The following is a 131,000-nucleotide window of genomic DNA, read 5'->3' as shown; positions in this document are numbered from 1 at the left end:
CTCACGAGAGCCACGTCAGCTCACATCTCTTCATAGACTGCAAGTGCCTCCCCCTGCATTCACATCTGCTCTGTGTGTGCGTGTGTGTGTGTGTGTGTGTAGGTTGACAAAAGCAGTCAGCATTCCCCCCACAGACACAAACTGTAACGTGGGCATTATTTTAAGGGAAAGTCTTCTCTCAGTGATTAATTACATCAACCACTGTGTGCAGGTGCTTTTGAGACATACAGGGAGTGTGAAAAATAATATAAAACACCTGGAAAATTCAGTTGAGTCAAATAGTCCTCCAGTAAATACTACCTCATTTCAGTATGTAGAACGATGTTAGGGAGGTGTTGTTTAACTCTGTGGTTACTTGGAGGCCAGAGCTTCTGGTGTTTTGTATGGGGTTTTTGTTCATCATATTCGAGCTGCAATTAACAATTAGTTTCTTGAGCGATTGACCTGCAGATTGTTCTCCCCTTTAATCAGGGTTCAGGGCTGCTTCTTCAAAAGGTTGTTTTGTTCCGAAAACACAAAGGTAAACAATTTGCCTTCATAGATAAGGAAAACTGTAGAAAATACTGACATTTGAGACACTTGAACCAGTGAATTTTTAACTAAATAATTCATAAAAAACATTAATTGTTTATGAAGATTGCTGCAGATTAACTTCTCTGTCAATTGACAAATCCAGTGATTATCAAACTTTTTTCAGTATTGGGGAAGCTGAGATGTATTGAAATGAGAAGTCTCAGCAAAATTGCTTTGCCTGCATTCACAGTCAAAGGGTGCATCAGAGCATACGCCCATCACCCACCAGCTTCAGAACCAATGGACTGATCGATAAAGTGACTAATAGTTTCAGCTCTACGTCGTATAATGTGTTTATAAGTCTACCCAGCTAAACACAGGGGCAGGGATAAAACAACATGGACGCATGACAGTATAATTCACTCCAAACGCCCTTGAGGCTGAAAGCTGCGTCTGCTAATTCAGACGTACCTCATTTATTCTGTCTGTGCCCCTAAAGCCCATTTTAAAATCACCCAGTAATGAGTCTATGTAATTCAGCATCAGGCAGCATAAATCTTCACAAAATGATCATGGTAAGATATTCAAAGCATCGCAGCAACAGGGTTTCCTTTGACGCAATAACTAATTTAGTCGTTTGAAAGAGGCTCCTTCACACTGAGCAGTGATTTTGAAGCTCTCAGTTTGCCTCTGCTGCTGTAATAATTCATTTGTGCGTACGTAGGAAAGTGCTCCATCTCTCCTACAGCTCACCAGCGGCAGCTAAATGGCATTCAACCTACTATGATCTGACTTTGCAGCAGGGTTTGTGATTGTGATTGTGATTGTGTTAGGAGGAGCATTGTTTACGCTGTTTAGCATCTGTTCGTTTTAATTACCAGCTCTATGTACGTTGCTTTGTCTCTTTCATTGATCCATTACAACAGCATTACGTTCAATACGCAAACTCCGTAGCCATGATTCACACTCCATAAACCCTTCTCATAGCAGGCATTATGACTGCCCGGGCAGGTAAAGCACACTGAGATGTCAAAACGTCTGCTGTGAAAAAGGTCCATTCTGTACCATAATAACTGTAAAACTATTCTTTCAGTCAGATTTTTCTGACTTCTTAAAGGTGCAATAAGTCAAATGAAAGTCACTCCAAGCAAACAGCGTACGCATATCGCCAGAGAAACCACTAACGAGAGAGACAGGGATGTCACTCATCACCAGCGTGGAAAACCAGAATGGAGAGCTGGAATATTTCCACATCTGACTTGGTGAATTAACGGTTTATATTCTTGGCAGTGCTCTTGACCAAGGCGCTGTCTAAGAGCTGGAACTGGCCCCCAGGCTTCACTCAGTGGCTGCCCTCTGTTCCTAATACTTAAGATGGGTTAAATGCAGAGAATAAATTTCCCTGCGGGGGAAAGTAAAGGATAACTTAACATTCTTGACATTTTGTGAGTATTTTGTTTGTTGATTTTAGATACAAAGTGGTGTTATGATACATAATGGGCCGGGCTAACTTCAGTAGAAGACACAGACGTCTTTGACACAACGTCAAAACTGTTATTTCTTCACATTCTGTTGATAATTTAAAAATTTTCGAATGTTTTAAACTAAAATTCTTACCCTTACATCTCCTCCTTTTGTCATCCTCATGTATACATTAACTCTGTTCTTTCTCAAATGTGCCGTTTTAAAAGCCTGACTCCTTGCTCCTTCTCCCTGCTGCCAGCTTCTCCTCATTTCTCGCCCTGTCTGTGCAGAAGTGGGTCACAGACTACAGCTGTGCTAAAAGCCTCGTCTGGGAAGAGGAGCTTCTCTAAATAAAACACTATATGATCAGCGGTCTCTGGGGTGCCTCATTATACATACATAAACCTAACTAAGATGGAGAGGAGAGGTGAAGGAGTTCAGGACAGAGGAGGTAATGTATATACAGCTTGATTGGTTAAGTGGCTTTCTGGCCTTGTTGTCTCAGTGAAGACAGAAAGGAATTTCCGCTCGCATGTATTATATACATACTTTATATATTATACATCAAAGCTTTTCATCACAAACAAGTGATGCGATGGAAATACTTTGTCATGTTAGCTGAAGTTGAGTTAGTGAAGCTTTCCATGTGAACTCAGTGTACTTTTGATCTGCATGAAACTTCAGTGGACTGTGAGTACTGTGACGTACTGTGTACTGTGGAGTACTGTGTCCTGTGCCATACTGTGTACTGTGGAGTACTGTGTCCTGTGGAGTACTATGTACTGTGATGCACCATTTACTGTGGAGTACTGTGTCCTGTGGAGTACTGTGTACTGTTGAGTACTGTGTCCTGTGATGTACTGTGTACTGTGGAGTACTGTGTCCTGTGACGTACTGTGTCCTGTGGAGTACTTTGTCCTGTGACGTACTGTGTACTGTGGAGTACTGTGTCCTGTCGAGTACTGTGTCCTGTGACGTACTGTGTACTGTGGAGTACTGTGTCCTGTGACGTACTGTGTACTGAGGAGTACTGTGTCCTGTGACGTACTGTGTACTGAGGAGTACTGTGTCCTGTGACGTACTGTGTATTGAGGAGTACTGTGTCCTGTGACATATTGTGTCCTGTGGAGTACTGTGTCCTGTGACGTACTGTGTACTGAGGAGTACTGTGTCCTGTGACGTACTGTGTACTGAGGAGTACTGTGTCCTGTGGAGTACTGTGTCCTGTGACGTACTGTGTACTGAGGAGTACTGTGTCCTGTGACGTACTGTGTACTGAGGAGTACTGTGTCCTGTGACGTACTGTGTACTGTGGAGTACTGTGTACTGTGACGTACTGTGTACTGTGGAGTACTGTGTCCTGTGACGTACTGTGTACTGAGGAGTACTGTGTCCTGTGACGTACTGTGTACTGTGGAGTACTGTGTCCTGTGGAGTACTGTGTCCTGTGACGTACTGTGTACTGAGGAGTACTGTGTCCTGTGACGTACTGTGTACTGTGAATTCTGTTGTGTCACCAGCAGTTGGTTTCAGTGGAACATGCTGTTGCTATAGCAACACCTACTGGCACAGTTCCATGGCTGGCAGTTTAACTGACAGTTAACATCCACCATTTTGTCAGATCTATGACCAAGCAAATATTTACTGGTATCTTTTATCTCGTCCTCAAAAGCCCTTGGTGGAGGATTATCTGAAGCTACTCTTTTATTATTGTTATGGCTGTTCTGTAACTGTGGATTTGTGATTGTTTACTGCTAAACAGGTTAGGCATTATGTTAACTGTCTGAGGCTAATGTGTTGCTAATAAAGCATTGTAGATAACTGTTAAACGACAGCTGAACTAACTGCTCTTTGTATGCTAGTCTTTTTTCTTTTAGGGACGTTTGTACTGTATGTTTACTGGCTAATTATTGTGTTGCACTTTCTTCGAGGGGTCTTTCACTGCATGTTTCTTTCTGGCATGAGAATTAATCTTTGAATTTGTGATCTAGCTTCTGTTTAGCTGCACGGCTAAAAATTAGTTAGCATAGTACCCAGAGGATGAAGTCCACTGACTTTGTTGATCTGCTAACGTCTCCTCTAGTGCCACCATGATGATGATAGCATTTAACACTAACAAAAATAAGGCAGCAATTTTTGATTTTTATGTACACAAAAGGCTCATTTCTTTTAAAATTTGTGCATAAATTCTTGTTAGTGAGTGCTTCTCCTTTGCCAAGATAAATATGACTGGTGTGGCAAATCAAGATCCTGATTAAACAGCATGAATGTTGCACAGGTGTGTTCATCAAAATTAAAAGTCACTCTATCTGACTGGTAATGGCTAGACTGCCATAAAATTTTCTACAGATTTGCAGGTCAGATCAGTTGTAAAGACTTTGAAGATCCTCCACCAACATGTCAAAAGTGCATTTCTTCAGTGATATAGCTTGAAATCTGCTGGATGCATTGGCACAAACATTTCCAGACACTCATGCCTCCCTGACGAGATGTCCTCATGACGTCCCTCTAGCACCACCAGCAGGTAGACATTTGTGCTTCTGAGTGAAAAGTCTGTTTGGTGGACTAACATGCAGTTCAGTCCACACATTCAGGGTGTTTTTGAACTTTGGTAAATTGATTAATTATCAATTCATCCAGAGCTCTCGTCAGGTCAAAAATTCAACTTGTCCAATACTCAGACTGGTTTAACAGTTCTGTTTCCTTTCCAGTGAGCATCACAGCCTGACAGAGCCGCTGGCATGGCTGCACACTCCTACTCTTGTAACAATACCTTGACCTGTTTACGGTACCTTCGCATTTGTAATCACCATCATACATTTGGAGTCCAGTACTGTTTTCACACTTTCACAGTTGCTTCCATTAAAAACTACGAAGACGATCTCTGTCTAAAACCTTTATTGGAGGTGTGTTTAGCTTGCAGCAGCTATGCGCCCACACAAATACTGAGGGCACGAGGCTGCATGTGCAAAAGATCTGGTATTTGTTTCCCTCACGCTTGGGTACAGTAAGTTTTACAAAACACAGTTTTAAAGTGTTTCTCATTTGCATTAGTTAATCTAGATGCTGAGAACCCTGTGACGACATTAATTAAGTGAAACAGTGAAAAGTGAAAGTGATGGTGACTTCTTATCTTCAGAAAAGATCAGAACCACCTTCTGTTTATAAATTCAGTCTATACAGAATATTGTAGCAAGCGACTGTTATTATGTTTATGTATATACATTAGATAATAATATATTTTCTTATGTTTGAGATAAGATCTATCTATCTGATCTCTCATCTGGTTAAACATTTCTCCTGACTCAGCCACTTTACTGTCTGTGTTTTAGTTAAATTGCTGCATATCATGGGCTGTTGAATGTACAAAATTTAACAATAGGCGCATCGTATTAACTTTCATGGAAGTGCATTTTGTTGGCACTGTCCTGGACCTCATGAACAGCCACATGTGAACCTTTAATAAGAAATAAATGTTTATAAAGAGAGCAAAGGAGGAATATCAACACATGCAGGATGTATTGTACTAAGTCAAATACATAAAAAATAGAAGCACCGACCGGCAACAAAGAAAAGATGTAATACTGAGATATTGTGGTCACTGAGTCACAGAAGCGGGTTCTTCATCACTTTTCATGCAGCATAGCGGCACCTGTTATATGCTCTTTATTTGATGCGTTTTTTTGATTTTGATGTTCTCTTGAAAACTGCTGTGCTGACATGACTGTAAAAGCGAGAAAACACAAACTGCATTTAAAATCAAACACCTCTTAAAAAAAGTGAGTCGCATCTCGTTCCAGCGCAACCTAAAGTCTTTCTCTCGCGTACTGAATTTTTTGATATGGCTAAAAACTAGAGCAGCTTTCATTTTGAGGCAACAGGGACACCATGTGGAACACGTCTGCTATTCCAAATAAAATGAGACACCATATGTTGAAAATGTTAGCACACCTGAGGGAGCTCAACAAGGACAGTTTAATGTGAAGGCCGGGTAGATAAGAAGCAGCTTTAGATCAGACTGCTCCATTTGGACCAGGAGCTGTGGGATGTATATGCACGTGACACCCAGTGTAACAATTACGTGATGACTTATGAGGAAATGAATGATCTTTAAATCTGTGGCCAGGAAAATGTGATGTTAAAGAATCACTGACAGAGCCAGCGTGAAATGCCAAGCGGAAACTTCTGCAGTTTAATGAAGAAATCCTCAAAGGTCACTAACACAGATGGTGACATTTACAAAATACATTTTGCCATCTGATGCTTTTAATAAGACGGTGCAGATTGTCTTTGATTTTCTCCTGAACACAACATAATCAGCGACATTATCTTGACTTTTTAAGTACAGGTTCACCAGATACACTGTTCTATACTGCACAATGGGTTATTCCCCTGCAGCCTATTTACAAAACCTGAGTGTCGAGTGTTCGCTCTGATTTCCTCTCCTAATGAGTCGAATACAGGACGGTGTTCATTTGTACACACAAGTTAGGGAATACATATATGTCTCAAAAGAAAAAAATGAATGTATTCCTTTCCTCTTTTTCTGTTATCTAAACCTTTTTTTTTTTTGTAGTTGAAGCATCTCCTACGACCACGGCTGTGTCGCCACCACCACACATTCATTCATGAAAGCTTTCTGTGTCAGTAGTGGAAAAAAACCGGCACAATCCAATTAGCTTAATTAAAGAGACGCCATGGAAAGAAACTGGGACTGTGTGTAACGACCTCAGGGATTAGACCTGCTGACCCCATGTGACCGGGGTCATGGCGAGGAGGAGCTGTCCTTGGCGCTGAAGTACAAGTTGCTGTTATGCATCTGCGCTGGGGACAGACGCGTTATCTCTGAATCGTCCTGAGGAAACTTTATTCAAATTTGGAACAAACGTTCACCTGAACTCAGGGATGAACTGATTCAATTTTGGTAGTCAAAGGTCAAAGGTCACCTCATAAAACATGTTTTTAACCACAACTCAAGAAGTCATATGCTAATTTCAACAAAATCTTAAACTAATGTCTCATAAGATAAAATGATGAAGTGATGACATTTTATAATGAAAAGGTCAAAGGTCAGCTTCACTGTGTCGTCATCATAATGCCCCGTAGAAACACTTTTCAAGCCTTTATTCAACACATTAACTCAGGAACAGAAGGGGAGATTGTGACCATACTTCACATTTGGTCAGACACTGAATTGGTGGCTCTAATCTTTTTTTTCTAATCTTTGTTTAGATCTTCTGCGGTTGAAGATGTGTGTGAAACCTCCATGTTTTGTAGTTTCTTTGCAGCAATATCCACATTTGGTCTAAGGTGGTCTTGAATGTTCGCTCCCAAACAAAAGTATAATGTATGTACAGTGATATGAAATGGAGATAAGGAGAACCAGAGAATGTTTTGCATTTTAGTATAATAATTGGCTTAAATGATGAATTTGTTATCAAAGTTGCTGCTGATTAATTTCCAGACAGTGAACTCGTTTCAGCAGAGTTATGATGAGGAGCACTATCCAACATTATCTTCCTGTTTACCTCCGTTAATGTAGTGGGGAGATATTTTAGATAGAAAAATGTTATGCTGTTGGTTAAAAGAGGACAGAGTACTTACGATTTCAATATACCATATATTAACAGCTACATCAATACAATATAGATACATAATCTAGACTTTGACAAAATGAGAATAAAAGCTTTTAATGGCAAACCATGTCCTTGGCTGGAGACACTTAGTAAGAAAAATGTTAAATGAATTTACATGTGACTTTGAACTCTGGGGTTTTGTTTTACTGTCTAATTGTCTCGTGGTGTTTCTTTGTCAGATGTATTCTCGACTCTCTTGTTTCATCTCCAGGATCGAACAGTACGTGAAAAACACAGTAAATACGATCCGGTCTTGGATAAATCTGCAGTGACTCATTGTGGCAGCCATCAATTACTGTAAACGGAAAAACAAACTAGCTGCCAAATATTAGCAGCCTCTAAGTTGCTTCTACTCGTGTGCGCCTTGGTTCTTATCATCTGAGATGTTTCTTCTGCTTAACAAAAACACTTGCGTAAGCATCTGCCTTTGAGTTACTTTTGTGAAAATGTAAAGAGAGCACTGTGGAGGAGTACCGCGCTTCTTCTCAGCTGTGACCAAGACCAGCAGCACTGATACAAACACGACCGACCCTCACCTGTGACAGGTGTCATCATTGTTTATGCCCTTTCCTAATTATGTTTACACAGCAGACTTGACCATTTGCCAACTTCTATCCATCCCATATACCATCCCATTCATTCACACTATGGAACGATGGCGGGTGATCTAATAGAATTAAAGCAAACAGTCTTAGGCTGAAATAGATCACCACCTTAGTCCTCTGCTGGCATGGGTTAGCTATTTTAATCCCACTGACGCAGTAGGAGACCAGGTTACTTAGGGGGATTAGATAAGGAGCCTGGGAAGTTTATAAATGGATGCAAAAGAGGGGATCAGGAAAGGAATCAGACAGAACACAACAGATCAGGACCTGTAGCGTGCTGGTCAGGACAGAGATCCAGACACCTCCAGCTGAGGCTGCAGAAGAACCAACGTCTACCTGGGACCAGGTCGTGGTCTTTGCCTTCAGTTTCCATACGTCTGAGAAACATAAGCATGGAGTCCATCGCCCAGACGGTGACCACCACTGCAGCCTTTGACAGAGAGACTTTCCCCAGGAAAGTCCAGAGAATGACTCCCAGAGGAGCGTCGTCTCATTTTGTGGGGAGCTCAATTGTGATCCTGTCCTCATTTGCTGTCTCCACTTTGGCTATGAACTGTGGGAAGAGGATCCAGGAGTCTCGAAGCAAAGCCGACATGAACTAGCGACGGTGGACAGACGGATATGCCTTCATTTCTTATTTCACCTTCCTTAAAGTCGGCAAGTCAATGACGTGTTTATTTTTCCGATGAAATCGTGGACACCCCTTCTTAGCCAGCTGCCTTTTGTGTTCCTGTGGTGAAATGTGACGTGTGTTATGTCACGCAGAGAGTTTTCTTTTGTTCAAGCGTTACCTTGAAGAAAAAGCCTGGAGATTCAGAAGAGGCTAAAGCTCTCAGGGAACATGAGACAGATCAACAACAGGAGAACACTGCTGTGATTTCTGAGAAGACAAGCGTTTGGCAACCATCTCCGGATCAGCCTATGGGATGCCAAACATGCTTTGTGGGTTAACAGAGTAATACCTTCATGCAGTAATACCTTCAAACCTCATCCTCCGTTTGGCCTCATTCATGTAGCGAGCAGTTTCAAAACGTAAGATTTTAACAGTTAATCAAACCTAATGAAAGCTAAAATTAGAATAAAACAAACATTTATGTAATAGAAAAGCAAGACTTCCCACTTTTCTAACAAAGGCTGGGTACTGAACCTCTGTAACTTTTTGGTGCTGACTGAAATGTGTCAAACTGAATCACTGAAAGCCCATCATTTCTCCTTGAAACTTATTGCACATCTTAAATTCTTTGATTGACAGTTGTGATTTCAATGACAATTTGGACTGCACGTCATTCAGGCAGTGTTCTTGTATGTTCTGTGTATGCACCAAAACTGGTCTTTGCACAGTACTGTAGCTCAAATAACATGATGAAGATGAGGCACTATGATTTCAGTATATGTGAAAGAATCTGTCCTGAGTGGTTTTCATTCATTCACGTCATGTTGCAGTGGATATTTCACATTTTTCCATTTTAATCATCACAATGTGGCTGTGTTGGGACTCATAGTTGCTCATGTGAAACACTGACAGTGCTTTTCAAATTTCTGGTGTATTTCGTCCTGTTGCCACCAGAGGGCAGTACTGGCATTAAAGATGACAAAATGTAAACACTGGTCTTGCTTTATCCTTCTGTTTTTGCACGCTGTGGGACTGTGAGAAACAATATTTCGATCCCTCTGCGTCTCCTGTACATACGTGAAACTGACAATGACTTTTGACATTTTATTTTTATAAAATTTTATATTTTATTTTAAAAACAAAGGAAGCAAATGAGTTTTAAACAGAACTTTTATGTATAAAAAAACAGATAGAGATAGATCTGCAGTGGTGATACAAACATCACGTGTCTGCAGTGTTTCATTAAAGTCCATCCAATCTGTCCTGAAGAACCAACTGTTTGGGCTGTATATGAAAATCTTCTTAAGAGCTTCTGGTTTCCTGTATGTGTGTGCACGTCCTCTACTGTGTTGTCTTCAGAGTGTGTCAAGGCTCTTCAGCCTCCGATCAGTGAAGAATCGATGTGTTTGGTGGGTCGGGTTTTGGTCTTTACCTCCAGCTGATGAACTGAAGTAGGACAACATGGACTTGTTGTTCTTCCTCTGCGCTGCCCTCTCTCCATCCTCCTCCTCATCATCCCTGAGCACAGATTCAACAAAACAATACTGATTTTTACACAGTGGTTAGCACTCATCTCTTTAAGACAAATCACTTGCACAGGCATTAAGCACGACCTGGAAATCAAAGAGGTTGGCTTCTACAGACTTAGGGAGAAGCTGTGAACTATTGTAATGCTTTCAAAAATGTTTTATCTGCTAATAATAGCTAATGACAGAGGAAGTAATTACCTCTGAGCTGAATCATCAAGATACTGTAAATCATGTGTTAATGCTGGATTTCAACAGTAGTCTTCTCTAACTCCTTAAATCAACCTCTGCTTTTATAACTTTTGCTCAAAATCAATTGTGAAAGCTCTTTACCAGTGGACAGTCACACCCTTGCTGTCCATCAGGGTTTGGGCAGTGCTCCAGCTAAATCGAACAAACTGAGGGTAACCGAACACTGGGTCCAGGTACTTCAGGAGCCATGCTTTAGTCTTGGGGTCTGAAAACGCAGGAAAAATATTGGTCTTGGTATCAGTTAAAAAATTTTTCTTTCTGTTAGTGACAGATTTTTATAAAATGAATACCCGATAAGTGTAAATGCAAACAAATGCTGATTTCCTCAAATAAGGGTGTCATTATGGGAGGATTATAAATAACTGTTGATTGTTCCTGTTACCACTGGGGTATCCTGAGCCGTAGTCTGAATCCACCTCTCCCAGGTCCTCAGCAAAGTTCCAGCCCTTTACAACCCGATCTCTAGCCACCTGAAAAATCAGCAAATAGCATCAGAAAAACTACTGACCAACTCTGAACAAAGCTTAAACTGTGGACACTGAGGCTTTTAGCACTGGAACATGTTAGCTTTGTAAGGCTGAAGGTACAGACTTTATATTCACACGAGGCAAAAAGGGAAGAAAAGAGCATTCGTCTCCACTGCCTACAACACCTGCAGTCTGTACTCATCAGGCTAAAGAACACTTGCTTCACTATTCTCACCACAAGATCAACTTCTGTCAATACATACTCAAGGTAACGTCACTGCCTTCTGGAGGTACAGTAATGTGGAGCTAACAAATGGTAACAATCAGAAATATGAACGGCATGAGAAAGAGACTGAGATCCAGCTGGCTGGTGGTCACTAACCTTCGCACAGATACTGGCTGCACTGACGATGGGGAAGAGGGAGTCGGCCTTCGGCTTCACAGTCACCTCAATACCCGGGAACAGCTTCGAGAGTTTGTCCTCATACTTGTCTGCTGGGCCAACGGTGTCCACAAATACCTGCAGAAACCCAGAGAGGTCAAGTGAAATAGAAAGGAGCAAAGATGAATGAGAGAAAATGAAGAGCTCACATTTCACTGGGGCTGCAAAACTATGGGAAGCATAAAGGTTTAATAACGAGAATGGCTACCTTATGGTCAAAATGCTATGCTTTTAAAGCAACAGGTTCAATCTAAAACACAATGAAGCTGTATTCAATTTGGTAATTTATTACATTTTGATTCTCTGATGTTTAACATGTTGTATGTTTCATTAAGTTATCAGTCGGACCTGACCCAGAACTGACACAAAGACCCTGTACTGACTGAATGAAAACAGTATGTGTAAAGCCAGCACAGGAGAAAATATGACCCTGACAATACAACAAAAACATTAGTGTGCACCTTCATCTGACTGCATACCTCTTTGATCTGTACTCCACAGTCCAAAGCGTACTGTAACAGGCCGATGGCTGTATCGTGTGAAAGGGCGTTCAGGTTATATTTTGTCCTACCAAAAGCAGACATTATATCAGGGTGTGAATACAGAACACACTTTATGAAAAGGAGAACATGTGCATGATGCGGTGTGTGCCACATGCCTCTGTAACATGCTGGTAGAGATCGTGTTTGGCGAGAGAATCTGCAGAGCCCAGCCAACATAACTTTTGGCTTCGTCCAGTTTCTCGAAAAGACTTTCTCTTTCTGCCTCTGTTAGAGTCTTTGAATCTGATAAGGGAGAGACAAAACACATCTGTTTGTTTGTAAAATATAAGAAAGTAATATTACTGAGGATGTCATTTACCACTGTGGAAGGGAAAAATAATTTATTGCTTATTCTGTTTATGTATTTTTTAAGGACTTAGTGAGTAGGATTACCTGCCACTTTCAAGTTCTTCATCTCCTCCTTTTTAGAAACTGGACAGAAACATATTCCATACACCATCGGCCCTGGATCACGAAAAAACATGTACGTACAGTAAATATATAAGCCACATATGCTGAAACACAGAGTGTTAAAACAATTGGACGATGCGTTCAAGAAGTGGTTGACAGTAAATCAAATCATCTCCATGATAAATTATGGACGACTGCAACAGATGATGTGAGGAAGCAGTCTCCCTAAAACACTGTAAATTACGAAGATATTCTCTTTAACAAGTAAGTGACAGCATACCCAGCACAGGCCCCCTGCCTGCCTCGTCAATGCCCAAACAGCAGTCTTCAGTCCGGCAGACATCAGGGATCTGAGAGGCCAGTCTGCAGCTGACGGAGTTGTCTGATTCAAAGGGGCCGAGGTCCATGACAGCTGACGGAGAGGAAAACAGACACGTATCAAACATTTATCTTATCACGTTCAAGACCTGTTCAATGCACAACTCTATCTTTAACCCTGACGTAAGGTGACTTATCGCGTTTACTACAACTCCTCACAACCAGCCGTGTTAGCCGCACAGCTGCCACAGACGTTAGCTAGCTCGTTCGTGCTGCTGGTACGGTTCAAACTACTCAAACTGACATTTTTTGTTGCCATGTCATGTTTAAGTGAGTACTTTTGGCCGTTCAACGGAAACACTAAAATAACAAATAATGTCATTAATGTCAATAAAGGTCATTCTTACCTATTCAGAAAGTGACTAAACTCGTCACAACTTCGTATTATGTTTCTGTCTGCTACAGATTTGGCGCCTCGGGAATGACGTCACACGCTTCTTCTTCTTCTTCTTCTTCTTCTTCTTCTTCTTCTTCTTCTTCTTCTTCTTCTTCTTCTTCTTCATTTTGGCACATTACCGCCACCGGTTGGTCTGGAGTCTGACCACACGCAAACACAAAATCTATGGATATAAAAGGACGGATAAACAGGTAATAACTCTTTTTTATTCCATATGTCTTGCTTTTAATCTGGTGCATGGCCTGTAATGTGTTTTCTTCAGAAGTAACCTTTCCATAAGTAAAAACATCAAAAGCAGAATAGCCACAAGCAAAAGACATAAAGGGTAAGTACATAAGGAAAATATACTAGTACTGATTAGACAAAATTGCTCCTTTCTGAGTGTTATATTCCATTCTGTGAAGTAAGAAGTGAAGTAAAAATGGAGCAGAAATACTCAAATAAAATGTTTCCTAAGTACAGTAAGTGAGTAAATGTACCTCTTACTTTCCACCAATCTGAACAGCTGGATTGATTTCACAAAAACAGCAGTCCTTATTTTTTACACAGTCATTTCACCTTCCCTCACTTTTTTGCATTTAGGACAGATCAAATTAATCAACATGCCTTCCCTTGCCAGATTTGTCTAATGGACTTACTTGCAAAGACAAAAGTGTTTCATACGAGTTAAAACCGGACATGTTTGATAGAAATATTACAAAAGGGACATCCGGCTCGAAGGAGGACCTCTTTCTGGAATTTCCCCTCGCGGGACAAATAAAGGAATATTGAACTGAATTGAAAGAGACATGAGTGGATAAACACTCAGTGAATAAGGCCCCCCCTGAACCCGTCATGATCTGATGCCCACTTTGCACAGTTGGTAATTCTACCATGAAAGCAGATCAAAACTAAAAAAAAACATTTTGCTGCAGCAGATGTATTTTCCATGCTTTTTAAAAATTTTACATCCTTGCTGATTTCCCCGGATTCCAAATTTTTTGTTCTTTCCTAAAAAAAAAATATTATCTGACTGTTTTGCACAGTTCAAGGTTTATTTCTGCTTCATTATGTTTTTTTTTTGTTTTGTTTTTTGTTTTTGTTTTTTTAACAAAGTTAGGCTTAAAGCTGGAGCCACAGAAGCTGAGCTATTGTCTTCTTCTTTTCTCTCTTCCCACCTCATTATCTTATTTCTTTCCTTGCTCACAGCGTGATTCTATCAGCTCCCTGAGTGCCACCATTTTTCAAATTCATAAACCAAATGCACCTTATGAAATAAGAGCTTTATTTTGTTTTGTTTTTGTTTTTTTCAAAAATCTCCATGCCTATCATCATCTTCTTTTCTTTGTTTTCTTCTCCGTCAAACACAAAACCAGTACAATGAACCTGACATTTTGATTCTGGATGGGTTTTAGCAGCAGCTGAATGTGGAGGCATGGCGAGGCAGCCTCAGGTGGAGAGGAGAGGGCAGAATGAAAGGAAAGCCATGTACAAAAGTCCAAGTGTATGCTGGTTACTGAGCTGAAATTGGCCTTGCCTCTGGCTCTTTACACCCACCCCTTCTCTCTCTTTCTGTCCCTCTCCCTCGGTGAATAGCTCTCTTTGTTTTTCTCAGTAACACGCAGTCCCCAGCCGATTAAATGTGGGGAATTAGTAGTCAATTTTAGCCTACCACACACACAAACACTCTAAACAGCTTAGGTTGGTGGGGCACTGATTGTGTTGTTATTACAGTTCACACGTCAGCAGCGTGTTTTTAATTCATTATTTTGTTCACCCTTAAGTTGCTCACTGCCCCATGTGTTATCTCTGAACCATCGCTGCTGCATAAAGTAACGCTCTTACACAGGATGTTTTTTTTTTTTTTTATAAATAAATTGATTTAATAGATGACAACAATAATATTTCAACATTGCTTTTCTTGTATGGAAGCAAAATACTCAAGTGAATGTATAGCAAACACTTTACAAAACTATCCAGAATTATACAAAATGGAAGAAGCAAAGGTGTGACACACAATGCATTATTACTTACATAACAATAATAACTACATGGTAAGAGGGTCAGTATAAAATGATAAAGTATGCATCACGTAATAAAGGTGAAGCCTGTGGTAATGACCATTAATCACATTGCTGAAGAGGAAGAGGGCTACTTGGGCACAATATAGGAAACAAACTGTAAAGACAAGAAACACGCTTTTGGCCTACATGCAGTGCAGAACGGTCGTACATGTGATTCTAATCCTTAAGTAGGACCCAAAGCTGGCCAATTATCTCAAGAGCTTTGGTTGAGACTTTGTACTTATAGATTTTAACTCAATTATTGGATAAATCAGATGTGAATCAGAAAAATGTTAGGCACTTAAAAAGCAAAAAACTAAACAAAACAGAAAAACAAAAACAAAAAAAACTTAAGTGGAAGTTTACTGCTCTGAAATTTTGAATACCTTCAGCAGTATTTTAGCAGGTATCCAGAGATGAATTTGTCCTTTGCTATTGGCACAAAATGAGCAGAGCTGAGGTAAGCGTCCAAGACCGAGCGATAAGCTGAAATACATCTTAAAGAGCTCTCTTTCCCTCTCTTTTTCCTATTTTTCCCCTTAAATGTTTAATTCTTCAGTTCAGTAAAGTCAATGTAATGAAAGGACAGAAATCCAGAGTGCGACCTACAAGGAAAAAAGGTTGCAATTATCCTTTTCTGGCCACAAAAAAACAACCCCGGGGTACATCTCGTAGAAACAAAACATGTTTTTTCCCAAAGCAGTGGTGCAGATGTATTAGTGTAATATCAAATCAGTCACAATAAAGTTACACCCTAGGATATCAACAACAACAATAAACTTACTACTCATATAAAATAACACAAAAACATCAAAAACATCTGCTTTAGTTTGGTTAATAAAATCTGATTATGTCAGTCTAACCCCGTCGTCTGTGGGTCAAATCAGAGTCACTTGTCACTGCAACATGTGTCCACGCTCAGTGTCTCACTCGTCTACCTCTCGTATACACACTTCCTGTACGTCTCAACTTATAAGTTTATGATGGCACACATTTGTTAAGGTTTTATTTAATTTTGATTGGCTATTGACCCATGATTCACACTTTATATCCTGTGAGTCTGTGGCTGTTTTTTTTTTAACTGTGTAAGGCCCCATGGATGCATCTTGCATTATATTGGCTAAAAAAGTAAAAACCTCTAATATAACATCAATATGGCACGGACACACACACACACACACACACACACACACACACACACACACACACACACACACACACAAGCAACCATTCACATATTTTCACTCCCACAGACACACAGATCCACTCGCACACTTCCCATATTTCCCTCTGCTCAGCTGGTCTCCCTCAAGGTCTTGTGAGTGTGGTGTAAACAGGCTGCTCCCAGTGTGTGGGGCTGTGAGAGGGGGCCACGCTGGAGGGGTCTCCTATGGTAGTGTACAGAGGCCTCTGTGTAGGGCCCATGTAGGAGAAGGCTGAGTACAGCCCTGGTGCCTGGCTGGAGTGGGCATAGTACGCCCCAGGGGCCTGGTGCTCTCCATACTCAAACTGAGCCCTGGAGGCCAGCGAGGGGAAAGCAGAGCCATAATGAGGGAGGCTGAGCGGGGTGTAGGTGACGTGGGTGCCTGAGGAGGGAGAGGACGAGGCCTCGGCGTAGTGGCTCCCGGACCCAGACTCGCTCTTGATCTGGGCCTTGGAGGGGTCAGAGGAAGATGGAGAGGCCTGAGGCTGCTGCTGTTTGGAGAGCCAGGCGGAATGCCCGCTAGCAGCAGCCAGGGCGTAGGCGTAAGATGAGGCCGAGGATCCAGCTGCAGGGGCCCCGGTTGCACTCTGTGGGTGGCCATTTGGAGGAAGGTACTGATCAAACTCGTTCACGTCAAATGGCTCGATGTTGGCCATCACCTCATGGCTGATCTCACCGATGTCCATGGTGCCAAAGTCGATGTGGGGTTTAGCACTAGATGATGATGGACCACCGGAAGACCCTTCGGCTCCCACCCCGAGGGCTCCCCTGGACCCCCCTGATCCTCCGGCCGCTCCTGCTGCCCCCTCCCTCTTGGCATCTGACAATTTCCCAGACTGGAGCTCTGTCTTTGGGGTGGTGGGGGGTGTGGGTGGGCTGTGACCCTGGCCTAGAGGAGAGAGGACAACATGACCAGATGAACTTTGACATCAGGTACAACTCAGTTTTTTTTTTGTGTGTCTCACATCAATGTTACTTTGATGTAGGAATTATGGGACAAATTATTTGGTTTTTTTTATGTTCCCCTTTGCCTCCCCATGATGTCTCTTGAACTATCAAAATAAAAATAATGATTGATTTTTGTGTCCAGACGCAGAACCTGTGAGCTACCTACCAGCAGGATGGTGGTGGTGGTGGTGGTGGTGGTGCAGGTCACCCAGGGGAGATCCAGCCCCGCCGTTGTGCTCCAGATGCAGGGTTTTGTAGTGTGACTGGGAGTGGCTGGCCTCCCCTTCCCCCTGGCTATCAGACTCACTAGCAGGCGTTAGTTTGCCGTTTTTGCGCCTCCGGGGCTGGTACTTGTACTCTGGGTAGTCCTTCTTGTGCTGTTTCCTCAGCCTCTCCGCCTCCTCGATGAATGGCCTCTTGTCGTTCTCGTTCAGCAGCCTGGGGGGAGAAAAACAAGCAGTGATTTTAGTCTCATAAGCCGCCTGCCTTAATGTGGAAGTATTTTCTTAGCATGCGTGTAAAAATTAGAAATATTTTCCCATTCAACCCCGTGCGTAACGGGTAAGTAGATGAGATGAGAGCAAAACGCGCCATTTAGGCCTCTAAAAATCTAAGTTTAGTACATATTATACATCATATAAAAGCAACATAACAATAGAGAACAAGTTGGTTTCTGTTTCTATGTGTTTCCTTGTTTTTAATCACAAATTTGAGCTCATTTTTAACATGTTCAGTACATCCACGTACCCTATCCTTTACGCACAGACTACACAGGAAATGTGCCACTGTATGGCCACTCTGTTCTTCTACTGGGACAGTCGCCCCATACAAACCTCCACAGTTTGCCCAGGGTTTTGCTGAGCTCCGCGTTGTGCAGGTGAGGGTACTGGTCAGCCAGTTTCCTCCTCGCCGCTTGCGCCCACACCATAAACGCGTTCATGGGCCTCTTTACGTGGGGTTTCGCTTTGTTTCCGTTGTTTACGCGTACAGGCATTGGCACTAGTGTCCAGTCATATCCGTCCAGCACCTGACTGACCGCCTCCCTGATGCCGATCGGGAAGCGATCGTCCTCTTCCTCTGATTTGACTCCGGATCTGCCTCCATCGTCTCCGCTGCCATCCGCAACACACAGCGCGGCCAGCTGCGGCGGCGGGCCGGTCAGAGGGGAGTCCTGGCCGGGTGGCGCTCCGGGTTGAGTCGGTGAGAGTGAGTGACCGTCGTCTGACCCTCCCGGACTCAGTTCCGCCTCAGACAGGCTGTGCTCCTCGCCAGACATTTTGTTTCAATTTTAGCTAATGACAAGACAACCCTCGAATACAAAATTTGTTTCAGAGAGAGTCCAAACTATTCAGTGCAATGCAATCGTTTTAATCGAATAAGATGCCTGGAGTCTACGACGGTCCCAGTTATTGCAGACTGTTCTCAGGCAAAGCCATACTGCTGCGTAAAAGTGTCCAAAACCTTTCCACCGCTGGCTGGAAATCCGTTTCAGCAAAAGCAGTTACACCTAAAATCATACCAAGTACAATAGAAGCATTTCAGTACCAATAAAGTTCACAGATGCAGAAAATTGTCATTTTTGTTTTCCTGCGAGTTGAACATGGCTTGTCAAGAGTTAATGTGACAATATACCTACCAAAACTGCACATCTAGCTAATAATAATAATGATGATAATAATAATATTATTATTATTTGGACGAAAGGAGCGCTTCCAGAAGAATAATATTCCGCCCATAGAATAATTTAATTAAAGCCAAATTAACGCCAAAACTCTCTCAATTTAAAAAGTAGGAATACACCTGGCACATAAATACCGATATTAAACATTCCGTTGTATCTTATAAATTTCGTTTTTTTAAAAAAAAAGAAAAAAAAAGAAAAAAAAAAAGCATAACTTACCAGTTTAGATGTCCAGTGGTTCAACATGGGAGTGTGTGTGGCTGACTGTAGAGCCGATGAATGGCTGCTCTGTGTGGCAACACCGGAGCTTAAAGAGCGCCTTGTGAGAAGGACTGGGAGAAAAAAAAGTGATTGAAAGTGGAAAACATTCCCAGAGAGGCAGCATTCCAGCACACAGTCAGCCCCGCCCCCCGGCACCACGCCGCGCCCCGATTGGTCCTCTAATTATCCCCCTGCGCTCTGATTGGCCGGCAGCAGCACACAGTTAATGCTCGTCTGTCCGTCGCTGCAACATTTCCAACAGAGAAAAGGTGAGATTTTACATCGGAGTGGCTTAAATGACTCTACAGTGCGGCCATTTAGAGGCAGGAGAAGGCCAGCTTTGTTGGACGTGTTGACATGTTTTATCAAACAAATAAACAATCATGAGCAGAGTTATTGCCTCCTGTGGTCACGATCCTCGAAAAAAAGAAAAAAAGAAAAAAAAAACCTCTGATTTGTAAAGTTCAGCTCTGATTGAACCGGATTCAGGAAATCAGGCTTACAAGTTTGAAATGTAAAGAAATTTGGCAAAACTTTATCAGGGAGACGTACGTTCAGTAAACAAATAGCCAACTAGATCATATTTTTTAAAGGAAAGACAAGAAAAATAATTTAAAATAACTCACCAGGTATATGGAAAAGGCCGAATTTGAGCAATAATGTCATAGAATCAATGTTAATTAATCCAGCATCAACATGTTTTCTATCTGACCAAATCTTTGAATACATTATAACCTTTAAAAAAACAAGAAAAGTGTCCATTCTCATTAACTATGGCCTGCAAGCACGATGAATTAAATCATCAGTTAATGCAATTAAAAAAAAAGAAAAAAAAAACGAAATTAGAAACGACAGAGTGACTTCAGCAGAAATACACAAATGTGCTGACAAATATTCACTCACACCAATAATGTTTTTGTGTAATGATACAACCCTTCTCAACACGCTCCTGGAAGAGTACTGTTGTATTGATTGTCGTTTAAAAGCTACAGACTGTGAAACCAGTAAGACCGCTGTGTTCAGGTTTAGTGGTGCAGCTGGTCTGTTAAAGAGGGACGCTGATCTACAGCACGATGCCTTTTAAAGCAAAGACAACACATTAATCAGTGACTGATATCACTCTGCAAAATGTTTCAATAGTACAACTGTGTTTACTCTGTGTGTGTGTGTGTGTGTGTGTGTGTGTGTGTGTGTGTGTGTGTGTGTGTGTGTGTGTATCTGTGTATTAGCACATCGTATATCTTCTCATCACTTAGGAAAGTGTCCTACTTAGCCTGACAAACCTGCACTGTCCACTGTATCGGACATCCAAGAAAACTGATGATGATTGGTGAATGTTTTTTTTTTTTTTTTTTTTTTTTTTTTTATGTGATCAGAAACAAGACTTTTAGTGTTATACTCATTTCCCCTGACCAGATTCCAGCCAGTCTCTGTTTGACTTCAAGCTGCGCGCACAATGATGATGTCATACAGATAAAAAATGACTCCTGAGTAACAGGTAATGTTGTTGCAAGATTTTAGGATAAAGAAGCCATTCGTTCCATTAAATAAAACGGAAAAAAAGCCTTAAAGGTCCCACTACCGCTGTCAGTCATGTAGACATTATTTCAGAAATCACCAGTCCGACATTAAAGACCACATCAACTTAAACCTTGTTTTTAATATCACATCTTAAATGTGATTCAGTGTGTAATTATTTCATTACATTAATGGTTAGGGTTAGGTCAGTACAATAACTTCCTTACTTCCTATCAATTAGCAGCAATTAGGAGGTTGAGAGAAAACTCTTAGTTAATGGTCTAGCAGCTGTGGAATAAGGCATCAATAAGTGCTTTATAATGACTAATAAAGAACCAATATGCAACTAACGCGCATCCTAATAACTAACTGACTACCTTAATATAAAGTGTTGCCAATCAAGCTGCTGTAAATACTAAGGTGGCTCATTGGCACTGGCACACCCTTGAATTCACTTTTTCTTGATCAGTCAATCTAAGACTGTATTTTCTCGTATTTCTTGCCCTTAAAACAAGACTGCAGCAGTGGGAAAGGTTGCTTTAGTCAGTACATGCTTGTAGGCCGTGATTTGTGCCGTTACAGCAGGGCCTGATGGGGAAAGAGACAACTGACTGAGCAGCATCTGATGCGCGCGCGCGCACACACACACACACACACACACACACACACACACACACACACACACACACACACACACAATGAATGCAACAATAACCCCAGTGTGTCCGTTGCCTCTCATGTGGAGCCTGACTCTCAGTTTTCTCCCTCTCTCTCTCTCTCCTCTCTTTGCTCTCTTTGTCTCCATCTCAGGTGAATTGTAGCCATGTGATCAAACGCCCAAGCCTCTATCCATTAACCCTCGTAAATGAAAAAAATGGGGAACAAAAAGCAGTTTTGTGCTGCAAACATGGAAAAAAATGATAACAGAGAGCGATGTGTGCGTCTTTCTCCCCTTATGTCCGAGCATAGACACTAGTGGCGCACACAGAAAATACTCTGCAGCAGACGGGACACATGGATCTCCCTGTTCCTCCCGCTCCGACACTTTTCTGTCTCTAAATGCTCCACAGCACCTGGATTTGGGCCTCGGAAGTGCTGATGGTTGGGGGGCGATGTTTGGGGATGAAGGGGGTGACGGGTTGTTGGTGGGAGGGTGGGGGACACCTTCATGCTGCACCCCACCGACCAAGCAGCAGCACTGGGATCCTGCATGAGGCCTCCGGGGCTTGCGAAGTGAGTGTTCGTCTGTGAGCTGCCGGCTGACATGAGGGTGATTGTTGCTTGTTGTTTTGCAGGAAAGTGTTTTTAGAAAAAAGTGCGCGTCGTTTCTGTGCTTTGGAGGAAACTGCGGTTTTACGGAGGGTCTTTAGTAAGTGCGGCGAGATGTGCATGGGCCCCCAGGGAGCCAGACAGACTGTCAGACAGAGCGACATATGTTAGTTTTATCTTCAGAGTGTGTCCTTGCTGAAAAAAAAATCCATTGTAGAATTTAATCATTTAAATGGCCCCTGAATGCGTTGGCAATATTGCATTTAATGTGCAGGATAGTGCGTTAAAAAGCCATATTCTATAATATTCTCATATTCTGCGTCTTATTAATAACTTCAGCACACATGGTGTTAAGTATCTTTGCACGAGCAATGTGTTACAGTGACTGCCGATTCAGTGCAGAATTGTGGAAGACTTAACTATTGTTATTTCCCGTGGTGCTCATTCAGAGACTGTAAACTTTCTACGTTTCTGTCTGTCAAAGTTGTATTTTATCAGCAAGCGTGGAGCGCTTTAGTTTCATATTCAGTCAGTTTTTCTTTTGTTGATATTGAAAATTAAAGAAAGCTTATCGAAAAAGAGATTTAGGAAATGATGTGTTTTAACCAGCATTTTTTTTTTTTCTGTTGAAAGTCTTTCAAGGTGAAAACAATGATATGATGCAGCTTCTGTTCATAATTTGTATCCAGACCAAATCTTTTTTTTTTTTTTTTGTCATTATCATTTGTCCTGAAATATTTTAGACTGAGACAAAATAATCAAACGAACTTTTAAAAACTTTTGCCATTCAGAAATCAAATCTGTAGCTATAAGCTTTTCGTTATATGCGTTTCTTTATATTATTCATGTGCTTATTAAAGCCTTTAATAATGGAACGAGGAGCAACCTGAACGAGGCAGAGCCTTTAGAATATTATCGAAACGCGATGTCCGATGTTTAATAAGTCCGGTCCATTATTTTTAAAAATCAGCTATTTTAGGCCTTAATATTAAAATGTATTTCTTCCAACGAATGGAAAACAAAGACAGCAGGGGGCTTTTTTTTTCCTTTCCCTAATTAATTCTAAATTTGCGTGACTCTTTAGGCATCAGAAAGTTGTTCCCGTTATGTTTTTGTTGCTCCGAGACAAAAAAAAAAAAAAAAAGAAAAAAAGAAAAAAAAAAAGTTTGATAGATATTTAAAGATGTGAATTTAGATAAATGCTGTGTGTGGTTTCTTGATTGTTTTATCACTTCATCATTGTTTGCCCGCAGGTCTTCAGCTCTTCAGCCTAAAATAGTCCTAATTTCTCCCTGTATTACACTCTGCTTTGTTTCCTCATTTTTAGATATTTGCCTTTATATACATTTCAAATGAATCATATTTTATATTATTTGTATTTCTAATCAAACATCCCACAGTTTTTCTGTCTATTTGGATATAGTTCAGTGAAAAAAAATGTGACTAATTGAACAAAATGAACTTCAAACTTGCCAGCCTGAGTTCAGTTTCAGGAAATGAGAGAGTGGATATCAAACTCCTTCGGTTTAATCTACAGAGGCTTTAGTAATGATATGAGCACCAGCACTGATTTAATATAAAGGGACAATCAACTCATGTATTACCTTTACATCACTGATAACATTTACTTTTCTTCTCCTTCATTCTGAGAGCTCAAACTGACAGGCCTCAGCATGGGGCTGGTACTTTGCACACATTCATGATCTCTGGGTGTGCGTTTGAAGCTTTAAAAAAGTCATTCTTTTAACCAATGAGGACTTTTTAAAAAGTGTATATATTTGCTTTGACAGGTTAGATGTCACATGAAATGAAACAACTCATAGATATTCCACCTGTGACCCAAATCTAAAGACAGAAATATCACCTGTTCATGTCTGTAAGTTGATTCAACTCATTTGTGCACAGAAAGACAAGCAATCTGCCGTTTTGCTTGGAATCCGCAACGCCATGCATTTCCCGACATATTAGACATCTATGTCCTGTGTGAAACTATCATGGGCCTCGGGGAAGCTGAAACTTGTTAGAAAATAGAGCTCACATGGTTGCATCAGGCCCTGTGCTAACCTGCCATGTGACTGCAGTAATGGGCCTCTCCATGGCTGCACAGACCACTGGGTCACAAGAGCCCGTTTCCTGCAGCTCCTGAGGGAGAAGATGGGCGGAAAAGGTCTCATGATCAGCAGGGAGGTCAGAGATCATGATCAGCAAGGGACGGGGTCAAAGAGTCAGCCTTCAGGTGCACATAGTCAGCCATCTTTCGTGTGCGATCGGGATGAAATTGAGTCAATGAGTTTGAGGCAGATAAATTTATTTCTGAAGAATATTTTGCTGCAGATGTTTTCAGGTAGAAATGATCAGGTGGTGGAAGGACAAAGAAAGTAGGCGAGGAAAGAAAGAGAGGACGCCCTTTTGCTTTGGCCTAAATACTTGAACAGCTCCCAGGGGAAATTCCTGAAATCTGACGATGGATGGAGAGAAAAAGGTTAAGAAAGAGAGAGAAACGGAAAGATGCAGATAGTGTGAGAGAGAGTGTGAGAGGGATGCAGATAAGGGAGGCATGCACAGCGGTCAAATATTCACATGCTGGGTCACATTCTGCATTAAGCTGATGCATAATTGGTGGAAAACATTCATTCTCATGTCAATGGGCACATTGGGGCTGAAAAGAATGGCGTCACTTGTTCCAAAAGATGACGAACTCGACAAAAGGATCGTAAATTCTGTGTCAGAAGTGGGGCAGACGCATGTTTTCTTCTTTCCAAGCTTCAGATTTCATTCCAAAATGCTTATTTGAAATTGGCCATTTAAAATGAATTAATCTGCAGATACAAGTGCTTTTCTCATGCTTTTAGTTTCCTTTGCATTTTCTTGGTTTGTGGAAAACACTGCACTTAATTCATAAAGGCCATTTCCTCTCAGGGTTTGTGCGAAAAACAGTTGAGCTCAGTGCTTTTGCGTGGGGAATTCCAGCTCTGAAGCCAGACTATCAATAAAACTGAACTTCATGTGACTCAAATATTGTGACTCAAGATTTTCACACTGTACTGTACATCTCGTTAATTCTCCTCAAGCCAGCCTCTGACAGCCGCCGTGTTGGAACGTCTAACAGGCCATAAACACAGTTCAGTAGCTGAGAATGCAAGCAGTGGCTCTGCTTTCATTATCAAATCATGCTGGGAACAAACTCGTGAACTAATCACACCAAGGCCTGCAGGTGTTTTCTGGATTCATCACTGGATTTAACCATCTTGCAGACTTTGTAAGTGTTGATGATGCAGTGATACGCCTTCCATGGGGATGAATAAAAAATGATTCTGCTATCTGACCTCTGCCACTCCGTTTTTTGCCCATTTTCACCCAGTAAATTAGTGCAGCTGCACCACACTTAAATGGGTCCCCCTCTTTTTTCTCTGGGAGTGTATGTGACCGAGCATGAATCCTCTCTTTGTGCTCTGTCTGCAGTTTCCCCCCTCTATAGTTTCTTGCCTTCTTCGTCTCTTTTATTTGGGAGAGAGGGGCTTCGGTTGCGATGGCGGCAGCACTGGTGAGGTGGTGGTAGCGATGGTGGTGGCGGCGGCAGGGAAGAGGGGGGAGCGGGTAACTTGTTGGACCACATTCCTGTGCAGCTGTGGAGGCTGGTGCAGGGTGGGGGGTGGAGGGCAGAGCAGGATCATCATTGCATTGCAGGGCATCATGAATGGCTTATTGTTCGGTGGTTTGCTGTGTCCGCATCTCTTTGCTACAACTGCAGCCTGAGAGAGAAATGGAGGAAGAGAAAATGACCAGCAGAGAGATAAAGACAGACATTTAGATTTGTATTTGCAGCACTGATGGGAAAGAGAGATGAAAAACTAAAGAAAGAGTGTGAGAGAGAAGCCTGAGAAAAAGCCAGATTTTGACCTCATATTTGTGCGCCTGACTCAGATGCAGGAGGATGTTGAAAAGCGGTGATGGTGATGATGATGAAGAAGATGGGGATGAGGGTGACATGGACAATGGTGGCATTCATATTATGACTCCATGACGTTTTTGCCCCTCGGTCATACGTGCCAGCACGCCGTTTAGTCATGCAAATGTGTCGGCTGTTATGACACTTAGAATTCTTGCCCTCTGCAGACGTGCAGAGACGAAATCGGCAGTTGGAAATGTTTCTTCTCTTCATTGTAAGAACATGAGATTGAATTTACGAATGTGATATTATCTGATATTGTGCTTTTGTACTTGTGGAATCATGATTATTGTACACTGTTTTTGTCATGTCTTGCTTGTGTTGTTTGTAATTACTGTCTCCATGTGATTGTTTTTCAAAACATTAAAATGGACAAAAGCAGATTGTGAATATATGAATCCAGGTGAGCCCCAGGCCTTCAATCAGCATCCAGCTGAGCAGCTGAGCCAGTACTTATTCTCCATATGAGAGGCTGCAGACAGCTTCAGTTGAGACCTGAACACTTTTTATATCTTTGATTTATTTTTTTTTGGATTCATCAGTTCATTGTTTAGTGTTTGGATTGTCAAAAAATTAAAACATGCGTAGCAAAACTTTGAGAGTTGACATTTTCATGTGTTTAGTTTGACTGACAGTCGAACACCCAAACATATTTAGTTTGAAATGACATGTGACAAAGAAAATCAGCAAATCCTCTCATTTCAGAGGCTGGAGCCACAGAATATTAAACATTATCGTCACAATTCCCGCTTAAGAAATGACTGAGACGGTTCATTGATTATCAAAATAGTTGTTTTTCTGTCAGTAGATTCATTGATAAATTGTCTGCTGGCTCACTGACCTATGCCTGCTTGTTCTGGTACTTATTGTGAAGTCTTTGCCAGAAAACAATACAGTATGTGCTGAACTGGTTCGACATGAAAGGTTGTTTATGGGTATTTTCTGCTTTACTTTGTTGGACTTTGGATCTTTACAAAGCATCAAACTAATTTGTTTACTCTGATTGTCCTTGATTTTATATGTTACCCTCTCCACCTTTTTGAAACTATCTTTCCCCTTTTCTTCCTCCTGCAAAGCGCTTTTTAAACTTGAGGCACAGGAAATCAGCCAAATGCACCCATTATGAAAAGAGTTGTACTGTATGCTCCCCTCCAAATTTACGACAATTGTAAAATGGAAATAATTTTGATGTACCGTATCTTATTTGCCATTATTGTATTTCTCTGGCATTAACTGATATAAAACCACAAATAAAGTAATATTTTTTTACGAAAACAAAAACATCTGTGTGTCAATTTTAAAAACAACATTTAAAATATAACAGGGACAATAACTCAATCTGGATTTAATGAGGTATTTTTTTAGAGAAGGAGAGACGAGAGAGGGCAGAAAGTAGTGCAGAATTTCCAATCATGAGTTTTCCTCAGAACATTTAATTAGTCTGTGTGAACACAAGAGAAAGAGGGAGAGAGCCTGAGGGGTCTGAGGAAAAGATGTCTACATGAAAGAGCCCGTTGTTGTCAGAGCAGAGGGTGAGATAAAAGGCAACAAGACAGAAAGATGGATGGGATATTTGAGAGCAGAGAGTGAGAAATATGGTCATTTATGAAATTCCTCACGTTTGATTTCTTTCTAGTCAACTGTTTCTTTGAAGACGTGAACGAATATGAGCAACCTAATTGTTCCATACTGTGACGACAGCAGATAAACGTATGTCACGGAGCCTGGAAAGGACAGAGAGATGTTCCATTTGTCCGACTCACAGAGAAATTTGTGAATACAGAGAAGCTGCCGGGGCCGACAGGTAGAGAGGAGCACCGACAGGTGTTCAAGCTCACAAACACCCAAAGCAGACAGATGGGTGTGTGAGCAGACAGACAGACAGACAGACGGGCAAGCGGAGGGCATGCAATAATCTGATTTCAAGTCAGCATAATGCATTTGGCTCAGTGGGCTGCTCATGATGGTCACATAGCCAATAAAAAAATCAGAAAATTCTGTAAGATGTGGTGTAAAAGTTGTAACAAAAGATGTAATAAGTAAAAAAAAAAAAAAAAAAGTTGCCATGTAAAAAATGTTTGTAAGCTGAATTTGAATTGTCACTATTAATTTTTACTACAAGCAAACTTTCGCCATGGTTGCAACTCAAATTTAAAAAAAAAAACAAAAAAAAAAACAGACTTTTGAGACTGCCTATAAAAATAGAAGCAAACCAGGCCTGGGAGCACAGTTTAAACAAATACAAATTGCAGCAGTTAATTTCACTCAAACAGAACTGGATGAATCTACTATGTTGTCAAAAGATTTGATGTATTGAACTCCATGTTTTCCCACTCTTCTGTTTTTCTGTGCTGAAATGCTAAATTGATTGAACACATTATTGTAATTTAGGAAAGTGAAAGTACAAAACTGAAATGATGAAGGGCTTGACACTGGGCCCCTCTTCAAGATAGAGTCTCGGCTTTAAGACGTAGTGTGACATTTTGGAGAACCTGCTCGTTCGTTCTCATGCAAAGACTTAGATGAGAAGATTGAAACGACTCTTACCATCACGTCAAATGACATTGTTGGTGTTGCATGTTTCGGAGTCCAAATGGTGATTAAGCCATACACTACATAAGAATATGCATCATTAATTAAGTATTTTGGGGAGCATTTTTGCCTTTATTTGATAACAAACAATTAGAGAAATGACTGGAAATGATGGGAGACAGAGGAATGTTGACTTTCAACAAAGGTCTCACCCAAGACTCAAAGCAGGGACACTGGAATTACAAGCTCAGCATCTCAGTCACCTAGACCAGCAGGACATTAATTTTTTAGCCGAATAAAAACCACAAGCCACAGATTAGCTATCAAAATGTGACTGATTGTGAGGATTATAGCCTGTAATAGAAATCCGAGATAAAAGAGGTCAGACAGTCAGAAGAAGCAGCAGACAGACAGAAGTATCCAGAAGATGTTTGCCCTGTGGTGCTCCCCGGCCTGCTTCAGTCAGGCCTCCTGTGCTGAGCTGAGCTGTGGTGAGCAGCACACAATGCTCCTCTGTCCCCCAGCGAGCTGCTTCACAGCTCCACAACACACAACAGCTCATTATGGAACCAAAGATCCCGGAGCCACAGCTCCCAGTGCCTAAATACTGTCCCCTGCTGAGCACACACACTGTCACCGGCTCTGGTCACACAGCCCGGGGCCACAAACAGCCAGTGAGGCCAGAGAGGGCACGGAGATATATAGGGTGTCACACACATGAAAGCACACGCACACACTCACACACTTAACCTACATGAAGATGAACACACACCACCTTATTAGGCCAGATCCTAGTCAGCCATTAGCAGCCTTAATAGAGGTCACAGAGGTCACCCAGCTGCTCTCTCTCACGGACGCTGATGACAGGAGGGTGTGATGGTCCGGTTAATTAACCAGCATCAGACAGCTACCGGGGAGAAAAGGATGGGATGACAGCAGGGCCAGAGGTAGATTGCACAGAAGGGAAATGGCTTGTTATGGTGGACAGGAGATGGCATTTAACTAAATCAAAGATCAGCTGATTAGATTGCAGGAAAAGATGATGATGGAGATAGTGTCCCTCTGACGATCATTCACAGTGATTCGACACAAGATGTTGTCACCTCGTTTGGTCTTGTGAGGATTGTAAACATGTAAGAGAGCAAAAAAAGAGCAGCAGGAGGGGGCTAATTAGAGCATGACATCACTCTAATTATCAATTATGTTAATGAGGAACAGCAGCTCAGACATTAGTGGTGAATTTCAGTCTCAGCACTGGCACTTACTTTGTGGAGGTGTAGCTTTCCTCCAGTTAACTTCTTCTACATCCACAAGTATACACAACAGAAGTCCTACAAAGACACCGTCCTCAGATCTGGATTTGGTCGATGGACTTATCCAGAGGAGGATTAAACCATAGCTTTAATATGCAGGAATGTGCGTAATGTATTAAGACAGACTTGAAGAAATGTGAACTTATACTTTACAAAGTATAAAATCTGAAGAAAAACCTGTTGTTAGACCAAAATTGTGGTTTAACTTGATGAAATTAAACAATTGTTTGGGTTTATATTCTACAGCGTCCCAACTGCCTTTTCACAGGTTCATATGTCTATGTTTTTTTTAAACCTTTCAAATTCTTTATGGAAAAATAAAGGTAAAAATGGGAGAGAGAGAGAGAGTTTTAAAAAAATATTTATAGTTTGTCTATGAAGAAATGAGGTGAAACACACACCTACCACATACTGAGTGGTAGAAGAAAGAAAGTTGCACGAGGTACAAGGTAGAATGACCATTACCAACAAACCCACATAGAAAACAGTTTAGTGATCAACTGTTGCTCACTGTTCAACCACATGGGGGAGCTTTACAACAGCAAGAAGCACTCTGTCCTCTACGCTGTTCACCTTTCAGCCCTGTCTGACCTTGCTCAGTTTGTGCGTGTGATCTGCCATTAACTTCATCTATTTCTATCTCTCCTTCTCTCTCAGGGAGTTTTGAATTGAGACGCAACCAGAAAGAAATGATAGTATTTGGATCAGCGTTGCATTGTTACACTTAGTCCTCAGGTTTATCCCTGTGTCAGTCTTCTAAAAGCTCTTTCATTGAAATGGCAAAAGAAAAGCCACTTAAAACAATAAAAGATGTATGCCAACTACATCGGGGGTGGCTGTGGCTCAGGAGGTAGGGCAGTCATCCACTTTTTAGGAGGTCGGTGGTTCGATCCCTGGCCTTGGCAGTCCACATGCTGAAGTATCCTTGGGCAAGATACTGAACTCAAAACTGCACCCAATGCTGTGCCATCAGTGTGTGGATTCATATGTACGTGGCTTTGGACAAAAACGTCGGCCAAATGACTAATTGCAATTGTAATTGTAGCTATGTGTTCATTTATTCATTCATCTTCTATCCCTTTCGGGGTTGCGGGGGGCTGGAGCCTATCCCAGCTGGCAATGGGCGAGAGGCGGGGTACACCCTGAACCGGTCGCCAGCCGATTGCAGGGCAACATAGACAGACATACAGACATACAACCATTCACACTCACACTCACACCTATGGACAATTTAGAGTCACCAAGTAACCTAATGAGCATGTTTTTGGTCTGTGGGAGGAAGCCGGAGTGCCCGGAGAGAACCCACGCATGCACGGGTTACCTGGTGTAATGTAATAAGTAGCGTTGAAGCAGATGGGAATGTCATTAGGTTTGCGGGTATTGGACAACTTTTGACCCAATGACAGTGCTAGCTGAAAATAATGGACTGTTGAAAGTTACCACAATTCATCCTGAGGGGAACTTGTATGTTTCTATCCAATTTCATGGCAGTCCATCCAAAAGCTGTATTCCAACAACAACATTTCATTCAAAGCCACAAAAGCCAACATTGTGCTGGCTGTAGATGAAAAGATTCACCAAAATCATGGTGATCTGCAAATCATGATTGTCTGTAGAAATTTTCATGACAATCCATTCAATATTTGTTAAGATATTTCAGTCCAGACCCAAAGTACTGAACCAACCAGCCAACCAAGCAACAGACTGATTGCGTTGCTAAAAATGAGTGAAACACAGTGTACTCAGGGCTTTTGGAACCACTGGAGGCCTGGGGCCTCGGAGCAGTTGCCTGCTTTCCTTTCTAGAGATAAAGAGCAACCACTCATGCTTTGATCCGAAGACAAATGAGATGTTTGTGATCTCATCTCAGTAGACCCAGATGGTAATTAGCATGGATGGACTGTGACACCAGTGAAAAAATGTGCAATAGAAATTCAACAGAGACAATTCAAACATTAACAGTATATACTGTTTTTTATTTGGCGCTTTATTCATACAAAACAACACACTGTTGCAAAGTGTTTGAATCTATTGATAAAAGTAAGAATAAAGTGCTTTTTCACGATCTGTAGCCTACATGTTTGACTAACCGTTTGAATTCTCTTTCATAGTTCAGGATTTAGTTTATCTGAACTTGTTGTCTATCATGGAAAAAAAAAACTGATAAATTTAAAACAAAATAGCTTATTAATTAAATGTGAAAAGTAATAGAACTCAGGCAGGAAGACAGAAGTTCAAAATACAGAAATAATTTATTTTTACACAGAGAAAATGAGTGTGTTGACATTGAGCATTTGCATCATGCTTCCTTTAACATGAATAGATTTTTCTCTCATAACATTTATCTGTATATGATGCATAAGATAAAAGCATATCATATATACAAAAACTGAACGGAAATCAAGAACAAAATGCTTGACTTAACTGTAGATCATATATTGTCATATTAAATAAAACAAGAAAGCAAAAAGGTACCTCGTTATAAGATACCTCATGATTTGAGAGAAATACCAGGTCACCATGTTTAAAAGTAGATGAGCTGTGTATTGTCTAGACACTGATGTTACAACTGAAAGTGTACAATACCTGAAACCAGAGCAAGTTATGACCTAAAGCTGAGTGAATTTTTTGACAGCTGCAAAAATATCCTTCTCTTCCACCAGCATTTACAGTTTAAATTGTGTCCTCCGCATTTTATTTTTTTACACTAGTTCAATACTTTAGTTGGATGCACACAGACAAAGAGAGGAAACAAATGGAAGGGCAGCCATTACCATTGATTAAACTCCTGACTCTCTGCTGATGTATAAAGGTAGAGTGGGCTGTAGTCTGTCAAGGCTGATCTGATTCTCTGAGTCCAGAACACACAGCATCTCCACTGTCTGCTCCTCCACAAATGTCTCTTTGAAGCCCAAGTGAATGTCATCTCTCATATTTACCTCTCTGTCACTTCTTACATTCAGGCTCCCCGCCTCCTCTTTCACATCTCCCTCATCCTCGTCATCCCCGCAGCACAGAGCTACCTCATTCTCGTAACAGAAAGCACTGGGGGAGTGAGGGCCCAGGAGATGGCGGGCTGCCCTCGGAGCAAATGGTGATGGAGACTGGGAGTAACTCGAACTGGAGGATGAGGACTGCCTGCCATGACGCATCATCTGGCTCAGTTCCCTGGCACTGCACTGAGGTGTAGATGGCACTTCGTAGGTCTTATGGAACCGGGAATAGTCCACATGGTAGCGGTCACTCTTCTCAAAGACCACAGGCTCAAAGCGGTGACCCCACATGATCTCCTTGGCCAAGTAGGAGCTACGGGCCTGTGTCGTCATAGCTGTGGCCTCCACCATCCCCTCCAGGATGACCACAATCTCAAAGTCCTCCTTTTGCAGGTCGGCACGGCTCAGGTTATACAGAGGACTGGTCTTGTTAATCTCATGGACCACTACAAGCGGTGACACCAGAAACAGCCGATCCAGCCCGTCGTCGTAGCCGACATCAATGTCTGTTTGCTCCAAAGGGAGGTACTCACCCTCCGCCGTCACATGCGGCTTAATGAGCTGAGCACGCACATGTGCTTCAACAATGTGGCTCTTGCGCATGTTCCCCAGGCGCCACATGAGGCACAGCTTACCATCTCGTAGAGCGATGACGGCATTGTGCGAGAACAGCAAGGTCTGTGCCCGCTTCTTCGGCCGCACCATCTTTGCCATGATGGTGCCAATCATGAAGGAGTCAATAATGCAGCCCACGATGGACTGGACCACCACAGTCACCACAGCAACTGGGCACTCTTCAGTGACACACCGGAAACCATATCCAATGGTGGTCTGGGTCTCAATGGAGAAGAGGAACGCCCCAATGAAACCCTGGATGTGGAGAATACATGGCCGCCATTTGTCTTTTCCCTCCTCTACGTTACTTTGAGGATCTCCTTCCTTCACAGGAGCGCGAAAGTCAAAGTCTCCATGAGCGAGCGCCACTCCCCAGAAAATCAGGCCAAAGAGCAGCCAAGACAGAAGGAAAGTGGTGGTGAAAATGAGCAGCAGGTAGCGCCAGCGTATGTCCACACAGGTGGTGAAAATGTCAGCCAAGTATCGTCGTGGCTTATCCTCCATGTTGTTGAAAACCACATTGCACTGACCATTTTTCTTCACAAAGCGACTGCGCAGGCGGCCTGTGCCCATGTCCAGGCCCAGACGACATGAAGGTGATGCCCGGCAGCTGTTGTGGACGATAGGCTCATTTGTCACTCTCAAAGACAAAGCCCCTCTTCCCTCATCACTTCCTGGACAATCTCCTCCTCCTTCTTCACCCTGCATACGGGCCCCTGACAGTGTCTGCTGAGTCAGGGGACTGTGGCCATTGTGGAGCCCCAGGCTGGAGATCTTCAGGGCATCTTCATCTGTGGAAACGATGCTGTATCTGGGAGAACAGAGGGGAGAACATTAGTTCAGGGGATTTGACAGTTTCTATAGCCAATGTATGATGATATAACACTAACTACATAGCTTAAGTGCTTGTTCATATTTTTAAACACCTTTCACATTTAACGTTACCACAAAAAAAGGATCTTATGATGAGAACTAACCAATCTGTTTGCTTGTCTGAAATGTAAAAATCCTCACATCAAATGACGAGCAGGACAGAACCACTGACATTAGCCTAAACTCTGGTCACATCCAGGATTGGCTTCCACACAGTGGGGAAATATGACAGTGGATGTGAATAGGGCTATTTTAATGGTAACCTGTTAACCCACAAACTAATGTAGTTGGTTAATGATGTGGCTTTAGAAGTAGCGCTTAATACAGTAGGTAGGTGAGCCACTTAGCTGGATGTGCTAATGTTTGCAGCTTATGTTAACAACAAACGAACACACTGTTTAATTCATTCTTTACACATTTTCTCTTAGGGAAAGAAACAGCCTTAGTATCAGTCAGTCTCACCACAGCCCCATGCGCACTGCTGTGACATGGAGAAATCCAAAGCTTCACACGTCTGCATTACTTAATTAAGGTTGCTAAGCTATTAATAGACAGTCGTTGTTCAGGGGATGTCATCTTTCTTACACGTCTCCTTTTGTAAGCGGTTTATAAATTCTGACTAATGTCTTCATTAATGGTCTATAAATCATTTACCTTAAGCTTTATTGATCAGTTAGACACTGTTTTTGAGAACAACTGTTTGGATTGCTAGGCTAGAAAAATTCCTGCTGCATTAAAAGTCAAGCCATTAACAAATTCTCATGAGCTTAAGATATCAAGTCTGTAGATATCAGTTATTTGTAAAGGGTAATAAGCTATCAATTCTTAAGTTATAGAAACTGGAAAAACTTGAGGATCATGAGTTTCTCAGCAAACATTAGTAAGTCATCGGTGTGATAATACTGATAAAGGTATTTTAAGGTACTCCATCATGTCTGCAGTCGGATATGTTAATAAACATTTAATAAATGGGGTTGTTGTTTCGAGAACATCAAAGGTTAAATGTTCTTTTTCAGGGTCTACCCGATGGGCTATAGTGTCCATTTTCACAGCCTGGTAACCCACATGTTCTTCCAAAAAATGGCTTATAATCGATCTATTAAGCATTGGGTAATGATTTATTGACCATTATAATCTCTTCATAAAGGTTAACTTATCAGAAAGAAGTTCATAACGTTTCTAATATCTGCTGTAGACTTGTGCTTGCAGTAGTTATTTATGAAAGGACATTTTTTGTGAGAAGGAACTGAAGTAACATAAAAACTATTTTCTTTAGTAAAGCTGCTGTGCCATTGACATCCTCTCTTACCTGTTGACTCGCACCGCTCCCATGGCACCGGTGATCATCAGGCTGTGTCTGCGAGGGCAGTAATGTAGGTTGGGGCGGGCAGTTCCAACCATTAAAGTACTGTTGCTGGACAGGGAGACAGTATGAGCTCAGATCTGTCTTGCGTTCGTTATCATCGCTGCCATCTCATGATTCATTTTCTGGGAACAAAGGGGACAAAGAGGATATTGTTTCAATGATTAGAAAGGCACAGGACTTTTTCAAAAGCAAAATAAGTAAATGAATAAATAAAAATAAATAAATACAGTTTTAGATAATTCCTGGGCCCCCCCCAAAAAAGAAAAAAAAAAGAATAAAGAAAATAAAATGTAACCTTGGGGGCCGCTGTGCTCACACAGTTAGCTAAATGCTAATGTAAACATACCAACATGTTCACAATGACAATGGGAACATGCTAATGTTTACTGTGGCAGGTAGTTGTCATCTTCACTAAGCATGTTAGCATTTGGCATTTACCATAAAACACAAAGTGTAGATGAAGCTAATGGGAAGGGCATTCATTTTGAAAGTATTTGGTCACAAACCAAAGTATTGTACAAACTGAAATTTGACCTGATGGATTGACAAGGCTCCCATTCCCCTCTCCTCTTCTCACTACGTTGTCTTCTCTCCAAAGTTAAACAACCAAATACACGCTAGATGAAAAATTAAGGAATCAGCAAAATCATTGGAAGGTATCTTTATGAGGCACATGCATGTCTGTACCAAATTTCATGGCAATTTATCAAATAGTTGTTGAGATGTTTCAGTGCGAGCCAAAGCAGTGGACCAGCAGACAGACCAACATTGTCATCCACAGAGTCAGTGTGGCTAAAAATCAGAAAAATCAAAAATCTCTCCCTGCAAATTTTGGCCTTGCCCAAATGCACGGAGCAGACCAGACAGTTTTGTGTAATGAAAGCTTATTGATTAGGTCCTTGCTAGTGGTTAGCCTTAGGGACCTTCAGGCCAACCAGGAGTGGAAAACCAGACAGGCAGTGGAAGGGACAAAGGTCTAAAAAAGAGATGAATCAGTGGTAATCTACTGTTAGAGGAACAATTGATCTGCTGTTTGGCCTGATGACAAGGTTGGAGGGTGATTTCGCTCTGCTTATTATGTCAGCAAGCTGGGGACCAGGAGGACCAAAAAGCACCGGGTTGCATAACCAATAGAAGGCCAATTGCACGCGATACAAAAGGGCATTAGTGGTTTATGTTTTATTGTGCATGAATCACTTTGGCTGACATTAATTAGTTGACAGGACAGGCCTGCATTAATGAAAGGTAGTAATGGATTGTCTTGGGAAAATTTCAGACAACTGCAGTTTAAAAGCCTTTGTTCGATATCGCTGTCACGTCAATAACAAGCACAAGCAAATAGAAACGCACTTAAACACACACATACATACAGATTTTTATGGGATTTGGTGTCATGTAACATGGGCTGTGTGCAACCCTTGTTTGTGAAGCTTCCAGACTCTTTCTTTCCTGTTACACCAAGGACAGATGTTACGTACTGGCTGCTGATTGGCTGGATGAAGGGTGATTTTCAACTGGATAATCCCAAAAGGCCAGATGATTACATCAGCTCGATAACTCCCACAGCTGGAGTAAAATGTCCTCCATGTGAAACAACGACCTTTTCTTACAGAGGTCTTAAAGACGTCAGCCAGTATGCCTGGTCACGCAGGTTAGCCTCATGTCAGTGCCCGCAGCATCATGTTTGGGATGAGGACATCACATCATAGTCCACATGTCAGTCTGTTTGTCCCCTCTCATATCACTTGTTTGTTGTTTAAAATGCTGGTATTATATCCAATGTTCTATGTCTTTGTGTCACACCAAGCACTTGCCCCCCCCCCCACATGGAATTACATTCTTTCTCAAACAGCAAACATATATAAGATGCCTCTTCTACTATACAAAATCAACAGTAAAAACAGAACTTACACAATTAATGTGAAAATGCTCAATTACATTCTGCACACAGTGGCAGAGGAGAGAAAAGAAATGCTACAAGCCCTAAATTTTATTCTGATTTTTTTTTCTTATCTTCCAGTAACTCCAACTCTGTCTTTGGCATCATCCATATTCACAAATCAATTTCTGCTTTTATCTTTTTATCAAAGCCTTGTATAGCTGCCAGTGAAGAGGACAATAGAAGCCAAAATGGAACATGTTTTATAGTTTGCTTGTATTTTTGCAAAGGTGCAGATGACTTTTGTAGTGTGGTAGACAATAAAGTTGTATTGTACTGTATTGTATTACATTTAGTTGAGAAGAAGCCATTGGCTAAAAAAATGTTGCACCGTGTTACTTCTGAAGAATGATGTTTAAATTTGTCATCACCAGCGTCACGCAAACAAAACTCCAAAGTCCATTAAAAGCATTGATAACAAATTGTGACATACAGCTGGTGGACGCAATAGTTTGACACAAGCCTGTAACTGTGCCTGTGTGAATTGTGAATTTGAATTGCTGTTCAAATGTTGGAGATTGTGTGTTCTTTTGGCTACATATTGCTCAAAATAGAGGAAAACCTGACAATCAACAAGTTGACAAAAAAACACGACTAAACTTTATAGAAACGACAAAAACTACCACTCGTCAAAGTTCATTCTTAATCTTGGAAACAAGGAGTCTGATAAAACCATCGACTCTCAATGTGCACTGAGTATTTTGGCTTTCAGGCCCCCGTGGACAAGAAGTCTTGAAAGTGCTGCTGGGTGAAGTCATGTCATGATCCACCTTCATGACAACCGAGCGGCAAACTATCAAATGACCTGTCTGTAGGATTTCTTGGCCTCTAGTGGTCGGGTTGCAGATTGCAACCAACTGAATATCAAGAATTTAAAAAACTATGCTATATAAAAAAAACTCCATTAAGAATCTATTTACATTTTTTCCATGTTCCATTTTATTTTCTCCCAAACTCTGTGTTTTCATTTAGCTTTTTCTGAATTCTGTGTCACATGATTTAAGCACATCAGAAAGACTGTCTAACTATGAGGAGGATGAGAAAAAGTTCAATTCAACAAGAGTGAGTCCATGTCTGCCGACGTGGTAGCACCTCTGAGAGTTTGTTGAAGTGATGAGCTCTGGCTACACGCTGCCTGTCTCCATTTTAGATGTGAAAAGTAAGCAGACATCACACGTATTCTTGTAGGTCTTCAACTAAACACCCACACAGAGTGTGTTTCTCTTAATTCAGCCTCAGCACTGTGAAAAAACCTTTCTAATGTTAGGGAAAACCCTGATTTTTATAAATTGCATCCACATTTGGCAAATTCCTCAACATTCCTGGTTTTATAGTTCATCAAATTCTGCAGTTTGTTTCCTGCTTCACGGAGGTCATAAGGCCCAAAAATCACATCGACTCTCTGACATTAAACTGACGAGCCAGATGGTTTTTATCATCTGGGAAGGACACTTTCAAAAAGTACTTGGTAGGTAAGTGGATGAACCGTGTGTATGTCACTGTTTGCCACAGGCTAACTTCAACCAATCAGATCAACAAACCATATGATGCAGTAAACTCTCGGGGGAGATGAGCAAAAATATGTTTTCCCTGGAGGAAAAGCCTTCAGTGTAGTTTCTATCAGTCATCAAAGATCTATCTTTGTTTCCATTTTATGAAACTGAATGTATGTTTTAAGCTGTAAAAACTTTGTTGTATAAATGCTGATAAATATTTTTGCAGCCAACTGTTGTCGGTATATGCCTGGCTGTTGTCTTTTTTTTCTCAGATGAAAGGAGCCCTGGGGGAGAGTGGCAGTAATTAATGTTTGATCATAGTTACTGTTTTAGCCGTCTCCATAGGAACATCTCTCCTCTCTCTCTACGGGCCTGATTCGCTGCGTGTGGTGATGGTTTACCATGTGAGACAACTTGTGAGGAGGAGGAGATAAGCCGACTGATGAGGGGAGAGGAGAGGAGAGGAGAGGAGAGAGGTAAATAGGGCTCTCCCCTGAGTTAAAGAGGCTCCAAAGCCTGCACCTCTTGCAGAGCTCTACGAATACAGATTCTCATTATTCCGTGTTGAAGACTCTGAGAGGAACGCTCAGTGTCTGACGTAGCTTTTATTCAAGTACGTCAGAGCAAAAAAAACTGACGTATATTGCAACATAATCCTGTGGAAAAGAAAGGATGGAGGAAGCCCTTGTCAAATACCAGATTACTATGTCCCTTAATCTCCAAATCCAAACAACGATACGAAAGGTGGATGGCAGTTGCTGCATGACCTGGCTTAAACCCTTTTGTGTAATTTGAGATGTGATTAAAGGGGGGGGGGGGGGGTAAGGAAAGACAGAGAGAAAGGAAATACATTCCTAGAATGTATGGGCTAAAATAATGGGCTTTACAGGTGCGAGGTCCTCCATGTTGGACACGGTGTGAGGCAAGATACAGATTAAGATGAAGAGATTATGACGTCAGGAGATGCTGCTACACCGTGTAATGCCATTTGCAGAAAACCGGAAGATTTACGCACACAGCAAAAGTGTGAAAAACACAATCTACACTCTTTTGTTGTCGTTTTTTTTTTCCTCTCCTGAGTGTAAAGGCAAAGAAATGTGTGAAAATGTTGCATGTGGTCATGCTTTGCGTGTCAGAGGTGGTCCTCGTTTGTTTTCGTCTCTTTTTCTGTATCTCTGGACAACATGCTGCCTTAAAACCAACAGTTCAGAAGGGCCTGCGTGTCCCTCCAGACGGCGGTGTCCTTGTCTTACACTGAGGCAAAAATAGGGACTTGTATGCGTAACAGGAGGGATTTATTTAGAGTAGAAGAACTATGGTCATCCTACATGGACACACACACACAAACACACACACAAACACTAGAAATCACAGAAAATTTACAGGAGTAAATGAACTATTTTCTCTTCACTGGGCAAAAACAATCTAATGCAGTGGTGAAACGTAACTAAATACTTTGTGCTTGAATACAATTCTCTTCTCTCCTCGAGTATTTCTGACACCTTATACTTCTACCACATTTCAGAGGCACATATCATACTTTTTACATTATTTACTTGTTACTGTTCAAATGAAAACCTTACATGTAAAACTGTTCAGTTCATAAAATATGTTGCATTATTATTGATTAAACAAAACAATATAGACAGTTATTCAAATCTGCTCCTCATTGAAAACAGTAAAACATGCTTGCATGTTAATGCGTATGTTATCATACTCCTGTAACGCACTTATGAAGCTCTGAATTGTGACATTTTGCATAAGGAGTACTTCTAATTTTTAGATTTAAAGTATGTTAATGTTAATACCTGTATTCTCTGTGTGCATAATCTATATTTACTAAATCTCTTTAAGTGTTTATTAAGTATTGTGTAGTTCCTGGTAAAGATGAAAATAGAGAACACAGTGAAACTTGTTTGTTTTTTTGTTTTTTTTTTGTTTTTTTTTTAACTGAGATGGCACTTTGACCAAATCAGCTTGTATCTTACAAGGTGTGGTCATAGACAAAAAATGTGTAAAGGTGGCGTTAGTGCTTAATACTTAAACACTTTTACTTTATTAACATATTGGAAAGCAGGGCTTACTTGTAATGGAGTATATTTATAGTGTGGTACGGCTACTTTTACTGGAGTAAAACATCCTAATACTTCTCACATTAGTGCAAAAATTAGATATATTTTCAAAGAAGCGTCACATCTAATACCAGTTCAGCCTGATAAAGAACATATTCTAATCTTTGGGCCATGTACAAACTGTGTTATACCAATTCAAAACAACACAGATTAAAGTGAAGTTTCCGTTTTTGCACATGCATCAGCGCAGGAGGAAGTCTTAAATGCCGATCAATAGGTTCACACAGTGCAACCAGAAGTTATGACGGGGCAGTTTGCAAACTAAGCAGCAGCTGTGACGTGTGTTCATTTCATTGAGGCCACAGGAGCTGTCCAGTGCTGAAAATCAATCCAAAGCCTGCAGGAATAATCGACAGCTGGGAGCGCAGCGGTGGGGGTGGGTGGGGACGGGGGGCTGAATACTACCCTAACCTTGAAAATGATTTTGGCCTTTAAAATCTTTTCCTCTATCTGTTTACACTCCCGACATTTTTTACAGTCGACTTACTCAGCCACATGAACGTTTTGTTTAAGTATTGATTGTGTTTTCTGAGTAGTCGGTTAGTTAGCCCGAACAGGGACACACAACTATTGCGGGACTTGGCGCGGTGGCTCTCTGTCACCGTGCAGTTTGGAAATTTGAAGATTTAAAGTGGTCAGGAAAGTAAACAAGTTGGACTCAAGAGTTTGTAATTCTTCATCATAACAAAATGAAAAATGGCTTTTTTGGGTTATAAGAACGTATATATCTTTTTAATCTTCCCACTTGAGCCAACAGACGTCACCACCAATCAAAACAAGAATACGACGATATAAACACTGACCTTGGTGTTACTGCAGGCTGAGTCACTTGAAGACTAACATTGGTTTCATCCTCATAATAAGGTAGTTGGGTTGGTTTACTGCTGACGCCGTCCGTCCTCTCTTCTTCCTCGTTTTCCTTCACTGGACCAACACCTGTTTCATAAACCTGCTCCCAGACTTCTCTTGCACAAACTTGTACATGTCTCCAGTCTGAGCTTTGTCTTGTTGCTCCATAGTCACTGAACGGAGTCGCTGCTGCCTGCTGGTTGTGCATCTGCCCCGATCCCTGCCAGTGTGTGTGCGCGTGTGTGTGTGGGAGAGAGAGAGAGAGAGAGAGAGAGAGAGAGAGAGAGAGAGAGAGATGTGATTATGTTCCTATTTATATATGCTATTGTTTTCCCCAGAGTGTGGAGATGTGGATTGTATAATTTAGACTTCAGCCCACTCAGACAGATACTTGCACTGACATCCAAAAAACACAACACCAGTGAAGACTATTGTAATCCTATAAAATTCCTGTGGAGACTCAGAAGTGTCTCTCAGGCAGTTTACTGTGTATCTGTATCAACTCTACGGTACAAAAGGTTTTTTTTTTTTCTTTAGGTCTCATATTAAATTACGATCACAATAGACTTAGTGCAAACACAAAAAATGCTAAAAATGAAATCAGTATTTATGTCCTGTTGTTCATTAGCTTCATCATACGGTCGTACAAAATCTGCATTTCTTTATCAGAATTGTGCAGAATGTGTTCGTGGAAAAGTACAGAATTGGTTGGGTTATTTACTAAGTAAGCAAATAATATGGGATGAAGGTTAATGTGGCCGTTAGTAGCATCCGTCAGCTTTTCCATCGCCAAGCGACTTGAGAGGCCTTTCAGCCACTGATCACAGGCAGTATAACTAGTGGACGGAGCTTCTGGGTCTGAAAGGTGAACGTGGACGAGCCTTAAACCTGCATTCTTTCTCATGGCCAGTGGGGGGCGACTCCACTGGTTGCAGATAAAAGTCCAATTGTAAATTTATGTGAGAGTGACCCTACTTCTCACTTGATTTAATACCTCAGTCAACAGTTTGCTGACGAGTTCATGTTCTCAATCACTACTTTCAAGCCTTTTTCAGCACAGCGTGATGTTCCTGTAGCAAATTATGGTCCCATTTAGAGTCAAAGAGAAGATAAAGTCGAAGATGCTTTAGGGCTTGAGTTTTTCTATTTTACTTTCATTGAAGATCCACATAAAATGTTGTCTGTAGGTTACAAGAGTGAAACAATTTCACCTTAGATTTAACTAGTTTCAGATACAGCTGTGACCGTTTGATTCCCACACACACCCTCTGACATTTGTTTTGCAGTCCAGAAAAGCACAAGTGACAATAAGTGATGATGAACAAACTAGAACGGTACAACTGGGCTCTAAATATTTAGGCAACCCATTTTCCTTGGGTGCTCTGTCCCTCTACTCATGGCTGGATTAAGGAGGTTTAAACTGAGATTAGTCAGTCCATTGTATGATCGTCTGATATTCTGTGATCCAGTTCCAGTCGTGCTGACCTAGACAAAGTTTTAAGAAGAGCTTTAATAAAACAACACGCTTGTTACTTCCAGCTTGTGAAAGGCATCATTGTACACTTGACTCTGACACAGGAACCTGCTCCTGTTGAATTCTGCACCCATTCTGATGCTCAGCGACTGTTGATGCTCGCAGGTATCTTCTTCTCTTTCTTTTCTCTCAGTAGTTGCACAACATTTTCATGTTCTCAATGTACACAACACTCCAGCTTGACTCTGACTTTTTTTTCTGTTGGACCATAGAAACCAGTTCCACAGCTACCGAGGATGAGTGCTACCCCCATGGTGAGTAAACTCAACCGTGAAGTGACCCTTTATCCTCCCCGTGCTCTAATGTTAAAAATTCTGTTAACAGACAGAATTTGCTCAAACAAAAAGTAGTTTTCCTCACAATGCATGTCCGTCAGCAGCAGCCAATCACATTCAGAGGGTTGGTGTGAGAGACTAGCAGGCAGACAGTGTTGTTTGTTGTGAAAATGTGTAGTTACCACCCAAAAGTGGCTAAACAGTCTTTCCTATAGAGTCAAGTGGAGGGTTTTCCGATTTTTTGGAGAACACAAATTACATGCAGTGTCATCTACGATGAGGGAATAGCCAGTCTCCTGCAGATAATCAGAGAGGCGGAAGAAAGTAATTGGTACAATTCCTGCAACTTGCTTCCTCCTCCTTCTCTGTCCTGCTCCGCCCTGAGCAGTAGCACCAACCAACAGCCACACAGTAACAAGTCATGATGCAGAATTCACTTCTCATCTCTGCAACTACAGTAGTTGTAATAAAAAGGAAAAATCTAAGACATGATATTAGTGATGCTGTCACTGAGAGGTTGAATGGTGGTGGACTTTTGTTGCCGCTCTGACTGCTTTCAGTTCACTGCCGTCCTGCTCAGACATCATTTACATGCAATCTCATGGCCAGGGAGGTGATTAAGTCAGAGTTATTCAGGAACATTGATGTCTTATGTCTGGTTAAACACAGGTTATATAACAGTGATTTGTGTTTACGTCCTTTTGCAATTACTGCGACCTTAATTTGTCAAGTAATTCCGATTAAGCACTTGTTGTTGACCTGCAAGTCACAGAGAATCTGGAGCAGCAGATTGATTAGTCTATTTTGATACTTGATTTTATCTTTGAGTCTTTTTTTTTTTTTTCAAGCACAAATACTAAATATTTTCTGGCTTCAGCTTCTCAAATGTGAGGATTTCCTGCTCATCCTGTAAAGAACTGACCTATATTTTGGTTTACAGCAATTTAAAGGTCACTTGGGGTTCTGGGAAACTGAGATGAGCATTTTTCAGAGTGTTTTTAGAGACTAATGAATTATTTGAATTGATGTCTGAGATGGCATGTTGGAATGTGACTATCTGCAGCACTTAAGTCCAACCTGAGATTTTCTGTGGGAAGCCTGTGTGTGTGTGTGTGTGTGTGTGTGCGTGATGCTGAATCAATCTGGAGTGTTACCTGTGTGCCAAAAAAAAAAAAAAAAAAAAAAAAAATCTCCCCTATTTGCAGTTTCTGATAAACATTCATTCCAAAGATAGACCAAACAGAGAAATGGCTGCTGCTGCTGCTGCTGCTGCCAAAACCACTTTGTACTTGTTGCACTGGACAGATTGAATGCCATCAGTCTCTGTAAATAAACAGAAAGGCATTAATAAATAACAAAGCAGTGTTGACTGAGCATGGCAGCGCCGTGTCAGCCATATCCATATGACTGCACGGGGCCAGCTTTATGGATCCTTTCAAATCTCTTTGAGGTGTTATTGCCAATTAGACATAACTCTTTTGTTTCCATGGAAACCCTTTTTTCCCTTCTTTCTGGTCTGTCTCTCTCGCACATAAATACACATGTACATGCTCTCTCTCCACATGGTTTATTTTTAAAACCCCTTTCTTTTTAGTTTGGTGAGACAACGGGTGGGTGCTGCATTGCGTAGGGGGGATGTTGGGGTACAGTAATATAGGACCGAGCAAGTGTGGGCACGGGTCAGAGGTTAGGGGATTAACAAAGTGGGCACGCAGAAGGAGTGAGTGGGCTGAGAATAACTCACAGTCGGAGGAACATAATGTGCTCCGTGTAACAAGTGTGAATGAAAGAGAAGTTGCTTCTGTTGTGTTTGCCAGTAAAGGCACCAGTTTGATGATTCATGCACACAAAGTTTTACAATCAAATACGAGGTGGCACTTACACTTGAGAGATGAATCTGTGTTGCATAAAGATAGTACAAGAACATAGAAATAATAAATGAAAACTGCAGAAAGATGAAAAAGGCCTTTGTTGCAGCCACGCTATAAAAGTCAAAGATGGGTATCTAACAGAAAACCTCCTAATTAGCGAGTGTTAAGTCATGCAGCGGCACACGAAGCTGAGCGATGGGATGGAAAGACCGTCCTCGCTTCCAGCACGGACCTCTGAAGATAGCACTGATCTAGGTACCGGTGAGATAATAATGCCTTTTAGTGGCATACTTTGCTGGAGGCAGTTCTGTATTTCTGTCTCCATCAGGACCATCCATCACTTCTCCACAGCGCACATAGAAAAGCATGAAAAAGCACACACAAACACAGGCACACACTGTTCTTCCCAGAGCCAACCTCATTGAGGAGGTCAATGACAGAAATCACCACTGAAAGCCCTCATCACCATCATAATAACTCTTCCCTTCAGTCCATTTTAAATTTGATAAGCAGATGATGGGAGCTATTTTCTGTAGGGCCCGGACGTCTCTGTGGGCCTGCTTCATGACTCCCCCTCAAATGCCGTGAGAGCCAGTTTACTCATAAGCAGGCGGACGCCTCATTTCTCACTCCGAGAGCTGATCCAGGTCAACATGTTTTTAGAAAAGTAGGCCGAGGGGGCAATCACTCCCAGCAGCTGAATAAATTTAGCCCAAATAAAAACTGTATATAATGTTGCTCTATAGACCAGAAACAGCAACACGGCGTGTGCGCTTGGCTGTTTTGTGTGTTCTGTTCTGACTCCCAGTGTAAGACTTCTCCTAAACACAGACTCCTCGAACATTTATGAGGATTAGACAAACACAACTCCTTTGTCTGAATAAGTGTTGCAAGCATTTCTTTAATTTCTGTCCAGACAGGCTTACATAACAGAAATATTCATCACAACATAAAGTACCAGAGTGAAGAGTTTGTGGCTGAAAGAGAAAGAAACGTGTGCTGACTTTACCAACCTTGCTCACTGTGTTTCTGTGTGCCTCTAAAAGTTTTTTTGTGCTAAGATTTATTTGTGAAGAGAAAAACTTTATTTTACATTAACAACATTTATAAGCGCTAAATAAACAATTCATGAGTGGTTTGTAAAACGCTGTAGCACAGTATCATGTCGATTGAAGCCGATAAGCTCCAGGATTCATCTGGCAGAATAATTTGTGGCTTTACATCTGACATTTTTAAGCTTGCCTGTCAATAGATTGTTAATAAATAAAAAACTGATAAGTGTTTAACAACACACAACAGACTTCATGTGTGTAATAATATAGTGTATTTGATTGATTACTTGTTTATATGCTGCTTAGAAATGTTAAAGTGTTATCTATGAAATGTGACAGATAAAAGTCTTGCAGCAGCTTCCTGTGGTGGACTGGTGGATGTTTACTTGTGGAAGACGGCTTGATAGAATCTCAGGAACTGCGAGTAAAAGCATCCAATAAACAGGATAACAATGACACAGATTTAGGCTACAGGGAATTTATTTTTCCCATGTAAGGCTTTAATGTACGAGCTGCGTCTATGAAGCAGGAGAGAACGTGACAGTGGCTACAGCGCTTTAACGAAAACATGAAATATAGATTTGTAAAATGTGTGGGCTTGTTGATCTGACAGTGAGAAAGATGGTTCAAGTAGTTGAGTTCAGAAGGTTGTTCGAAGCAGGAATAATGGTCACGATCAATACCTGCCCTGGGTTAGGGGTAGGATAAAGGTTAGGAGTGCTGGATCAATGTTTGGCCTCTGTGCTGAGGTGACTGCTGATTGGGATTTAATTAATCATCTGTGATTGGTCTTATTAAGAGAAACTCTGCTACAGAGGGGTTTTTTTTTATTTTTTTTTTTTACATCAAATATTTTCGTGTTATTTCAAGTCCAGTAGCCAGAGTGATGCAGAGAGAGAGAATCGATTACACGTGATAATGTTTGTAACGCGGACATAAAACCCACAATGCTAAAAGCAGAACACATGGATGGCACATGTCCTCACACGTCCATGAGTCTCTGCGGGGTGGACAGAATAAGAGGAATTTTAAGTGAAGGAAAACACAAGCTTTTCAGAAAACTCAGTCAAAACTCTACTGGAAATCACTGTGGTGCTGGATGTTTAATGGTGTGCGCAGTCATCTCCAGGGAGGTTTGATGACTGAATGGATGTGAAGATTATGAAGTCGTTTTAAAGGACCAGACGTGAGTGATTTCAGAAAGACCAGGATGAATTCGATAAAAGTTTGGCTTCTTTAACAAGAAGTCTAATGTCCCACTTAGTACAGTCCAGGAGTTCTTTGACTCTTTCATGGTTCAGTGTTGACCAGGGACTCGTGGACTGTCAGGCCCGAAAGACATCACCACCAATTTTACTTAAATCTGCATTCATAGATTCTTTTTGACACTCGAGGGCACTGAAAAAGCAACATTGACAAGTACTGCTTAATGAAGTTGTTATGGAAAATCTGTTAGCAAGCAGTCCATTTAGACACAGTGCAACATTAGCATGCATTTGCGGCTGTGTTTTTAGCCACCTGATGAATGTCAGTACAGTATTCACTCTCCTTTTAGCTCTGGTTTTTGTCACCACCAGCTCCCAAAGTCTGAAACCTGACTCTTTGGCTGCTAAGTGCTCAGTTATGTTCACCATTAGGTTGCTGAGGCTGGGCAGGAAGTGTACATGCACGGTGGGTTTATCAGTGCTTATCACTGGAAACAAGAATGATGGAAAACAATAAAACTTTGAAAGCCAAACCAATGAGCTGTAAGACGTTAAACTCTCCACAGAGCTGAGAGGAAGTGCAGGTTTAGGTGATAATTCTTTGTGGGTTTATCTTTACGAGCAACACGCTTCAGACTGCACCCAGTCACTGATCCATTGTTAGTACATATATGTTGATTAGAGCAGCTTTAAACTGACATTTCTGTCGAGATTGTAAGAGTTTAATCGTGTTGGTTTGATAGGGAAAACACATAAACACAGACTTACAATAGACCCTAAAAGCTTTCACAATGGGATGAAAAACTTTCTGCTAACAATCCCACAATGCAATGAGTTGAATTTTAAAGATGAAGAGATTATAGTGATGCGAGACTACACTGATATAATATATCTATATATCTATAGGCAGCAGTGAACGAGTCGCTTCAGATGAGAGAGAGTGATTTCAGACACAAGCTGCAGTTTTGAAGGTGCTCCTGGTGACGCCAGTGTGTGGTGACCTCATTTCTCTGTCTCTATGAGTTATTGAAAAGCAGTTTTATTTTCAAAATCAGCAAAAACAGAAAAAAATGGAGCTCTGACAATCTCAGAAAATATAACTCTGAGGAGCATGAAGTCACTTTAATACGGCCGTTAAAACGTTTACCTTCCTGTTTGTGGTGAGCCATGTCAGCTGAACCTACATTTCCATGGATACTGGCTCTACTCTCCCATTATAGCAACTGCTGCCAGAGAAGCTGAACGCACAAGCTGAACGAAGCTACAATATGCATGTGACACACAGGAGAAGACGAAAATATCTCCCCTTAATTGTCATGTTACTTGCCAAAAATGTTTAATTATACTCCTGCGCCTTCAAGGTTCACTTGATAGTGTTTCATGACAAAATGTAGGCTTACAAAACTGTAATTAATCATCAGGAACTTTGGACATGTTCCACAAGTTTATACGCCCAGGCGCGCACACACGCACACGCACACAAACACACGCACACACACACATGCACACACACACACACACACACACACACACACACACACACACGCACACACACAGTAAACTGCGCCTCAGCACTCAATCTTTCTGGATGTTTGCCGATGTTGTTTGTCTGTGTGTGTGTGTGTGTGTGTGTGTGTGTGTGTGTGTGTGTGTGTGTGTGTGTGCAGAGGACGAGCAGACAGACAGAGAGAGAGCGAAAAAATGAGAATGTGAGCATTCAAATGTGCATGTTTGTCCTCTGTCTTGTACTGCACATTCACACACACACACACACACACACACACACACACACACACTCTGTGGAGACAACAGGCCCCCTCTTGTGGCTTGTTCAAACACTGAAATCCCCACTGAAAAACTGTCTCAGCACTTCGTCACCCGATGGGAATTAGCTCAGCTAATGATGCCAACACTTTTCAGAGTCACACACGCTCGCAGGAGTTTGGTACAGAAAGTAGAGCTATTGAACAACCTCGCTATTGTTAGCATGTTGCCCTGATTTTACACTCCATTTCGCTGTTTTTCGTCAATATAATACACAAACGTAACCCCTTTACATGTAGTTTACCCCCCTGTTGTGAACGCTTCAGTACTTTTGAGGTCTGACCGTTTCATATCGGTCTGACTGAAATATTCAAACCAAAACTCCATGTCCATCAAATAAAAATAATCCAGATTCTTGATGTCTTATGCATAATTTTATACTCTATGTTTGATATCCTCTGAAGCTTCTCTACTAAAATTCAGTATGATGGTCTTTTGGAAGTGTTTGTCTGCACTGCATGAGGTTTTAACATCTGGCTCACCAATAGGCTGCTACCAGTCCAGGGGTTTAACATTGTCCCCACTACCACTTTCAAACTGTCCCGTCTGTTCACTCACCTTATTGTTAATCCATTAGTACTGAAATGTTCTGTCTTGAGGTGCTTTTGCCCATTAACCCCTGAAGGTAACGTAGAAATTAAACCAACCACCAACAGTGCCATTAATACCGACATGTTACCAGTAACTGTTTCTGTGCTGTGATTAGCCTGGTATGAATCTAGTATTAATAACAGAGAGGGTATACAGGATTGCAAGCCCCCCAAAGTTTAATGTTTCATCTCGACCTTTAAGGTGTTGGATTTTGCTTGATGAAGACCTTGAAGGTCAGAATGTTGTCTGTCAGTGCTCCAGTATGATCCAGGTGTTACCTTCATATCACCCTTTATGTATTTGTTTTTACTGAGGTATGATTTTAGTCTGATGTTGGAAATTTGTCTGCAACAGTGAAACCTCTTAAAATTTTGTTTGGTGTAAGGAAGAAAGACACAAAAGGGACAAACACCTGTCAATTCAGCACCATTGGCAGTCAGTGAATTAACTACTGCAGGGAGAGTGTGTATTTTTGGAACAATGGGCGTTTCGGACAAATGGACTTTCAGTCCAGTGGGATATTTTTCATCCTGTTGAGGTTTAAGAATAATGGGCTGTTGGAACAAAGGCACAGTACCTGCCCATATCTGCTGCGCTCCTTCATCTCTCCTCTTTGTGGGCTGGACTGTCAGAGTAACCATCTGTGCAGCAAGCCCACCGCCGTCCATAAGACACCTGTCAGGAGCAGCCAGTGCTGTGTTTCACTTTCTAAAGATGATGATATTTGATCAGTCACCACACTGGGCCAATGTGAGAACCAATGAATGTTTGTTTCCTGATAAATGACAGCCTCTGTAGCCTCCATGACCATTGCACTGTTTCCATCGTGGTGAGAAGAAACCGAGCTTTCGCTGAAGGATCTCCTCTTGGAAATCAAACATGCAGCACTGTTTCAACTTCTTCTGTGTGAAAATGAAGACTTTGGAACACACTCATAAGGTAGACTGTCGTGTCATATAGTTTTAGATGTTTCAATGTGAACCTCGTCATAGACACCTAATGCTGGAGGCTTCCCTCTATGTAACAGTTAAATTATTCACTGTCACAGTTTTCTGCTCACAGGTGTGAAGATATCCCATCAAAAGTGGTGTGTGTTTCAGTCAACAGGATTTTTGAGTAACTGTTCCCACAAAATCTCCTTGAAAGATATTAAATTGTTAGCGACACGGAGGTGTGACTCATTGAGTTGTATCTGTAGTACAAACAGCACAAATGTGCTTTTAAAGCTATATATTAGCTGTAGCTGTTTGCTATTGTTCTGCTTATGGGCAAAAGACATCTAAAGAATTAACCGTTAATCTCCAAGAGCCTGCCTAATCATAGCTAATAAGATTTCACTCGTTTTAATGATAGTTGTTATTCATATTATGGTAATGAACTGAATCTAGAGCCCACCGAGACCCTCCTGGGAAATAAGGCTGCACCAGTTCAATTCAAAGTGAATCAATCAAAGGCTATTTTCGTGCTTAAATGCCTGAGAATACCCAGCCACACACCACTGATGACAGATTCAGCATTGCTGACATGCCGCCCCCTGGTGAGGACTACTACTGCCAGCTGTTCCAGCCCAACACCTTCGACCCCTCCCGCTGCAGCTCCTGCCTGCGGCCGGATCACATGCACCTCAGCAGCACCGCCACTGCTGCTGCTGCTGCTGCTGCTTCACAACAGGAAGGTGCACTACAGTGGGTACGTACATGAATCATTCAATAGTTTTGTCAAATAATCTGGACTTTATGTATCAAACTCCTCTGGAGTCATCTCACCATTGACAAGTTACTTTTGCTATACATGTTTCACAGACCCTCAGTTGTAATGGTAGCTTAGAGAGCAGCAGACCAGCACACACCTGTTTTGGGGGGATAGAAAACTAATGATTCTGTAGTTGTCATTGAAATTTGATGCCTTTGTTTTATTTAATGACCTCACCTGAACTGTCTCCATCCAAGTGGATCAATGGCCGAATACATTCCTGCTGTCTGACTGCTGCACAATTTAAGAGTACAGACGCACTTATTGTGATCGTCAAATTTGTAATATTAGCATATGAAAATCCTGCCATTCCCTCAGACGTTGGATATGTAGTCATGTCAGAGATGACTACACAAGCAAAGTCTCATTTCAACTATGTCAATACAGGATTTAATATTATTAATGTGCCACAGAGAATCATGAGACTCCTCAAACTGACCACCGCAGTATGAATGTGTGAGTGTAATGAGTGTGACAAGCGTTGGTATTCTTCATGAAACTTAAATCCTAATATTCCTGCTGTTTTAGTGTAAAACCACCCACCATGTTATTAAACTGCAGGACTCTGAGCAGATCGCTAGATGCTAATAGCTAATTGTGCATTAATTCTGAGTTAATGAAGGTTGTCTTCTTCTTCAAAAAATGTCCACTCATTACTTTGTGATTCATGCAGTTTGAGGCACCAAAACAACTTTTCATGATGATCTTAATGTTGATAATGGCGGCTGATTTACAATCCAACTTCATATCTTTCTGAAACAATGATTCCTTGATTTCAGACTGAAGTACTTCTGATTTCTAGCACTGTGGGACTGTGGATTTGTCGGCTGAAATGACCCCTATATCTAACTAGCTAGCATAAACTGATGTTCATGCTCAAACTTTTGAGTTAATTGTTAATCTTAATTTTGCTAAAAGGAGTAAAAGTCAAAATTTAACTGAGCAACAGCCAAGTTTAGGTGACCATTGCTCATAGTTGAACATTTATGAATCCAGGCGCATCAAGATTGCACATAACATATTCAGATTAAAATCTATTATGAGAATAAGAATAAACAGGGTCAAGTGCTTTTTAAAAACTTAAAAGCTATCATTCAATACGACAGGTATGATAGTGAAACTGTTCCAGGGTGATGTGATGATGTCAGCAAGTGAAACTCCTGTGGAGGTGGGAGAAGGATAATAAAACAAGGTGGCATCTGATTCTGTATCATTAATTAATGAAAGCGCATTATAATCCTTGGGGAATGGGCTGTAATCTGATAGGCCCAGATGACACATATAAACCTCACAGAACACCGTCCCACTTCAGAGGAATAAAGTCAAGAAAGTTATTTTTTCAAAGTTATTACTGCAATGCAGACTTTATTTTGATCCTGAAACAAAAGACGACCCTTCACATTCTTTAAACCTGCACCCAGTCAAGAGATCAAAACGACTAAAATGAGCAAAACTTCTGCTCTCTGCCTCTTAATGTGAGGTAGAAGGGGACGAGGGATCAAGATAAGGGTGAGAAAGAAGATGAGTGGGCGGTTCTGGTAATGTAAAAGCAGCAGAGCAATGAAATAATGATGAGCATGACCAGAGACTAGCTTAAGTTACGTCCTGTGCAGTCAAAGTAGTGGCTTAGCTCGAACGAATGGAGAGAAGGAAGGAGGGAAGGAGGAGAGCTGCTGAAAGCCTTGACAGCAGACTGAAGGACAGCGAGAAGTCACAGTAAGTGAAACATGTCTTACCATTTTGACTTGGACTGTTAGCTTGTTATATATTAGTGTCGGCAGGGTGAGTTTATGTTGTTTTGTGTTGTTTGCAGTTGTGGGATAGAAGACATCAGCTCTCGGGTAGTTGCTGTGTTAAGTCTGTTTTCAGGGTCATAATGTAATGTAAGATTGCTCCATAGTATAAAACAGGATTAAAAGCAATAGCATCAAAACGTGCTCTTCATCAAAACAAGGCCCAATTTATAGGCCAAATTCGATTCCTTTTGTTTGAAATCCTCTGATGTCAGACCAGTTTGACTCTGAGTTTTCCAAATGCTTAAAAATGTGTTTCTGCGTCCCACAAACCAGGAGGCAGATGATGATAATCGCGCTCTGTCTGAAGTGACCACAAGTGCCAGTAGTGATGACGTCAGCGGTCGATGGACCTACGAGTGGAGTCTGGTCCACAGTCTGAGTCCTGAGTGGGAACTTAATATCTGTGACACTGACATACAATCCAGGTGACTGTATCCTGTATCCTGATTTTAGAAACCATTTTTTTTTTTTTTTACCCAGAACAGTCTGTCTGAGCAGTGAGCACAATACTGAAATACCATGAAATAACACACTCACACAGAAAGACACTTAAAGAAGGGTTTGTCTCTGACTGAGCTGCTTAACAGGATCTAACTTAGTCTGAGTGTATGTAAACAATTAAGCTTAGAGCTGCAGTAATCAATATTTTTATGTTAACAGTGGACATGTGTAGCTTCGCTCTGATAAACCCACTGTGTGTTACCTGCCCAGCACCAAACATTTTAGCAGTCCTAAATCCAGTAGAAACAGATGCGTGAATGTTTCGCTCTTCAGTATCCAAATTTCATGTCATGTTTTGTGTGAAAGCTGCACACATTACGCTCACATCTACCAATAAAGCTGCTTTGTGGTGCCTTGTATTATGGGATTTCAGGGTCTAATGTTCATGAGTATTGTTCTTTGGATGGACTGCTCACTCAGTGGTATTCACACAAGTTTGTGTTTTCAGTTTTAAATTTAATTTGGGCAAACAGGGCAAATCTAATGGATCTTAATTGTGCTCTTTTCAGTTGCAGCTGTATGCTTTTGATGAAGGTTAATCAGATTGGGTGCATTTGTACAGAAAATGTTGCTTTGTGCGGCTTTAAGATCTTTTCATCATTGCATCCTCACATAAAACCAGATGACTGTGACATTATTTTTGTGAAGATATAGAATGTAGATTAACTTCACTTAAATGCATTTATTGTGATGACAGACATATTTGAGATAAAGATAACTACATTATATAAGCATCGATTAAAATACCCCTCTTTTTGTGTTAACATGGAACACTTTGTGCACTCCCTGTCATTAAAGCAGACTAAGCTGCACAAAAGAAGCCATGCCTGTGATTTCACCTACGACTGGAAATGTGTCGTAATGCACACACTAGGTACCAGTTAAAGAGTAACCAGCGCTCCACTATCATCTTTCAAACTCCATATAACCTTTGTTGGCCTTCTCCCTAATCACCAAACCAACTGGCAGTTCAGCATACATAGTTTAGAATTGACAGCTCCATGATTGCAGCATCCTCATCCATGTATCAGTGCTGATCTTGTACTGCTCTCCTCCAGCTCTCCAAATCAGTGGGACCGTCCAGAGAGGAGCAGATCCCTCAGCCCAGAGAGGGTCTGTGTGGCCCAAAGAGATATGACCCGGCTGGACCCTTCTCCCCACCGCAGCACTGAAAGCTCCTGGATGGATGAGAGGAGGGCTAGAGACCGGTCCCGCCGGCCATCAGGTACAGTCACAGATGTAAACTGCACCATGAAACTTAATGTGGTCTTGATCTTGAGCTGGACTTAGTCTCATGCTGTCTTACAGGCTACAGTTTAGTGTAATGACCTCAGGCTTGTATGATTTTCAGAGTGCAGAGGAGACAGGGAACAAGAGAGTGGCTATTTCTCTCCAGACAGAAGAGGTGATGGTGAGCAGCAGATGGAGGAAGTCAGCAAACGGCGGTATCGTTACTTCGAAAGGGGGCATCCTCTTCCTAGCAACTATGTTCTTGAGCCCAAAGCGTGCGTTCCCTACAGGAATGTGAACCTCGGTGTGCCCTCGCAGAGGAGGAACCTGGAGACATATTTGCAGGAATCTTGGAGAAGTGAATCCCCAGAGAGATACACGTACCACTCCAACTTTAGACGAGGAACAAATTCAGAGAGGAATTCACCAACGCGTCACAGCTCTGTGAGCCCAGACCGCTACAAGTTAACTGAGTCTCCTGTGGGACCACAGCGAAGGAGCTCCCTCTCCAGGAGTCAGGTTCGGTCTCACGCCTCATCTCATGGCTCCCCTCAGCTTCCATCAAATGGTCCTTCTCAGCATACATCTGGCAGGTCCAGTCCATCTCGCAGGAGGAGGTCCATTGCCTCACCCTCCAGGGTCGCCCCGTCTCACAGGCACACGGATTCTTTCCCGTTACAGAACGGTGGATATGATGCTCAAAAGGGATGCAGCCAAGAGACGAGGAGTTCATCGCAAGCTTCAAACAAACACAGCTTGGACTCTGAAAAACTCTACAGGAATCTGGAATCTATCTCCCGCCGTGGATCCTTGGCCGTCCAGCAAGACCTATATGGGAGATCTCAAGCATTTCCTCAAACCACAACAGCTGCCAACAGCTCAGCCAACACTTGCAACAGCCATGAAGTATCACCGCACAGGAATGGCTACAGTACACACAGCCACACCCCACAAAGAGAGGCCTACTCCAGAGATAGCAGACTCAGTCCTTCTCAAGGCTCCTGGCAGGGGTCGTGTCACTCTTTACTCAGCCTCCCACCCTCTCGTGGTTCATCAACATCAAGACGAGGTGTGGACTCTCAGGTACTGGGTAGTTTACTGTCACATGCTGCAGTCACAGAAACCGACAAGGGCAACGAGGGGAATAATACAGTCAGAAGCAGGAGCAACATGAGGCGAGGCATGGAGGCCTTACTGACCTCTGAATCCAAGAAGGCTGCAGTGGAAGTGGAGGAGGTACGTATATCAGGTATTACTTATTTTTAACCAAGGTAGCATTATAGCTCCATGGACAACACTCTGGTCAACTACTTTGGTCGAGACGGAAATATCTAAACAACTATTGGATGGATGGTACAGACATTCATGGTTGCCAGAGGATGACACCAACTGACTTTGGTGAGCACCTGGCTTTTCCCCTGTCGCCACTACGAGGTACACATCCCTGGTCCAGAGTGAAATGTTTCCACAACAAGGATAAAGTGTAATAGCTTTGATGATCCTCTTCTTTTCCTCTGACTTCTCATCTAGCACCATCATCAGGTCAAAAATTTTATTTGTCCAGTGCAATTGTTTTAATTGAAATGAATGACTTTCCCATCAGCCTGAAGTTAATGTTGTGCCAGCATTAGCATTCAGCTCAGGGTACCATTGTGCGTATAAGTGCAGCCTCACAGAGCCACGAGCTGCACACTTTCAGTCTTATTATGTTCTCTCTCTCCATACCACGTATCACATAATAAATCTTCATGAATTTGAGGTGGGGATGACCATAGACGACTACATTGTTCTGGCTGATATTCCAAAGATTCTGCTGGAGTCAGAAGAGGAGTCACCAGGTCTTAGGAGGAGGAACCAGAGTCCCAGCCCATGCAGGGACCAGAAGCTTAGGACTTACAGGTTGGTGCTAGCATATATGTTTTCATGGTTGATTCATGGATAGCCATCACAGAATCCTACAACCATCTATTCTGTATTCCGAATGTATGCATTTCTTTAAAGTGTTCCATTGGCAGCTGGAAGATTAGGGGCAAAACTAGTGTAGCGAGTAGAAAAGACTTTGAAGATGTCTTTTGATCTGATCATAAATAATCACCTCAGTTATGACCAAAGAAAAGATTAGATGTCTGTGAGTTGCGCAGGTATGTTAAAGTTCAGCGAGAAGAAAAGGATGTAAATTGTGCATATTTTATGTCAATAATTATGTTTATGTATTAGTAAAAGACTTAAATATGTGTTTTTTCAACTCAGTTTCTCTACTTTGATCTGTTTCTGAAGGTATCAAGATGAAATAGACGTGTACAGTTCAAGGCTAGAGTCAGATGAGAGGGGGAGAGGCAGAGAGAGAGGCAGAGACAGACGAGAGAAATGTCGGGACTCTGAGAATGGACGATCATCTCGAAGGCAGTCGAACGCATCCCTTCATACACAGGTACGATGCAATACCTGCAGACGTGTTCGCAATAAAATCCATCTTGAAAAGACAGAGCTTATAATCCTGCGTCTTTATTCTATCAAAGAGTTCAGATAATCAAAGTGGAAAACACAGATCTTCAAAGGTGAAGGAGCGAGCTCCCCCTGAACGGCCACAGACGCAGGTGAGCACTGTCCCGGTGCTTTCTGCATTTGTATAAATCACGAGTGTTTGGAGGAAAATGGGTCATTCATACATTCATTCTAAAGTAGCTCCCTGATATTTATTTCAGCTCTTTTACCTCAGGGGCCCCTCTCACAGAAGCGCCTTGCTGGAAAAAAAGCCATTAGTTAGCACTCTTATGTTTTAGGGCAGCATGTTCATATGATTTATCATCTTTATTAATAGATTCCAGGATGGTTAAAGCCACTGTATCCTGCAGGGTCAGCACTGCACTGTCATGCCTAAAGTCGCTGAGTCAACAAACAAAGAGGAGGGATGGTTACAAAACGAAGCATTCCGCATTTTGTTATTTCAATGCTGTGAATCACATGCAACCGTGCAAAAGTTGCAGTAGTGCAGAACATAATACTTCCACTGATGAGAGCGTGGTCGACTGAGACCAACATGTATGTTCATTACTTGCAATGTCTATTTCTTTCTGTCCTCCTCATGATATATACTGGACAATATGGTGCTTGCATGGTAAGTATTTGTTGTTATTTTGTGCTAACATGCTTTAACAGCACACCTGCTTGCCTTATAAGTCAGTCTGATAATGTTTTATCTGTTCCTCTTTGCACGGTTTGCAAACTACACCTCTTCCTTTTTTACGCTGCTATTCTGCAGCATACTTCCCATTTTTCTGCCTTTAAAGTTTCATCTGCTGCTCTATGCAGTGATGTTGGTATCTCACTAAGTCAGTCTGCCTCTGATGGTTTCCGTTTCCTGTAGTTTCACAATGAAGTGTGAGACAGAAACGACTACAGAATGCTCTCAAAGAGCTTTCTCTTAATGCTTTCATTTCAGGTGCTGTTACTTGAAGGGGTGGATGTCCAGACTGGATGAACATGGCAAGGTAAGTGGAAGTTTGTGAAGTTGTTCCTATGATGTATTTTTTTAAAAAGTCATTGTCATTTTCTGTTTTAATTCCTGTTGTAACGACAATCTCACACCTAGAAAGACAGTACAAAACACAGAGAATGAGACACTGCCTCTACACTATCTATAAAGAAGTCAACATACTGTAGTAGTGGCAGTCAGTAGATGTGTTTAACACATGTACAACAAATGAATTTTATGTCAATGTTTACTGTGTTTTGGTCAGTGGACGAAACACTGGTTTGTTCTGGGTGATACTTCACTGAGGTACTACAGAGACTCAGAGGCTGAGGAGGTGAGACCCGATATGTGACGTAAAAGTAGTTTCAGAACTGTAAGAACATTTCCTTGATGTTGGCCTACAGTGATTCCTTTTGATATACAGACAGTGATGTGAAATGGTCTTACAAAGGTTTCGCTGTTGTAAAATGGCCAATATCATCTTAAAATGATTCAGTTCATTTTTCTTTGGTGCTTCAGTTCCAAAACTCATTTGACTAAATTTAAACTCTTCTTGTTGTGGTGCAGTCAGATGATCTGGACGGAGAGATCAGCCTGACATCCTGTGTGAATGTGTCAGACTGTGATGTAGAGAAGAATTATGGACTCCAAATACAAGTATGTGTTTACTGTGTTTTGCTCCCTGTGTTGTACAGTAGACCATCAGACAGATGGACAGTCAGACGCCCCCTCACATCTTCCCCATTTCCACAGCAATTACATGTTTGGCTGCTTCCTGTTTAACAGTGTGTGTGTGTGTGTGTGTGTGTGTGTGTGTGTGTGTGTGTGTGTGTCTTTGCTCTGTCTTTTGATCTCCTCCAGACAAAGAGAGCAGTGTTCACTCTCTCTGCTATGACCTCCAGAATACGACGGAACTGGGTGAAGTTACTAAAGCAGGCGATCCAGAACAACACGCAGTGAGTCTGAGGTCTACTAGGAGACACTGGTGGAGGAGGAATTCAGATCTCTTACTTGAGTAAAAATAGCAGTACCACAGTGTAAAATTACTCCAACATGTAAAAGTACAAGTATTATAGTATAAGAATTTGAAGTACTTAATGCAAATAAATATCCATTGTGTTTGTTATGCCTTACCGTTAGGCAGCCCTATGGAGCAAACAACACACCACCACTGACCCAACTCAAGCACAAAAAAACAAAAAAACACAACGCTAACAAAAGACATAAAGTCAAAATGCAACACAAAATCTCAGGTTGAGAGGCAGCTAGACCAGCAGTCCACATGGCAGAAGCCTCTCTTCTGATGCAGTCACAGGGGGTTTTAAGCACTTCAGTCCCAGGTTAGGTGCACCTCATTCATCAATCAGATGTAGCACACCTGGGCAAAGCGAGAGGACAGGAGAGGAAAAGGGACAAACAGCACAAGGGACACAGACAGCTGTAACAGCGTTATTATACATTAAATGTTTAGATTATTATTGCTGTTGCTGCACGATACATGAGAATATGTACTTATACAAACTCCTCCTATTGGGAGACTACTTTATGCTCTGGACAGGAAATACACATTGCAAACAACATCTCAGTGATGCTAAGCCTATAAAGTGACCTAACTTGCTTGGCATGGCCCACATTTCAATACTGTAAACTTGTGATTGATCTGTTCTGTCTTATACCCTCTAAAATAAAACAAATCTAAGATAAAATAAATCATAAATTAAAATTGTTGAGGTTCATTCTTGACCTTGGAAACAGCAGCTGACTAAATAATCTCATTTGAAGGTCCCTTTTTGGAGCTTCAGTAAAATAACTAATAAAACTGCTACTTCAGCTGCCAGTGCCTACAGAATCTGCCATCATTTGTCAGGTCACAACATATTACTACTTATAGTAATAATAAGTAATTATTGATGTGCTAATTACAAAATAGGACATCCTTCATGGTGAATAGCTGACGTTCATCATGTTATTCCAGCAACATGTGCGAAAATCCTCAGTCTCATTTAAAAGGCAGGCTTGCATTGACCTGAAAATTCCTGAACGCTGTGAAGAAATGCAGACGACGTGATTGAGTGAGTCTGTCTGTTGTGAACCCCTCTATCATCTTTCTTCTGATGTGTAACACTACCCTCCTGTCTTCCCCTCACTCTGACCTCAGCCAATCAGACACCGGCAGCGAGAAAGAGAACCCCCTCTCCCGGAGACCGTCGTCATGCCAACCCCCTGCTCGGTTCACCTGCGAGGGCTCCGGCTATGAACCGACCGCTTCCACCTGCACCGCCGCAGCTGCAAACTCCCACCGGGCCGACCACCAGCACCAAACTGCAGACGGGAATCTGGACGCAGACTTATCTCCAGCCAGTCAGAGGGAGGAAGGGGAGGGCTGGGACCGTGAGCAAGCGAAGCGATTGGAGCAGAGGAACAAGTGGTTTGAGGAGGGGGTCCTTTTAGGTGAGATGGGCAGCAGGTGGGACTCCATGGAGCTGAAAAGGGGGAGCGTGCCTGTCCCTGTTATTGAGACCATGGACTCAGAGGTCAACATGAAGTGGACAGAGTTCGAGAAGCTGTCATTCAGGGACATGAGCGCACCGTCTCTCATTGGAGCGCAGGCTTATCAGTCAGGCACCTCACAGGCATCACAGTCTCTCTTTAGCTCCCAGACTTATAAATCGAGCCCTGAAGAGGCCGAACAGTCTGTCACTGTATCAGAAACTAATATATCGAGCTCAAAGAGGGCTCTTCCATCGATGAATGGAGCCCAAGCTATACAAACAAATACAGCTGAAGCACTTCAAAAGGAGGTAAGAAAGAACTTAAAGTCACTCCACTACAAAAAGCAGAGAAGTAACATTCCTTTAAAGTGTTTTTAAGGCAAGAAATTACGTCAATATCCAGAAGTGATCCTTTCCCTCCTCTCTTTCCTGCCCTCATCCATCCATCTCCCAGGCCCTCTCTCTTCGAAAGCAAATGGAGACCATTAAGAAGGAGCGTGCCGCCATGGGGATAGAGGTGGACAGCCCATGCGGTCCCGGGGCCCCGTGTAGGGCCAGACTAGAAGCCATGGAAGTAGCCCATCAGAAAGCACTGCAAGAGCTGCAGGAGAAACATGCGAGGGAGATCAGGGAGCTGGAGGAACAGAGAGACAGGATGCTGCAGGAGGAGAGCCAGACAGCTGCGAAAGGTACAGCAGAGAGAACAGTTACATCAGGGACACTTTAGTACAAAGTAGGAATGCACTGCCTGCTTGCAGCCAGCCGCTCGCTGTATGTACTTATGTCTTTTAAAATCATATTGTTTGTTTATGCTATGTTCACAATTCTAGTAACTGTACGTGTTGTTCTTAATGCTGTGTGGTGAAGGCAGAGACAGCTCAAGTAACTAATTAACTAACTGTTAATCAAAGCAATGGAGGCACTGAGAACAGCTCACAGACAGGAGCTGGAGAGAGAGGTTGAGAAGGCCCGGAGGTCGGCCGGAGGGGCTGCACACGTGGATGCTGCATACAAAGACCACATGTAAGTTTATTACAGTCACTCTGTTATCATACTGAGAGAGTTCTCCATCTCACAGGCTCTCGCTGCAGGCTTAAGATGTTCTATACTTGACCATGACCCCGTGTATGGTAGCCCATTATAATTTACTCCATAACTCGTGTGTTTGTGCGGTTCAGGCCCGAGGCGGACGGCTTGCATGGTGAGTTAGATGTGCTGTCAGAACGCTACTCTCAGAAGTGCCTGCAGCTGAGCCGCACTGAGCAGAGCAGCAAGAGCCGAGAGACTGAGCTCGGTCGCAAGGAGAGAGAGCTGGAGCAGCTCAGAAGAGAGAACCAGGTTCATATACATGCCTGATACACCAGCTCATAGATTGTAAAAATAATTGCTATAAGTTCTGTTCTTTTTCATTCTTATAAGGTTAAATTAATAGGGAAACATAATGAGCCACAACAGTAAGAATCATGCCAGTTCACAATATATTTGCACACCATAATTTGCGCTAAAAATCTCTTTTCAGGAGCTTAAGGCCAAGGTGGTGGAGGAGATGAGCCGCATGCGTTATTTCATCACAGGCCAGAGGGCGGACATGGTATCTCTTGGCAACACTGAGCGCTCTGCGTCAGAAGTAGAGGTATTGATAGCAATAAGTTCAGTGGTTGTGACAAAATTAGAAACTACGTAATCTCAACTCAGGTGAAAGTAGGTGATACCAAAACACCTGAACCTCTTGCCGCATTTCAACCCAGTTTCGTTTATTGCAGCTGAAATATTAACTTGGGCTTGAAGGACAAATGTTGACATTACTGTCATGATGAGGAAGCAGAGAGCAGAGTTTGACATATGTGCTGTGGGAGTGTGAACCCACTTTAGTGAAACAAATTGATTAAAGCCTTTTTACTGTTTTGTCTCATATCCCCAGTAATGACTCCCTGTTGTAACACTGATACCCATTAACGTTTTGTCTGGTGGCCTCATTTGTGCCGAGCAGCTGTGGTTGGTCACATTGTACTGCAGCACATGCTGCCATCTACTGCCTGATTCACATATTTCAGAATACCAGTCTTACACATCACTGTATTGTACAGAAAGGTTTTATGGCTGGACTTCCTGAAATTCCACAACAATGGTGGAACTATTTACATCTTTTACTTCAGGAAAAATAACAATACACCAGTGTCAAAATACTCCATCATAAGTAAAAGTCCTGCATCCAAAGTATCATCAACAGAGTGTTACTGAAAGTATTTGTTATGCACACAAATGGTCCATGTAGTTGTACTTTTTTAATATATTATTGGATCATTGTTACTGATGCATTTATGTGTAAGAAACATTTAGTCTTGTAGTGGGTTGTGCTGGAGCTAATATTAATTATATTGTATACTGTAGTAAAGCAGTATAATCTATAACAATGCATTATATTTTCTAAACTGGCCATATATAAAATGACTTGAAAATACCTTAAACAATGCTTAACAACTTTCTATCTTCCTCTTCCAGACATTACTAAGGGCAAAAGACAGTGAGGTGCAGTACCTCAAAAAAGAAATCAGCTGTCTGCAAAATGAAGTGCAGTCTCTCACCAAGGTATGTTTTATGATCTGACCTCTTGTATTATACAAATGATCAAAAATAATACACTCCTCTATGTTGCACGTTTACATGTTTTATTGACACAGTCCTCCTTCCTTGACTTTGATGTGTCATCCATATTTGTCCCAACTTTTACTGCAGGAGAAAGACGCAGCTTATGAGCGTTATAAGGAGGCCTATGTAGAGCTGAGTAACACAAAGGGTCGCGGCCAGCTGGAGAAGGACTCCCTCAACGAGCACTTGAGACTGGCCAGCGCTGCACTTCAGGAGGGAGCGAGGAAGACCTGACCAATGAGGACAACCGCTAAAAACTTACCTTTCAGAACAGAGACAGCAAGCCAATGTCAAATATTTACAAAATATAACATCGCAATAATAATATGTCCTCTTATGACTCACATGATTTAGGAAAGTCACAATAAAAATCAATGCAACGATTGTGTACTTAAAAAACAAAAAGCAAAGCCTGTTCACATTAAATAACATTTTAATGCATTTGTAATTGACTCTGTTTATTGAGTCACGTACACAAACATGCAAACAAGAGTGAAGGCGTCACAGGTAGATCTGAGAGCCTCACATGATATGAGATTTCCAAAAAAATGAATTCAGTGAAAACAACATAAACAGCAGCAGAGAGAGGAAGGAGATGGGTGGAGGTAAAAGGATGCCCCATCTTTCTTCATCTCCCTTGTGCCAGCTGGTATGCACCCTGTGGATGGAAATAAAGAAAAGGTCACCTCCTTCATACTATTACCATTTGTCATCACTGCAAACACAAGCTCCACCCTTTGACATGAAGCTGACACACCCTTTAGACATGGATAAGAGCAAAAGGCCCAAGAAACTGCTTAAAGGTTAAATAAGGCGCGGCTACTTTACCATCTATTTTCTGAAGTTAGCTCAGTCATCGTCGTCGTCGTCCTCGGGGACAAAGATGTCATGCTCCTCCAAGAGAGCGGCAAAGTTCTTGCTGATCAGAGTTCCCACATACAGGAAAGGCACCACAACAACTGCCATGCGGAAAAGACCGAAAGGTGTCTGGAAAACATGAGGAGGAACAGTTGAGTGACATGAAAATTACGTTTAGACACACGGACAGTTCAGGTTACTGACAAGATTAATCGCCCACTCAGTTTGCTCCAGGATAGTTTGGTTCAGATTTGTGATTATGGGCAAGCTACATAAAAAAATCTAATCTTCAAAGAGACTATAGCAGAGCAGACAATCTCCGGCAGCCACTAAACAGCTGGATTCAGTAGACGTTGGGTGCAACAAAGCCTAAATTTGTTTGCAGCAGGCCAAAATGTGTACTTAATTTCCATAAACGTTCTGGTTAAAAAGGTGATTATCTACTACTACATCAAAGTATTTTTATTGGGAAAAGCTCTGAATTAAAGCACAATATCAACTGTCATAATTGGGGCTTTATAGCGGGTCCGAGTTCACTTCCTAATTTATAACTTGAAGCCCTGTTTTGAAGATGGCCTGTGTCAAAATCTAGTTCAAAGGCCTTCATGATCTCAGTCGGTACCTCTTCCTACATTAATGTGCTTAATCAAACTACCTGCAGCCAGTCCTGGAGCAGGCAGTAATCCAGCACACACAGGCAGAAAGACAGTGGAGGGAATGTGGGGTTAATATGTGCCTGTCAGCCCATTTTTGCACCACAGCAGGTTGATCCAGCCATGAGTGGAGCAATTCTTTAAATACTGCTTTACTGTTCAGTCCTTGTCTACAGCCTTCAGAGGGATTTTTCTGTTTTCTTTACGGTTATATTAAATTGTCTGAGAAAAGATAAAGAGGCTAATTGGGATTATCCGTTTGGTCTCTGTATAATATAGTCGACTTGATACAAAAGAAACCCTCCCAATAGGCCTACATATTCAGATGTTACGGTGCATTGCTGTGTTATTGTGTCTGTGCTGTTCAGCTGTGAGTTTATTGAAGTTAATCGAATTAATACATAATGTATTTGTAACATAAACATATACCCTGCATTTCCCTCGACCTTTCCTGCCTCGACAACGTTGCACTCCAAGATGTGTAATATTTAGGTCAAATTGTTACGCATTACACAAAACAATTCACCAAAAGCACATCTTCTAATTACATGTTTTTTCAATTGTTCATTAAATACACGCTTTAATCCAGCCTTGAACTGACTACCTTACTTCCTCAAAGTCCCTCTATGTTCGTGTAAACATGCGTTAATTGGCTGCCTTGACGAACCCGAGCACGCATTCTGCATTTCTATTCGCCATAGTACGTGTCAATTCAGGGGTAAATCCCGCCTACGATGTCAGTCATATTTGCCGTCGGTTTTCAGTCGGTAACCAAGGCAGAATAAAACTCACTTTATCCGGTTTGGGTAAGATTGCTCCCGACGCCGTTGATACTGCGGTCCTGCTTTGAGTCACCCTCGATATGTTAGATGTTTTCAAGCCGGTGTTACGGCTCATTATGCCCATATTTTTGGACAGTCGTAGTGGAAGCCGCAGTATACTCGTCGCCATTTTTTCCTGTGTGTGTGCTGGGCAGGGTGGGACGTGTCTTTGGGTGGGACTGAGATGACTTTTATGGGCGTGTTTGGACGTTTGACAGAAAAACACCAACAATCGCGTACTGGAGAATTTTGATGCACACTTTGCAATAATCAGTTGTATATACTGCAAATTAAACTGCGTCGTGTAACTTAGACATTTGTGGCAGCTTCCATTTCCTCCATCAAATTTACGTGGCGACACACCGTGGACGTCACCGACTGCTATGTAAATTATGAAAAATGAAAAAAAAATTAAAACGTTATTTATTTACAACAAAGGCAAACAACAAAAGCCATCACAGTATAAAACAAAGTAAAAATAATAATAATAATAATAAAAAAATCTGTACAAGACAGGGACTCAATGTGGTCCATTAAATTAAGTTCATCTTAAAGTTCTAATTACATCAAAATAATTTAAAAATGTTAAAAGCCTTTTTTTTGTTCTTCATAAGATAAAGTGCTGTATTGTATTTATTTGATTAATTAAGTTAATTGATAAAGGATTTGTCGAAATTTTACACACACACACACACACACACACACACACGCACATATATTATATATATTATTATTATATATATTTCCCCGAAGTAAAATAAAATGAGGGTGGATATGATCAGCGAGAAATGACGATTGCTCCATAATTGTTTTGCGTGCGGGCCAAATTATTTGTTTCCGGACATTTTGGCAGGGAGGTGTAACGTCACCAAACCGACCAGCGCGCGAACTGCAGCACTTCCTCGAGGCGGAGGCATGTGAGCGCGCTCCGCGGCGACGCGCGTGGTGGGGAAGTGGGGAAGACGGAAGAACGGGCGTTGAATAAACTTGCCAACTTCTCGCTAACCGGCCAGAAATACAGTTAGATATTATGTTTCATTAGAGTTGGTTACTTATTCGGTACGATTTTAGTAAACCAACAAAACGCCCTGTCTACATTCAGTCACCGCCCTCTCAACTCGGCACACGACACGACCAGGAGACTCTAGCAGTTTTTAAACAGACGTTGCACTTGCTGAACCGACCCGAAGTCATCCAGCGTTACAAAGTCACATTTAGCTGTTGTTAAAGTGCTGTGATAACCAGCAAATTGTGCTAGCGTCACACACAACCAGCTCGCTGGCTCAGCGGGACTCGAGCCTTTTCTCCTTGTGGGAAAAGTTGTCGGTTGTGGTGGTGGAGGAGCCAACGAGGCCTGCAGTTGAAGCTGCATGTGTGAGGACTGACTGGCGAAGAGTGACTCTCACAGCGTTAGCTAAACACTCAGAAACATGTCGGCCCAGGCACAGATGCGAGCGATGCTGGACCAGCTGATGGGGACTGGGAGAGACGGTGAGCACGGCGGGCCGATCGGTGTCTGATCAAATTGAGACATGAGTTTGTGTTGTTGCTAGCATTAGCCGGAAAGCTAACCAGTCTGCCGGATAGAGACAGTGAGGCATGCTTTGCAAACCAAGCTAGCTAACATGAGGATAGCCAGCCGGCTAGCTACCTGTTGTTTTTGAGTTTGTGTTTACATAGCAAGTTAAGTTGTTGCGAACATTGTTGCGTATATTTACAAATACTCATAACATTTTAGCATCCTGTTTAGTCGTGGCCGGTATGCTCTTCTCCTCGTGGCTCCGTTTCTTGCCACCAGATGTTGTCATGTTATCAGACTCATCCGCGCAGCTAACTTTACAGATGTATGACTCATCGACTCAATTTCATGATTCATCGAAATTCCGTACCACAACGATTTCATCTGTATCGTACATGTTTCAGTCGGGGGGGCTGTCTGACGAACGTGTTAAACCACAAGCTAATGTGTCTGTCTGTTGTTTTGGTTTTCTTGTTTTAAGGAGATACCATGAGGCAGAGAATCAAATTCACAGATGAACGAGTCTGCAAAAGTCACCTTTTGGATTCATGTCCACACGACATTCTGTCTGGCACTGTGAGTATACACACACCCACACATAGAGACGATTATCATGTACCATGTAGACTACGGCCAGAAAGTGTCAGAATAGTTGTCAGTGGTTTGGGGTCTGCAAAGTGAGCTTACAATGATACACTGACTATAAGCTGAAAGTGCTGACTTTGAGCTTTTAAGGTGAGCACATTTACGTTGTGTGAATAGCATAGGACTCATCTTTTGTTAAACATTGTCTTCTATGAAAGGACCAATGCTTCAGGTCAGTGGTTGAAAACATGTATACAAGATGTTTCACAGCCTTAGGACAAAAAAAAAAAAAAACCTAGAAAGCTAGAGGGGAAAAACAGCTGCAGTACAATGCCTGACAGAGCAAGGAACAGTACTGTCAGCTAAGATGATAATAATGATAATGTGGCCAAAGACTTCTATCATGCTCTATGTCATTTCATGTCATGGTTTAAAACAAAAGACTTGAAACAATAAAACTAACTTTCTTCCAAAATGCAAGCTTTAAGGTTCAGCATAAGAACAACAGAGATGCGACAGAGTTGCATTATGGCCGCCATCTGTCACTCTCTGGTTGAGAAGGTGGTAAGCAGTCCTGCTGCCCAAATAACACGACCTTGCCGGGAAGCTGCTGGATTGCTATATCGCCCTGCCCATCCTGAATATATAGCAGAGACGCTAAAGCTGTTTCCTTGTATTAACTCTGGACATTGTCCAGAGTTGCTCTTTCAGATGCATTCACACTTATGGGAAATACTCCGTTTAGTTTAGGTGGGGGGTGGCATCTGGGTAGACTGTGCAGGAAGAGGACTCGTCTGTAATAATGGTGGTTTTTGCCTGGATACCAATACTCCATGTATTTGTATGTATCCACAATGTCAATGAATGAGTGGAAAGCGATATACAGGCCAGCAGAAAAGAGTATAAAGCAGCGACACCACGTGCAATGTCATCAACACACACACACATTTTGTAGCAGGGTAGCAGTGCATACACAGTGAATGACAGTGTGTAAATACGGCTCTGGCAGTGAAAACAGTCTTGCCAAATTGGTGGACACATTTCTACCGTTGCACAGTATATACCATCGTACTGCCCAATATTACTGTGAGCTGATGTTTGGGTCATGGACCGAAGCCAGATTTTGGCTGTAAACGATTGAATGTAGCTTTTAATGTGTCCAATTACTTTCTGGTAATGTTGGGAGACTGTATATTAAAAGGGCTGCAGCTCCAGCACGATGCATCTGATGTGGAGTTAAAACTGAGAGTCAGCACTTTAACCTCAAAATCACTGCTTGCTTTCTCAATACTTTGACTGCACTGAACATAACCAGATAATATGGATGCAATGAAGCAATAGTCAATGCTCTAAAACATGATGACATATTAACATTAGGGAATTATTGGTTTGAGAAATCTCAAGGTGAGTGGAATGATGAAGCATATCAACGCAGTTCATTGATGTCTTTCTGATTTCTGTAGAGAATGGACCTGGGAGAGTGTATGAAAGTTCATGACTTGGCCCTCAGAGCAGACTACGAGATTGCCTCTAAGGAGCAGGAGTACTTCTTCGAACTTGATGTGAGTCTCTCTCACACACACACACACACACACACACACACACACACACACACACACAAACAAACCATTTTCTGACATTTTCAGCAGTGAAACACTTGCAAGTGCAGATTCCTGTTCAGCTTCTTTGTAACATAAAGAATGTAATTCTGCTTTTCACCTCACAGTCATCACAGTGCAGGGTTGTAACGTCTTTCCTCGTTGTGTTACATACCACTGTGCAGTGTTTTAGAAATCACATATCACTCGAGCTGGATTTCATGGATCATATTTCAGTTTCTCAGCCATAATTGTAACAACACCAACACAGCACCTTGTTTTTCTTCCTCACAGTTCTATTTTTGGTATCAGTGCCTGCAAAGCCTAATAGTACATATCCTGACTACCTTCCTAACCTCATCTTGGAGATGTTCAAACAATGCCAGTTAGTAATCAATCATGCACACTTTAGTTATACCACGCAACAAGGCTGCTTTACTGTCACACCAGGGATAGCAGGTTGGATGACAGTAAATTAATTCAGACTGTGTAAAGTGTAAATGAGATGACAACCATCCTGCTTTCTTCTGGATGGTTGTCATCTCCTATATGGTTCACCTGATGATGTGATGCTTGCAGAAGATGAGCTGAAAATTGAAACTGATGGCCTAGACTTGACTAGGGTAGGGGTCCAGCTTATAAGCGAGACACACTCTGGCTTTCCACTTGTGCTGCTCTCATATCCAAAAATATCAGAATTTGGTCAAAGTGGTGCTGTTGAATTGTGACTGACTGCATAAGAGTGATTGAGAGCAGGGTGAAAGAATGAGCAGTCAGGTTTCTAAGGATGATTGGTGTGAGTATCGCAGGTAAACCTTGTTGGTATATGCTAAATAGCAAGCACATAGTAAACATATATACTTAGTACAAGTAATAAATTACACATTAAGAATTCTCCAAAGTACCTATGGAATTTCTAAAGAGGTTGTTTTCTGACAAAGTTTTAAAAAGGAAATGAGTCTCTTTTAGTATATCTTAGCAAGTGTTTGAAATGATTACCATTATTTTCTATAAGTCTATACTTCACACACTCAAAAGGTCATTTATCTCATGTGTTTTCTCACAGGCTGCTGAACACCTTCAGTCTTTCATTGCTGACTGCGACCGCAGGACTGAGCTGGCCAAGAAGAGACTAGCTGAGACGCAGGATGAGATCAGCGCTGAAGTGGCTGCAAAGGTGACAAACTCACTGCTAGATTCTTGACAGGTTTTAGGGAATGCTTTATTCTTCAAGGGAATAACTCACCATCTGTTTGTCAAGAATCTGTGAAAAGTAAGCTTGGGGCTGATTTTTTACATCTCCTTTTCCTCTGCCATGAAAAGGCAGAACGTGTCCACGAGCTGAACGAAGAGATCGGGAAGATGCTGGCACGGGCCGAGCAGCTCGGGAGCGAGGGGAATGTAGATGAAGCCCAGCAGTTGCTGGAAATGGTGGAGAAGACCCGCGCTCTGAAGAAAGAAGCAGAGGTCAGAACTTAAATAACTGCTTTGTTGTGACTCATGTATAGTTTACTGATAACATCAACAGCGATGCCATCAGTGACTCATCATTCTGTGACTTAATTGTAACCAAAGGCAGTTGAACTCAGTCTCCTCCGCCTCATAACATTTCTTTCAGGATGTGTACAGAAACTCGATGCCAGCCTCCAGCTTTCAACAACAAAAGCTACGGGTGTGCGAGGTGTGCTCTGCCTACTTGGGTCTTCATGACAACGATCGCCGTCTAGCTGACCACTTTGGGGGCAAACTGCACCTCGGCTTCATTGAAATCCGCGAGAAGCTTGAAAAGCTCAGAGTAAGGGGACCGGCATGTACAGAACCATGATTCTCATGGAGTTTCAGCTATGTTTCTATTATTTGGTATTGCTCAGAACGTAGAATATAATCAGCTGCTAGTATTTCTCACTTTCCTGCTGTTATTGTTTCATGCAGAAAGCAGTCATAGAGAAACAAGAACGAATGCGAATGAGAAGACGAGAGGAACGTGAAAAAGAAGATGAAAGGGAGCGACAGTGGGAGATTGAGCGGGAGCGAGAACGAGAGCGGGAGCGAGAACGAGAACGCGAAAGAGAGCGAGAATGGGAGAGAGAACGAGACAGGGAGAGGGAGCGAAGGAGGTAAGAAACAGCCTCACTTCCACTGTCACAGGTGTACAGATAACAGCTCATTGTCATCTGGAAACAGAAACCGATGTGTGTTTCTGCCTTAGGTCAAGATCTAGAAGCGCAGACCGATACAGGTATGTTTACTTTGATTTTTGAGTTTTGTCTTTTTCAGAGGCGTGACTGACCGATGATTTCAAGCCTAAATATCTTTTTCTCAATAAAATTATCTTCGCAGGGATGGAGGCAGCTCGTCTTCCCATCGTTCAAGACGCCACCGCTCCTCCCGTTCCAGAGAAGAAGGTGGAGATCGGGATCGTGAGAGAGAGCGGAAACATCGACACAAGGACAGGCATCGCTCACGCTCCCACTCTCACAGGCGCAAAAGGAAGAGGTGTGGCTTTTATCCACCACTGAGACTCACATGAAGCATCACAAGGACAGGAGTGGTGGTCTGAGAGCGTAACTAACTTAACCCAGACACTAAACTGCATATACAATACACGTGATGTAACTGGTGTTCACATATCAGCTGTCACATTGAGAACACATGAACCAGATGAATGCAGGCAAAGTCAATAGAAAGTGACAAAGTTAGTTAATCAGTTAATATTTGATATGTGAATAGAAATTTGTTGACTTAGTGAGAAGTTCTCCTGACATGCAGTACAAAATAGAATCGGCTTCAGGCAAGACTTCATGCAGGTTCTTAGACTTTAATTTAGCGTTGAAACAATGAATCAATCAGTCGATCAACAGAACAGCAGTCAACAGCTGTAGATAACCGCTGAGTCCTCAAGGTCATCAACTGTCTGATTTCTTCTGCATTAAAAAAAATACTCTTCTGGGGCGCTCCTGTAGCTCAGTTGGTAGGGTGTGCACCCCATGTACTGAGGCTGTCAGTCCTCTGCAGGGGCCACAGGTTTGACTCTTGAAGTTTACTTTTCATGATGTTTTAAAGGTCCAGTGTGCAAGTGTGTAGGATTTAGGAGGATCATTGGCAGAATATAATGTTCATAGCTGTGTTTTCATTAGTGCTGACTCACCTGAAGATAAGAATTGTGTTTTTGTTACCTTAGAATAAGTCAGTTTTATCTATAAAGAGAGTGAGTCCTCTTCCACTGAGTCCACCATGTTCCTGAGGCAGGGCTGTTCATTTGGTTGCAATCTGCTTTCATGATGGTTCTTAAAATAAAATCTGTTGCTTTTGGTTTTTCCTCAGGTCCCCGAGAGACAGATCATCCCACACCCGTGAAAGAGAGCGCTCACCCTCCCAGGATAAATGTGGAGAGGGATGGCGTGACGACAGGGCAGAGTACAGAGACTGGGAGGACAGGGAGAACAGGGAGAATTCCCCCTCGGCGGACACAGCCAGAGGCAGGGAACGAGAGAGATCCCTGTCATACGAGCGCGACCGACGCTCCAGCTCCGAGGAGCGAGAGTCTGGCGAGATATGAACAGGAGGGGACACCTCCGAAGTCTTTGATTTGGATATATTGTTTAGTAAAAGGAGCATGGAGAGATGAGTGTGTTGGTGAGAGAGCGTGTGTGTGTCGGCTTTGTATGTGCGTTCATGTTAAAAGTGGGACATGTACATTCGCATGTACATTAGCAGGGGTGCATGGTGGAAATTTAACCTGGGGATGAGGGAACAACTTCAGTGGTGGCGGTCAAGGAAACTTGCAAAATCAACTTTTTTAAGACTCTGAATTGTTGGACTAGTGTGACCTGGAAGCAGTTTAGTCATTTTTATGCCATCTTGTTGATCTTATGTACAGTTATTTTGACAGCGATGGAGGGATTCGTGAGTGGAGAGACAGCAGCCTTGCTTTAAGTCTGTTTATTTCACTCACACGAAGTGCTGTTTTTTTTTTATCATTAGTTGGACCTTAAGTGTTCATCCGTTTTGTCGATGTGGATTCATTTACACGGGTTGGACTCATTCATGTTGCATAACTGTTGCAGTAATGTTTGAAATGACTGAAGGCACTTCTGATGTTTGTGTTTTATCCACTGCCTTCAAGCCATAACAATCTCATTTGGAAAATCTGATACACATCCCCAAGCCTACCCTAAAATCAGGATGCAGTGATGAGCTTCTACTTTGAAAATAAACTCACTCACCTCCCTGAAAGAAGTCATCCAAATGACATGACACGCTCAGTTGTCTGACGTGAGTACGTATAGATGACGTGTCTCTTTACATACTGACACTCTGAAGGCACAGGGACTTGTGTCCTATTTGCTGTGATACAACCTGGATGTACGGGGGGAACCTACTTTGCTGTGCCATCATTAAGTGAATAAAATTTTCTGCTTCCATTCAAAGATGATGTGTTTACACAGATTTCTCTTTAACTTCAGCATGTTGATGCATACAGTTTGCAGGCAGTAAAGTAAAATTAGGCATCTTATATTTGTCACACAACAAGAGCTTTTCTGTAGCCAGAGGATCTGCGTTTTCCCTCTCCTTTTAGCTTTATTGACACTACACACACACACACACACACACACACACACACACACACACACACACACACACACACTTTTGAACCCCAGCATTTACTGGCCATTTAGCTTATGTAAATTGTCTCAGTTTCCTACAGTGAAATCACAGGTGTGTCATGGCTCAGATGTGTGCCTACCTGCCCTGCCGATGAGTCACTGACCCACAGTCAGACCTGCTTACATGCTGCTGTGATTCATTTTTAGCTCATAATTATTTGTGGAGCGCTGAAATGCCGGTACGACATTTTGCTCTGAAGATTCAAACGGCGCCTGTCACGTCATGAGGAGTGCGCAAAACACCTAGCGGCCAGTAGGGGGCAGAAAGTAACTGCGTATGTACGGACAACGTCATGACGTCCCCTGCCTGTGAAGGGAAGACATCATGACGTCAGACGCATGTTCGGAAAAGAAGCGCGAATAAACATGAAAGATTCCGCACTGGATAGAATCACTGAATTGTCCAAACTGACGCTGTCTTAACGTCTCTGTCAGGATGTCGTCATTGAAACCGTTCAGTAAGCTGCCTGGTTTGAACACAGCGAACATCTTGGTGAGTTTGTGTTTTCTTAGCTTTCGCCATTGACAGCTGCAGTGTGTTTGGGGTTTGTGGATGATGAGGTGTTGTAGCTGCTCTCGGGATGAGCTGAGAGTGAAGTAAATACTTCACTTTCTACCGGAAACAAAGGCCTATTTCCTTTTAAACAAACCGCTTTTACAATATTTGAAGGTCATTGTAAGATCAATGTCCTTCCTGACATAACGATATATTCAGGTTTAAAGCACTTCACGTAAGTCTCACATGAAGCTCGCCCTGATGCAGCAGCTCAAAGTTTCAAAACAAAAGCATAACGCTTACAAGCATTAATGTAAGTACAGGTACAACATTTTAATATTGTACCTGATCCAAGTGACATGATATCTTTTCTGTTAACACCAGTGCATTATATTTAAAGAAGGTGTATGTTGTCGTCACATAGTCAAAAATAATTTCTCTCTGAAATGCAGTAGAGTAGAAACAAGTTACACACAATGTAAACACTGAAGTAAAGGACCAGCACCAGCTCAGTACTCGAGTACATGTAGGACACTTGTATCAGTGCAGTCCATCTGAGTTTAGAGTATTCTTTTGTACTTCTCTTTCATGGCGCTGTGTTACCTTACAATGATTTTGTGCTGACTTGGAGTGTTTTTCCTCCAGCTGGTGGAGAGCGAGGAGCAGTTTCAGCAGAGTTTAGCAGCTGCTCTGGTGGAGGAGACCGCCGTCACGGTGAACGTGTGAGTACTGCTGTCCGAACTGCTGAAGGCAGCTGCCGGTTTTAGGAAATGGTCATTAAGTACACAACTGGAAACATCTGCTATTCTGTTATTGAAACTAAGACTTGTTTCGTATTATTTATCTTGTGTGTCTCTCTAAGCAATAAAAGAAAAATACAGTATTAAAAACTCTGTATAATCAACAAGAGGAGGTGCTGCATACTTTGGGAAAATTTGAGGCTTCAGCTCAGCTGTTGCTGCATTTGTACTTCATTGTATAATCAGAGTTAGTGTAATTACCAGTTTCCAACTGGTAAATTATGTCCACATTGAGTCATAATTGCAACTGGAAAGCTTTTTCTCAAGGCTCCAATATCCAACTTGGTACTTAATAATACATAACGTAGTGTTATATGCACAGTATTTTTAAATCTCATACAACCATCTTGAGCTGTCGGATGACATGAACACACACGAGTCATAAACAAGTGTTTCATCTGTTCCATTCATCCATCCCACGTGACGTGTCGTCAACACAGAATTACCCCCTCTGTTTACTAACTGGTGATCATACTCAGCCTGACAGCGGTCTTGTTTCTTGCACCAATCAGGAGGCTCGCTAAGAGTCTGCCTCTGCCTATGGAGAATGAAGAGAGTCGGCCGCGGATAGACCTGGTGGTGTTTATCATCAACCTGACCTCAGAGCTCAGGTAACCTTCAAATCTCACCTGTTTGTCTTTCCAAACCTCTTGAACTCAGGTAAAATATCTTCTGTGCGTTCTAGTTTTGTTCGTCTGAATGAAACTCAATGAATCCTGCTTAGATGTCAAGAGTTCACAGCTGTATTTTGTGCATCAAGAAGTATTTATTTCTCTGCCTTAAATCACATATATTAGTGTAAAATCTCACCTGTTGTTTGATAATTATAGACATTCGAACTCAGTAGCATTGCATCCACTGTACTTCTTAGTTACAAAATGTGCTTCCTTCTTTTCATCTTGCTGCCAAACCCTTTAAAACCCAGACACAGACTCAGTACTAGTACTACCATACACTACTATTAAAGTACAAGGGCTGATTGTCATCATGTAGAAAAGAATGACTGATTTCTCTCACTTGATTTGGTCTTTATATTGCGTGTTTTATCAGTAAAAATTACTGTGATCTCCAAGTATTCATGAACTGTCAAAACATATTATGTTATACTAATTCATTCTGTGACATGTATTATTTTGTTTTGTCATAGTTTCCAGTCAGCAGAAGCTTCCCTGAAATATCTGGACCCTGGATATTTCCTTGGAAAAGTCTGCTTCATGGTCACTAATGGTAACGGCAATGGGTTAAATTATTTAAGTATTTTTTTGCTGCCCTCAGCTCTTTAAATCACATAAAGGAAGACAAAATGGGAGCAAAGAGGATGAAATTAGTCTGCGTTGTGTTGAAAAATGACCTGCTTTTAGCTGCCCTCTTGTGCATCTGTCTCTTGTAGCTCGTAACGCTTCGGTCCCCACAGTGCGTCTGGACGCTGTCAGGAAGCTGGCTGCATCCCTCCACTGCCCTTTGCTGTTTGCAGAGGATCAGGTTTGTGCCAATTTCCCACAAACTTTAAGGATGGTGTAAGACGTAATTTCAGAGACAAACTCGTGTGGCACTGTAAGGAAGTGTGAGGGCAGCAGGAGATCTACAGGCCTTAAAAATCTTTAAAGTCACTGAATCAGTCTCCAAAAACAGGCTTCAGGATGTATTAAGACGTCTGAATTAATTACTATTTTTTTAATCATTTTTATTTTTATCATTGAGTAATCTGCAGATTATTTTCTCAAATAATCATTTTGTCTGTCAAAATTATTTAAAAAAAAAATACTGTTATAATTTCCCAAAGCCAAAGCCCAAAGATATTCAATTTACTATCACGTATAAGATGGAAAAGCATGAAGTCTTTGCATTAGAGAAGCTGGAATCAGCACATTTTGCCTTTTCTCATGTCTCATCCAGCTCTTCATCCACCCTGTAGTGACGTAGCTGAGCTGTGGCTCAGTGTTTCTTGGGGTCCCTGTGCGGTTTCTGTAAAAACACCTGCATGTAATGTTTTTCCCTGCAGACACCGGATGGTTTGACCAACGCTACAGAACGGCTGCTGACAATCCTGAAGGTGGCCGCCGGCCTTGTTCCCATGGCGACTGCTCTCTACCTGTCCAACCTGACTCGCTGTACTGTGCCCACAGACATTGACCTGCAGAACTTCGATTAACTCCTCTGGCTGTTTTCTCGAAGGAGATGTCTCTCTCTGACTTTCATGTATATATTTATTTGTAGGAGACCAATGCAGCTGGACTCCAGCTACATGAGCATGTGACTTATCATTTTACATTTAATGTTTTCGCTTTGGCTTTTTCCTTTCTGTCTGTCTCCCTGCAATCAAAGGATACCCGCCGAGTCCTTAAAGTATTAAAGACGTACCGCACGCTTCATGATGTTTTTGAGGTGTAAACTAAATTATATGAGTGTACTGTGATGAAACACATCGATGCTGATTTCTCATCAAACTTATAAACACCGACTTTTCATGGGTCGAAAATGGCTCAACATGCCTGTGTGCTGTTATAAATCATCCTGAACCTTGCAAGGCCAATGCTGACATAAGGAGAACAGTTTGGGACTTACATCATTACATTTATAAGTTATATATTATTATTAAAAATAATAATAAAATTGGGATCATTCACAGGAGTTAACATGTCCTCTGCTTAGTATTTTTCAGTTTTGGCACAATGACTGACCACAGAGTGCATTCTTTCCCTTGATGATGATCTCATATAAACAACAGGGCACAGCACAGCAAAACATGTATTCAAAAGGAGACTGTGATAGGTTGAACAGTCTGTTGTGTTTTGCACGTGTGTTGCCTTTTAATGTGGTAGGATGGATATACACTTTGCTGCTGATTGGGTAACACCTCTGACACGCCCACCAAACGAGAGATTGATCAAAGCCTTCTGTGAGGAAACATGTCCTCTTCTTCATGGTTCTTAGAAACCACAGCAAAATGGTGCGCTCTGATTGAATGGGTCCCAGGACTGTGGCTTCTTGTTGACGCTCCCCCACAGACACACACACACACACACACACACACACACACACACACCAGAGAGCCTCTCTGAGCACCTAGCTTTGAATTTAATATTCTCAAAATAGGGGCCTTAAAAGCACTGAATTTTGTTTACAAAAGCGTTAAATCTTTTCTTTTGTTGGATTAAATTAAAACCATGACTTCATAAATAATTGTCAAATGTGTAGATGGACACTACACGTACAGTTTACATAAGTGCATTTTACGCTGTTGACTCGAGTGTGTGTGAGCTCTGGCACAAATCAGTCAATCTTAAGGGGAAAAAAAACCTGCATCTTTCTACAAACATGGTAACGTTGGCTCCTCGCTTCAGAAACAGTCTCGTTTTGACTCTGAGTGGCATCCTTGAGCGCAGACGATGACTGCGAGGCCCAGTGCTCTCTGTGCTGAAAATCTTTTCAAGCTGGGGACGCTGGGACTTAATGGCTTTGGACTCACATTTGAAGAGTGTAAAACACGTTGTGTGTGCAGCAGCCTGCCAGCAGCAGGCAGCTGATGCACAGTTCTGTGCACAGCAAAGCTCTTCACACAGCAGCAGCAGGTAAAACTGGCGCAGCAGAAACCGCTAATAAACGTAGAGAAATGGCTTCACCTGTAGGGCAGCCTGTGAATCAGCCAGCAAGCTGTGGCTCTACACCAACTCTTCAGGCAGAGATGCTTTGGATCTGGAAGTCACTCACACACTTCAAATGACAAAATTAGTGCAATATTTAAAATACATTTTCAAGATTGAGACCACGGCTACTTTCACTTGTGACAGCGTGTATCAGCAGATCTGGCCCCATTCATCCTTAACTGACTGACCGAGTCAGTGAGGTTTGATGAAAGCCTCAACAAGACAACAAAGACCAAACAGCCAGACCGTCAGCTGCGCGACTGGGCTGATGACCGCGTCCAGTCGAGATGCGTTCGGTCGCAGTGGTCACACAGCAGGTGAACTGGCTCAAACTTTCAAAGTGTCATTCAGAAGAACTTCGATCTGCTAAATTGCAGTCTGTCATCGCAGTGTGGGCTGAAACGAGAAAGAAGTATACTTCAATTTCATTTTATTAAGTATACTTAAGTAAAGCTTAAGTATATTTTTTACAAGTATATTTTATGCAGCAAGTATACTAATATCAATGTACTAGTAGTATACTTCTAAGTGTACTTTTTCAATACTTCTTGGGACTAAATTGGAACAAGTTTAGTTTATTAAAAGTATACTTTAAGTTTAAGAGAAGTAAACCTTGAGTACACAATTAGTTTACATTTAAGTTTTATTTGGTACTGCAAGTATACTACAAGTAAACTTACAGGTATATTCTTAGTTTACTAGTTATATACTTCTAGCACACCTTTTTAGTTTATAAAAGTATGCTATAGGTATACTGCTAGATTATTACTTATCTACTTCCAGCCCACTTTTTTTCTTTTTTTTTGGGGGGGGGGGGGGGTTTGCCTTTATTGTGACAGTGACGGCTGAAGACATGACAGGAAAGAGGGCAGTGAGAGGGGACGACACGCAGCAAATGAGCTGCAGGTGGGAGTCGAACCTGCATCCACCACAAAAATATTTTAATAGGCTACTATCAAAAGAATAGGCACAACTGCAGTCCAAATATACTTGAACATTATTATACTTTTCCTAAGTATATCTGGATCAACTACAAGTAGAAACCACTTAGACTTTTCTGTATACTTTTTAGTATAAGCCAAGTATGCAGTATACTCTCTTATTTTTAGTTTAAAAGAAGTATACTAATAGTATACTTAAATAAACTTCTTTTTTGTAAGGGCAGGGATGTGGTTTGAACTGTTGTCAGAGCTTCGTGCAGCCTTGTTAGCTATTAACAAACACGAAAAGTTGGCTGAGCTCAAGAACCTGGATGAGCAGTTTGCGGCCAGGGGAGCAGAGCAATGAGGACTGTCGGCTCATGTGTCTAATGACACTTCCTGACACGCTGCACTTCCTGACCCTGCCTGCTATGCCTGTTTTTGTTTTTAACCAATAAGTAAGTTGTGAGTCCATGGAGAGGGATGGGGACTAATAAATAAGCATCTTTTTGATTTTATGTTAACAGAGCACATGCACACACCTCACAAAGCTAGTCAGTATTAAATATGAATTATTTAAGTATTCTAAAATGTTTAATTAAATTTTAATCTATACTGATTTTCTTACATCCCCTTCGTACTTTGGCCAGTGTGGTGTCGGAGTTGACATGAAATCTTATTCCAAGTGGTAAAAAGGTCTTTAAAAAAGTCTTAAATATAACTTGGGGATCCCTGAGTAATGCTGTGTTTTCCCCTAAAGTGCAGATCTCTTTATACTATAATACATCTTGCTATGCTTGCTCATTGAAGACCACACAGACACCAGTTTCATGCACATTTCTGCAGACCTTTTATCACAGATGACAGTTTGATACAGTGGGGAAACAGGTGGAAATATTACTGTTAAAATTGCTGCCTCAGTTTCAGGGTGCTGGTATGGTGCACGCTGGCTGACCGTCATGCCTTACTGGAACACTGAAATAGAACAGAGCCATCGTTAATATCATTAGTAACACCTGTGGTTTTCCTACCATGACAAGTCCAATCTGTCTGCAGCAAATGATGGCATTAACTCTGTTCACTCATCTAATGGACTGGCTTCTAGCTATATTAAATGCCTATTTGTGTGTGTCGTTTAGAGACGGTACACTCATGGTACTCCCCCGCATGTGATTTTAATTATTTTGGCTGCTCTTCTCTGGATTGCGTGGGCACGTACAGTCTGTGCCTGTTTGACATCGCACTCGCTCTCCTATGGAGTCCGGTGAGATGATGTCATTTCCAGCACAGCTCTGCTCACCTTCAACCGAAACAGAGGTCTAATCAGCCAGATTGAGGATACCTGTGTGGGCGTGCAGGGCCGTGTTATTTATGCTTTGCTGTGATATCAACACTCATCAGTCTCTGCTGGCCAGTAACATGATGATGCACAGCTCCATTCAAAGCCACAGAGTGTTTCTGTCTTCATAGAGTTTATATTTATAAAACAGTGCAGAAGGCTTTTTGTGTACTGCATCATGTGTTTGTGTGACGCTTTTAGCAGGAAAAACTTAGACCCTGTGTACACCTGGCATTAATGTGTGGTGTGAACAAATGTAAGACACACTGAGAACGCATACTCCCACATCCTTTCAGCAGTGTGTATGTCCACATCGAATGACTGCCTGCTTCACTGACGTCTTGAATGTGAGGGTTAAGTACGGAGGTTACGCACTCATTCACATGCCAACGGCATCACATTAAAGAGAGAAACGGCAGGAAGAAGCCACCTAACACACTGTCTGATTTCCATTTGGGCTGAAGAGTCAGTGCAGTGTCTTTGCAAACAGAAGTGATGAATGTTTATTTGCACACAGAGCGGGAAGGTGTGATCCAATCACAAGTGGTCACTTGATTACGCTGAAACTTTGAATTCATGCATGCTTCATTGCTTAACATCTTTTTAAGGTACTGACGCTGTCTCATACATTTAAAATATTGTGCTTTGTACTGCCATTTTAAAATATCTTCCTAAAATAATGGCAATGATGATGATGATGATTATGATGATGATGATGATGATAATTCTATGACAGCACAAACAAAGTGCTTTGACTGTGTCTCATTAAAAATAACAGAATGGGCAAAGTGAGTCCTCTGTCTTGCTGAACACAGTCAGTGTTTGACCTCCGTTCAGGCAACAGTTGGTCAGCCTTCAGTGGGGGAGGCGCAGGGCAGACAGAGGTGAGGGACCAGAGGCATTGTGCCTGGTGTCACGTCTGCACGCGTGCACTGACACACTCACATCCAAACACTATTAATAGTTCATCATGGCAATTAGCCATCATACGAGTTAACCAAACACAGTTATGGCATCAAGTCAAGAAACTGGAAGGACAACAGGGGGTCAGTGGGACTGTGGAATGTCAGAGATAACACTGATAGCTTGTCCTCTCTTTGCTCCTTTAGTCATCATAAACAGACACACTTGAGCGGTCAACCAGCAGAAATGATTGCTTCTTTCCACTTACTGAGACAAATCCTGTGGTCATGGGAAACCTGACCAAGAGGTTTGACTTTGAGTGACCTCTGGACACATTTTGTGTTTTACTCCACCACCTTTACAATCTCTTAAGGTCCGTGGCGATCTGCAGAGAAGGTCAGAGCTCAGTGATATCTGCAACATCATCGTCAACCCTAGTCTGCCAAATCAGAAGAACTAGTATCACAACTGTGGGGCTCACTTCGAGTAGTGAGACTATTAATTAACTGATCAGTTGGTTGCTTTGCTATTTAGCACTAAATACAACAGAATTGAATTAGTTCTGCAGGTATTTGTTCATAAATTAAAGTAAAGGTCTAAAGGAGAGTCTTGTGGAAAGTGCAGCGATGGTGCTTTACAGGAAGTTGAAAGACTGATGAAGTCCCTGAAATGGCTCCTGCAAAAGACCGTGCACTTGTCCACACTGGATCAGGTGACTGGGAACTAAAAGAGAGGCTGAAAGATAATACGCACAACGTGACGGTCTTTGGTGACATTCTGCTGTGGGTGAAGTGTTCAAGTGGGGGTTTTTTGATATGCGTCTGTATCTGTGTGCTTTTGTCTCTGGGAGAGTGTGCGTGCATGCGTGTGTCCATGCACTTGATGTGAAGAGGTCTACCCTTGACCTGATTCCTATCTGACTTTAATAATGTGCTAGACTAGATTTTATATGACATGTCTTACCGAAGGCTTACGTTCTCTCATACTTTCTTATTAATTATGAGCATTTAGTTCTGCAGAACTGATTCTAACTCTATTTCCATTAGCATAGAGGACACAGGATGTGACTTTTTTTAATATTCAGAAGAGGAATTTTATTGGTAATATGTGACAGCGGTCTACAGTATGTTGTTAGACAAGAATCATGAACACGATGAATCTCATTTAACCGAAATAAAGAACGTATTTATTAGTGAGCAGTTACAGGAGGGGACACGATCACAGAATAAAACTACACCATCTAACACAATCTAGTACATTAATGCTACAATAATAGATTACATTTTTATTTCATTATGCATCTGTTTATCTGTTATGGTGATGCTGCAAAGGATTTCCTCTAATGGTAAATTAGTTATTATTCGTATACTGAGAATTAAACTGTTTAATTTTCAAAAAAGGACATGCATGTGGGACATTTTCTCGTCTGACCCCAGCATGACTCATGCGACTTTGTTCTTCAGCCAGTGAAGCCCAGCTCTTTGTAGTTGGCATCCATGTCGGCGATGACAGTGGCCATCACGTTCCTCAGGGCTTGCTGCCCGGCGGCATCGAGTCCTGCCTTCTCCTCCATGACTTTAACAATGACCTCACTAATCAGCTGAAGGGAAAATACAGAGAAAATCTGCTTTAAAATCAGGTTGGAGGATGGAAAACGTGGGATGCGATAGATGCAATATTCCCTCATGTGCACTGGACATCAGCCTCACCTTAAAGTTATTGATAGGGATCTTGTGCTTGGTGGCGTGGCTGTTGGCCATAGGCTTGAGGATGGCAGCGTGGTCGCCTTTGGCCCTCAGCAGCTCACCCAGTTTCTTCAGCACAGTGGCACCGTGGGCAGAAACAGCTGCGTTACCAGCCAGCTCACCCTTGGCGATGCCGGTAAACTTGGGGAACAGCTTCTGGGTGTCTGGGTGCTCTGTGAATAAACTGAGAAGAAAAGGAAATGTGAGAATTCACCAGAGATAACAGGGTCAGAGCTATTATTGAGGAAACTGAGATCATGTCCTGCGTATTTTTTTTTTTTTTTTTTTTTTTTTTACATTTCCCTGCTGTCACGTTGAGAAATAAAACTTAAAGACAATATAATTAAACAGTTAAGTAAATAAACAGAAACATTCTAAATTGTGACTTATAGCCCTGCAAACCACATGACATACAGGTAGGACTTGTAAGAGCCACTGACCGGGTCAGAACCAGGCCCCCATTGGCAGTGTAGTCTGCCTCCATCGGACCCCAGAACTTCAGAACAGTGTCAAAGTCGGCCATGATCTGGGAAGAAGAGACAGATCACAAAAACACTGATCTAACGAATAAAAAGCTTCTTTCGTAGAAAATCAAAGGCAGAATCTGAGAACAGCGAAGTTCCCTGATCACATCACGTTGCACAGTTTTATCTTATTGTTCTTATTCTATAGCCTTTACCAGAGAGACGCAGATTACCTCAGCCGCCCTGAGTCTGAGTCTGTAATGTAACCTCACTGTAGTTCTACATAATTTATGTGAAAGTGAAATGACAAGCACCTTTGGTTTTGATGCTTTGAGAGCTGTCACATGCTCTTGAAGAGCATATAAACAAACAATATTTTTCCCTTCAATAACATATTTTTTTTCTCTCAAGGTCAGTTATCTTTAATCCAATTTCAAGTATTTATCTTTCGGCAGCTTTAATTCGATGACCTTGGACCTTGAAAACTGTTTTATTTCTTCTAATTTCATGAGTAAAAACCTTCTCGGTCAGGACATTTGTCTGCATCCTGAATACGAAGTAGAGTCAAGTTTGTTTTACCTGAATTCTGAATTCCTGAGTAGCAGTTTATTACTAAATTTTACTGTAATCAAACCATTATTATGTGCTTTTAAGTTGTATTCAGTTTTTTGTCACGTTCATTCTTAACACACTTCAACAATAAATGGAATTATTCTAAGATTTGAGTATGAAACAGGTAAAAAATGACTGTACCTACCTGCAAAGCAATCAAATATCCTGTGTGACTATACCAAATTCTTCTTGACCTGACCCCCCTCCACCACCAAAACTGACCTTTTATACTCCCTCCCTCTGTCCCGTCACTGAATTATTCCAGCCCGCCCATTTGTCTACCTCTCTCCCTGCACGTCTCTTCAAATCTCTTCACAACACCTCCGAACTTAGTCTGGAAGCTTTTGGATTGTCTCCAATATGATTGTGACTCAGGGAGGCTCCTCGTTTTCCATATCATCTCACTGAGCCTTTGTATGTCCTTCCTCATCTCATTTGAGTAAAAGACATCAAATTGACCCAAAAAGATATTCAAATATTTTGTGTGTGTGTGTGTGTGTGTGTGTGTGTGTGTGTTTAGGTTCCCACAGTCAGTGTTTGGGTTTGTGTTTAGGAAAAGCAACATTTAAGGGAAACTGAAAACTTTTAAAAATATCCAGATTTCTGGAGAAGATGTTGAGTGCAGCAGTGAGTCTTCACTCAGGGCTCCACGGTGATTTCAGAGCAGCTGCTGTGTGACTCAGCTTTGACTGTACTGGCTGTTGTTGAATCTATTTGAATTTGCCAGGTGTCAACTTTCTGGTCAGTTTGGAGGCTGTTGAATTGTATTGTGTTAAAGACATTCAGTCACAATGTCTGCCTTATTCTTGCCCATTCTGCCCCTCTGTCCCTCCTTTCAGCCACAGTGAATAGAGGGAAAGGGGTTACTGCAGGGCAGGAGAGGGCGGCTGGATGAGGCAGTCAGGTGACTGGGACAGGTGGAACAGTCTGAGGGCATCTGGTGGACAGGTAGAGAACTGGCAGTGAGGGGGTCTGAGGACGTGGGACTGTGGCTGAAAGGAGGGGCAGAGAGGCAGAATAAGGACAGCTGAAGACAATGTAACGCATTCAAAGGGGTGTTACTCCTCATGGAGAAACCTATTTTCTTTAGGTTATGGTGTTTTTTAAGATGAGATAAGGTGAAACTTTATTGATCCCGCGCTGGGGAAGTTGTTACAGACAGCAAGAATAAACAGGGAGAGGTAGAAAACGAGCAAATGGACAACAAAAAGGATACAAAATAAAATGTAGTTGATTTTTTGTATATAAAAAAAGTGCGTACTGGGCTGTACATTAGCACTATGATAATTCATTAGATGTATGTTTGACAGATTGTTTTCTCATGTGACAGCAAAGGTTTCAAGATGGTACTTCATGATAAGAATGGGAACGATCTTATTAACTTTCATACAGCCATTGTTTCATGTTTTTATAATAGAACAAGAAGGTGGTTTTGTGCATTTATCGTATTTAGACCAAGTACAGGATAGAAGATACTGTAGATTATGGCTCTCAAATGTATCCTTAACTAAGCAGGCAACATTTCAGTTGAGTACGATTCAGTTTACTTTATTTCACCAGGTTAATCCACTCAGATTCAACACTGCTTTCCAAGGAAGCCACTAAAAAAAGTAAAAGATGTAAAAATAATAATAACAATCTGCACAATTTGCCTGATTAAGAAATGGTTAACGTGGCAACAATCTCAGAAACTATCGGCTATCATCTGACAACAGCTTAGCCTGAGATGGCAATGGCCGATGTTTTAGGGCTTCCGGTGTAGCCAGTGGATATTTGGATGCCAAATCACAGATCCTACCCTCTCTGGAAGGCTCTGAGAAATGTGGCGGCAATGTTTATGTGGACGCAACGATGAACTGATTCGATTTTGGTGGTCAAAGGTCACTGTGACCACACAAAACACATTTTTGACTAAGTCATTAGTTCATATGCTAATTCTGACAAAATTCACTCAAATATCAGGATAAAATGATGAAGTGATGACATATGAAATCAATAAGGTCAAAAGTCAACTCCACTGTGGCATCATAATGTTCTGCAGAAACTCTTCTCTGTCCATTATTCAACACATTAGCTCAGGACAGAAGGGCAGATTGTGACCATACTTCACATTTGGTCAGACACTGAACTGATGACTCTGATCTTTGGTGTCCACCTTCAAACTGTGCTGATTGTTTAGATCTTCTGTGCTGTCGGGTCGAAGGTGTGTGTGAAGCCTCCACCTTTTACAGCAGCACCATCCATATTTGAAGCACTGCAGTCACCACCAGCTCATTGGCTCTGCTGATATTGATCTTCAGGTGATTGTTGTTGCTCCATGTGATGAAGCTCTCTATCAGTCCTCTGTGCTGCTCTGGTAAAGGAAGACAAAGTGAAGACAGCATGTTTCTCACTGGACATTATTCACTGGAATCACACGTGTCAATATAATGAGAACTTACGTTTCAAAGACACATAATATCTTTTATGAAATTCCTTCAAAGCTACCAGCTGCTAATTCTTGTTTTAAATCACTTTTATTCATTACTCACTAAAAGTGTGTTGCCTTTGATAACTTTGAATTCTCCTCAGCCTCTTTAAGGTCAGCCTCAGTAGCCATTCATCCTGTTGCTATTCTCTGGATATATATTCCCTCTTTAAACTGCTGTAACCTGTGAGGCCCTGCACAGACACACAGGTGGATTCATTTGTTGTGGTTCATCAGACCTCTGCTTGCATTGAAGTTGAACAGAGCTGCGCTGGTTTACACCAGACTGCCACCAGACTTCATGTATTAATAATAATGATAAAGGTGTAATTAGTCCTGCCCAAACAGCAGCAACGAAGCAAACAGGAGGAAGGTATTAATCAAGCGCAGTCAGCAGCTGCTCCCCCACCGAAATCAAACATAATGATACAATAGATAGGACTGATATCTGACAATAAGACTGAAATGACTTCGATGCATATTGATTTTAAGAATATCACTGTAGGTTTATTAAGCTCTGAATGCTTTATTAATATCCCCAGAGTCAAAACTAAACAAGAAAAAGCAGCCATCAGTTTTTATGTCCCACATATCTGGATTAATCGCCATATCCAGAGACATTACTATCAAGTTAATGATAAACTTGATATCTGCTTCACCCCTCCCTTCTGTTAAATCAAGACTTCAGACTTTTGTGGCTGCCACTGACTTTTTAATAAATTAAATGTATATATATGAATGTAAAGTTTGCTGCTCTCTCTGTTTACTGTGTGTGTGTGTGTGTGTGTGTGTGTGTGTGTATACATGCACACATAACGTTATAATTTCATGCCATGACACTGTGCTTCCTTCTTGTTTTTATGAATTGGAAGTTACGGTTTTCCGGCGCTTGTGTGTCAAAGTTCGTTGTCCATTCGGCCCTCTGGCGGTGGTTAAAGGTCATCGTCACAGTCGGTTAAAGGGAAGCCCCTCCTCTCCTTCGCAGTAATTGGTTCAGACTGTAGAACCACATGTCCGTTTATCCAATAGCAGCTTCAGCTCGTATCACGTGGTTTTTCAGCACCCGGAAGGTGACAGTGACACAAACAGCAGCTTGTATGAATTGGACGACCAGTTTCGTTTCTGCTGTTAAACTTTTTTCTTACTTTCTATCGGATTTAATTGCGGCGGTTGTTCAGCAGAGGCGTTCTCAAAGATGATACACGCTTTGAAAGGCGTCAGATATCTTCACTCCAGTACAGTGAGACGAGCAGGTAACAGAGAAGACGAAGTGAAATGAGTCGTGGTTTGGGGATGTTTGCGGTGTTATGAGTGCTTGTGTCTGGACAACAATAACAAATAACAATACATATAGAGAGAGAAATCATCATTTTTTTCTCAAAATGATTTCCACTTAATGTGACAGTGTGATTCAAAATCGATACTAAACATTAGTATTGGTATTAAATGCTTTTTGTAAAAAACATGGAGTTATTTACATGGCAGCTATTGAAAAACAGTCATCATTATCTATAAAAAAAAAAAATTATATCGCTATAAAATAGAGCAATCAGTTTTGCCAGTGTAGTAATAATTTTACATGGAAGAAATTGACAAACTGCCATTATTTTCTAATAAAATATTTCTGTAGAATAAATTATTTGCACCCCAACTATCAAAATGTGCTCCGTGAAACCAGTTTTGTATCATTTGTTAATGTTAGTTCAGGTTAATGTGGGCAAATCAGCATGACGGTGTTTAAATAGCCGTAAGTGTTGAAAGGAGTGAATGCCAAATTATTGATGCTCTTTAGTAAACACTTCAATAAAACAAGCACAGACGGACACTTTGTTTACAGAGCAGCATATGTTACAGCCTTTCGTGAGTAATGTGTCCAGTTTCAGAGCTCTCTGTGCCGGTCCCATGGGGAGAGATCAGGGCTCAAGTCTGGGGTCCCGATCACGGCCGTCCTGTGCTGTGCCTGCACGGCTGGTCTGACAACTCCGGTACATTCAACACCCTCATTCCCTTCCTACCAAAAGGTAATTGTGTCCGTTACTTCATGTGTACGTACAGTATGTAGCGTGTATCGCTCGGCCTGACTCAGTCCTGCTCTCCGTCCCTCCTCTCAGAGTGCAGATACGTGGCGGTGGACCTGGCAGGTCACGGTCAGTCATCACATCGCGCTCCTGGAGTTTTCTACTCTTTTCCTACATATGTGATGGACATCCACAGAGTCGTTGACGGTGTGTGAGCCACTCATTCAACAGCAGCAGCTTTTGCTGAGATCTCTGCAGGGATGTCGTGTGTTCAGGGGGTGATAAACTCGCCTGTATATTGGCTGATCTGTTGTCCAAATTTAGGATTCTGAGTACATTTTAATTATGAATGACAAGTTATTTAGTTATTGAAGGTTTTTCTTTTACACTTTGAGGAGTTTTGCCCTCGCAGGGCTCTTCACTCTCAGCTCTTGCTGGAGCTGTCAACAACACGTTACTGTTTTCTCGAACATGATGATGGCAGCCGAGTTGTCTCCATGACAACCAATATATTTCCACCCTCTGAAGAAGGCTGCAGTTGAAAGCTCCTGTTCAGATTTTACATCATAGATCTTATGCGATGTTGCACATATTTTCCGTTATTCTATAGTGTTAAAATAAGCAGGAGTAATGTTGTGATATATTTTAGCTTTATCGTCGAGCTCTGGTGCCTCTGTGCTGCAGTTAAACCACAGCAGTGATGTTGTCTTTCAACTAAAAACAGTCTCCATATGTGTGATGAGATACTGAACCTGGTTGATGAGCTGTGAAATTAACTCCCACAGCTCTGCAGTGGAAAAAATTCTCCATCATAGGCCACAGCATGGGTGAGTACAGCTTTACAGCAGAATTAAAGCAGTTTTAAACGCTTGTGATATTTTATATTTATGTGTACACCTCTTATATTTCACATCAGGTGGCAACATCGCCGGGATGGTGAGTGACAGTGTCAGGACAGGCTGTTTCATCCTGTTACTGTTTGAACACAATCCATGCTCTGTGCAGACTCTTGCCGTACTGTGTGGTGTTAAGTTCATATTGTGTTTCCCACAGTACAGCGCACTGTATCCTGAGATGGTGGATGCTGTCGTACTGCTGGACTCTTATGGATTCTTACCTACAGAGCTGGTACTTCAATAGTTTTTACATCCCAGACCACAGTTATCACAGCTATCTGCACAACAACCACTCACAAAAACATCTCTTGGCTAACCTAAATAAAGGTTGAACTAGATGACAGACTGTTTTGCGAGAAGCAGACAGTGTGTTATTTTTATGTGGCTTGCTGCCTCATCTGCAAGAAGAGCACTGCTGCTCTCCAGGAATATCATCTCAAGGTATCTGCAGGCTTTGAAAAGTCTTAAAAATCATTGAATTTAGAGTCATGAAAAATGAAAACGTCTTCACTGTGATTTGCAAAAGTCTATTTTCTCATAATGGGCAAATGTTGACTTCATCCCGAGGCATTCCCAAACTTTAAAAGCTCTTAAAAAGACGCAGAAACCCTGACTTTACTGAACAATGCAGAGCAAGAGGTACAAAGGCCAAGGAAAGGTGAATTTACAGAGTTCAAATTTATTGTTGGTGAACAAAACACTCGAGTGTTTTCGGAGCTCCTTGAAGAGAGAACAAGTCCCCCAGACTTGGCCCCCAGAGTTTGAGAGTTTGAGACCTCCGTTTTGCTCTAACACACTATATGACTTCATTATGATGCCTGAGTTGTTTGACGTTTTGAAAGGCATCACATTTAAGAAATGCCTTTAGTCACAAATGTAATTAAGTGTGACACATCTTCGTGCTTTGGGTCAGGGCTCAGCATTCACGTCATATTACTGCATCACTCCATAATACCTCACAAAGAGCCGCGCTGTACAATCCACTCTTTTGTCGGTGGTTTCAAATTGCTTAGCTCATCATTTCTGTCATCGTCTCTGTGTGTTTTCTTGCAGAAAGAAGTGCCTAAAGTGATGAGGCAGGGCTTTGATGAGCTGCTTCAGTTTGAAAAAAAGACAGCAGAGAAGAAGACAAGAGTTTACACTTTACAAAATGCAGTAGAGAGGTGTTACATGTTCCAATTTACAGTGTTTTATAGAAATGACCGAACATCCACTCACCCAATAATGTTTCTCCAACTGTTGTCTAAAGAAGCCTTTTATGTTCTTTCAGGCTCATGGCCGCAAACCCGACTCTGTCTGAAAAGTCTGTGCACATCCTTTTAGAGCGAGGTGCAGTTCAAGTGGAAGGAGGTATGGCTTTCTTTCCCTCCTCTCTGTTTGTTTTGGGTGCTCCTCTTAGAAAAAAAACACGAGTTCACTCAGTGAATAATCTCACTTTGCTTTTACTCCTCTGCTGAAAATGTGATGTGTGTGACTCTCAGGCGTGGTGTTCTCTCGAGACTTTCGCATTAATCTGGTATGTTACAGCCGAACCAACTCATCACTTTGCCTTTTTATTTCTCCCACATGTGTCATACGCAGCCCATGAAATATATGTACAGCATGTTTTGTTTTTCATTGCAGAAAAACGTCGTGCGCATCAGTTTTGAGGAGAGTCTGGAGATGCAGTCGAGGATTCGAGCCTCTGTTCTAGTTGTTCTGTAAGATATTCCTCCAGCTCACCTTTCATTATTACATTTACTGAAATCAGTACCATACCAGGTGCACCTTACTAAATATACCTGCCATCTTTTTCTTTGTCTTTCCAGAGCAGAAGACGGCTTTGAGAAACTATTTCTTGATTCAGAGCAAAAGAAATTTGTCTCCGTACTTCTCCAGGCCTATAGGGACAGAAATGTGAGTGTATTTTTACAGTCTGCTTGTGTAAAGTAGCTACACTTGCATCTTTGTGTTTATTTTTAGCTGGTAAGTGTGTGTAATTGTGCATAGTAGACAGACAGACAGATGCACAGATGCTAAAGCAGCAACAGTGCAGTACGAGCTCAGTGTCTTAGAGGCAGCAGAATTTTTCTGTGAACCTCAACACTGACCTACATGCACAAACTTGGTCAAGTGCTGCAGAGGAAACAAAGGATGTGAATCAGCTCAACATCTCCAGTGATCACTTTCTCTTTCCAAGTCAGCTGGTGATAGAAAGATTCAGTAGATGTCAGACTTTCCACCGTGCAACAGATGTCACAAAACGAGTAAACGGCCATCAGATTCCAAATGATTTTTAAAGCAGCTACAATCAATATTTCTATAATGATGATGCATGAAATGACAGTGTGAAAGCTGTCTCTAGTAGTGATGAACCTACAGAGAATCATCACCTGAATCTGCTGTTCCCCTTGGCTAAAGCTTTATAGAGAGTTTGAGCTTGTTTTTTTAATCTACGGCAGCTTTACTTACTTTACTTACTCGTGTTTTGTACTGTTTTTTGTTTGCTTGACTAGCGCTCTTTGTTTTTTAAAATCCAGTTAAAATTTGCAATATATTTGGATGGAAATCCAACCACAGTGGACTATTTAGCAGCTGATGAGACACACCGTTCACTCAGGAGTTGGTGGACACCAAAAACAGAGCTAACAGAGAGTGAATCTTGGACTTGGAGACTGGATAATGTTGCTCCGTAACTGCTGGATGTATAAATAAGCAGCTGTTTTCGAACACGTTTGCCTTATGAAGAGGAGATTATATGTCAGTGTTGTGCTCACAGTTCGTTTCTGTCACCTCCATGTGGCCCGAAACAATCAATGATTGCAGGACAAAATGTTCCACTTTGATTTCGTCTCTCACACCTATTGTCTCTGCCTCCTCCTCTCAGCACTCGGTGGTGACGGTGCCAGGTGATCATCACATCCATCTGAATAATCCTGAAGTCGTTGCTCCACTTGTGTCTGACTTCCTGCGGACCAAAGTGCTCTCACAGTCAGCCGCCAAAACAAATGAAGACACTGCCAAGTTATAGCAAACACAATTAAGCATCAGTTTTGCCTCAACTCACATAACACTTCTACACGTTCTTGTGTTTATTCTGTTCAGTCGACACTCGGTGTTTTAACCCGAGTCAACCAGCTGCATCAACCGGTTGCTTCGTACTACTTTTGATTAAATGATTAAATATATTTTGATAGATATTAATGTGTATTGTTGTTAATACGAGTGATGGTGGCATTGTGAGCAATATAAGCCAGGTTTCACACCAAGCTGCTTTCTTGAACTCCAGATGGTGTGTGAAGTAGTGAAGGAGGAGTGTTGACTGAGATGAAGAGACAGATCAGCAAAAGACAGCTAAACTGTGCTTTTAACGCCGTTTGTTTTGTTTGCTTTTTGATCCAGCGAATAGGTGTCATTCACAACCAGGTGCACTCATTTCAGTCTGTATTGGTCAGTCTTTAAACAGAAATGACACTCCTGTAACACATCACTGATTATCAGAGACTAATTAAGCAGTAAAGTGTAACATTTGAAAACATGTTTGGCTGGTGATGGGATGGTGCAGTACGATACAGTAGTACTACAGTGATCCAGTATTTCTTTCCTTGGCAAAACCTGACTCCTACATTACTCACAATGTAACTCCACAACCAACAGTCCAGTCAGAGTGGGTTTGGGTGCTAGTATTTATGCTAGTAGCAGCGAATGCATGTAGCTTTGAGCAGCTCGCCTCAAGCAGAGAGGAGAGTGGGCGACAGAGGTCTGATGAACTCACATCATTTTTTTCATTTTCAGACTTGTAGTCTTCAGCCCCAACTGATGCCGACTCAAGTGACATCACTGGAGGACATTTATCAGACTCGACACTCTGACACTCTGAAGCTGCAGTGTTCATTACACACCAGAAAACAAACTTTTTTAAAGGATGAAAACTTTTCTATTTTCACATCTTTACCTCAAGGGGGAAAAAGTGCCATGTTACCCACATTACAAACGTCTGTCCTCTGTGTACTGTATACTTCATTTTAACACTTGATAGTCAGATCAGTTTATATCAAGCTTGAGCTGTTTACTCTCAACTGTGCTTTTGTTGAATGCTAATATTAGTGTTCTAACCTTTTTGCATTTACTGTCAGTTTGTATTGTCATCAAGGTGCCACTTCAGTTGTAATGTGTATTTTATTTTCCTGTCTAATTGAGTATTTTAACTGTATATTTTTAGTATATTTTAGCACTGAGAATAGTGGTGGAGCGGTATTGGACTGCGTTACATTGAGAGGTGGTCCCAATATTTCCTAATATTTCCCTTCCCAGCACTAGATTATGCAGGTTTACCCAATAAAGTGACCATAGATTGTACAGTATATGTATGTTTTATTCTGTATGTGTGCATATATTGTAAAATCCTGATTCCAAAAAAGTTGGGACATAAGTAAAAACAGAATGCAATCATCTGCAAAGAAACTGTGTTTACCAACAGCAGTTTTCCAAAGTGTTCCTGAGCCCATAAAGTAACATCCTTTATCCAATCGTGTTCACAAAGTGGTGAACCTCGCTTTTATAAAGTTTCACTCTATCATCCCAACTTTTTTGGAATTGGGGTTGTATAAAAGTACCAAATTACATGCTATTAAGCTCTTGGCTAAAAGTTCAGGTTAATGTTTTATTTGGAATCAGGCGACAAACACACGTAGGTTCTTCAAGTGATGGTGAATATCTGGCAAACAAAACCTTTGTGAATCGCTGCTCCGCTTAAGTCTTATCTACATCATGACAACGTTCTCCTTTATGACTCTTCTCAGTTGTCTGATGTCCTTCAGGCTGTCGAGCCAGCCCAGTCTCATTCCCAGGTCGTCAGATACTGAAGTTTTATTTGTCGACCTGGGATGAGGATGCGCTGGCTGAACTCTTCTTGGCTTGGTGCCTTCCTGCTGCCCTACACGTTTGCAGGCAGTGGTTATATCACCTTGTACCTGCTGTCTTTGAGGAATGTTTGAAATGCACTGTGGCACATCAGACGTCTCAGATCTCTGCTGCCTGGTGTTAATATTTTAGCAGTTGCACACTTTCTCTGAAGTGTACGTCCTCATGTTTAATCTCAAAAGTTAGTGAGCTGTGGGAGGAAGGAGTACGGCAGTGACAGCAGAGGATGAATCTGGACTCAAGTACTGTAACAATATTTTGTTGATGGCATATTTTTAGTAATACAGCACTGAAACTCAACATGTTAAGAAAGGCTTTTACTTTGGAGGATTATCAGTTCAGAAAAAATATGACACTATGATTTCTCAAGTCTTTCAAAATGATTTAATCTTGCATCATTTTACTGTTGACCCTCATCAGTAAAAAGCTCCTATAATAGATATAATGCACACATGTAAAAACGAGCTTTAGCTCATCAGCAGCGCTACCTTTGTATTTTTAGTGAGGGGATCACTTACTCAGCTGACTGAAAGACAGATGCGCACGGCTTTCCTCCGTCTGTTACGGCCACCTACACCTAACTAAAGAATTAAAAAATAAAAAGACACGATCGTGCAACAGAAAGAGTAAAATAAACAATCTTTGAATTAGTGTAAGATTATGAGGTAAGCATTAATTTACCTTTGTCTGGTAGTGGTTGCTGTGAGCGTGTGACTGGATGAAAGCGACACATTAGAAAGTGCTTTGGATTAAAGCAGTGCATAAATGCAATTAAGAGTCCTTTAGTACTTTACTGATAAAAGGAACTATTCAAAAAGGAAAATCAATAGAAGACAGATGCAGCAAGATGCTGCCTGAGTTATCACCAACCCCACAGATGGCTGGAAGGTTATCTGCACTGCCAAACACAAAGGGTTTCCAATCCTGCAGCAAACAGGCCTGTCGGTCCTCATCAGAGTCACTGTCATCAGCCCGCCTTCAGCACTCATAAGGACAGGAGCTGAGCTGAAGTGGAGGGAGCTGCTCACAGTTCCACCTCTGCCTCTTAGTTCTCTCTCAGTGACAAGCAGCTGCTGAGGCACAGCATCAGGATTATGACTGGGAACAGCAACAGGGCCGGGGATGGGAGCATCAGCAGGAGCAGGAGGATACACTCCTCGCCATCCCTGTCAAACATGTTCCGGTGGAACTAGCTGGATGACCCCTCCACCCCTCCTCATTGTCAGTGGTGGGTTAAGGTGGATACCCTCACCTTCATCCACAATACTAATCTCACCCTCCCCTTCGTCTTCTTCATCAGAAGTGATGCAGATTGGGGGAAAGCAGATTGGCAGAAGGATGACTGCACATATATCACTAAGCCTTCAACACACAGGAGGCCCTTGAAACAGTAATGCCCAATATTGTGCAGTTCTGCATTCATGGGACACTTTTGACTACATAAATTAGAAGTATGTTCTATCTAAACTTCTATATATGTTTATGTATATCCTGACTAAACATGGCTGGAGATATCAGCCTGTTTTACTGTGTTGTATTTACGAACATAACTGATGGACACAAACTCCTTACAGTGTTGAGAACCTTCATAACTCATGACCTTAATGTTTGATTAATTCATGACTGATAAATATGAAATATGTTGACATGCTTTGGAGGTGCATGAGCGTTTATTCCTCTTCTGAAGAGGAGCATGACTGAGAAGCATTGATGCCATAATGCAGGTTTTTAAAGGTTTCAGAGGAAGGATTTTCAGTCAGTTGAATCTTTGAAGGGCGTACTGCAGAAGAACAAGTCTTGACCTACTTCTGAGCTAACCTGTGTCTCACAAGCCTCTTCTCCTCTGAGACTTTCTTTGATCGGTCTTTATAAGAAGCTGAAACATGATCCTGGGGAATTCTGACCTTCCTCTAAAAACAGGTAACTTCAACTGTACCTGAAGAGAAAGTCAGAGTACACACATCATCCTCTTACCAGAGAGCAAGAGCCACAGCTCCTAAGAGTCCTAACAAACAGGCATGACATCGAATCCTCCCGTGAGTAGAGTTATCAAACACACTGATTGGTTTTTTTTTCAGCATCCTCTCCATCGGACTCACATCGTGCATCTCTGTCACTGTAAGATCAACCTGTGGAAAGTCAATTTTTCATGAGCTCGGAAAAACAGCCTGTTTTCAGCTTTATGAAGATGCACTTTCCAGATAATCCAAGTGGGTTTTTAAATGGTTTAGTTTAAGAAATAGGAAAATTTTCTCAACCCGTAAAGGACCAAAAAAAATGAAAACAACCAAACCTGTAAACAGTTTTCATTGGACTGGATTGGTATGAAAAATGGTAATCTGAAAAGTAAGTAGTAACCGAGGCTGTCAGACAAATGCAGTGGAGTAAGAAGCTCAATGTTTGCTGTCATCAATGTTCGTAGTGGAGTAGAAGTATGAAGTTGCATCAAAGATGTGGAGACTCAAGCTAAGTACCTTGACTTTGCACAGTAGAGCACAGCAGACTACTTGAGCTCATGCCCTCAGTTACATTACAGTTGCTCTCGTACGCTGGATCACGGCTCCACAGTCAAAGCGGTGCGTAAATACAACGACAGAGATTCTACTTCCTGTTGCGCCGCCGCCTGAAAGACCGTACTGAGGGAACACGGGCGACGGGAAAAGTCCAGGCTGCCACCGGAAACGTTTTCTGAAGTCCGGGCACGAGTCTACGCTGTTCTTATGTTTGTTCAGAGATGCGAGCAAACTTCACGGAGCGTTTGACACCCGTCAGCAGCTACAATGGCTAAACAAGGTGGTAAAGTCACAGTCTGAGGATGGTTAAACAGCTGTCTGCCGTCACAGGTGTTTGTTTACAAAGTAAATGTGGCGTCTTCCGGCGTCCGAGCAGCGCTTTCTAGCGCGTTTGAAAGTGTCAGCCAGGCCCGTAAAGGTCTGCAGCGGTCAGTCAGAGTCTTTGCTGTTGCTCGTTTCTGTTGAAATCTTTGTGTGTGCGAGCTGCAGACTCCAGTTTCAGAGCTCTGTGCACCTGAATCAAGTCCACTGTAGTCTGCATCGAGCCTGAGTCACCAGGCTCTGACCTGTCAATCAAACAGGCAGACAGTGCCATGAGGGAGGACAAACGCTGATTTTCTTGTGTTTGTGCTGTTCAATGTGTCCAGTTTCAGAGCTCTCTGTGCCGGTCCCATGGGGAGAGATCAGGGGTCAAGTCTGGGGTCCTGATGGTGGTCATCCTGTGCTGTGCCTGCACGGCTGGGCTGACAACTGTGGTTCATTCAGCACCCTCATTCCCCTTCTGCCAAAAGGTAATCTATTACTGATAGCTTTGCAATGATTGTAGGGATATGGTCACAAAGTTCAGCTGATATACGTTAACAATAACAATAATAAAACTAAGTAGTTTGTGTGAATGGTACGGCTGCAGCACCTTTATCCACAGCGCTCTGCAGTTACTCATGATAACAGCAATATTATTTGTAATTACAGAGTGCAGATACGTGGCGGTGGACCTTGCAGGTCACGGTCTGTCGTCACATCGTCCTCCTGGAGTCTTCTACTCTAATCCCGAGTACGCGGCGGACGTATACAGAGTTGTTGACGGTGTGTGAGTTCAAGAAGCTGCAGAATCTGTTTCAACCAAACTGTGCAGCTCATGTTCCCCTTTATACGAGTGTTTTTATACCCAATGCTAAACCACAGTCCGACTTGGCAACAAAAAACCCTTCTCAGTGTTCTGTGATGAGATACTGAACGTGCCTGTTTGATGATCTGTGAAATGAACTCTCACAGCTCTGCAGCTGAAGAAATTCTCCATAATAGGCCACAGTATGGGTGAGTGCAGCTCTACACCAGCAATGTTCTGAGGCCGTGTTGTACATTTTCCTGCGTTACAAAGTCATTTAAAGAGCAAATCACATTTTATTTACAGGAGGGGATATTGCTGGACTGGTAAGCGGCTCTTATGTGTCTTATCTGTCTCTTCTCTTTCACACAATCTTCAGAGACTGTTTTGCTGTGTTTTTGTATCATCATGCGGTCCAACTTGTGTTTCCCACAGTTCACTGCTCTGTATCCTGAGATGGTCGATGCTCTTGTACTTCTGGACGCTTTCGGGTTCCTACCTACAGATCCAGTACGAACTCTGACACCCCAAAGTCTGCACTCATCATAATGTATCTATAGATATTCAGCTTCAAATTCTGTTCATTATGAGCATCGTTCAGGTGGTGCCAATGATTCCTGCAGTGTTATTGCACTGCTCTTCTTTTTCAGCCTTTCTTTTCACTGATCTCGTGTATCTCATATCACAAAGCAGAGCTCTGCTGTGCTTTCCGCTCCCGTCAGTCGTTTTTGACTTTCTTGCCTCGTCCTCTCTGTGTCTCTTCCTGCAGACAGAAGTACCCAAAGTGATGAGGCAGGGGTTTGATAAGATGCTTCAGTTTGAGAATAAGACAGAAGAGAAGAAAAGAGTTTACACTTACGAGAGGGCAGTTGGGAGGTATTGTACCGCTGCAGTTGTCGGTAACACATACAGGAAATCAGCTTTACAGTCACGCCGTTTGCTAAAAGTCTCTTATTTCTTTCAGGCTGTCGGCTGCAAACCCTTCTCTGTCTGAACAGTCTCTGCACATCCTTTTGGAACGAGGTTTAGTTCAAGTGGAAGGAGGTGCGTCTTTATCTCTCCTCCTCTCAGAGAGGAATAATCTCACTTTGCTTTCTCTCGTTTGCTGTCAGCTCAATGTGTTTCTCTTCTGCAGGATTTGTGTTCTCCAGAGACCTGCGAGTTAATTTTGTAAGTCTCTTTTAACCTCCCAAACCCTCCCTGCTTTCTGCTCTCTGTTAACTTTCCACCAGAAGTTAAGCATTCAGCTTGAACAGCAGAACATTTGTGTGTTATTCTGTGTTTTCAGAAAAACATGGCGCGCATCACTTTGGAGCAGAGTCTGGAGATGCAGTCGAGGATTCAGGCCCCTGTTCTAGCTGTCCTGTAAGATATTAATCACTGCACTGAAATTGATGTTTGACATTTGTAACAGCTGACGCACAGTAGCCAATGTCCTCAGCAGAACTACAGCTAACGATGTGCACAGATGTGTCAAAAAAAATCTCTGTCTATATCGTTCACCTCTTTTACAGCTTGCATTAAAATGCACTTTGGGTGATTGGATTGGGTGTAAAATTTACAGTCGGATAGTGATTGACCACATGAAAGTACATGTGCATGCAAGACTCACTGAGGACGGGTTGTAAGTTGGTTGGCCAAACCATTCCTGGAGGTGGTCAGGGAAGCACTGAGACAGCATTAAACACAAGTGTCAAGTGCCTAAAGGTCTTGACCTTCTGCTCCAACTGTCTGGCCAAGTACAAGCACATATCTCCTCTGAATACACAGTCTTCTGCAAACGAATCAAAGTTAGATGGTGCATACGTCAGTCTGACACCGGTCTCGACTGCGTTCCCGGTGGTGACCACAGCTGAAATAATAGCAGCTACAGAAAACGACATTCTTCGCTGCTTCGGCATTCTAGCTGTGAAAGACGGCTTCTTCCCCCACTTCAAAAAGCAATCAAAGTCCATAAATAGCACAGCTTCATGGCTGGCTGCTTGTTTGTTTGTTTGTTTTTTTGGACCCACACAACCGAGAGGAGGGTGTAAGAAGGAAGAGGAAGAAGAACAAGAAGGACAAGACACTGGAGATGAAGTCATATCTAGATACAATCTGGATCGACGTCACATTTTAATGCAAGATGTAAAGGGGGAGGTAGCTCTGTCAATAACATGCTTATCTCTTCATCCTACAGGACACGATCTTTCCTCAGATTGAACTAAATATGTGCAAAACATGTTTTTCAGATCAGATGGAGGCTCCGATCGGGTACTTTCTGAACCAGCTCAGAGTAAATTTGCCTCCACGCTTCTCCAGTCTTTGCGGGACAGAAACGTGAGTTTCCAGCTGCACAGAATGAAAACGCTCAGTGTGTGAAGTGGTTTGTTGGGATTGTTCAGCAGACTTAGTGGTTATTGATTCTGCGTGAATCTGCGGTTAATATCCCTCTGTGTGTGTGTTTCCCTCAGCACAGGGTGGTGACAGTACCAGGGGATCATCACGTTCACCTCAATAAGCCTGAAGTCGTCGCTCCGTTTGTGTCTGACTTCCTGCGGACCAAAGCACTCTCACGCTCAACCAGCCACAAGTTGTAATCTACAGACACACACGAGCACGTGCGCTGTCACACTGAAGTCACGTGCTATTGTTTACAAGAGAAAAATGTGTGTGTGTGCATTCACAAAAGCATTAAAGGAACCATTAAGTGCCATCACTGCTTCCTTAAAGCGACGTCATTCTTGTTGATACGAGTCGGTGGGATGGAACATAAGGTGGTTACACCTACAAAGTACAGTGTGAGGTCACCACTGCAGAATCACTATTTCCCAAGAATTAATCATTTTCAAGGAAGTTTAAGAGCCCATTTCAAGGTAGAAGCAGAATCCAATACAAGTTTGGAGGAGCCCAATTTCAAGGTGTCCTCCAGGAAATGGCTGAGCAGCACAGGTATACCACCCAGATCCTGATGCAGAGCATCCCGTCTCATGATCAGCTTAGTTTGTAGATGACGGTCTACAGAACAAGGAGAGAGGAAATCCTTGCATGTTCTTATCATCATTTACTTCACTGCTCAGCACACATGCTAAAAGAAAGTAAGATGCAGAGATTATGTGAAGCCTGTGGTTCATTTATGAAATCTCCCAGGAAGAGAGTCAACATGCAACTCTGCCTCCACCTTCTTCAATCCAGACCAGGACACCAAAGGATCCAAAGGAGGTTTGCACAACATTTAAATTCAAAGGGTTTGAAAAACTGTGCTGTCACACAAAAGGGGAGCGAGTGGACGCAAAGAAATACTTTCTTAAGCCTTAGAAACACGCTGGAGCCACCAGTTAATGTTCAGCTCATTGAATCTATTCCAGGTTCCTTGAGAGAGACTTGTTTCAGTCTGACTTCAGGTCTCATCACATACTGCTTAATACACCACATCCCATTATGGTGATTTGTTATCAATCTCAATGACATTAGCCTTTAATCCCTCCTTCTTGTCCATATTCTCCCATATTAGATCAGATTCTGCTGTTTGTTGTTGGTGTCATGGTGCATCTGATTGGGGGAGCGCGTATCTTGAAGTAGAGTTGGGCAGCACAGTGTATTCAAGAGATGATCTCATTACAGAAAGAGGGATGAATGGCAGTATTTCTCTCAGCAAACACCAGATTTCACTCTCCCAGATTTATTGTCCTTGCTGGAGACTTCCTGGCAGGCATTACTGAGGGAGGAATAGCACAAAGAAGTGCAGTATTGTGTCTGGGTTGGGTAAAGGTAAAACCCGCCTACTGTGTGTGGTGATTGGCCCTCGCTGCAGCTCCTCATTCTGAATATCCAATAAAATCATTGATTGCAGAAAGTTATGACGTTGCTTTTAACTTCCAAAGGTCAAAGGACACTTCAGGATTTGTTTCAAGGCTTTGTTTAGATGAGGTTTATTGCAGCACTGGAGGCCAGACATAAACTCAGGATCATCAGACACAGAAATGTCATCTACAACAACACAAGCAGGTAGTATATAACAGGAAATGTGTGTCAGGCTCTTGTTTTGGAGCTGCTTTCTCAGGTTGTGTCATTCTGTGTTGTGTCCAGTTTCAGAGCTCTCTGTGCCGGTCGCATGGGGAGAGGTCAAAGGTAAAGTCTGGGGTCCTGATGGTGGTCATCCTGTGCTGTGCCTGCACGGCTGGGCTGACAACTGTGGTACATTCAACACGCTCATTCCCCTTCTACCCAAAGGTAAACTATGATAGACTACAGGAGGATCATTAAACAGCTTTTTGATGTATGGACAGTTACAGCTGTGTTTGGAATTGGCTGTCACCTCAGCTGTATGACTCACTTCACTGTGCAGAATGATGTATGTGCACAGTTTGACTCCAGAGGACTGTTTTCACATTCGACAGCTGAAAGTGGAGAGTCGCTCTGTGCTCACTGATAATCCAACATGCTGACATTTAGCAGGTATAACATAGTTAGTTTTGTGTGTTAGCATGCTAACATTTGTTAATTAGCACAAAGTGCAGCTGAGTTCCTGAGTTCTCAGCGTGGATCTTTTCATCTCCCTTTCTGCTTCCTCTCAGAGTGCAGATATGTGGCGTTGGACATGGCCGGTCATGGTTTGTCCTCCCATCGTCCCCCTGGAGTTTTCTACTCTTTTGTTGCGTACGTGGCGGATATCCTCAGAGTCGTTGATGGTGTGTGATTTCTGCAACATGTCACATCTCTTCAGGACTCAGGTGCATCTGTGTGACTGTTAATATGTTGATGTTGATGAATTTTTTTTTTTTTTTTTTTTAAATAACTCAAACAGGTCTTCATTGGACAAAATTCTCCATCATAGGCCACAGTATGGGTAAGTCCCACATTATGGAGACTGTGCAAAATGTAAATAATACACCTGATTCTCGTGCTTTATACTGATACTGTGCTTTGTGCTTTTTCACATCTTCTACCATATAACCTCCTTATGTGCTTTCTTGTGTTTTATACTGTTTCAAAATGAAAATCTTTGTGTTTGGGGCAGTTGGTCAGACAAAACAATCAATTAGAAGATGCTACCATGGACATTTTTCACTTTTTTTCTAGACTACGTGACTAATTGATCTTTCAGAAAAAAATCTCAGCAGATGAATCAATGCCTTAAATATAATAATTGTTTTCAATCAATGATCAGAAAGTTAATCAGTAACAATAAAAGACTTTGACCAAAGCTTTGTCATGATCGTTTGTTCACTCCCCTCCAGGCGGTAACATCGCTGCAATGGTAACTAAGACTCATCACTTGCAACTTATCGCTGTGTTCTCACAATAAACAGAGTGTTCTGCTGCGTTTTCTTGAATTGATCCATATTATATTTTCCACAGTTCAGCGCGCTGTATCCTGAGAAGGTGGATGTCATCATACTGCTGGACACTTTTGGATTTATGCCTACAGATCTGGTACTTCAACAGTTTTTATTATGATTATATTGCATATGACGAGCCTTTCAAGTGAAGATGAGCTTATAGCAACAACGTCCGTGGAAATATTATTGCTTTGTTCCTCAGTTATCTTCATGTTCCACTGCTCAGTAGTTTTTGAGTTCCTCACCTCATCGTTTCTGCCTCTTTTTCTGCAGAAGGAAATACCCAAAGTGATGCGGCAGGGGATGAGTGCGATGCTTGAGTATGAAAAAAAGACAGAAGAGAAGAAAAGGGTTTACACCTATGAGAAGGCAGTTGAGAGGTACCACTCCAGTTTATGGCCAGTTTAAGTTAAACAAACTGTCATTCATGTAGGAAGTCTGACATGAGCGCCACAGATGTAACACATCAAAGTGTGTTTGCAGGTGTTGTGGAGCACTACTCAAAGTTGTATAAAAGCCTTTTGTGGCTGCATGAGGTCAGATAAATGTCCTCAGGTGATGTCACTTGAGTCAGTGTTTGGGCGGGACTGAATACTGCAAGTTTGAAAATGAATAAAATGTGGGGGTGTGACCTCTGACACCTGCTTTTCATCTCTGCTTGAGGTTAGCAGCTCGACCTCTGACTGGACTTCTTGACAAGGAAGAAATAAATACAAGAAAGAAAGAAAGAAAAAAAGACCATATGTCTGCTCCTGTTGCACTGATTTAATCATTTTTTAAACTGCCCATAAAGAGTCCAGCATGGTGTTTAAATGCAATGCTAAATCTGTGTGTTACTCTTTCAGCAAAATACAATAAAAGTATTATCTCTTTCAGGCTGTCGGCTGCAAACCCGACTCTGTCTGAAAAGTCTGTGCACATCCTTTTAGAGCGAGGTCTAGTTCAAGTGGAAGGAGGTGCGTCTTTATCTCTTCTCCTCTCAGGAAGAAGTAATCTCACCTTGCTTTCTTCATCTCCTGGCAGCTGAATGTGTTTCTCTTCTGCAGGATTTGTGTTCTCCAGAGACCTGCGACTTAATTTTGTAAGTCTCTTAACCTCCCAAACTCCCCCCGCGTTCACCACCTCCTCTCTGTTAATTTTTTTTTTCCACCAGAAGTTTAGCATTCAGCTTGAACAGCCGAACATTTGTGTTTTATTCTGCGTTTTCAGAAAAACATAGTGCGCATCACTTTGGAGCAGAGTCTGGAGATGCAGTCGAGGATTCAAGCCCCTGTTCTAGTTGTTCTGTAAGTTGTTGAAAATCGATGTGTTGCAGTATAATGTTACAACTTTTCCCCTTTGACATTATGAACATGTCGGTCCCATGTCCCTTTGTGCTTCCTGATCCAAACATTGAATGTGCCTTCATAAGATCATCAAAGGACGCCACATTAAACCTGTTCAAAATCTCTGTGTTTCAGAGCAGACAACGGCTTTGGTGCAACAGCTCAAGACGCAAACCAACAGAAAATTGCTTCCGCACTTCGACAAGGATGTCATGACAGAAAAGTGAGTTTGAATCGAAATGAGACGCTGGAAAAAAACGTGATGATTTAACCCTTGTCTAGTACGAGAAGGATGATGGTTGAGCGTACAGACAGTAAAATACGCCTCATCCGTGTGGAGTGAATTACTAAACTGCATTCATTGCATTTGATATGTGCGACAAACTTGACTCACCTGCACCAACGGGCTAAAACAAGCCACGTTCATGTTTCAAACACTGTTCAGCAAGGTGTGTGTGTGTCTGTGTGTGGCAGACAGCTCTGCAGATCTAAAAGTAGCACCACAGTACAAGCTCAGTGCCTCAGAATAAGAAGAAATATTTATAGATTTGAGGAAAAGGAAAGGAGGAAAAGCACAGGTGTAATTAATAACTTTACCTATGAATGCATTCCATTTAGGTGAGCTGGAACTGAGCCATCATTAACATTATATTTGTTTCACCTGTGCTTTTCCTGCTGACAATTCAGAACGCCAGTACACCTTCCCAACATTAAATCCCAAATGTTTAGTCCTCAAAACTAAAAATATGCATCAATTCCCAAAACATTATACAAGTTATACCAGCAAACAGATGTGAACATATATTAATGTGAGCCATACAGGATGGGCCAATGTTAAACAAATCCCCACAGGCTGAATTCCTCATTTCGATGAGCTGGAGACGTGATGCTCAATGTGAAAATCCAGTCAGCTTCTGTTGAAGCAGCACTTTGTCTAGATTATCTCCTCTATGTGGTTGGGTCACTTTTCAACATCAACACTTGATCACTGTCACAAATAAGACTTGATATGAAATGTTTACCTGAAATTAAATCAGTAAAGTAACCTGTTTTAAGAAAAATGTCTCAATACAATTTCTAAAAGGGATTTTTGGAAATTATGGTAAATGTCTGTTTTCCTCTAACAACGTCAGAGTCTTTGAGCATGAAGGTAAGAAGTTAACACTGACCTTCTGGACATGCTGCAAACTGGTCAAGTACTGAAGGGGAGAATCATTTCCTGACAAATAAAAACACTAAAATCTAAGAATAAGACTACTTTTGTATGAAGTGACTCAAACGTCCGTCCTTTCTCTCCGACTCAGCACACGATGGTCACAGTGCCGGGCGATCATCACGTCCATCTGAATAATCCTGAAGCTGTCGCTCCTCCTGTTTCGGACTTCCTGCAGAGCAGAGTGCTCTCACAGCAGCTGCCTGCGTAGTGAACAGACACACACGTTATGACCAACACACACACACACACACACACACACACACACACACACAGAGTAACACATTCTCTTTGTGCAGTTTTTCACTTCAAGTCTCCTACACTGTTAACATAGTACTGTTTTTCCACCCTGATGTGTCACTATGTGAACAATACCATACATTTCTGAAGTGACTTGCAATAATCTAAATGTGCAAACCTCCACTGAATATATCATTGCTGATGATGTCAGTTTGCAGCAGTTTCTAAATATGTTTGCTTTATTTGATTGTGTTCAGGTGTCATCATTCACAGTGATGATCGCAGGTGTTTATGATCCCCTCTATCTTGCTTCCTGAAATTATTACTAATTTGTTCATATAATGCATTTTCTCAAGTTTTAGATCCGATTTCCTAATGTTCCTCAAGTCAGTGAGTGCTTGTCTACATCTTGATGAAGTCTGGTGGACTGTGAAAACACCAGGGACAATGACGGCATAACATTTAATATTGATCTTTCCAAAAACCCAAGTTACACAGGGCTTCAATCAAGGCAGCAAATAAGAATCAACAAATTAAAAAGTCCATGCAAATGAATTAGATTATATGGTAGAATACATAAAACCACTCCCAGTAATATTAGGTAAAAAGACAATACTTCCTAGTTTTATCCCTGTCAAAGTGTGATATGTTGTATTGTATAAATATATTCTGACGTCGTTTGACAACCTGATCTGATTCAAATGAGCTGCAGCTGTCAGAACAGAGATCTATCCATGTAAAAGCTCTGAACTGAATAAAATCCTGCATTGTTCAAATAATAAGAATTTCTTTATGTGACTTGCAGGACGTCACGTGTCATCGTTTCTGTGTGAGGCTGATCTGTTTAACTCGGCTGTTTTTCATGCTGCTTGTGCAGAATGAGCTAAAATTGGCAGTCATTAAAAGGGATGACATCCTCTGACAACTTCTCATTATGTAGGCCACCCTCTGTATTCAGCTTTTGTCTCGGAAACCAGCAAGACCAAAAAAAAAAAAAAAAAAAAAAAAACAACCAAAAAAAACCCTTTTCCACCCTTTTACTCAGGGGAGTGACTCCATAAAACACTGCAGCTGCCGCCACTCAGAGCCACTATGAGAGGTGCTGCTCACACAGAAATGCCCCCCCGCTCTCTCTCTCCCTCAATGTCACATAAACTGTATGATGGCCTTGGTGTTAAATGGAGTGGAATTGATTTTACGCAGCGAGCAGCAAGGCGGCAAGCATCCAGAGACATCTGAAGGGCTTGCCCCCCCCTCTCCTCCTCCCACTCCCCCACCCCAAAAAAAAAAAGATTATAGTTATATAAGTTTCCCTCCCACTCCCTCCATCCTCTCAGCCATCAGCAGGGGTGTTGTCATAGCAACCCCCACCCCTCCTTTCCAACGTCAGAGCCAGGAGCCGGAGGATGAAGCCGCATGCAGCTTCTGTCTCTTGTGCCTCTCAGAGAGCACCTGTGATTTTGGACGTCTCACATGCAACAGTCAGAGCTGCGGCGCTGGAGACAATCTGATGATCGATTTGACTCGCAGCTGCTGCACATCGCGCACCATCAAACACAGAAAGACTGACTGATTCAGCAGCGTCCGCAGGTAAGCATGACGGCTTTATTCACTATCGCAGCACTATTTTTCGGAGGGCAGCACCTGTGCGTGTTTGCAAATGAAATGATGGAGGCGGTGACGGACAGCGTGCTGCCTGTTGGAAGCTGGCTGTGTAATGTCTTGATTCTTGTGCCTCTTTATGAGGAACAGTTGGGAATAATGGGACACTGAGATGCTGCAGTTTGTCGTGCGTGATATCTCACCCTGTAGAGAGTGAGTGTTTGCAAGGATTAAAATATCTGAGTAACTCTGCTCATCCACCCTTCCCCAAAATCTCTCCTCCTTCCCTCCCCTCCCTCTGTTATGTCTTTTCCTCCCTGTCTCCTCATCCATGTTCTGCCCTTTCCTCCTCCACCCTTCCCTCTGACAGTAGCTATGTCGTGGCTGTTCTTGGACTGGTTCGTCCCCCTCTACCTGCTGGTGTCAGTTTTGGTGCTGGCAGGCTTCGGAGCATGCCTGTACTTCCTAGAGCCCGGGCTGCAAGATGCCCACAAGTGGAGCAACAAAACAGTCCGGCATCACCCGCTGGTGGCCAGTGTGAACTGCAGAGATGACGATAGCAATGCCCTGATATGATCAAGAGGGCGGACGGGCGGCAGGCCATCTGGACAGGGGTGCTGCCAGGACACCAGTGGGATGGGAGCCAACACCTTAAAGATGGAGACAGAGAATGGGAGAGAAGGATGTGAACGATGGAGAAGAGACCTGACCTATCATTCCAACTTTCCCCTGATCTCTAACATTAAGCTTTTGCTGTAGAGATCAGGGAAAACCGAAGCTGAGGGGTTTTAAAGAATTTGCAAAATGAAACCAAAATGCACAAGGAGGAGAAGACTACACGCAGGTGATTGGAGGACATGTTGCCCTTTAGAAATGTGTTCGAAACATGATGTAAATCTCATGCCATCTTATACTTGTGCCAACTTTTACATACGTTTTGTAATTCGACAATCACTTTACATACATCATGAAGTTTACTTACATTGTGCATTTAATTAGTGAAGTGAATGATATAAGTGCAATGAATCTGTTGCCAGCAGGGAGGGTTTTTAATCCTCTCTCTGGTGATGCCGGCATGGCAGCTGCTGAGAAGCATGTGGATTGTCAGTGTCGCTGTGCCAAAATGGTGTAGTAGTGACTTTATTAGAATAATGTGTACTGAATAAATGCAAAACCATTTATTTGAGGTGCCAGAATTAGCCTAGATGGACCAAGATTACAGACAAGTAGTATTTGGTAATGCTCAAAGTGTCTATTTTTTGTTTTCATTGTTTTTACTAGACAGCATGGTGAGGAAACCGGGTGTGTAACAGCCCTCTTTTATGCTTCCTTTGTTCATACAAAATAAAACTGTTTAATCCTCAATTCTTTGGATTTACTCTGCGTGTTATTATGAAGTTCAAAATATCTGAGTAAAATAATAATTTAAGATTTGTGCAATATACAGTATCTACACCGGAGGTGGAAAGGAACTAAGTACATTTACTCAAGCGCTGTACTTGAATACGACTTCCAGGTGCTTGCATTTTACTTGTATATTTCTATTTTATGCTACTCTACACTTTTACTCCAGATATTTTACTCTTCACTCCACGACATTTAATCAACTGCTGCAGTTACTTTTGCAAACCCTTTAGAAAGGATAAGCACTCAGTCGGGTCTGTGAATCATTAGCACCAAAGAGACTTTTCCCCAATAAACTCATCACACGATTTCATTTAAATAACTGTTTGAAGCGCAAAGACGTCAAATTATACAAAACTACACACACACACACACACACATAAAAACAAACAAAAAAAAAACTGAGAGCTAAACGATCAAAACTATATATCTTTCACTTTCACAGGACTTTTACTTGTTATGGAATATTCCTACATTCATGTATTTGTGCTTAAAGGATCTGTCTTCTTCTTCTGATCTGCGCTGTGATCGGGCAGACTAAGACCACATTCAGACCTCGCAGACAGCGTCCTGTGAACCAAACAAAATGAGAGAGCACAGTGGGAGTGAAACAGTGCCGCTTCAGTGTGGAAGGAATGGAGAGAATGGCACTTCTGTGCCCACTACTTCCTACTGCTGTGTTCCCCGTCTCGCACTCTTTCACTTATTTACTCACTCGGTGTGTCACCAACAGAGACGCAGCTTCACACAGCAGGTTAGTGTCTGTTTTCCTCTATTGTGATGATAAAACATGTATTTTCATTGTAAAGATTTGTTATGTGACAGTGCAGAACTGCCGTATGTTTTCATATTGGTGCATTTACTCAAGTTCGATACTCAAGAAACAATTCTGAGGTATTTGTACTTTCATGTACTTGAGTATTTCAACTTTATGATACTTAATTCTTCTGCTCCACTACATTTCAGAGGGACATATTCTACTTTGTCTGCACTATACAGCAGCTGTTGCTTGTTAATTTGCAGATTGTGTACAGAACACATGTGATAAACTTAAAGGATATGATGCATTGTTACATATTAAACTACCTAATAGCAAGAAAATTGTCTCCACCTGAACCAGCAATACTACCTACTCTTTAGTGCATTAGTATTAACAATACTCATACAACACAGCTCCGTGTAATGAGTACTTTATGTGCAGTATATTTTGCAGACACTTGTGTACTTTTAGATTGTGTTATTGGCACTTCTTACGTGCATTGAATAAAAGTTTCTGAGTTCTTCTTCCACCACTGTCAGATTCTAACATGTGGAAAACCTTACAGATCCAAATGTTTGACATCTAACACCCTGATTTTCCTGCATGTCTTCACTCCTGTCAGTTGAATCCGTCTTTCTTTCCACCTCTTTCCTCACAATTTATATAAAACAGAATGAGTGTTTTTGACCGTCTGGCACCTTTGATCCCTCAAGTATCTGCATCCTCCAGACAAACAAAGGAGCATCCCCCTCCTCTCTCCCTCTCTTCACCTGTCATCAAAAAGAAACCCATTCAAATCCCATCATTTGACGAGAGGGGCCTCATCTACGAACAACACAACACAAAACAGACAAACGCTGACAGGTAAATGAAGCTTGAGCTTGTGTTCTAGCTCAGTTTGACGTAATATAATTTATGATATGGTAAAAATTATCGTACTGAATTCATTTTTCTCCCCTCTTTTGGCTCCAGATCTTTTCTTCCCATTTGTTCCTCCAACACATCCAGTCGGCCCTCCTGGGGTAAATCATGTCAGCACTCACAGAGGACCCATGGAGAAAGAGCCTCAACTCTCCCAAGAGCAAAACCCAAAACATGCAGCTCTCCAGCTCTCTCTGCAAAGCCCAGCATCTCCATTTCTCCTGCTCCAAAGCCAAATTTGTCTTCCACTCTCTCTACTCTGCAACCAAAGCCAAGTGATTCTCTTCATCTCCCCGCCTCGCAGTTGAGTGATCCTTCTCCGTCGCTGCACCAGCCTCAGCCAAAGCCAAGTGTATCTCCGACTCTGACCATCCCAACACCCAGACTGAGTCCATCTCCAACTTCCCTGTGCCGAGGGATGAGTTTGGACAGCCAAGGAGGCAAGCAGCCATCTCCCGTTGCTAAAGAAAGACGCGCGAGGTCAATTACCATATCGAACGCTAAAGTTGAGCCCCAGTTCAGCAAACAGAGCGCTTCAAATGAGGCAAAGCATGATGTTCTTGACCAAGAAGCTTTACTGGACTTCACTCATCCCTTGTTGAGAAGAGTTCATCCCATGACATGCAGAGAGCCTCGACATCAGACATACTCTGAGTATCAGGGGCAAGCAGCCACGTCTCAGAATTCCTGCTTATTGCAAGGAAGAGTTGGTTTAAATAAAAAAGAAAACAGTGCAAAAGAGAAACCAATGCCTCCGCCTAGGAATTTAGGCATGACTGCTATCCATACACCAAAGTCAAACATCAGACAGCAGCAGGAATTTCTGCCAAGTGGAGCGACGGGTACACAAACATCTCTCTCAGAGTCTGGGGGGATTAAGTTTGCTAGTGTTGTTCAGAGAGAGTCTCAGTCAGTGTTTGATGGACTCACCACTCAGTCGAGCCTCAACCTTCACAGGAAATGTACAGACTACCCTCTGAGTAGAAGTGAGGGAAAACACCAATCATATGAGCGAGTGTACTCTGAGAGAAGCACAGCTTTACCAGTGGCTGCCACACTGTCATTTTCCACAGAGGCTCCCTTGAGTCGGTCGACTGTCTCACCCAGCACCGAGACCAGAAGAAGACGATTTGGCTTGAACAATGGAACAAAAGTGGATGCAACATTTCTATCAGGCTCTAATCTCGGGAGCCCTCAGGAAGAAAACAGTAGACAGACAATTACAGGAACTTCATCAAAACTCTTACAGCAAACCAGCACATCTCAACACATCAGATCTCCTCAGAAACAAAGATTCTGGTCAAAAACTCAAAGTCAGATCACAGAGATGGATGTGAAGAATGCAGCGAGTCAGTCCGACTGTGTTACGAAGGATTATAGCTGCCCGTCAAGAGACATCAATCAGAAAATGGAGGCTCCTCAGTGTGCACACAGATTAAATGAATCTAAGATATGTCCGATGGGATCTCATTCGCTGGAGGCCTCCAAACCTGCTGCTGTTGAGTGCACCACATCAAAAAATACCTTTTCAAGACCCACTATTACATCACACAAACACCAGTTAGAGCACAAACGGCCTCCTGGGCCAAATCAAAGCCACAAAGAGGTGAACCGCAGTGACACACGACTTACTCAAACAGATATTGTTGCACCATCTGATCGTCATGGGGTGCCCACAAAGCTACCAGAATATCCCTCAGAGAAATGTGCTGTAAGCTGGCCAGCATCTGTGGCACACTGCCCATTTAACACAAACAGTTTTGGCTTCAGGTCAAAGGGGGTCTTTGACCTGACATCCCAGCCACAGCACAGAGTGTACCAGAGACCAGATGAGACAACAACAGCTTCCCCTCCACTACAACAACCAAATTACTCCCCGGCAGACAGAGCATTTATCATGGAGGAACCAGAGGACCCCTATTATGTCACCATGTATTACCCAGGTTCAGTGTATGTGGGTGAGTACGCAGATATCCAAACCACTTGGAAGACTTTTGCTGAACAAATTGCTCAAAGCATTTACATGACAGGGACTCTCTCATCTGTCGTTTTTCATCTATTTAGAGTTAGAATTAAATAATTTTCTTCTAACCAATGGGGGGGTTTGGGGCGGGAACTCAGCTGAGGGGGTGGTCAGAGTGGATAGTAGAGGGATTTAAGACATCGCTCCTTATCAGCGGAGTAACAGACATGCTGAAGAGAGACGTGACAACGTTGGTTAGCAGACTTCTATCAGAGTGACTAGTCCAGAGGGGCCATGCCAGTACAGCTCTCAACAGAGACGAACAAACACAACATGCAGAAAGAAAAGCAAAAGCAGGACGGAAGGAGAGGCACTCGGAGATAAAGTGTGAGTACCGTGACACAGCAGAGGTTCTCCTCCTGTAACACTGGGAGGAATAATTTGACTGGAAATCTCAGTGCAGTGGTTATAAAGGCTGGTGACCGTTTGCAACAGGCCGTACACTCTGTGTTCATGAGCTCTGTGTCGTCCAACCGCAGCTGATTGTTAGATGGTTTCATTTGAAAGGCTTTCAGGGGCCCCACAAGGTGAAACTGTCCAGCATTTGTTTTGCAAAACAAACCCAACTATAGGTCCACTTACTGGCTTTTTCTAGAGCTTTCAACTGTATCACACAGTCTTACACAGTCTTCATTACCTGATAGAGTTTGCTCAGTTGTCATGGAGATGGATCTGTTTATGGGAGCTTAGATGTTATTTACAATGAGGTCAGGCATTATTGTTAAACCATAGGTCAAATGTATCTAAATCCAGTAACTCAAGCATTGTATTGTATTTGAGGCAATTTTTGTAATTTCAGACGGCAACATTGCATTTTCTACTTCACTGCATTTGTTCAGTCAGCAGATTAAGAGTTTACACACAAACATGGTGAAATATGATGATTTATTATAAATCACACTACCCACCAGTATGTAAAACAGTTAAATGAGATCCATCTACAACAGTTACAATCTTAAAATGCTGCTGACATAACAATGCATTAGTTCTGATATTCCAATAATAGCATATATCATGCAACTAAATAGTACTTTTGACTCTTTAAGTACTTACTGTTGACAAAACTTCTGTGCTTTTTATTAAATTACATAGATCATGTATGAATCACTTATACATGTAATGGAGAGTTTTTACATTGAGGTATTGGTACTCTGAGGTACTCTTTAAGCTAGTGGAGTGTGCAGTAACTGTGCAGTAACTTACCTTACAAGTATCATTTTAAAGTACTTGCACTTTACTTCAGTTTTTCTATTTTCTACCATATCAACTCCACAACATTTCAGAAGGAAATATTACTAGTACTTTTTAATCAAATGCATTTGTCTGGCAGCTATGTGTTAGGCTTTACGCCTCGTAAATTTGTTAGGAAACAAAGATGCAGACCAGAGAGCGAGATGTTAGAAAAAATAACATTTTTTATAAACACAAGGGGTGTATCAAAAAGCGTACTCATAAGCAGTGGGAGAAAAAACTAAAGGAGCTCTGACGAAGCAGGTTTGAGGCGAGGCACGCGCTGAAGCGGCAGGTAGACACTGAAACACAGGAGCACACTGTTAGTGGCAGAGCAGAAGTAGTCAACATTAGCAAGCTCTCTAGGAGAGGAGGTAATGAAGCGTTGTACTCATGATGAGACGAGCAAAGACACCACCAGGGATTTCGGCAACATGTAGGAGACAGCTCTCCGTTTATTCTGTGCCTAATCAGGATCATGCGCGTCAGGTGAACACCTGAGGAGGCGGGGCTGACTGGGTGTAGGTGAACACCCAGCTAAACAGACAGAGGGAGATTAGACAGGCAACAGTAAGAAAAAAGGAAACACACTGGAAAACAAAAAACAGGTCTGTAGGATCATAACATTATGGTTACTAATACTATTCCAATAATACAATACACAGTGGTATTACAATAACAGGGGCCAACAGGTGCCTCCACAACTGTCACTTTTAAGGAGGCTTATGTTCAGCTGATAATACAAACAAACAGAAGCAGAATGTGATGATTTTCAAAACAGCGAAACCCCATATTTAACTGAAAATAGTACAAAGACAACAAATCAAATATTGAAACTGAGAAATTTCCCAGACCCAGAAATTTTGCAGGACTTTGCTGGGACCGACCCAGAACTTTCTGGGAACTTATCTGGGATTTTCCCGGAACTTTCCCTGATATTTCTTGGAACTTTCCCGGATTTTTCCCAAAACTTTCCCAGAATTTTCCCAGAACTTCCAGGAGTATGAAGTAGCTTAAAATGAAAATATTACAGCACAAGTACCGAAAAACTACACTACAGCAAATGTACTGAGTTGCTTTCCATCACTTGAGGTTTTACCGGAACTTTCCCAGAGCTTATCCAGGATTTTCCCAGAAATTTCCCAGAACTTTCACAAAAAATTCCCAGGAACTTTGCCTGATTTTCCCTGAACTTCCTTGGAATATTTTCCAGTTTTTCCCTGGAAAATTTCCCGGATTTTTCCCAGAATATTTCCTGGATTTTTCACGGAACTGTCAGAAATTTTCCTGTGAAAACTCCAGGAACTTTCATGGAAATGTCCTGTCAAATTTTCGGAACTTTTATGGAACTTATTCAGGATTTTCCCGGAAAATTGACAGACCTTTCATGTAAATTTCCCTGGAAACTGGGATGGGCCAGGAACTTTCGGAAATTTTCTGAACTTTCCCAGAATTTTGCTGAAAAATTCCAGGAAAATTTCCCAAAACTTTCTGGAAAAATTCCCATGAAAGTTCCCAGGAATTTTCCAGGAAAATCCTGGTGAACCTATACAATATTTACAGTACATACAACAGTCTGAATACTACCAGGAAAACGCTTGGCAAAACAAAAGTAGATGGACTTCCAGACTGCATGGAAAGTGAACAATCATAACACAACCCAAGTCCCACAACATGTCAATATTTGATGTGACTGACCTGGAAATTTTGTGGGACATCGCTGGGATGACCCAGAATTTTCACAGGACCTTGTCGTTCCCGATAAATCCCAGGAAATTTCCGGGAAAGTTCTGGAAGTTCCGGGAAAGTTCCGGGTTGGTCCCGGCAATGTCCCGGGAAATTTCCGGGTAAGTTCCGGGACCGATCTGGGAAAGTTCCGGGTCAGTCCTGTGTCAGAACCGGGTACCGGTTCGGATCCTGGGTTGGATGCTGACAAACTGATTCATGCCTTTAATTCAAGCTGTCGCAACCCAGCTGTTATTATCATTATGATTATCATTAGTGTGTTTTTCTCCCAGGTCGCATCCCGTGTACTGATCACCTGGGTGGTTGATACTATTATCATTAGCGTGTGTGTGTCGGGTCGGATTGATTGAGTACTGACTGATTCACTGTTTTGCAAATCATCACATTCTGTTTCTATATACATTTTACAGTGTCCCGACTTTGATGGACTCTCTGGTGTTTGTTAAAATTAACCCCACATAAGTAGGCTAAGTAATCCAGTAATACACAGCCATTCTGCCTCCACAACTTTCATTTTTGTTACCAAAGACTAAAGACTTTTGGTGGTTTAAGTATGCTTACATTTAGCTTACAATACGTCTGTACTTTTACTTAGGTAAAATTATGAATGCAGGACTTACACTCATACTCGGGTGTTATTTACACTGAAGCACTTCTACTTTTACTTGTGTAAAGGATCTCAGTACATCTTTCACCACCACACTTCACAATCCAGAATTTTTACATTTTGAAAAGTTTCTGCACATTTGATTGAGCACAAACTTGATTTATTTTCTCTCTTTTCATACTTCGAATCCTACGTGTCACCTAAAAATAGTGTGTATAACTGTCAGAAGACCCTACCAAAAAAAAAATGTCCCTTGAGGTAGCCACACTGCGCATGCGCGCTGCATCTCGCCACTCGTTCTCCTCTTGTCGCCTTGGTAACGGTAAAGGGGGGCTCACGGCCAGAGGGAAGGAGAGAAGAGGTACCCAGACTAATCACATGACCGCTCCTCATCGTGTTATCTTAGTGGTGGGATATTCATCGTTTGTTGTCGGACCAGAGCGGCAGTAGATCTCACCGTTCTCCTCCTCGGGCTGATTGCAGGTCAGTTGAACGGGAATCGGTGAGTGTGACTGAACATCAGCGCTGAACGAGCCGACCGTTAGCGGGCAGTGGCTAGCAGCTAACACGGAGCAGCCGCTAGCTCCTCAGCTCAGTATCTACCAGCATGACGAGAGAGAGACAATGGGGTCGATGGGCTGTGATGGAGCTCACCTCGCGTGTTGCGTTAAAACAGATGAAATGTGCTTAACGTAAATATAGAGCCGCAATGGGCGTCAATTTGCGCGGCCATCCTGAGCTAAAATAACGTTTTTAGTAAAGAAACAGCTCGTAGCTTTCATGACAGCAGAGCATCATCATCCATCCTGTGCTCCAGTCGTGAAGTGTGATTTGCCTGCAGTGTTTTAAGCTCACGATTCTGCATATCTGGTGAATGTACAGTGTGCGTGAAGGCAGCACAGAGCAGGAGGGCAGGCAGGCCGAGAGATGAGCAGGGCTGCATGAATACTGAGTGTATGAATCAAAGTGACAGCCACTGCCTCGGTGACCTGTATGATCTGACTTGAAGCATGGCAGCAGGCCGCTCAGTGTGCACGCCCTGGAGGAACGAGGTTATCAACATCTTGGCTCTGCTTCATGCCTGTTACTGATGCCATCTGCTTGCACTGTTTGCTTCACACAAAGGGCCAGTTCACAAAAACATTTTGTAACTTCCCTCTCATTAAGTTAGACTCTCACCAGGGCTGCAATCAACAGTCATTATTGATGAATCTGCTGATTATTTTCTGTAGTAATGATTTGACCTGTATATTTTTAATGAATAGCTGAAAAACACCCATGAGAATTTCCTGGAACTCCTTGTAACGTCTAAAATCTACTGTTTTGTCCAACCAACAGACCAAAACCCAAAGACATTCAGTTTACTGTCACGCAGGACAAAGAAAACAGCAAAACATTCATCTTTGAGAAGCTGTAACCCCACACTTTTGTCCTTGTTACTTAAAAAAATGATTAATTGATTATCAAAGTAGTCGCCATAAAATCTTCTGTCGATCAGTTAATTGATAATTCAACTAACTGTTGCTGCTCTAGTACTCACAACATTAAAAAAGTTACGTTCATGGATCTATGTATCTGACTTTTTCTTCAAATACTGATAACTAAACTCTGGGTATCTGCCTGTGCTGAGTACCATAGCCCTGCATCTCAGCTGGCAGGCGCGAAATGGGCTGCAACGGCAACATAATTCTTGTGGGTAAATGCGCCCATCTAAGTTCCATGTTCACTTCAAGTGCTTCTTTTCGCCACCGACAGGCTCAGATTGTTATTCTAAGTGTCTGACAACTCCATGGAGAGGATCCCTACAGAGATAGACCTTTTCAGACAGCCCTTTCTGACAGGAAGTGAAGCCATTACAGCTCTGTTTTTTCCAAGCCACCAGACTCCTCAGACAAAAACAGTAACTTTACCTTGCAAAACATGGGAGTTGCTGGTCCTCCACTGCCTTGATCGGTTGAGTTTGTTTGTGTTGTTGTGTGACTTTGCCATTTGAAAGCGTTAGTCCAGATCAAAACTAACGTGTTAAAATGCAATAAAATGGCTGATATACTAATATATCTGCAATAAGCTAATATATGCCAGTATACGTTCTGGCCTGTCTGTCTTTCTTGCCTCCCTGAGTACCAATCTGAGCCATCTCTTTTCACAATGTCCCCATTACTCAGGAGACAGACAGCATAAAACTAGAACTCATGGCTAGATGTACATGAAAGAAATATATTTTAGTCATTTGAGTGAGCCAACCCTTAAAGATTACTCCAACATCTCATGTCTCCGCTGTAGAACAAGTGAAAGAAGGAGAGGCTCTACTGGCCTACTTCCTCGTGATGTCCCAGCACTTCTGTTAATGAAAAATTCTATTTTTATCTTTCTCTCCTTTTGTTATTAGACATGTCAGACATTGTTCCTCCAGAAGTGAGACCCAAACCGGCCGTCCCTGCCAAGCCCCCAAATGTGGGGGCTCCTTCCCCCTCCAGCCCCTTTCCACCCCAAGGCCCGGGCGCCGGAGTAGGCGTTTCAGCTGCTCCTCCAAGTGGCATCCCAGTCCCCATCGGGAGTCACGGCCCAGTGCACATTAGTAGTCATAGTGTGGGTCATGGTGTGGGCCACGGTGGGAGTCACACTGCAGCACACAATGGAGGTCACGGTCATGGCGGCTCCCATGGCTCCAGTGGATCCACTTTGCTGGGCTACATTGGTATTGACACCATCATTGAGCAGATGAGGAAGAAGACCATGAAGACAGGCTTTGACTTTAATATCATGGTTGTCGGTGAGTCGCAGAAGCCTGTGAAGTAGGTGAAAGATGAATGTTAGCGTACAGCTGTGAAGGGATATATCCTCAAATAAGATGAATTTATTTGTTCTTTTTTGTTCTTGGTGAGAAACAATCCAAATGATTCCATCATATCTCTCTTTTTTTCTTACTTTGCCTCCTCTTCAGCCTTGTTCATGACATTTTCCCCTCTCGTCTCAGGTCACAGCGGTCTCGGAAAGTCCACTCTGGTCAACACCCTGTTCAAGTCGCAGGTGAGCAGGAGGAGTGCGGGGTGGGCCCGTGATGAGAAGATCCCCAAAACGATCGAGATCAAAGCAGTGTCTCATGGTGAGTACAGTGAGAGGGCTGCTGCTCTCTCTTTAGAGCCAGACATTTATAGCAGCATTTAATTTGACAGAGAAAATTAATGATCTTTGGCCATGTTCTTAGTCCCACATAGCCCACTTACAGTATATCAGTGCACCCTGCTAGCTGTCAAGTCAGCTCACCATTTATTCTAGCTGAGCTGCAAATGCACAAGCCAACTTCTGCATCCTCCGAAGGTACTTTGTGAGAGGCTTTGATAATTTGTTTACTGTGGCTGCAATTACTGTTATAACTGGTGGTTCCCTTAAAATTAATTGCTCTGGAATAATTATACTATATATCATAAAAAATCAGTGTGTAAACCTGCCTGAATTGAGTCTTGTTGGGGTAGTTGGCTCTACCAACAGAGCAGGGAGAAAGGTTTGTTTAGTTTATCTCTGTCTGCAAAAAATTAAAATTAACCAGGCTGAAATTTGGAAGACAGATCAGCCACAGATGACAGATCCATTACGAGGATCAGCCGACTAGATTTCTGCCGTTCCAGTGTTTTCCAGTGCAGTGTCATCATGCAAGTCCAAATATACTGGATTTCAAGGCAAAGTGACCGTCTCTGTGGTACAAAATAAGTTTTGTTAAAAGGTGGTCAGTAAGGACAGGCAAACAAATCCAAAACAAGGAAACAGGAACAAGAAGGCTGGAGCACTGAAAGTGTGGTCACATTACAGCTCTGTCAATGAAAATGTCCCACACTCAGGATGTGAAGTCACTCTTCTGATGCGGGTAATAAATGTGATCAGAGTGATCACAGATAGTATATAGTGCATGAGAGTGGCGCCACAGTTTGTAGTCTGGAAGTGTGATAATGTATTGAAGAAAACACACTAGAATAAGAACATGTCCAAACACAGTGATCATCAGTGTTTCTGTTGACCAGAGGAGAATCTGCTCGCTCTGCTTTGTGCTTTGTACCAAAAAGACTGTAAACTGTCGAACTCACACTGCTGAAAAAACTTCTGAATATGTTTTTGCATGGAAGATGGACGGACTTATGTCCTCTATCACTTCCACTGAAAGCATGTTAGGAAGGAATCTCTTAATGTATGAACAGGAGGAATGAACAGAACCTGTTGCAGTGTTTGTACCTGACTATAATCTGAAGACAGACTTGAAGAAATGTAAACAGATCCTTTAAGGGCTGGCTCAAATTTATCATCATTAACAGCTCCTACGTGTACACATAAATCCCCACATTGTAGCGTGTCAGTGGGCATGTGTTGTATTTATCTGAGCTATACGATGAACTTTAAAGTGTCTTTAGCATCTCTCTGCATCAGCAGTGATGTGTACCACTTCACTGAGCACAGTTATCTGTGCTGGAGTTCAGTCATGACTGGCTTGACCATATTCCAACATCTCCTCTATGTCTATGTCACGACTAATGGTTTTCAGTCAACTTCCTGTATAGATTATTCTGGGCCCATGGACTCCGGACAGATGCTAACAGCTCTTATTTGACTCAAATGTATCAACGCTGGGAGAAATGGCCTGAAGTGTGAGGATTTTAAGTAGAGATGGTGTTTTTCTGTCACGCAGCCTGTGGACAGACTGCTGATCCTCGTTCAGAGTATATTTGCTCACACATGTACAGTGGATGCATCAGAGCCTCTATTTCGTCTAGCCTGACACAAGTTAGACAGTTGCATAATGGTACAGATGACCTTATCTGAAACCTAAAAAGTTTGCTGCCATAACACCAGACAGTCTCCGAACTGAGAACTGTGCTGCTATGGTAACAGCGAATGACCCCTGCTGACAACTAACACAAAGAAGTAAATATGACTCATGTTGTGGTTCGCTAACAATGGTGTCGAGCGAGGGATCGTAATTGTTGTTTTCCTTATAAAACACAAGTAATTGTGACACAACAAATAAGCGCTCTGCTGGACTATAAAGGCGTGAGCAGCAGGCCATTATTTTGAAAATAATCCTAATTGAGTGAGCATACAAAGCAAACGTCTCTTATTTAAAGCTGCGATGTTTAGCATTTGAAAACGTCTGACTTTGGTGCCCCTCCCCCCAGTGTTCGGATCAGATCAGTCACGGTGGCGGTCAGCTCTGTATGCTGTTTATGGAATGGCTTTGGGGACTGTTGTATGTAGCACACAGTAATGTGCTCCTCTTGGACTGGAGAAGTGACTGGACTTGTAGACATCCTTGATGATTTAACCGCACCGGGGAAACAGTGGTGACAAATGAAACCCTGAAACAGAGCGCAGTGTGTGGCTGCTACAGTCCACATGGTCATACACACACTGCCTGTGGTTGACAGTGACCTGATATCATTATGCTCTTGCCAGTGAAAGACACAGCAGACGTGATCACACAGATGTGAAAAATATCTCAATCGGATTATTTACTCTGTGCTGTGTTTCTAGCCTGGATGCTATTTCTCTGTTCATTCCAAACATAATCATTTGTTCAACATGTTGAATGTTGGTTTGCACATGGAAAGCAACAGCTATGATTTGTTCCCCACTTTGTGTTTTTTTACAGTACTTGAGGAGGGTGGTGTGAAGATGAAGCTGACGGTTGTCGACACTCCAGGCTTTGGAGACCAAATCAATAATGACAACTGGTGGGTTTTCCAACTCCTGGTTCATTAACGCCCCGTAAATGTCATCATTACCGCCTTAATCTTACCAAAAACAATCTTTCATTATCACCTTTTAAAATTGTTCCAGTGGTTCAGGAGTGTGGGAATGGATTTAGTTCCCCAAAACTACACTGAAAATGGTGTTAATCAAGTAAAGTGTGTCGCTGAAGTCATCTTTTTCCTCTCATGCTATCCACAGCTGGGAGCCCATTTCCAAGTACATCAATGAGCAGTATGAGAAGTTCCTGAAGGAGGAGGTCAACATAACCAGAAAGAAGCGCATCCCCGACACCAGGGTGCACTGCTGTCTGTATTTCATCTCCCCAACTGGACACTCGTGAGTTAAACTAGGATTAGTGAAGTAATCACTCAAACCCTCTTTAAGTATCTGATCTAGAACGGGATGCATTTAGTAAGCTGTTGGAAGAGACACTCTTAATCACATACAGCGCACAGTGTTCGCATCCCTTTATCCAAAAACACTTCAATTCAGACTAGCAAAGCTCCAAATCAAGTGTGCTACTTGATATTGCAGACAACACACACCTCTCTCTCTCTCTCTCTCTCTCTCTCTCTCTCTCTCTCTCTCTCTCTCTCTCTCTCTCTCTCTCCTCTGAACACCTCACAATTAGCTCCCGCTGACAACTGTGAAATTGCTCTTTAATGGATAAACGGATACAGTCTTTTGTGTATTACAGCCAGCGTATCCCATCCTTCTTAGCTGGGGTAATTGAGACCGACAGCATGTTTTGTGTGCAGGCAAAAAAGAACTGGGACACAACCCTTGTCCAATAAAAAGCCCACTTCTCAGTCGCATTCACCCTGTAAGTCTTTTTTTAATTGCTACAAGACCAGGGAAAGGTAATTAGACGTATGAAACATGACAAAAAATCCTGATTGTCACTGTTGTATGCAAGCCTTCTGAGAGAGTCACATCTAAATCTACCTATTTACTCACTTTCCGTCCCTGTCCTCTCTGCTCTCTATCTGTTCCAGTCTCCGGCAGCTAGACATCGAGTTCATGAAGCGCTTGAGTCACTCTGTCAACATTATTCCTGTCATTGCAAAGGCAGACACAATGACCATTGAGGAGAGGCAGGAGTTCAAACAGCGGGTGAGTTTCACCAGCGATCCTACCGAAGCTAGACCGATAAATCAGCCTGGCCTGTACTGCAGCAGCTCGTTTGCTCAATTCAGATATACCGTAATGGTACCTGTGTGTATGGTAGTTCTGTTGTGACATTTCTTGATAACTGCAGGCACTGACACCCGTAGTTCTAAATGCCAGGATGGAAATGCCAAAGATGTGTTTAGGGTATTATACAAACAGCGCACAGAGGATTGACAAGTTTGTTTTCCAACTTCGAAACGTCCTCCTCAGTACATATTTTGGTCTTCAGAGCTGCTCTCTTCAGTATTTCAACATTAACAATGTGTCAGATGACTGTTGTTACATATGCGTCGTGTCAAAGGTGGCGCTGTTTGAGAATCACCCACCCAACACCCAACCCAGCAGTTCCACTCATCTCCATGGAGCATTTTAGCATCTTTTGTGCCTCGTATGTTCAGTCAGCAGGGAGACTTTTCAGTGAAAAAGCTCACACACACAGCCAGATATCTCCCTCTGGAGGCGGTGGAGACCAAAAAAAGAGCTAGAAAGTGAAGTGAATATTACATCCACCAGGTGCCCAGAAACACAAATCCCTGTTTGTTGGACATGTAAATAAGCAGCTGTTTGCTAACTTGAACATATCAGATTTCTATGGTGATCATTTGTTAATGTGTTTACAGCCAATGCCTATTGGCTGATGTCATCTTATGGGATTATTTAACTCTCAAATAACGGTATTTGTATCTGTCAGATTTCCCATATTGGACGGCTGCAGATCCTCCAGCCTCTCCATAATGTTGGGTACACGAGTAGTCTGAAGACAGCAGTCACATGTTCCTAGTTTTGTTTTGTGCTGTAGGTAAGGAAGGAGCTGGAGATGGGCGGGATTGAGTTTTACCCGCAGAAAGAGTTTGATGAGGACATGGAGGACAAGAGCGACAATGACAAGATCAGAGTAAGTGGTTCTGTTCTTTCTGTCTCACACATTTGTCCCCTGATTGTCTTCTTCCCCGTCCCTCCATTCTCTCACACTCACGCACAGCTTCCTCCAAACAGAATGCCAGGGCACTGGAGCATGTCATGTATTTGTGTCATCTCGTAAACCTTGGGCAGCTCTCTTCAGTACACTGAACCGTGTTGAAATGTCTCTGTTCTTAGGAGGCGATGCCCTTTGCGGTGGTGGGCAGCGACAAAGAATATCAAGTGAATGGCAAACGCGTTCTCGGGAGGAAGACAGCGTGGGGAATTGTAGAAGGTGGGTGGTGTAACATTTGGAGTCCCTTTGTCACAGAAATAGTATTGATGGGCTCAGGTAAAGGACTTGACATATAAGATGTGACATTTGATTCTGTCCAATTTCTTTTGGTTACAGTTGAAAATCCCAACCATTGTGAGTTTGCTCAGCTGAGAGATTTCCTGATCAGGTAAAATATTCTTTTAAATAGATTATTAAAATCCCTCTGCCCACAATGAAATAAACTTCATTTAAGGAGGAATTAGAAACTTTGGGATTTGCCATAATTGGAAACTTTCTGTGTGTCATAATGTATAAACAATAACATGAATCGTGGGTAAAAGTAATAGGGTTACAGCTAATGATTATCAATAGAGAATTATCTGCTGATTGTATTCTTAATTTATTGAATCATCATTTTTATATGAAAGGTCAGAAAATAATGAAAATAAATTTCCCAGAGTCTTCAAATTGAAGATATTCAGTTCACCATGACAGCAAACCAAGAAATCCAGCAAGTATTCACGTTAGAGGCTGGAACCAGGACTGTTTTCCTCAAATGATTAATCGATTACACTTGTTACTGATGATTAATCTTCTTACAATCAACTTATAGATTTGATGATCACCTTCGTCATGTCAACGTTTTTTTGTAGCTGACACATCACTTTTATGAAAAAAAAATGCATAATAAGAAGTTATTTCAAAATAAGGATGCATAATTTTGCTTGTAACTATAGAATTTTTACATTTTCCGAATCTCACTGGTTCAAATTGCGAGCAGGGTTCAGTTCACATTCAACCTTTACTGGATGCTTAGTAGCCTGCATATTACTAACATATTGGGTCTTTATTAGTTACAAAGCACTTATTAAACTTTATTCTACATAACATTCTACAACTACTCGGCCATGAACTAAGAATTTTTCTTCATTAACTTCCCAATTACTAATGTTACTACCGTGTCCTCACTGTGTCTCTGTATCTCTCTTTCTCAGGTCTCACCTGCAGGATTTGAAGGAGGTCACTCATAACATTCACTATGAAACCTATCGTGCCAAGAGACTGAACGAGAATGGAGGTCTGCACCCCATATCTTCCAATGACACCCAGGAAAGCAACCTGTAGTCAGTCAGTCAGTCAGTCAGGGGAACAGTTGTGACAGAGTGAGAATAACAAACAGTGCAATGAAGCTGATGCAGAGGAATCTCTAATTGTTGTCACCACAGCATCGCTGCATGCTTGGAAAACATTTAACTCTGTAAAAACCTGTGTCATTTTTTTCTGATTTACAAATTCCACCCATCGTCCACAACACTTCCTTCCCCACGCCACCCCGACAAACACATATCAAACCCTTATAGTTTCATTTGAAAGTCAGGACAGTCCCACCCAGAGACTTAGTGCCATGATACAATTAACATTTTATCTACTGCCAATGCCTTGTCATTTATCATTGTCCGGGTAGTACAAGCTTAGAAAGTGCCATGTTATTATGTGTATATGAGGTCAATTTTTAAGTTCTAGTGTTGTGTAGCAACTGATGTCTCAATTCAGATGACAGGATTTGCTCAAAATATTTAAATCATAATTCCTGTGTAGTAGTGATCCGCTAGCCAGCTCTGCAGTTGACTTTGTACAAATTGCTTTTTCAAAATTCTTTTCATGTGTAGAAAGAGTCCCTGTGGCTTAACTGTCAGGTGGGTTTAGCAAACATTACAAGCTGTGCTGTCTTCGTTTACACCCACCTTCATGAACAAAACAAATGGAATTTCTCTAATGTTTCCTCGCCCTGTTGGTGTTTGATTTTCCATGTAAAGACAGTTTGTGTGGACAGACCTGCATACTAAGATGAGAGAAAGCTGCAACATCAGTCACTATGAAATGCAATTCTGTGGGCGGCAGTGTGTGTGTAATTAGTCCACGAAGTGCATGACTGGGCATACTGCAGATTCTGTGATTCCATGATTCACCGTAATAGCACACACAAACTGAATACTTGTGAAAGAAATGTGGTCCAGTGCATTTGTGTTTGTGCTCATTTGCGCTGCCTGACTGTGCTCTTGCAATGACAGTGAAGATAATCATGAAACAGATCAGTGGTTTTATTAAATATTACATATTTTTCCCTGGATTCAGATTGACTTTGTGACGTATTTTGACAGTTGAATGGAAATCATACACACTATTTAATCTGATAGCCTGAAACATGTAAATTAACTGGTATTACTTATTAAAGAGTAGCATGGCCAGCGATACCATAAAAATAACTCATTTACAAGTTTACTTGCTTCACAAGGGTTTTTTGTTTGTGTGTTTGATTTTTTGTTTGGTTTGTTTGATTTAATGCATTTTTCTCCTCCCCATACCCACTGCCCATTAATGAAAACAATATTTCCTACCCAAAAGAAATACAACCACTCGTGTTATCAGTATACCTGATGATGAAAAATATTGTCACTTTTTCTTCAATGCCTTGTGCCATGTAAAGCTTTTGTCATTACACTCTGACTTGGTTATCAGTATTTGCATTGATGGTGTTTTAAAACTATTCATTCTGGTCACCACGTGGTGGCAGCACTCTGCCATGTATAAGCAGTGATTGAGTATAGCAAGAAACAGGCACTTGGACCAGCTTTGAGTCCTCCTGAGACATTCCCACTGCTGAGATTTTTAGGTAAATTTTTACACAGTCCAGGCTTATTTCCTGATGACGTTTACAGAGTTTGGGTCCTCCACTGCTGTCAGTAATAACCAATTTATCTCTCCAGATCAGGTTTACAAGAGGCTTTAATAATAGGTATACACTCAGAGTGTTGGTGTAATTATTCCAAATCAGTCTAATTTTATTAAGTTGTTAACATGTTTACCAAGCTTTCATTCTACTGTTCTGCCATGTACTGTCTACAGCAGAAGAGAAATATGCCAAAACTACAAGTTATTCAATCTTTCAGTATCTGTCAATCTCTTTGTTTGGAATCAATTTTTTACAATCATGAACGTTTGTGTGGTTTTGATATGAAATGTGATGTCTGCAACAAACTGATAATAGTTGTCTGATGATAGTTGTTTTGGTGCAGTCAAAGGTTTCAAGAAGAAATTTTAAACTGTTCATGTGTGCATGCTTGTGTCCACACTGCCTTGTTTGCTTCACTCATCACTGCAACTTTACATCAACGTATCAACTATTTCTGAATGTGTGATGTGTACATTAAATTGCTATATCATGAGGTAAAGCACTGCTGTCTTAACTTCATAACTAAACTGACAGCCCACAGTCCATATATCACTCATCTCTTTGAATCAGAACTTCACAATGTATATTTAATAACCATTTTTCTGTTGCCGTGATACATTGAGATATAATTTTCAGTGGTATATTGAGTTATTTATACATCAATGTCTTATTATTGTAATTTATTCTTTAATAAAAGCACATTCTCATGTTTGTTTTTTGAAAAATTTCATGTCTCAACATGATTAATGACATTTTATTATTTACTGTACAGGACACCTGATTCTGAACTTACATGAAACTCAAGAGCCACAATGAAGGTTGCACTGGAAAAAATATAGTTGGTTTATAGCTGAAACTGATTGTTTTTTAAAAAAACAAAAACAAAATGAAGCAAGTAGGCTGTTCTTAGTGGACAGTTAGTTGTGATTAATGTTCATCAAAATTTAATTTGAGTGTAACGATACATTGATGAACTTCAAAATCACTAAAAGCTGCAGTGATCTTATCCCACCGCTGCATCTGCTGAGGTGTACTTTATTCATAGTGTGTGTCTGGAGGGCAGTCCCTGGAGAGGACAGCATAATGAGCTTCTGTCTTAGTAAATCAGGCAGTGTATACATGCAGATTGTGAATGCAAATTCAATTCAAGTTCAACTTGGCTCTCAGTGTTGTAACTGTCTCACAATTTTAGATATGGACTTTCCTACAAATGTGTCATAAATGGTGGGATATCATGAATATGAGGCTTTAGTTGGTGAGTTAATCTTAAGAAAATCACGGGAGCAGTTCAAGAGAGTTGTTAATTGTGAACATATAAAATCACAACTCTTCACAAACAGTGGGGTTACACACTAATGGTGTGATGGAATATGTTTCCCCCTCGGCTGTGTGAGTTGTAGATTCCCCTCCTGCAAGGCAAACTGTAGAGGTCGATGGGAATGCCAGTCAAAAAATGGGCTGCATGAGTGAGCTTATTCTTAAGAAAATATTAATGTAGTCCTTGACCACGTGTTTATGCAGCTCAACATGCCCTTGTTAAGTTCCATTCTGGTTTTAATTAAATGCACTCCAAAGCATGCTGTGCCATCACATGTCACCACACGAGTGGCAGCTAGTTATTGCAGCTCTGACCTCCTTTCTGTGTTTTTAGTGTATTTTTGTGTTCTTGTCTACACCAACAGTGTATATCCCTTCCTCGGCTGATGCTACTGCAGCCTGTGACTTTTTCCCAAGTATAACAGCTGCAGACTTCACACCCACAATCCCTTCTCATCTCTGCAGAC

The 131,000-nt window shown here is 41.9% G+C and overlaps 12 protein-coding genes and 1 long non-coding RNA gene across 19 annotated transcripts; 8 read left to right on the top strand and 5 right to left on the bottom strand.

The window, feature by feature from the left end:
• Positions 1–9,922: 9,922 nt before the first annotated feature.
• On the bottom strand, positions 9,923–13,290 carry rnaseh2a (ribonuclease H2, subunit A). The gene is made up of 9 exons (XM_076729704.1): positions 13,197–13,290; positions 12,752–12,883; positions 12,454–12,525; positions 12,177–12,303; positions 11,998–12,085; positions 11,459–11,596; positions 10,992–11,079; positions 10,691–10,814; positions 9,923–10,349 (listed from the first exon to the last, which is right to left on the bottom strand). Exons 2-9 carry the CDS (start codon positions 12,876–12,878, stop codon positions 10,187–10,189), a joined length of 927 nt encoding a protein of 308 aa, XP_076585819.1. The 5' UTR covers positions 12,879–12,883; positions 13,197–13,290; the 3' UTR covers positions 9,923–10,186.
• A 1,803-nt stretch (positions 13,291–15,093) lies between these two features.
• LOC143319560 (transcription factor Sox-10-like) lies at positions 15,094–19,449 on the bottom strand. The gene is made up of 4 exons (XM_076728630.1): positions 19,341–19,449; positions 18,274–18,947; positions 17,607–17,878; positions 15,094–17,381 (listed from the first exon to the last, which is right to left on the bottom strand). The coding sequence occupies exons 2-4, from the start codon at positions 18,714–18,716 to the stop codon at positions 16,597–16,599; spliced, it is 1,500 nt and encodes a 499-aa protein (XP_076584745.1). The 5' UTR covers positions 18,717–18,947; positions 19,341–19,449; the 3' UTR covers positions 15,094–16,596.
• A 12,461-nt stretch (positions 19,450–31,910) lies between these two features.
• LOC143319977 (ATP-sensitive inward rectifier potassium channel 12-like) lies at positions 31,911–42,439 on the bottom strand. Its single transcript, XM_076729295.1, has 3 exons — positions 42,181–42,439; positions 35,754–35,932; positions 31,911–34,382 (listed from the first exon to the last, which is right to left on the bottom strand). Exons 2-3 carry the CDS (start codon positions 35,843–35,845, stop codon positions 32,744–32,746), a joined length of 1,731 nt encoding a protein of 576 aa, XP_076585410.1. The 5' UTR covers positions 35,846–35,932; positions 42,181–42,439; the 3' UTR covers positions 31,911–32,743.
• A 16,789-nt stretch (positions 42,440–59,228) lies between these two features.
• LOC143318917 (TRIO and F-actin-binding protein-like) lies at positions 59,229–64,808 on the top strand. Its single transcript, XM_076727445.1, has 11 exons — positions 59,229–59,348; positions 59,598–59,666; positions 59,900–59,989; positions 60,194–60,288; positions 61,491–62,133; positions 62,279–62,513; positions 62,736–62,847; positions 63,003–63,162; positions 63,344–63,457; positions 64,327–64,413; positions 64,561–64,808. The coding sequence occupies exons 1-11, from the start codon at positions 59,322–59,324 to the stop codon at positions 64,705–64,707; spliced, it is 1,779 nt and encodes a 592-aa protein (XP_076583560.1). The 5' UTR covers positions 59,229–59,321; the 3' UTR covers positions 64,708–64,808.
• Positions 64,809–64,888: 80 nt separating this feature from the next.
• Positions 64,889–66,946, bottom strand: LOC143318918 (essential MCU regulator, mitochondrial-like). The gene is made up of 3 exons (XM_076727448.1): positions 66,777–66,946; positions 65,302–65,460; positions 64,889–65,131 (listed from the first exon to the last, which is right to left on the bottom strand). Exons 1-2 carry the CDS (start codon positions 66,933–66,935, stop codon positions 65,323–65,325), a joined length of 297 nt encoding a protein of 98 aa, XP_076583563.1. The 5' UTR covers positions 66,936–66,946; the 3' UTR covers positions 64,889–65,131; positions 65,302–65,322.
• Positions 66,947–67,698: 752 nt separating this feature from the next.
• Positions 67,699–74,935, top strand: LOC143319918 (putative RNA-binding protein Luc7-like 1). Its single transcript, XM_076729188.1, has 10 exons — positions 67,699–68,296; positions 68,806–68,900; positions 70,373–70,471; positions 71,574–71,684; positions 71,831–71,974; positions 72,126–72,302; positions 72,440–72,624; positions 72,717–72,746; positions 72,848–73,003; positions 73,832–74,935. The coding sequence occupies exons 1-10, from the start codon at positions 68,236–68,238 to the stop codon at positions 74,064–74,066; spliced, it is 1,293 nt and encodes a 430-aa protein (XP_076585303.1). The 5' UTR covers positions 67,699–68,235; the 3' UTR covers positions 74,067–74,935.
• Positions 74,936–75,529: 594 nt separating this feature from the next.
• Positions 75,530–78,945, top strand: pane1 (proliferation associated nuclear element). The gene is made up of 6 exons (XM_076729230.1): positions 75,530–75,667; positions 76,316–76,392; positions 76,983–77,081; positions 77,618–77,697; positions 77,861–77,952; positions 78,473–78,945. The coding sequence occupies exons 1-6, from the start codon at positions 75,611–75,613 to the stop codon at positions 78,620–78,622; spliced, it is 555 nt and encodes a 184-aa protein (XP_076585345.1). The 5' UTR covers positions 75,530–75,610; the 3' UTR covers positions 78,623–78,945.
• Positions 78,946–84,394: 5,449 nt separating this feature from the next.
• On the bottom strand, positions 84,395–86,288 carry mb (myoglobin). The gene is made up of 4 exons (XM_076728495.1): positions 86,246–86,288; positions 85,465–85,550; positions 84,989–85,208; positions 84,395–84,879 (listed from the first exon to the last, which is right to left on the bottom strand). The coding sequence occupies exons 2-4, from the start codon at positions 85,545–85,547 to the stop codon at positions 84,739–84,741; spliced, it is 444 nt and encodes a 147-aa protein (XP_076584610.1). The 5' UTR covers positions 85,548–85,550; positions 86,246–86,288; the 3' UTR covers positions 84,395–84,738.
• Positions 86,289–89,629: 3,341 nt separating this feature from the next.
• On the top strand, positions 89,630–95,823 carry LOC143319195 (serine hydrolase-like protein). Of its 4 annotated transcripts, XM_076727914.1 has the most exons (12): positions 89,630–89,820; positions 90,445–90,588; positions 90,679–90,792; positions 91,371–91,412; positions 91,502–91,521; positions 91,639–91,713; positions 92,535–92,644; positions 92,752–92,831; positions 92,963–92,997; positions 93,105–93,181; positions 93,290–93,377; positions 94,348–95,823. In XM_076727914.1, exons 1-12 carry the CDS (start codon positions 89,763–89,765, stop codon positions 94,489–94,491), a joined length of 987 nt encoding a protein of 328 aa, XP_076584029.1. In that variant the 5' UTR covers positions 89,630–89,762; the 3' UTR covers positions 94,492–95,823. The 4 variants fall into 4 exon arrangements, 3 of the variants coding, with proteins under 3 accessions (XP_076584029.1, XP_076584027.1, XP_076584028.1); XM_076727912.1 differs by having other exon boundaries at positions 89,643–89,820; positions 91,502–91,713; XR_013077063.1 differs by having other exon boundaries at positions 89,650–89,820; positions 91,502–91,713; positions 93,295–93,377.
• Positions 95,824–99,049: 3,226 nt separating this feature from the next.
• On the top strand, positions 99,050–102,701 carry LOC143319197 (serine hydrolase-like protein). 2 transcript variants are annotated; one of them, XM_076727917.1, is made up of 12 exons: positions 99,050–99,176; positions 99,544–99,687; positions 99,869–99,982; positions 100,172–100,213; positions 100,311–100,330; positions 100,440–100,514; positions 100,774–100,880; positions 100,969–101,048; positions 101,140–101,174; positions 101,293–101,369; positions 102,236–102,323; positions 102,458–102,701. In XM_076727917.1, exons 1-12 carry the CDS (start codon positions 99,164–99,166, stop codon positions 102,581–102,583), a joined length of 921 nt encoding a protein of 306 aa, XP_076584032.1. In that variant the 5' UTR covers positions 99,050–99,163; the 3' UTR covers positions 102,584–102,701. The 2 variants fall into 2 exon arrangements, with proteins under 2 accessions (XP_076584032.1, XP_076584031.1); XM_076727916.1 differs by having other exon boundaries at positions 99,091–99,179.
• Positions 102,702–103,877: 1,176 nt separating this feature from the next.
• On the top strand, positions 103,878–108,892 carry LOC143319196 (serine hydrolase-like protein). The gene is made up of 12 exons (XM_076727915.1): positions 103,878–103,991; positions 104,073–104,216; positions 104,561–104,674; positions 104,791–104,832; positions 105,224–105,243; positions 105,345–105,419; positions 105,599–105,705; positions 106,202–106,281; positions 106,372–106,406; positions 106,535–106,611; positions 106,786–106,873; positions 107,955–108,892. Exons 1-12 carry the CDS (start codon positions 103,967–103,969, stop codon positions 108,072–108,074), a joined length of 927 nt encoding a protein of 308 aa, XP_076584030.1. The 5' UTR covers positions 103,878–103,966; the 3' UTR covers positions 108,075–108,892.
• Positions 108,893–109,234: 342 nt separating this feature from the next.
• On the top strand, positions 109,235–111,070 carry LOC143319199 (uncharacterized). The gene is made up of 2 exons (XR_013077064.1): positions 109,235–109,693; positions 110,076–111,070. It is a non-coding gene; the product is annotated as an uncharacterized LOC143319199 (long non-coding RNA).
• Positions 111,071–114,973: 3,903 nt separating this feature from the next.
• On the top strand, positions 114,974–129,943 carry septin3 (septin 3). 3 transcript variants are annotated; one of them, XM_076727910.1, is made up of 10 exons: positions 114,974–115,140; positions 120,786–121,169; positions 121,374–121,502; positions 124,035–124,116; positions 124,334–124,471; positions 125,131–125,248; positions 126,105–126,200; positions 126,404–126,500; positions 126,618–126,669; positions 127,478–129,943. In XM_076727910.1, the coding sequence occupies exons 2-10, from the start codon at positions 120,788–120,790 to the stop codon at positions 127,605–127,607; spliced, it is 1,224 nt and encodes a 407-aa protein (XP_076584025.1). In that variant the 5' UTR covers positions 114,974–115,140; positions 120,786–120,787; the 3' UTR covers positions 127,608–129,943. The 3 variants fall into 3 exon arrangements, with proteins under 3 accessions (XP_076584025.1, XP_076584024.1, XP_076584026.1); XM_076727909.1 differs by lacking the exon at positions 114,974–115,140 and adding an exon at positions 118,700–118,879; XM_076727911.1 differs by lacking the exon at positions 114,974–115,140 and adding an exon at positions 118,739–118,898.
• The last annotated feature ends 1,057 nt before the right edge of the window (positions 129,944–131,000 follow it).

This window comes from Chaetodon auriga, chromosome 4 (assembly GCF_051107435.1).
Source record: "Chaetodon auriga isolate fChaAug3 chromosome 4, fChaAug3.hap1, whole genome shotgun sequence".
NCBI classification, from domain to species: Eukaryota; Metazoa; Chordata; class Actinopteri; order Chaetodontiformes; family Chaetodontidae; genus Chaetodon; species Chaetodon auriga.
This window is presented reverse-complemented; position numbering and strand designations above follow the sequence as displayed.

Bases quoted from the DNA above. Each gene is read 5' to 3' on its own strand.
- rnaseh2a (XM_076729704.1), bottom strand. From the start codon at position 12,878: ATGGACCTCGGCCCCTTTGAATCAGACAACTCCGTCAGCTGCAGACTG. The intron at 11,597-11,997 runs GTATGCAGTCAG...GGGTTTCTGCAG, and splicing joins GTGGAGTACAGATCAAAGAG to GTATTTGTGGACACCGTTGG. The intron at 10,350-10,690 runs GTAAAGAGCTTT...ATCTGTGCTCAG, and splicing joins AAGGGTGTGACTGTCCACTG to GGATGATGAGGAGGAGGATG.
- LOC143319560 (XM_076728630.1), bottom strand. From the start codon at position 18,716: ATGTCTGGCGAGGAGCACAGCCTGTCTGAGGCGGAACTGAGTCCGGGA. The intron at 17,879-18,273 runs GTTTGTATGGGG...TTCTCCCCCCAG, and splicing joins ACCCTGGGCAAACTGTGGAG to GCTGCTGAACGAGAACGACA. The intron at 17,382-17,606 runs GTAGGTAGCTCA...TCTCTCCTCTAG, and splicing joins CCACCACCACCATCCTGCTG to GCCAGGGTCACAGCCCACCC.
- LOC143319977 (XM_076729295.1), bottom strand. From the start codon at position 35,845: ATGGTTGGAACTGCCCGCCCCAACCTACATTACTGCCCTCGCAGACAC. The intron at 34,383-35,753 runs GTAAGAGAGGAT...CTGTTCTCCCAG, and splicing joins GGAGCGGTGCGAGTCAACAG to ATACAGCATCGTTTCCACAG.
- LOC143318917 (XM_076727445.1), top strand. From the start codon at position 59,322: ATGTCCAGACTGGATGAACATGGCAAG. The intron at 59,667-59,899 runs GTGAGACCCGAT...GTTGTGGTGCAG, and splicing joins GAGACTCAGAGGCTGAGGAG to TCAGATGATCTGGACGGAGA. The intron at 59,990-60,193 runs GTATGTGTTTAC...GATCTCCTCCAG, and splicing joins ATTATGGACTCCAAATACAA to ACAAAGAGAGCAGTGTTCAC.
- LOC143318918 (XM_076727448.1), bottom strand. From the start codon at position 66,935: ATGGCGACGAGTATACTGCGGCTTCCACTACGACTGTCCAAAAATATG. The intron at 65,461-66,776 runs GTGAGTTTTATT...CATGTTTTCCAG, and splicing joins TCTTACCCAAACCGGATAAA to ACACCTTTCGGTCTTTTCCG.
- LOC143319918 (XM_076729188.1), top strand. From the start codon at position 68,236: ATGTCGGCCCAGGCACAGATGCGAGCGATGCTGGACCAGCTGATGGGG. The intron at 68,901-70,372 runs GTGAGTATACAC...TGATTTCTGTAG, and splicing joins ACGACATTCTGTCTGGCACT to AGAATGGACCTGGGAGAGTG. The intron at 71,685-71,830 runs GTGACAAACTCA...TGCCATGAAAAG, and splicing joins GCGCTGAAGTGGCTGCAAAG to GCAGAACGTGTCCACGAGCT.
- pane1 (XM_076729230.1), top strand. From the start codon at position 75,611: ATGTCGTCATTGAAACCGTTCAGTAAGCTGCCTGGTTTGAACACAGCG. The intron at 76,393-76,982 runs GTGAGTACTGCT...TGCACCAATCAG, and splicing joins ACCGCCGTCACGGTGAACGT to GAGGCTCGCTAAGAGTCTGC. The intron at 77,953-78,472 runs GTTTGTGCCAAT...TTTTCCCTGCAG, and splicing joins TGCTGTTTGCAGAGGATCAG to ACACCGGATGGTTTGACCAA.
- mb (XM_076728495.1), bottom strand. From the start codon at position 85,547: ATGGCCGACTTTGACACTGTTCTGAAGTTCTGGGGTCCGATGGAGGCA. The intron at 85,209-85,464 runs GTCAGTGGCTCT...TTTTCTTCTCAG, and splicing joins GGGGGCCTGGTTCTGACCCG to TTTATTCACAGAGCACCCAG. The intron at 84,880-84,988 runs GTGAGGCTGATG...TTTTCCCTTCAG, and splicing joins TCCCTATCAATAACTTTAAG to CTGATTAGTGAGGTCATTGT.
- LOC143319195 (XM_076727912.1), top strand. From the start codon at position 89,763: ATGATACACGCTTTGAAAGGCGTCAGATATCTTCACTCCAGTACAGTG. The intron at 89,821-90,444 runs GTAACAGAGAAG...TAATGTGTCCAG, and splicing joins CAGTACAGTGAGACGAGCAG to TTTCAGAGCTCTCTGTGCCG. The intron at 92,645-92,751 runs GTGTTACATGTT...ATGTTCTTTCAG, and splicing joins TTACAAAATGCAGTAGAGAG to GCTCATGGCCGCAAACCCGA.
- LOC143319197 (XM_076727916.1), top strand. The intron at 100,515-100,773 runs GTACGAACTCTG...CTCTTCCTGCAG, and splicing joins GGTTCCTACCTACAGATCCA to ACAGAAGTACCCAAAGTGAT. The intron at 101,175-101,292 runs GTAAGTCTCTTT...CTGTGTTTTCAG, and splicing joins GAGACCTGCGAGTTAATTTT to AAAAACATGGCGCGCATCAC.
- LOC143319196 (XM_076727915.1), top strand. From the start codon at position 103,967: ATGTCATCTACAACAACACAAGCAG. The intron at 105,420-105,598 runs GTACTTCAACAG...CTTTTTCTGCAG, and splicing joins GATTTATGCCTACAGATCTG to AAGGAAATACCCAAAGTGAT. The intron at 106,282-106,371 runs GTGCGTCTTTAT...TCTCTTCTGCAG, and splicing joins TCTAGTTCAAGTGGAAGGAG to GATTTGTGTTCTCCAGAGAC.
- septin3 (XM_076727910.1), top strand. From the start codon at position 120,788: ATGTCAGACATTGTTCCTCCAGAAGTGAGACCCAAACCGGCCGTCCCT. The intron at 121,503-124,034 runs GTGAGTACAGTG...GTTTTTTTACAG, and splicing joins GATCAAAGCAGTGTCTCATG to TACTTGAGGAGGGTGGTGTG. The intron at 126,501-126,617 runs GTGGGTGGTGTA...TTTTGGTTACAG, and splicing joins AGCGTGGGGAATTGTAGAAG to TTGAAAATCCCAACCATTGT.